At 47.1% G+C, this 111,367-nt stretch overlaps 8 protein-coding genes across 17 annotated transcripts; 4 read left to right on the top strand and 4 right to left on the bottom strand.

Annotated features, from left to right (window-relative positions):
- Nucleotides 1-8,146: 8,146 nt before the first annotated feature.
- LOC148828710 (cytokine receptor common subunit gamma-like) lies at nucleotides 8,147-13,572 on the top strand. The gene is made up of 6 exons (XM_088924471.1): nucleotides 8,147-8,225; nucleotides 9,458-9,548; nucleotides 10,315-10,490; nucleotides 11,210-11,349; nucleotides 11,954-12,116; nucleotides 13,370-13,572. Exons 1-6 carry the CDS (start codon nucleotides 8,147-8,149, stop codon nucleotides 13,462-13,464), a joined length of 744 nt encoding a protein of 247 aa, XP_088780597.1. The 3' UTR covers nucleotides 13,465-13,572.
- Nucleotides 13,573-13,782: 210 nt separating this feature from the next.
- Nucleotides 13,783-18,968, bottom strand: c9hxorf65 (chromosome 9 CXorf65 homolog). Its single transcript, XM_088924509.1, has 6 exons — nucleotides 18,944-18,968; nucleotides 18,426-18,512; nucleotides 16,053-16,175; nucleotides 15,499-15,567; nucleotides 15,082-15,212; nucleotides 13,783-13,884 (listed from the first exon to the last, which is right to left on the bottom strand). The coding sequence occupies exons 1-6, from the start codon at nucleotides 18,966-18,968 to the stop codon at nucleotides 13,783-13,785; spliced, it is 537 nt and encodes a 178-aa protein (XP_088780635.1).
- Nucleotides 18,969-21,694: 2,726 nt separating this feature from the next.
- Nucleotides 21,695-34,391, bottom strand: il2rgb (interleukin 2 receptor, gamma b). 2 transcript variants are annotated; one of them, XR_016091530.1, is made up of 9 exons: nucleotides 34,211-34,360; nucleotides 30,673-30,763; nucleotides 29,357-29,538; nucleotides 28,550-28,689; nucleotides 27,712-27,874; nucleotides 26,813-26,939; nucleotides 25,856-25,940; nucleotides 23,660-24,665; nucleotides 21,695-22,860 (listed from the first exon to the last, which is right to left on the bottom strand). XR_016091530.1 is itself a non-coding variant. In XM_088924795.1 (8 exons), the coding sequence occupies exons 1-8, from the start codon at nucleotides 34,278-34,280 to the stop codon at nucleotides 24,441-24,443; spliced, it is 1,083 nt and encodes a 360-aa protein (XP_088780921.1). In that variant the 5' UTR covers nucleotides 34,281-34,391; the 3' UTR covers nucleotides 22,431-24,440. The 2 variants fall into 2 exon arrangements, 1 of the variants encoding a protein (XP_088780921.1); XM_088924795.1 differs by having other exon boundaries at nucleotides 22,431-24,665; nucleotides 34,211-34,391.
- A 1,158-nt stretch (nucleotides 34,392-35,549) lies between these two features.
- On the bottom strand, nucleotides 35,550-41,192 carry LOC148828707 (UDP-N-acetylglucosamine transferase subunit ALG13). The gene is made up of 4 exons (XM_088925312.1): nucleotides 40,976-41,192; nucleotides 39,171-39,333; nucleotides 37,914-38,052; nucleotides 35,550-36,293 (listed from the first exon to the last, which is right to left on the bottom strand). Exons 1-4 carry the CDS (start codon nucleotides 41,054-41,056, stop codon nucleotides 36,182-36,184), a joined length of 495 nt encoding a protein of 164 aa, XP_088781438.1. The 5' UTR covers nucleotides 41,057-41,192; the 3' UTR covers nucleotides 35,550-36,181.
- A 3,363-nt stretch (nucleotides 41,193-44,555) lies between these two features.
- apool (apolipoprotein O like) lies at nucleotides 44,556-52,481 on the top strand. The gene is made up of 9 exons (XM_088924794.1): nucleotides 44,556-44,667; nucleotides 46,077-46,166; nucleotides 47,146-47,265; nucleotides 47,560-47,614; nucleotides 47,709-47,807; nucleotides 48,928-49,019; nucleotides 49,475-49,570; nucleotides 49,808-50,093; nucleotides 50,910-52,481. Exons 1-9 carry the CDS (start codon nucleotides 44,656-44,658, stop codon nucleotides 51,005-51,007), a joined length of 948 nt encoding a protein of 315 aa, XP_088780920.1. The 5' UTR covers nucleotides 44,556-44,655; the 3' UTR covers nucleotides 51,008-52,481.
- A 2,439-nt stretch (nucleotides 52,482-54,920) lies between these two features.
- Nucleotides 54,921-63,812, top strand: LOC148828705 (uncharacterized). Its single transcript, XM_088925580.1, has 7 exons — nucleotides 54,921-55,092; nucleotides 56,012-56,123; nucleotides 58,086-58,289; nucleotides 58,990-59,119; nucleotides 60,046-60,158; nucleotides 60,723-60,912; nucleotides 62,657-63,812. Exons 1-7 carry the CDS (start codon nucleotides 54,921-54,923, stop codon nucleotides 62,765-62,767), a joined length of 1,032 nt encoding a protein of 343 aa, XP_088781706.1. The 3' UTR covers nucleotides 62,768-63,812.
- A 1,547-nt stretch (nucleotides 63,813-65,359) lies between these two features.
- znf711 (ZFX family zinc finger ZNF711) lies at nucleotides 65,360-75,867 on the top strand. Of its 7 annotated transcripts, none has more exons than XM_088924788.1 (9): nucleotides 65,360-65,527; nucleotides 68,875-68,954; nucleotides 69,411-69,509; nucleotides 69,636-70,130; nucleotides 70,469-70,624; nucleotides 70,976-71,110; nucleotides 71,363-71,500; nucleotides 72,038-72,181; nucleotides 72,517-75,867. In XM_088924788.1, the coding sequence occupies exons 3-9, from the start codon at nucleotides 69,431-69,433 to the stop codon at nucleotides 73,689-73,691; spliced, it is 2,322 nt and encodes a 773-aa protein (XP_088780914.1). In that variant the 5' UTR covers nucleotides 65,360-65,527; nucleotides 68,875-68,954; nucleotides 69,411-69,430; the 3' UTR covers nucleotides 73,692-75,867. The 7 variants fall into 7 exon arrangements, with proteins under 7 accessions (XP_088780914.1, XP_088780909.1, XP_088780913.1 ...); XM_088924783.1 differs by having other exon boundaries at nucleotides 70,973-71,110; XM_088924787.1 differs by having other exon boundaries at nucleotides 65,361-65,527; nucleotides 69,639-70,130; nucleotides 70,973-71,110.
- A 3,310-nt stretch (nucleotides 75,868-79,177) lies between these two features.
- On the bottom strand, nucleotides 79,178-96,245 carry LOC148828703 (SLAIN motif-containing protein-like). 3 transcript variants are annotated; one of them, XM_088924792.1, is made up of 10 exons: nucleotides 96,011-96,205; nucleotides 95,494-95,588; nucleotides 91,536-92,212; nucleotides 85,440-85,579; nucleotides 83,824-83,970; nucleotides 82,617-82,757; nucleotides 81,803-82,114; nucleotides 81,441-81,578; nucleotides 80,539-80,860; nucleotides 79,178-79,996 (listed from the first exon to the last, which is right to left on the bottom strand). In XM_088924792.1, exons 3-10 carry the CDS (start codon nucleotides 92,192-92,194, stop codon nucleotides 79,930-79,932), a joined length of 1,926 nt encoding a protein of 641 aa, XP_088780918.1. In that variant the 5' UTR covers nucleotides 92,195-92,212; nucleotides 95,494-95,588; nucleotides 96,011-96,205; the 3' UTR covers nucleotides 79,178-79,929. The 3 variants fall into 3 exon arrangements, with proteins under 3 accessions (XP_088780918.1, XP_088780917.1, XP_088780919.1); XM_088924791.1 differs by lacking the exon at nucleotides 95,494-95,588 and having other exon boundaries at nucleotides 96,011-96,245; XM_088924793.1 differs by lacking the exons at nucleotides 83,824-83,970; nucleotides 95,494-95,588 and having other exon boundaries at nucleotides 79,244-79,996; nucleotides 96,011-96,224.
- Between the last annotated feature and the right edge of the window lie 15,122 nt (nucleotides 96,246-111,367).

The following is a 111,367-nucleotide window of genomic DNA, read 5'->3' as shown; positions in this document are numbered from 1 at the left end:
CAAATCCCTGACACGGGCAGGCTATAATTTACATTTGTTTTTGCAAAGAGCCTGTCTTTATACAGTTGTACCTGCAGGAGTAACAAAGACCTAAAAAAAATAGCGTTGGCTGTTCTTCCTTCAGCGCCCGACAGTTCAATGAGTCGCATTGAGAGCTCATCTGAAAGAGCCTGGTTTTGGCAAAGCGAGCTGCACTTTCGCAGCTCGACCAGGCCTGTGATGTTGGTTCCCCTTGTCAAGATGGAATTTCAGATTCTCGCATTTTCCCGTGATATGACTCTGACATCTTCCTCAAGTCACATGCTCAGACCTCTGCTGTGTCGGCCGTGCAAGAACACACAACTTATTTTACTGCCTCCGCATTCAAGTACTAAAACCCGACCATCATTCCTCTCCTCACGCGCTGTAGTGCCCCTCGAGAAATCTTCAAAATCTACGCGGAAAAACATCTGTAGAATAACAGTGCAGGAAACATGTCTGTAGGGCACAGGGCAGTGGTTCCGAACAACCCCCCTGGGAGTGTGAGATGTCCTTTCTGCGGGTGTGATCCTTGCTAGAATTTTTTAGAAGGCAATTTGCCGAGTGATTTTTTTTAATCAGGGGTGCCAGAACGTGTTTTGAGGACCAGAGGGTTTAACTGCAAGAACCACTGGAGGAATGCACGACCTGACTTGGGAGGCACAGGTAGATGCCAGTTGGATGAAAACCGGGATCATAACAGACAGCCCAGTTACACGAGCTGTAGCGGGGTCACGTGTCTGCCAGCCTGCCCCACCCCAGGTCGTTCTGGACTCCACCCTCCACGCAGGCTGTTCTCCTCCAGATACGCCAGTTATCACACCGGATCAGCTCTCGGCTCCAGCCAAGAACAACCCCACTCCATAGGCTCTTCTGGGATGATGGGAGACTGCTGTACGCCCTCAAAAACAAAATGGCGTTGCCCGAACTACACTGGCTTCTCTTCCACAGCTCTGCAGGATATTCCGGCAGACCGCGTATCCTCAAAGACAGCTTGGGCTTTGCTTCTACCCAAGACTTGGCTGAGAAAGCGCTAAAGGTTATTGTAAGGGTGCCACAGATTCGCACAGCTGCAGCGCCAACAGGCTTTCAGCTTTCAGAGACACCCCAAAAAACGTAGGGAGGGGATATTGCAGGATCAAGCTCGCTTTGGTTTCGTGATCGTCAGCCCGAGTTTTTTTTAGTATCGTGGCTTCGATGTGTAGCCGTCACGAGGTCAGGACCTCAGGAATGACAGGTGCCAGTTTCTTCAGTTTCTTTTCTTCTCTGCTGCCAGCGTGTTCGTCTTGTTTAAGGCGCTCTGCGATTTGAGGGAAAGGAAAGGAACGTCATCGCACTCAGCAGCTGGACTGGAAACTGGGTGGAGGGGTGCAGCGTGGAGGATTGTGAAGAATGCCAATTCTGGGCCCCCTTAGATCAGTTTCGCTGCTGGAGAAGAATTCTGGTTCGCCAGCATCTGTGAAACTCTAGTCCAGGAAATAAATACATTAAAAATAATCAGTGGGAAGATGGTATCTACCTAGATCTGTCAGGTACAGTTCACTTCTCACTTGGCACGGGGCTTTGACATTCTGGAAGACAACCAATTCAGATTCAGTCTGGGCCTCAGTCCTGGTCGTAGTGCTTCACTGACAAAAACCTGAGCTGTTGAAATGCAAGACCTCCGTGAAGTGAGTTACATAATCGGGTTTGTAGAACTTCTCCTTGGCCTTCTCCCCCATTCCTCCATCCTAAATGGGACTGTTGACGTTGCTCTAGGCCAGGCAACCTTTTCTTCTTAGGTTAAGCTTCCTAAAATTATAAAGGGCTCTCTTCCAAGCTAAAGAGGGGCTCTTAGGATTGAAGGGAACTTGTGCTAGCGATCAGACTTTGTACGAAGCTCCAGGATTTGCTTTTTGCTGATGGGATGCTTCTCTTTTTTTTTTTGCTGTTAAGGTACTATAATTCACAGCCGACTGAAGCTCAGCAGGTGTGAGTCTGGTCGGGACCTGGATGGGAGACCTCCTGGGTAACACTAAGGTTGCTGCTGGAAGAGGTGTTAGTGGGGCCAGCAGGGGGCGCTCACCCTGTGGTCCATGTGGGTCCTAATGCCCCAGTATAGTGACAGGGACACTACACTGTAAAAAGGCGCCGTCCTTTGGATGAGACGTAAATCCAAGGTCCTGACTCTCTGTGGTCATTAAAAATCCCCGGGCATTTCTTGAAAAGAGTAGGGGTGTAACCCCAGCATCCTGGCCAAATTTCCCATTGGCCCTTACCAATCATGGCCTCCTAATAATCCCCATCTCTGAACTGGCTTCATCACTCTGCTCTCCTCCCCAGTGATAGCTGGTATGTGGGGAGTGTACTGGTGCACTCTGGCTGCCGTCGCATCATGCAGATGGAGCTACACATTGGTGTTGGCGGTGGGATTCGCCCAGTACCAGTAAAGCGCTTTGATGGCAGTCTCCAAAGAAGAGCGATATAAATGTTAGGAATTATTATTTTAATGGTGTTTATATATATAAGTATATGGAGTTTCAAGGTGCACCCCTGTTCTCGCCCAGCAGCTTGGGTCCCCTCCTGCCTCCTGAAGGCACGCTGGCTGGGGTGACCGGGATCTCAGATTTGTGCCTGTGTCCAGTGAAAGAGTGGTGCGCAGTCCTGCCTGACCAGGAGTAAGCAGCTTTCTGGCAACAGAGGAGCAGAGCTCTAAGGCCTACAGCTGAGCCCTTGCCTGCTCTACTCCCAGCACAGAGACACAAAGAGAGCGAGTGCTGGAGCTCCTCCGAGGTCTGAAAGCTTTCTTTTAACTTACATAGTCCCCATCATATCCTGCCAGCGAAATCAAAATGACGCAACACGGGACTGACGGTTTGTTGAGCGTGCCTGATGAATTCAAATCAAAAGGAAATGAAAGGTTTCTCGGGGGTCGTTGGCAGGATGTTTTTACCTACCAAGATTTCCAATATCAGTACCCCCCCCCGAGCCAGGAAATGAGTGTGCGATGCTCAAAGCTGGAAGCCAAGGGTGTCTCATGTTATTATCTAACATGCAGTATAGCACACGTCCGTCCGAACTTTCCAGCCTCCGAGAGAATGGAACTTTACCAAACCATCCCTACGGATAGAATGTGCAGTTGCCAGGAAAAGACTCTGAGGCTGTCCGGCAAAAATAAAGCTTGCTCTGCCAGCCATCCCAAGGTGTAAATTTTGATGGAAACATACCATATACTGGTAGAGTAGTAGGTAAGTTTACTGCCATATATTCATGTACACTGGAATTCTTATTCGCACAGATCTCTAGGCACATGCAGTACACAGTACAGCAGACAACACCACACAATGTAGACAGTAGATTACAAACATGAAATAAGAACGACAGGACCGATAAATATGTAGTCTTGAAAAAACATGGTAGACCGTGCAAAAGGTGCAGAGTGCAGAGGTGCATTGAGCCTGAGGCATTGCAGACTTTCACCGGATGGGGCTGAGCCTTGAGATTTCCCATCCACCCACAGAGGGAGGTCTGGGAGGTTGCAGGTTCAAATCTCACATGAGACAACTGCTGTTGCACCCTTGAGCAAAGCTGCTCACACAGAGCCCTCCAGTAAAATACTACTGTACTACACTGAATGATCTGGTTAAATAAAGGATAAGATCACTTTATTGGCCCTATACAATTTCTTGCATTAGGAATTTGTCTTTTTGCATACCCCAGCTTGCTCTCCCTGAGACACACAGACAGGGAGATTAGCTTGGAGTCAGAGCGCAGGGTCAGCCATTGTACAGCACTACTGGAGCAGTTGGGGTTAGGGGCCTTGCTCAGGGGCCCAACAGAGTAGGATTCCTCTGCCAGCCACAGGATATGAACCAGCAACCTTCCAGCCACAGGCGCAGATCCTGAGCCACAGAGCCACCGCTCTGCCCAATGGGATGTTATGATAGCCAGGATGCATTGCAGAAAGGATCAGTCTTGTTCTTAATCACAGCATTTTGTCCTGTTTCAGAAATATTAAAATGGGCAAAAAGTAAAAAAAAAAAGAAAAAAACAGAGAGAAATCAGCAAGATGTAAATTAACAAGCAAATAATTGATAGAAAACTCTCTGTGGAAAGATTTATTTGGTCTGAGCCCGGGATTATGAGAGACCATTGTCTGTTGTTTCTCGTTCCAAATGAGCTCTGGGTTTCTTTATCGAACCCTTTATTGGGCATTGATTAGGATTAGCGTTAGAGGAGATCAGACGTCTTCTGCTCCTGCAGAGCAGCAGCTCGTATAGGCATGCCCCATAGTCTCTCAACAGCTGCAAGGCTGATAACTGTTAAAAACGCTTAATTAGTAAATCGGGCGCAGTCGCAGCCCGGGGGGAGGTCAGGAGGACCTGGATTGGGAAAGAGGGCGAAACAGCGGCTGCATTGTGTGTCTTACAGAAGGCTACAGGCAGTCGGCTCGCATTCCCCACCGGATTTCAGCTCAGGCTGCCGGCCTCCCACTCCTCTCTCACGGTGAGGCCAGCGGCCGAGCCGGCGAGCGCCTCTGGCCGGAAGTCGTCATCGAGCGTCGGCCGGGCCCGAGGACGGGACGGGCGGCACGCGCCGGCGGCGGCGGCGGGGTCCCGCTGAAGGTGTGAACTCCGCGCGCGCGAGGGAGCTCCCGGCACGGGGTGAGAGCTCCAGCGGCAGATGTAACCCTAGACCGGCTGTATTTCCCGATAGACGCTTTTGGAAGCACAACCGCTCGTTCACAAGACGTCGGTACACGTTTTTTAAGAAATGAATCGATCTCCCTGCTGTATGCAAAATATAAACATTAAAACGCAGTGCTTGCAGATTTGGACTGCCTTTTAGTTAGGATATTCAGGCCGTGTTGATTTAATTATATATACCAGTCTGGTTGAGATTAGAGAGGCAAAGCGAATAAACACCTAACACCTAAACACGTTTAGGTTCCTGAGATTTCATTAACCGTGCTTCTCTTGCTGCCCGTTTCTCAAGGCGCTGCCATTCCCCCAGTAAAGCCGTGATGCTGGTTTACGCCGTGTGCCGCTCGCTCGACTCCCGGTAGGAACACTTCGATAAACGTTCGCGTCCCGGGTCTGCACTGTAGTCTCCTTGTATAGGAACAGGGTTGAGTGCATCAACTGCACAAGCACCTTCTCGGCTGCTTCTCCCGCCTGACGTATCGAAAACGGGAGGAAAAATAAACCCAACTTGGAATAGTTCCTCGAGAGCGGACACAGCCACCCGTGCCTCGAGACTGCCCTCTGTCGCGCGGGGCCACAAGGGGTCGGCTCGGGAGCTCCCGGTGTCACGTCTGCCGGCCCCTTGCTGATGCAGGGGCAGGAGAAGACCGGCTCTTTACTGCCCACTGCAGGCTTCTCCCGCAGAAGTACAAAAAAACACACAAGCAAAACAGAAGCGTCTCCCGAACCCACATGAAATCACAACATCAGTATGCGATACATAAATGAATGGATAAATAGTGCGGAAGAACTACATTTACGCACATTCGTTGAGTGGTTTTATTGCAGACGGGGCATGAGACTTCTTATTCGTGTTTTCATTTGAATCTGGGACGCTATACCGCCTTCCTGATGGGAGTAGTGGATGGGGTCCGCTGTGATGCTCCTTGCCTTCCCGAGAGCTGGGAAAAGGATGTCTAACACCGCCAAAAACTAAAAGTGTTGACAGGCCTTTGTATTCCGCTCTGAAATGAGCATTTTAAGTGATAGAGTTTAAGAAAGTAACCACAGAAGTATAACTATTATTACTCTTTTTTCGAGTCGTTGACATTTGTTTTCAGTTTGTAGCCAGTGCACGGGCAGACGCTGCTCTCCCGACAGTGAGCGTGTTCCGATACTCTACCTCCCCCTTGTGGTGAGCGTGGACATCGCGCTTCGCTTCTAAAAGTGCTGCGGAGAAGATGCCCTTTTAACAGAATGCTGTACCGATGTTTAACATCACTTTATTAACCCTTTACAATTTCTTGCATTAGGAATGATCTTTTCACATACCCCAGCTTGCTCTCCATGAGACACACAGACAGGGAGAGAGCCTGGGGTCGGAGCGCAGGGTCAGCCATTTATAAGACACCCCTGGAGCAGTTGGGGTTAAGGGCCTCGCTCAGGGGCCCAACAGAGTAGGATTCCGGGATTTGAACCGGCAACCTTCCAGCCACAGGTGCAGATCCTGAGCCACAGAGCCACCGCTCCACCCAATTACATACAAAATAATGAATATTGTGTCCTTATATATGTACTTATATTAAAAAGAGATTTACACCGAGTGAATGCACACATTTTCCAATACAAAATTCTTTAGCGTAAACTAATTTTGTTTTTAAACTTATTCTCCCGTTGTGTTTCAGATAATTCAATGTCATAGCTTTTGTAATTCCTAACTCACCTTAGACCTGTATGAATACATACATCTATATACAGATATTCAAAGGCTACTGAGGAAAAAGTGAACGTGAACGTCGAGCTGGTTTCACTTTCACGTGACGCGTACTGTACACCTGCAGGTCAACCCACGCGAGCCCGGCGGTTAGTGCGAGCCGGCCTGGTGCACACGAACAGCTCTCCTCATTCTGGCAGGTATCGGTTTCTGTTCAATGCCGGGAAACTTCTGTAAACTTATCATGATAAAAAAAAAAGCAAATGCACTCTGAGCATCTGCTTTGTCAAGTTTCACATCTCGTTCAGGCGCATCCCAAGTCTCGTGTTATGAAGCGGCTCTCGACTGAAGGAAAACCGCAGCTCCGAGCCAAGCGGTGGAAAAAGCTCAGCCCGAATGAATTCGGAGACGAATTCAGACAGAAACCGTTGTGTTTATTACTTCAGCGAGATACAGCAAACCAGTGCGAATGTCGCGTAGTTATGCATGATGTGACAAGTGATTCATCTTCAGTGTGTAAGTGACACCCTTTTCGTGGTTTCGCTTCTGGAATCTGAAACTCTGGTTCCAAGCTGATGCAGTCATTTCTAGAGAAAACTGTGTTCTTTTGTGTTTTTCGGGACATGCGTGCGTGACATCAAACATTGTGCACATCGTGTTTTAGCAAGGGAATGAACTTTGTTTTCCAGTCCGGGTCTGGGCCCTTCCTGGGATCTTCTAGAGCCACAGTGCGGCCCGTCCCGACGAAGAGGACCTGCTCTCTCCCGGGAAGTCTTCTTGCTTCACAAGGGAAGCGCCAGAGAGCCGGAGGGCTATTTGTCCAGTTCAGCAGCAGCACAGACCTGTGAGATCCTGTCCCCATCACCAGTGAGGTGTCCATCAGGTCCAATACTCCTCTACCGGCCTCTCACTCAGCCCCGGCAGAGCAAAACTGCATTCTGACCAGTTTGAAAACCATTTCGAACAATGGGCTTCGGATTAAATATTAGATAGCACAGTGTGGAACAGTGGTGCAGTAGATAGGACTGTTGCTTCTTGGCTCCTTCTCACTTCTGATCGTGGAGTCCTGGTAAGAGGTTATACTTCTGTACGCCAGTAGATTTCTAGATGGAACCCACTATTTCATGTTCTCACAGCTCCGTCCAATGCTCCAGTCCAGAGTCGAAGAGGGGGGGGGGGCGGAGTCTATCCCAGCAAGCACCGGGCATGAGGCACCCTGAGGATGAGATCGCTAGACGGAACCGTTCTGCCAGGTTTCTTATCTTCCAAGGCAGAGGCACTGTTGACCTTTCCCGTCTGTAATAAGCTGTCAAGGGCAGAGGCCGTTTTCAGCATGGGAGGATGGTGGCGAACCTTCCCAGAATTCCTCTGGGATGGCGGGAGGCCATCAGTTCTTGTCTTGACACCCCCCCCCCCCCCACCACCACTACTGCTACCGAGTTATTCAGCAAAACAGTACTCGGCTGTGCTGCCTGAGTAAAGGTCTGCGGCCACTCGACTTCCTCAAACCGCGTGGCAGCTCCTGAGGCGGGGAAGCTGGGATGGACATGACCACAGCACAGGGGCAGAGCCTGTCACCTTCAGCAAGTTCCCCTTTACAAAGGTTGAAGCTAAATAGGGAACTCGGGGGCTAAATGACTGCACTTTCGTGTGACTTCCCAGATGACCGCTGACGTCGGCAGTTCCAGGGAATGGATGTAAGAGGACCGGGGGACCGCTGCTGTCACAGTTGCTGGTGGGGCAGGAGGCCGAGATGGAGAGGATCGTGGCTCTCACGGGCCTGCTGTTCGCAGTGGGGTGCTGGAGCTCGGGAGGCGCAGCTGACGAAATCAGTAAGTGGGGTTGGATTGGGGGTGTCTCTGTCTGTGACCTTGAACTTCGGATGGGGGGGGGGGGGGAGTCAAAGGTAGAGAGAAGCAGAATGGGATGGGCAACATGCTGCAAAATGATGGACTGTCCAAGGGTCAGTATGGAAGTAGTTCCTTTCAGTGCTCGTCAAACAGACTGTATATGTAATAAGAATGTGCCCTGAATTACGAGGGCAGTCGGCACAAAAAAAAATCTGCACATAGGGGTGACTGCTAAATATCTTTCTCCTGTGAGATTCTTCAAGCAGAAAAAGCACTAGAAAAAAAACAGAAAACTAGAAGAGTATTCAGGTGTGCTGCTCTCACTGGCGTGAGAACTGGAGGTGTCTGATTCTGCTCTAAACCGGGCTGTGTTGATGAAGCACTTTTCACCTCGCTGAGTTTGGTGCTCTTTGAAAGCAAACACCTGACAGCAATAAAAGAAACTGCAGTAAAACAAATGATAACCCAGCTAACAATGGATGCATTCAGAGCAAAAACGATTCAAAATCGAGGTGTAAAGGGTTGATTTTGCACTGGAGTATTGGGCGACCCCTGCTGGCCAGGTGTGGTATATCAGTTAAAGTCTTGACTGTCGGCCCACTGAAGAAACCTTTCCTCTTTGAATGAAAGGTAAATCATTCAGCAACAGATTAGTGCAGGTGTCCAGTAGTGGGGTTATTACAACCCAGGTCTAGAGAGAGTGAGAATCCAGAATCACAGGGGGCTACACGGACAAGCGCACATACCAGGCAGGGGATGCAAAGAGCAGCACATGAAGTGCAACAAGGAAGGGGGGCAGCAGAGCCCCCAGTGCAGCTGTATGGAAAGGGCAACTGAAAAGAAGGTGATGCCTCAAGGAGGTTTAAAAGAGGAGGTTCGGTGCAGCTGAAAGAGGAGAGGTGCTGTCATACAGGGTGGCCAGCAGGAGGCGCTGCGAGGAGGTGCGAGTCCTTGTTGTGGGGTTTGATGTGCTCCAGTTCTAGAAGACGCAATGTGCGCCTTTGGGGGTGTCATGGCAAGAGGGGCAGGGGGAATTGTGTGTGTGACGGAGGTGAGCATCTTCCCCACAGAGAGATTGCGCAGTCAGGATCACAGGGCTGGGCTCTAGAGACCCTCTCTGACAGAGACCCCCAGCAGCAGGGGCATGGGGTTTCCCCTGCTGTCTGTGGGCCGAGAGACCGGCGCGTCCCCGCTGATGTCGAGTTTCCGCGCAGGTGTGGCCTGTCTCATCCCCAACGAGGAGCACATCAGCTGTACCTGGAGCAAGCAGGGAACCCCACGCTTCAACTACACCTTCCACAGCAGGTGCGTGCTCAACATGTGCCCCGTTCGGCTCAGGGCTGCCTTGAAATCAGGTTGCATGAAATTTTACAGCCTGAAATTGGTAGCCAGCAGCCATAACACCCTGCAACTCACAGCGGGTAGCCCACTGACGCTCAGCTGGTGTGAGCCTGGTCAGTTCCTGGATGAGAGATCTCCTAGGAAAACTAAGGTTGCTGCTGGAAGAGGTGTTAGTGGGTCCAGTAGGGGGGTGCTCACCCTGTGGTCTGTGTGGTTCCTAATGCTCCAGACAGTGAGAGGGACCCTTTCTTAAAAAAAAGGTGCCGTCTTTCGGATGAGAAGTAAAACTGAGGTCCTGACTCTCTGTGGTCGAGGGTGTTTCTCAAGAACAGTAGGGCTGTTACCCAGGCATCCTGGCCAAATTTCCCATTGGCCTTTAGCAATCATGACCTGTTAATAATCCTTCATCACTCCGTTCTCCTCCCCACTAATAGCTGGTGTGTGGGGAGCATGCTGGAGCATCATCCAGGTGGGGCTGCACATTGGTGGTGGCAGTGGGAGTCCCCATTACCTGGCGTGTCCAGAAGAGTGCTCTATAAGTGTATGGAATTATTTATGAGTATTAAAATACGGGCTGTGTCAGCCAGTTCTATCAACAGTCACATTCCTATCTTCAGCATGATGAGCCCCATCATTGCCAGGCTTTCTGCAGCAATTCCTGAACACATGCAGTACTGGAGCGCGTCGGCCACGTTTCCCTCCTCCCATGATGCACTCTTCCTGTGACCAGGCTCCGGAGGCTCCAGAACTACACGGAGTGCCCGCTGTACCTGCAGAAGGGGGGCTACAACGTGGGCTGCCAGCTGCCGTACACAAGCAACCTGAAGTTCCACACGCTGTATGCAAGGCTGGCAGCAGGCAACAGCAGTGCAGCCTGGGAGATGGGCATCGAGCTGAATGGGCTAGGTGAGAGACCGGGCGTGGCCGCCCCCCCCCCCGGGCTCGGGCGCGTGAAGTGAAGACACGCACTCCCACAGGTTACCGAGGTGCTGGCCAGTAAAAGGGGCCACACACTCTCTCTGCTCCGAGTGAATTCATTCATCAACACCTGCCAGCGTGTCGGCATGCACAGTCAGCCCTCGTCGGGCAGTGTCCAGACAAATTCCTGCTGAGTGAGTTCAGTCGATACCACAGGAGCAATGGAAGAGGTTGGTAAAAAGTTTGCATTCAGAGGAAATGCAGCTAATCAAGCTTGTGTAACCTATCAGACGCATTCAGAGGGTTTACTGTCAGCCAAGGCAGCAGTGTTCCAGCCCTTGACTTTGCAAAGGCTGTCCGTGATTTGTTCTAAGTCATGTACCAAAAACGCATGTCCCGAGACCCCCAGAGGTTTGTTTTCTGGGGGGGTTTCTGATCTGTGATCCCCATGGTTTGCTGTTGCTGTACTGTTTACTGCTCTAGTATTCTGTAAAGCGCTCTGTGGCAAACTGTGGGGAAGGCAGCTGTAGCCGATAGAAGACTCATGATCAGTCCCAAGCAGCCGCCCATCCTCTGTGAGCCCTCTATCAGAAAAGAGCAGGGAGGCTCAGAGCGCCTGTGGGCGTGTATGCTGAGTTACCAGCCTGCCCGTGCTGAGGAGGGGAGACACACTGGTTCCCTTGTTCTCTTGTGTCTCTGGCGGCCAGTGGTGCTGAGCCCTCCCCACAACGTGACCCTGAAGGTCAGCAGCAGCTCCGGCCCCTGGCTGTACTGGAACGTCAGCTCTAAGGTCCACTGCGTGGAGAGTCAGGTCAGGTACAGGAACGGCGATGACGCCAAATGGCAGGTGAGCGGACAGGTAATAAGCATGTTGTCACAGTAGCGAGCACAGTTCTCGTGCATAGAAGCCGATGGCCAGGAATGAAACTATGCCGTGTACTGCACAGGGCACCTTGCCCAACTCTACCACAGACAAGCTTCACTACAGAACTGAATACACGAGCACATGCATAGACAGGGCATCACACAGCAGTGAGAGCTCAGGGCAGCAGACTGGACAGAGACAGCTACAGAACAGAACACAAGAGCACATGCACAGACAGGGCAGCACACAGCAGTGAGAGCTCAGGGCAGCAGACTGGACAGAGACAGCTACAGAACAGAACACAAGAGCACATGCACAGACAGGGCAGCACACAGCAGTGAGAGCTCAGGGCAGCAGACTGGACAGTGACAGGCCAGGTCAGGAGTATAACACAGGCCAGACACAGAAATGACCACTACACAAGTGAAAGAATAGTGTAAACGCAATACATCCATGTTCCCTTTCAGTCTCCTGTCCACATTTCCCATAATCTTCCTTCCCGAGGTGCGGCTGCATTTTTATTCCCACAGTCCCGTGCAGCTCTCGTGTAGTCGCTCGTACAGACCTTCTCCCTTTCTTCTATCAGGTCTCCAAAACTATCCGCGCCCCCTTCCAGTACAAGGCCCCCCTGCTCAGCACCGAGCTCCGGGCCGCGTTCCAGGTGAGAGCCAGGATCAGCATGTTCTGTGGGAAATCCAAACACTGGAGCAAGTGGAGTCCCTCTTTGAGCTGGGAGAGCACCCGCCCAGGTAGGACCGTCTCCCTGTAGCCCAACGGGCACGTCTGCACGTGGGCAGGCGTGCCCGCTGAGAACGCCCCCAGATTGGGGCACAGCTGTGTCAGCGCGTGCCTCCTGAAACAGGCCGTCTTCAAGCGAGAGGGCAGGCCCGGTGGAGGAACTCCCACCAGCTGCGGAATAACACTTTTTTGGGGGGTTTGAGGATTCCATTATCGGTCTAAGTCATTTATTCAATTTTAATTTAAATAAAAAAAAGAAGTACTTTAATGATGAGAAGTGAAACTTGAGACAACTTCATCAGAAGTGTTCAGCTGTGCTGAGGTAATGGTGTGACCCCCCCTGTGGTGCATTCAGTGGCATGGCAGTCACAGCTCTCGAGTCCAGCCTGGGCTACTTTCTGTGTGGAGTTTGCATGTTCTCTCCCCTTCACAAATCTGTGTGCATTTTTACTGGGTGCTCTGGTTTCCCCCCAACCTCTCAGAAAATAGCTTGCTAGGTGAATTTGACAGCTTTAAAAGTTCTTGCTTATGCGTGAGTCCTGTGATTGACTAGTGTCCTGTCCAGCCCATAAGAATGAGATTATTGGAACGATTATTGGAACGCGTATCAAGGGGGTGACACCTGGTGGCCATGTCTGGTACATGTGGTGAAGCCAGGAATGCTGACCTGCTAATAAAGAATTTCCTCTTCAGCACGAGTGTAGGGTCCTCCTTCTGGTTTGAGTCCACCAGGGGTGATAAACAGCCTACCGACTGATTCTCAACCACACGACACAGATGACAGGCAACACAAATGCATCCACCCATCCAGCCATTTTCTAACCGGTTCATCCAGTTCAGGGTCGAGAGGCAGCCGGAGCCTATCCCAGCAAGCAACGGGCACGAGGCAGGGTACAGCCTGGACAGGACGCCCGTCCATCGCAGGGTGGACAGATACAAACACTCACACCCTCAAACCAGGGCCAGTTTTCCCAGAAGCCATTTGATTGACCAGTATGTCTTTGGACTGCGAAAGGAAACCTATGAGAACAAGAGGAGAGCATACGAACTCCCCACAGACAGCACCCAAAGTCCAGAACACAGGGCCCCAGCGCTGTGAGGCAGCAATGCTAACCACCAAATCCACTCCAGGCTTCACCTCGTGTTTCTGATGTTGCTTTTTCTTCGCACTTGTTGAACTGTGCCTCTGTGCAGTACAGTCCCGGAGTCACTGCCCCCCGGCTGGCGAGCAGAACGCTAACCTGCACCCCTTCTGTTTCCCCAGCAGCGCCCAGGGCGTGTGCGGCCTTCACATCCGCCCTATCCCCCCTGATTCTGATTGGCTGGCTGGCGCCGGTGGGAGGCTTTCTGATTGGCTGAGTGGACCCCAGCAGGATGCGGTCCGGGCTCAGGCTGGAGGGACGTCTGACTTCAGTCCCACTGACTGCTCTCGTGCCCTGTTTTCACAGCCTAGTGAAGCAGCAGAAATAAAACATGCGGCAGTCACAAACGGCTCATTCTGTTCCCCAACGGGTCATGTTGTGTTACGAGAGAGCACGTCGGGGGAAAAAAAAACTGAAAGTGAGGCACGTGATAATAAAACAGCGTCTCGTTGGGGAGACGGGGGGGGGGGGGGGGCAGGTGAACACTCGTTTCCTCCCGAGGACAGAAGAGGGGTTCTGGGTGCAGGTCGGCTCCTCACGCCCTCATGCCCCTCTTCCCTCCAGCCCTGCGGGGGGCGTCGTCCTCCGCTGTGTCGCCGGCCAGGTTCCCAGCTCGCACCCCTGCCTTGCCCCTGCCCTGGGTGGGAGACAGGACAGAGCGGGGTTACACCCCTGGTGGGGCCGAGACGCGTCGTGGCGACCTGTAATCTCCCGCTGGCTGCGGGTTCGTGAACACAGCTGGTCTCTGGCTTACCAACCAGCCTTGCCTCCACATAGGAACAGGTGAAGGTTTATTATTCCTTCTCCACACGCCTGAAGAAGCTCCACAGCTGAAACGTTGTCTCTCTTTTCCCTTCCTTTCAGCCTGAAACAATAAACCTTCACCTGTTCCTTTGCAGCCTATGCATGCTGACACAGCTCCCTACTATTAGAACTTTACCTCCCGGGAAAGCTCAGGCTGCTGCTGGAAAAGGTGAGTGGACCAGTAGGGGGCGCTCACTCTATGGTCTGTGTGGGTCCTGATGCCCCAGTGTAGTGACGGGGACACTGTACTGTAAAAAAGGCGGCGTCCTTTGGATGAAATGTAAAACCGAGGTCCTGACTTTCTGTGGTCATTAAAAATCCAGAGCGTTTCTCGAAAAGAGTAGGGGTGTAACCCCGGCGCCCTGGCCAAAATTTCCCCCTTGTCTTTACCAATCATGGCCTCCTAATAATCCCCATCTCTGGACTGGCTTCATCACTCTGCTCTCCTCCCCCCTGAGAGCTGGTGTGTGGGGAGAGTACTGGTGCATCATCCAGGTGGGGCTGCACACTGGTGGTGGAGGAGGGGATCCCCATTACCTGTGAAGCGCTTTGAGTGGAGTGTCCTGCAAAGCGCTGTATAAGTGTAAGCGATTATTATTTATTCTTATATGTACCCGTGCTGTGCAAACTGCGGAGACAGAATCGCACAGCCTCATGCTGCCAGAGCTACGCGATTCCTTTTGAGATGTTCGTCAGTGCGCGTTGGGCTGCAAAGGAAGAGGCTGAAGTTAATCCCCCACGCTGAAGGCCAGAGAGGAGAAACGCCTGAAGGAGACCCCCCACCCCACCCCAAACCGCTCGTCGAGTTTCTCGTCTCCATTACTCAGCCCGGGATGCACCCTCACGTGTCCCGTTATTATTCTCATACTGGCATGAGAAATAACAACAAACCAGCCTCTCGCGATCATCTTCTCCGTGACCCCCACATGTAGCCCCGAGACGCAGCGGGGGTGCACGCTGAGGCTCGCCCCGGGAGGCTTCAGTTCAGTTCAAGGTGTTAGACGGACAGCCGGACCCGCAGCGGTCTTACCGCCGGGGCGGGGGGGGGTCCCTGTGCCGGACTCTCCCCGCTGGGCGGCGGCGGCGGCCTCCGGTCCTCCTGAGAGCGCAGCTGCCGGAGCCGCGCCTTCTCCAGGCTGTCCCTCTGGGTCTGCAGGGCCTCTGAAAGCGCACGGAGAGTCCGGTGAGCAGGTGGGTGTTGCCCGGGGGCACGCACGCTAGAGGGCGCTGCGACACCAGTTTCATTTCGGGCGGAGAGCAGGGTTCGCCTGCGGGTAACACGCGATCTGTCTGATCCACAGACACGGCATCCCACTGATCGGCATTTCTGCTTCCCCCTTCATTCTCTCTTTCGGGAGTCATGCTATTACCGGGCGACCCGGGGAAATCGCCTTCCCTCATTTTTATTTTTGTTAAAGCAGGAATGAGTACCCAACCGGTCAGTTACCCAAGAGGGGCGCCTCGGGGCTGGCGAGCAGGGGGCTGATGGAACCGTACGACCCGTCTCTGCTGTTTCCTGAAGGAAAAGAAAAAGAAAACGAGTGAAAACGAAGCTCCACGATCATCAGACACAGAGCCCAACACAAGAAGGAGAGACGGACAGGAGCAGAAATTTAGGACAGTGCAAAGCCACAGACATCTGAGGTTAAGACTCCTATTGCGTTAGAATAATTCGGGGGTGTCAGGAGGAACGCAATCCGGGCCTGTACAGACAGGCACACCCCGACACCCCAACACCCACTCCGATCCGAGCCTACACAGACAGGCACACCCCGACACCCCAACACCCACTCCGATCCGAGCCTGCACAGACAGGCACACCCCGACACCCTAACACCCACTCCGATCCGAGCCTGCACAGACAGGCACACCCCGACACCCCAACACCCACTCCGATCCGAGCCTACACAGACAGGCACACCCCGACACCCTAACACCCACTCCGATCCGAGCCTGCACAGACAGGCACACCCCGACACCCCAACGCCCCGGCGTGCTTACGGTGCACGGCGCAGACCGCGAGCGTGGCGCGCGGGGCCAGCAGCCGGCTCGCGCTCTCCTGCGGCTGGCGGCACAGGAACAGCAGCTTCAGGCTTCCTCTGTCGTCACACAGGTCGATGAGCGCTGCGGCACACGGACACACGGGCACAGTGCGGTCAGGCGAGGGGCGCGACACCTGCTCAAGACCGAGCAGGGGCTCTGCAGGGGAGACAGCTGGTACTCCCGGGAGCCGGGGTCGGAGACTCTGTTGAGGAGCCCTTGCGTGCGTTTGATCACCCGGAGCAGGTTAGGGAACCTCCCTGTGCTTGGTGCTTCGTGGGAGAAGTTAAGACAAGATCCCAACCGTTGAACTTGACTCTGCAGCCAAAGCACCTGTTCTGTCATCCCCATCTATGAAATGGCTTCATCCCTGTGTTCTCCTCCCCACTGAGAGCTGGTGTCACATCATCCAGGTGGGGCTGCACACTGGTGGTGGTGGAGGAGGAGAGTCCCCATTACTTTGAAAAGCACTTTGAGTGGAGTGTCCAGAAAAGCGCTATATAAATGTAAGGGATTATTATTCTTATTATTAGTTAACACTCTGTTCTGTCTCTTTATTTCCCTTCTGGTCCACCTGTCTGCTACCTGACTAACTGCTGTTCTACTGAGTACATGAGCAGGGTATTTCATTTCATATTTCACCATCATTCAGATAGGGTATGTCCCTCTCCGGCTGAGGTGCTCTTTCTCGCAGGTCTGCCTGTGGACATCACAAATCGACTAGACCCAGACGGTGAAAAACGTGCACCTAACGTAAGGGGTTAAGTGACAAAGAAAAATGCATCAAAAGAGATGTGTTTTTCGGGGACTCCGCACCCTGTAAAGTACAGGCAGTAGCCCTTACAAAAACATCAATATTTACTCGGTCTTTAATAAACATTGTGCTGGGTTGTGCGAACACTGCTGGACCTGGGTGGGCTGTGAAGTGGTGTCTCTCTCTCTCTCTCCCAGTGCAGAAGGTGTAAGCAGACACCTGACAGTAACACCACCTTTGCTCTGTAAAATATTTAAAGGGCCCATCAGCAGTCTAGACTCTGTGTGTCTCGGGCTGACAGTGCCTCACTTACACGTCTCAGATCAGTGGCGGAGAGTCACAGTCGCTCGGATGAACAGATTACTAGTGGAGGTGAAGTCTAGGCTAGTCCAGGTCTCTTCTGTTGTGGTAAATCTTGTCCTACACATTCCTGTAGGTACAGTTTGTGCTGGTGAGATCCACACTCCCCTGTCTAGGACTAAAGTGATGTTGTTTTTACAGAACAGCCCTCAATGTCTGATAGCAGATCCAGCTCACTCTCCTCCTCAGAGGGCCACATTTGTGTCTGGATATCATTCCATTTAAGACAGTAATGACTTAATTGAGGCACGGTTAGCATTGCTGCCTCACAGTGCAGGGGTCCTGGGTTCAATTCCAATCCTGGGGCACTTTCTGTGTGGAGTTTGTATGTTCTCCCTGTGTTCAGGTGGGTTTCCTCTGTTGCTGCGGTCTCCTCCCACAGACCAAGGATGTACTGGTAGGTTAATTAGCGTCTGGGAAAACTGGCCCAGGTGTGAGTGTGTGTGTGTGATGGACTGGCGTCCCAGGAACTGCAGGAAGCTGGTTCTCCAGGATCGGAACTGCCCCCTACTGGCCCATTTTATACCACTCTGCGGTGAAAGTCATCACTGGCGCCCCCTACAGCACGCGCTCATCATTGCGATCGTTAGTCACAATTGGGCAGCTCTCCCGCCTTACTAGACAAATGCGTCACTGGTTCAAACGAGTTTACAGATCTTTTACTGGGAAAACACCTTCCTGCTCTTTACTAAACTCTTATCTCACTGAACCTCCCGAAAGCCCTGGGTACCAGTCATTTTCAGTTTGATACAGACATCTGTAGAGCGATGTCTGAAGCAGTCGGATCCGAAGGTGTTTTTTGGTTGTGTGATTAAATCTTCTCTGCCTCACTCTTGCACTTGTTAGCACTGCCATGTCATGCTTGAAAAAGAGCTTTTTCGGGGTGACCTTTACATTTATGCCTGGTCTGAACAGAAGGTGAAGTTTCATAAAGTAGAGCCTGCTCTGGTAGGCTTTAACATCGTAACAAATGGTACCAGTTCTGATACTCATTTATTGCATTTTTAATGTCTCCCTGTCCACAGAGCACATTTTTATATTAACTACAATATATATATATATATCCAAGACATCTGAATTTCTGAAAAACTACACTGTTTTGCCTGACATTGCAAACTTTGTAGTATGACAGGATGAGGTTTATTCATACTTCAGTTTTTAAAACATTTGGCTACCAAATAGCTGAAGGGTATAATTGGCAATAGGCTTGGCCGTCCTACCTGTCTGAGGTAGTCCCAGCCTGTTCCTCACATACTGCAGCAGCAAGACCAGGGGGCAGTTTGTGTTGGCCAGGAACTGCTCATTGTCTGGACAGAAGAACATTGCACGTACACAGAAGCAGGTTAATAGGGGAATGCCTTTGCAGACAAGACTACTAAAGGTACTTTGGGAAGCTAATACAGGCAAAAAGAGCACACAGCTCATGCTTTTAGTTGTAGACCATGCGGAGGCCACGCAGAAAGCCAAGTCACAACAATTCATATCCCCGCATTCCTCATTTAGACTGTCGTTTACACGTAGACTCCTACTGGGAGCTGGAAATTGAAAGATCAGGTTATAGGGCAGAGATGCCCAGTTTTATGAGAGTAGAGAGCACTTGCACCAGGGCATGTCCTGATAATAGGCTATGAAACAATGAAGATAAAAAGGCATCATGGAACTGGGCACGACTAATAACGACAGATACAAAAAGTGAGCAAAAGACCCAGAGATGGAGTGCAAGATGCATGTTTCTTACCTCCATGTTTTATGCAGACGAACATCTCACACAACAGAGCCGGGAACTTGATTCCTCGGAACAGACAGCACAGTCAGATCAGTACTAGGTTAGAGGATGTGGCTGCAATGGTGTGGTTTAATGTGTCACAGTGGCTACCTTGTGATGTCACAGTCCCCGCGTGGTACATAATTCTGATGTCATAGAGAGCTGGGAACGACCCCGCCGCACAGGCTGAAAATGACACAGCAATGTATTGTCCGGTAATTTGACATCAGCTGTTAAAGCTTGGTGCTTATTCTGGAAAATCTTCACAAATAATGAGCAAAAAGTTGCCCCATTATTGTGAATGGGGACTTCATTAAGACTTTCAAATGACACAGAATGTAGTTGTCATGAAATTTGCAGTTTACCTCCTGCACATTGCTTTACATTTCTGATGATTACAGTATTTCAAACACTTAAGTGCCACCTTGAGACTTCTTCCATTTTACAAGTGAGCTGTGTTGCTTCAGTCCCAGAGATACTTACTCTGAAGTATGGTTGCAATGTGCTTTCTGCACAAGCCTTCAACAACAGCGACAAAACAGCTGTTATAGAGTCATGCCTGAAAAAAACGAGCACCATAAAAGGAAGTAGAAACCCCCTATTTTAAGTGTCTGTGTCTTGAATGGCTATGTGTCTGGGCCAGTAATGGTGCTCACTCAGAGTGCGGGTGGAGCTCTGTGACGCTGATGTTGCCAGTTCAAAGGTCAGGCATCTGGGTCACGCCCCTCTGCTCCAGCATGGTGCACCCCAGTGAGGGTCGCCCCTCTGCTCCAGCATGGTGCACCCCAGCGAGGGTCATGCTTCTGCTCCACCATGATGCACCCCAGCGAGGGTCACGCCTCTGCTCCAGCATGATGCACCCCAGCGAGGGTCACCCCTCTGCTCCAGCATGGTGCACCCCAGTGAGGGTCGCCCCTCTTCTCCAGCATGATGCACCCCAGTGAGGGTCGCCCCTCTGCTCCAGCATGATGCACCCCAGTGAGGGTCGCCCCTCTGCTCCAGCAGGGATGGCGCACCCCAGTGAGGGTCACCCCTGAATCTCTGGCAAGCAAGTTCAGAAATTGTAGTGAGTCACTCAAAGACAGCTTTAGCAATTCCAGATGGGGGGGGGGGGGGCTGATCATGAAAAAATGCAGTTTTTTTTAAAGAAAGACAGCAGCTCCACGCCCAGGCTATACAGTACAAACCTGCTGCGTGTCTGCTTAGTGCTTGACTGCCTGATGCACAAGAGCGAAAGCTGCCTGCTTTCAGCTCCGCTTTGTGCTACGCACACTGCCACAGCGGCATCACCTTCGTCTGGTTTTCTGCGCCGCGCGGGCCTGCAGGCAGCACTCGCAGGCTAGAGCGTCGGCACATGCACTGTCCCCCCACACTTCCTCTTCCTGTGGGGCTCTGCCGGCGGCTTCCTGCCGCTCGGAGTGCGAGTGAGAAGGGAGTCTGGGTCGGAGCCCTCTGCGCCCACTTCACCCGCAGGTGTCTTTTCTGCTTACTGGCTTGAAATCACCCCGGATCCAACCACGGCCCACCACATCGGCAAGCATCAAAAGAAAACCCTGAGTGCGATCATACACAGATGGAGTGCTGCAGGGAATTTCCTGTCCCTGGGCATCCCAAGACCTCCCAGAGCACCTTGGTGCTCATGGACAGGGATGAAAGGGATGAATTTTTCTAGAGAATCGGCCGGCGCTGACGCCTTTTACCCATCAGAGCACATGTTAGACTTCGAATTTAGTTCAAGGCCCTCAGGTCAAATGCACTGCAAAGCATCTTGAAATCACACAGTTGCTTTTTTTTCCTGAATGGCCGATCATTTTCCGATTTTACATTCCCACATGGTTTGGAGTGGCCTGTCGTTCATCTGTGTGACCTAATGGCTACAGCTCCAACATCACACCCTCCTGCAGAGCCCTCTGGGGCCTGAACTGGGGAATTAATTACAGTACCTGCTAGCTCGCGGGCTCCTGGCAGGTACTGAGAAAGACTGTTGTGCTGAAAGATGAACATACTCAACTAAGGAGATGCAGAACTGTCCCCGTGACTAGCTGGCTGTCTTGCCTATACTTTTCTAACACATTTCCTCAACGTGTTCTGTCTTTTTGGGGCATTGCACTGAGATGGGCAAAAATGTGTTCCTTTCCAGTCTTAAAAATACGGTTCGGCACACTATTCTGTTTAAAATTAAGTTCCCCCATTATCAAGTAACTAATTGTGAAGTTCTCTGCTTTCCCAAACACCGTTTATCAGTTTCAAAGAAGTGTCACAGAAACAGGGCTGAATTGTTGTTTTGTTTTTTAAACAGGAACTGCCGAGCGAGACACCACAAGCAAAAACCCAGCCACACCATGTCAGTGGTGAAGATCTGAGCTCCGGCGACCTCCAGAAAAGCTGATGCAGAATGACCTTTACTCTCAAGATATTTTAAGGTTTTCAGCAGAAGTGTATCTGTCCTTTCCATCTCTTATCTTAACATCTTGCAGTTCTAGCTAAACTTGCAAACTGATACAATCAGCAGCACATCAGGGACTCGGGAAGTCATAGCCAGACAAGCGTTTAAAAGAAATTGATGTCATACATTCAAATTTAACTTTGCTCTAGAACAAAACACAGGAACAGCAACTAGTGTTGTCATGGTGTAACATATTAAAAAAAAAACAGTTACACTGTAAAACGTGTGTTGTTAACGTCCTGAATCCGTGTATAGGAATACATTAATATCACACAATATTTCTCAATATTTATTTGCTTCAAAATTGATTTTTTATACTAAATTCTTAAGACAAAATCCAACAGTAAACATTGTACGTACAGTCTCAATGGCTTTAAGACACACCATCATTTTCTAATGAAATGTGTGTTATAGAGTCAAATATTGTTCAAAGGCCCTGTAATGTGGACGTGTCATCAGAAGGCCAAAAAGCCCACAAGCTCTGTGCTTTTTTTCCTAATACAAAAAGGAGCACAGTGAAGTTTTGAGATTTCACGTAAATCTTTCAGAAGGCTAATTTAAGAGCTCCTGGAAACAGTTGATATGCGTCTTTTTTTTCCATTCAGCGACGTCCAGGCATCGAGTTTCCTCTTTGAAAGGAGGCGCCGCGAGCTCTGCGTCGTTGCGTGACAGAGGAGGGTTCTGGGGTGGCGTGAGTGGCATTTTGGCTCCGTCATTGTACGGTGGCGGCTGACCACTCGTCCAGCCAAGGGCGTTGGAGGACTCCCGCCCGAAGAGGCTGTGGCCCAGATATTTGCACACAGCTGTCTGGAACACTGGTTTTCATTTCAGTGACAGAGCGGAATAACTGAGCCGCTCACACGTCACGTTCTGGCTAAAGCTAAAATCTGCCCTAACCGCAACCGCAAGAGAATTTCTGACAGACAAAAGGTTAGGATTATCAGACCGGCCAAGTCGTTAAATACACCCGAGAGTTGTTAAAAAGGCAACAAATGGGTACAGGAACGGAGAATATTTGTTGCGGCTTTTAATTCCTCTCATACAAAACAAAAAATAAAATATCAATGAAGCAGTCGTTACAAAGCCCCTTTATATAAGCCTTTGCTATTTGGGGATGCACTTTCTGAAGCTCAGTGCATTATACAGATCTCCCTGGTCTGGCATAAATACCGATCTCTGCTATGCAGCTCATGCACCAGTGCATGGTACACACGCACGCTCTTTGTGAATTTAAACATGTTTGTGTCTGATCTGCTTGTGTTCTCTTTCTCCAGGTGGTCTTCCCAGTTTTGAAGCCTTTTAATGGACTGCTTGGAACCTGGCCATCACAGCCCCTCACTGGTAGGTTTATATTATCATTTGCTCAGCAGGCGAGGTGAGTATCTTCACTTTTTTTAGATCCGTATCAGTGCGGTGGATTCATTTTAGAGGATGTCTTCTCATGCTTAACAGGAAAAGGATAGAACATTCTAAATCAGTGTCCAAATCATGAATTATGAGAAAAGACTACATTAAATAAAGAAAAGCATCATGAGATTCTAGTAAAAAAAGTAAACTGCTCAACACACATTCTTTGAAAATGAGTGAGATGAATGGATCCTGTAAAAACCACAGAAATCACCAGAAAACACTATGATATTAGTTCAGGTGGGTAGCTGCGTCAGCATGCGTAGGCTGCAAAGGAACAAGTAATAGGTTTATTCCATGCTGAAAAAAAGAAGAAAGAGAACACAACGTTTCGGCCGTGGAGCCTTCTTCAGGTGTCACCTTCTTCAGGCGACACCTGAAGAAGGCTCCACGGCCGAAACGTTGTGTTCTCTTTCTTCTTTTTTTCAGCATGGAATAAACCTATTACTTGTTCCTTTGCAACACTATGATATGTTTGTTAATGTCTAGGAGAGAGGCAGTTGGTTATTGGAGACTGCTATTCTTCCTGTGTTTATGACAGACATGCACAACTCCACTCCTGCAGGTTTTTATTTTCCCTTTGCTGTAAATGATCTAATTAAGCTTCAATTAAGTAACCAGTTTGGCACTTTAAGAAAAGGTACAGTATGATTAAAAAACTGATGATTAAAAAACTGGAAAACTGGATTCTGGCTCTTAAGCTTGTGATTTGTGCACCTGTGACTTAAAAGCTTAAACCAAGGGTGTCCAGTCTAGATGTATCTTTAGGTTCTCAGTTCAACTCAGAGTTGAACAACCTGAAGTACTTTGTTATAGGCTTAACTGGAGCAATTTACCTCTCCCAGGTCTTCAGGCAGTCCTGCTTTCAAGAGACGTACAGTAGAAAAGATGATGTAAAGAAACAGACATTGCCTTCTATTGATCTCCAGCAGAGAAAGGCAAAGAATCAATGAAAGACTTCAGAGGCCTGCCTTCTGATCAGCCTTGCTTTCTTCTAAAACCTCTACAACATAAAGCCAAACGTTTCTTTATACATTTAAAAAAAAAAAGTTAAAAGAATTTCCACCTTCACCTGGCTGGCAGTCGCCCACCAATTGACAACCTCTTTGGAAAATGAGTAAGAAACACCATTGTGAGTTATGATACTGTAAAACGATACTTCATTTGTCCCTGAGTGGCCTCAGCTCTTAAAATTCAAGCCAGTGCAGCTAAACGTTGTGGCAAACATGAGGGTAATTGTTTAAAAAGTAATCGCATTCATGCGACACTTTTCATCCCAGAATATCCCAGAGCGCTCTACATTCTGGACAGAAGAAAAAGACCCTGCTGCGTCACAGCCCTGCTGCGGAGGCCGGGGCTCTGCTGTCTTTGATGGGGCTCCTGTTGGGGTTCCTGGGATCCGACAGGCGAGGGGGGCGAGCTGAGAGGCCTTCCAGCCTCCTGCTCTGCGGTGCCGACACGACGGGCATGACATCCCTGTCCTGCCGGGATGAGAGAGGTAGCTGTACTGTGGAAACCGGAAGGGCTGGGGAATTCTGTGCCGTAGAGGAGGAGGAGGAGGAGGAGGAGGAGGAAGGGAGGGTTGGGTGGGGGGGGTGGGGGGGGTGCTGCCAGAGGTTATCCAAGGCTGGGGGGCGGCGCGTCGTAGGGGGGCGCGGGCAGGGTGGAGCTGGACGAGGCGCTGGAAGTGGAGAAGCAGTCGGAGTCGTCCATCAGGATGGGCAGGGAGCACTCGGAGCCCCCGTAACTCCCGCTGGGCAGGCTGTGGTACTCCCGCACCGGGCAGGCCGTCTCCGTGAAGTTGGACCGGAAGATGATGTCCTTGGGAATGTGCAGCCACTCCTGCCAAAGAAGAGCACGGAGAGGTTGGCTTGTCAGAGGGCCGCTGTTCCCTCTCGGGGCGCCCCTTCAGACCGGCTGTCTGAAGCAGGGGGTTTAGGGGCTCCTAGAAACCCAGTCCTTAGCGTCCAGACTCCAGCAGGATTTCTACATCTCCTCACATTGAGAAAAATAGGTCCAAAGCCTTTAAGTGGTTCATGTGACCCTTCCGCCAGGGGATGAACACAGGGAACAAGGTGCTCTCGGCACTGAATGGAATCACACGGATGGACACCCAGAAGGAAGCCCAAGCCTGGCCCCGAGAATGGCCTGCAGGGGTCCCTCAATCCTGATCCCTGGGGGTTGACGTGTCTCTGTGGGGTTTTTAGGCCTCTTTCAAGCAGTAGGACACAAGGACCTGTTAGGTGTTGGTAGCTTGGTCCACTTAAGCCGATAACAAGCCAGTCCAGGTTGTTAAGGGCCCGGCAGGACTGGAAATCCTCAGGGACCGGGATTGGGGACCCCTGTCCTACATCATGGCCAACAGGAGCAGCACCATGACTACAGGGTTTTGCTCCCACCTGGAGGAACGAGGCCCCGAGAAAGCCGGAGCGCATGCCGTTAAAAACACTCATATAGAGCTGCTATCTTGTGTTTTTCTATTTATACATCTAAATTTTCTACACGTTTTAAACAGTGTGATTCCCCAGAAAGCCTGCCAACACAAAGAAGGGAGGCACATTGAAGTGATTCCCGGTGACGTGCATTATCACCACAGCCAGGGCAGAGTGGGTGTGACACTGGGGCACTGCGTGTGACCTGGGCTGCCTTCGATTAACGGAGACACGTAACACTCTGTCTGTGACAGGAGAGAGGAGGCCCTGGTGACTGGGCTTCTAAGCCATGAGAAAGCTAGAGAATATGTTTCTGTTCTGGCAGGGGACACCCTGGATGGGACACCTGTCCATCTCAGGGCAAAAACAGATGCACACTCGATTTTCTCAGAAGCCAATTAACTCCGGACTCGGATCACCCTTTCAGGAGCTCTACAGAGACCTGAAAGGGATTTCCCTGCATTCCGCAAGTTCAGAGCTGCATTCTGCAGTAGGAGCAGGATTGCTTAGCGCTGCGGTCCCTGAGAGAGAGAGAGAGAGACAGAGAGAGAGAGAGAGTGAGAGAGAAGGGGGCTGTAACCAAGCCCTCCCGTGCCGTACTTCGACATTTCCGTTGTATTCGTTCAAGAGGTCCTCCAGGTTCTTCAGCGGGTTGGGGGCGATGGGTACCAAGATGACCCGGAGCCTGAGGAGCGCAGAGTGGACAGAGAGGTCAGAGGAGGGTGGCGTCTGCACGCTAACCACCAGAACACTACCTTCCGTCTGCAGCTCTATTAGTTAGTTGGCGGTGCAGACAGGAGAGACTTCTGCTGACCAACCAAAACCATAATTAGGGCTTCAGCTTTTCGGTGCTCATTCCTAACCATGTAAAACACCCTTTTCAAATTCCTAAATCGTGACACATTTCAGCTTGCTAATTAAAAAGACAGGATTTCCAAAACAAGGTGGGTTCCTCTTGCGTTAATGAATGAACTGCTGGTTTTTTTCCTCTGGAATAGGAACACTGCTGCCAGGTGACACAGCTTGTCTGATCCTCAACCTCACATTTCACTATACTATAATTTGCACTGCTGAATCTGTTTGCCATGTGTTGTACGAAACTCCTGCTGTCAAACATTATTCCAGGAATAAATATCCATGCACTTGTGTGCTGTCTGAAACACACATCTGCAGCTTTTAAAGTTTTAATGGTTTGCAAAAAGTTTCTAAAACACAGTGTTGGGGACTTTTCTCCTCAGCAGGACACAGGATGCTTAAAAGGCAGTTATTATAGTTTAAAATGAGGTATACATCTTAAAAATAGACACCAAATACCAGCCGCCTTAATGATATTTTTAGAGCATTAATGGGGTTAAAAAAGGATCTGCTGATCCAGATTGAATAGATTATAAATGCAAACTGCATATGAGAGACAGAAATGTTCTTACTTGTGATGCTTTAGTGAAAGAAGAAAAAATCATTCTGTGACTGACCAAAAGCTTTTACTTCAGAAAGCCGTCCGGTTTCAAGCAGCGCTCTGGACACGCCAGGGACTGAAGGGTTTCCCGTAGCGCCTACCTCTCGTTGTGGACGAGCAGAACGGCCAGCGTCACGAGGAGCGCACATCCCAGGATGGGATACAGCACTTTCTGGAGCAAATTCGCGCTGCTGGGGTTCAGCAGGCTTTCAGAGTCATCTTCATTTTCTGCGTCAGCCCAGAGGGGGAGAGAGAGAGAGAGAGAGAGAGAGAGCAACACAGAAAGGTCAGCACCTCAGTGCCTGGGCAGACTGTGCCCAACTCCTGCCATGACTAAGGTCAGACCAACCGCCTGAACATCTGACCTGCTTTAAGTGAGGGTGTTGGGATAGGAATAGCGTGCCCTCAGACTCAATAACATGTCAAAGGGATGGTCATCTAGTTCATGCTAAAGGCTAAACTCTTCATAGTTTAAAAGAAATGAATACAGTATCTCAGAGGCTACTTGAAATCCACCACCTTAATAAAGATCTTCATTGCTTATCAAGACCTTTGACCTTGATATAGAACCAGTATTTGTGGACACTTTTCACACTCTTTTTAGAACATACTCTCTTACTGTCTGAAAAGAGGTACCAGATCCTATGTATGAAGAAAAGAGAGAGTATTTATCTCATTTCATTTCATTCAACAATGAAAAGATTGTTTGGACGCAGGGATCTTCTTACTGTTGTTGTAGACATTTTACCAGCTAATTCTCTGTTTTAAATCTTATGATACTGGATTGCAGTTCTGACTGAGGGATGTTGTTAAAATGCTTTTTGTGTCATGGTGTTGTATTATCGTCAGGGGTGTTATATGTTATGAAATCTTGATGTGCAGGACCAATTCCCTGAGGGGCAATAAGAAATTTAAATTCAAGAGGGCTGCAGAGAGGAGGAAAGGAAGGCGGAGGCTGGGAAGATGGCGGGAGAGGTGGGAGATCCCGGAGAAGCAGTACCTGTCCTGTTGCTGCCCCAGGACAGAGGGATGCTCCACCCGCTCCAGTAGTCCGACGAGCCACAGTGATGCGCAATCCGGGTGCGCACCTGGAACGTGTACAGCTTTTTCTCATCGGGGAAGGCCATGTTGTAGGGGTTCGCCCCGCTGATCGGCTTGGAGATCTGGGGGGAGAGAGAGAGAGAGAGACGGAAATCTCCCCGCTTTTAAAATGCTGGATTGTGCGTGTGCACAACGAAAAGGCTCAGCCCTTTGTTGCACCATAAACTTTAAAGCCTGAGTCCTGGGAACCCATGGGCAAAAATCTGTCACAGACAGGAGTTTTCTCATCCAGCGATGGTGGAAATGAACTCAGAATGCAAACAAAAGAACAAAATGGTCCAGATAAAAAACTAGATCTAGAAGAAACTGCAATTCTCTGATGCACTTTAGGCAATTAGTCCAATATAGCACCACTAGACCTCTGTCAATACATTATACACCCAATTTTAAAAACAACATATTTATATGCTGGGACCATGCAGCCAGATTATACAAAGGATGGCCGTGTGAAATTCCACCCTGTGCTTCCACAGGCTGGCCTCTGTGAAGTGATTTCTCACTCTTCCGCCTGATCTGATCGGTGCGCTGGGGGCTGCTGGCACAGAATGGCCACCACGCGTCACCCAGGTGGGATCTGCTCTTCAGGGATGGATGAAATATCTCCCCTCCTATTTACAAAGCTCTTTGGGAGGGGAAGTGCTATCTAAGGGAAAATGATCATTACAGCTATCATTACTGCTGCTGCTTCTTTTGCGGTGGCTAATTATTTATGACGACAGTATCGGCAATATCCCCACCTGCCAGTCGGTGTCCTTGTTGTTCCTGTATCGGACCTCACTCTCCACGCAGCCGGGCTTACTGGTGAAGTTCCAGTACAGCCAGAGCCCAGAGGTGTTGCTGAACTCCAGCGTCAGGTTGTCAGGGGGGTTCAGCACCACTGGCGTTCGGAGACACAAGACACAACAGGCACCATCAGGTAGGCCTCCGCAGCACATGTGCATGGGCTGCGCATGGGCTGTGCACGAGCTGCGCACGGGCTGCCCAGCTCTCTGCAGCACATATCTGGAACACACTCTGCACCAGCCATCAGTGTACCTGAACTGCATGTGAGTGTTTCACTGCACAGTGCTGATGCAGGGTGCCTATGTTTGGATATAATTAGAAAAAACAGGTTTTCCTGAGCCTGCAGAAGCCTTAGAACACACAGAAACATCAATTTCATTCATGCCACAGGTTTTCAGCGCAAACACATTAGTACCATTTAAAATACATGGGGACTTCTTTTCCCCTAATTTTGTCACTGTACATTTGTCCTTTGCTCTTGCTTAGCATTTTAACTGTAGTCAAGTACACCTGCTAGTGTAAAACACTGTTATTGTAGTAAGTTATTTTGGCTGATGCTTTTATTCAAAGGTGCATACAGAGGCAACAGATATTATGAAAACGTTGGTACCAGTTAATCCAGCCGGTGGTGCTTGTTGCTCCCTGGGTCAGGGACCTGTAACCTTGTGGCCAGAAGCCCAGTGCCCTGCCCACTGCTCCGCTCTGCCACCCCTTATCTGCACTGTGGCCCCTGTGTGACAGTCATGGCGTCAGCCCCCTACCTAGCCCTTGCAGGTTGATCGTCACTTCCAGGACCTTGCTCTTGTTTTCTGCCAACAGCCTTGTGTACAGGGGGTTGAATTTCATATCTGATTTGTAGGGCAGCAGGCAGCCCACATTGTAGCCCTCCTCCTGCAGGTACAGTGGGCACTCCGTGTAGTCCGGGCTGTGCTTGCTCTTGAACCTGACAGAGGACAAAAGCCTGTCACACACGGGCAATGCAGATAGACACAAAGACACACACACGCACAGACTCGATCACACACGGACAGACACAAAGACACACGGAAAGACACACGCACAGACTTGATCACCCATGGACAGACACAAAGACACACAAACACAGACTCGATCACACACAGACAGACAAAAAGACACACAGACACACACACGTACAGACTCGATCACACATGGACAGACACAAAGACAAACATAGACACACACGCACAGACACAAAGACACACAGACACATACTCATGCACACACAGAGACACAATCACACACTGACAGGCACACAATCACATGCATGCATGCATGCATGCGTGCACAGAGACATGCACGCACAGACACAAAGACACACACAGACACATACTTGTGCACATACAGAGACACAATCACACTGACAAAATACACAATTACACGTGCACACACACAGCCACACAATCACACATATGAACACACACAGAAATAATCACACACAGAGACACACACACACACAGACACAATCATACATGGACAGACGCGCATGCACAGATGCACACAGACACACAATCACACACAGAAAGAGACACACAGATGCACAATCACACACGCACAAACACACAGAGACACACGCACAGACTCAAACACAGAGACGCACAATCATACACGCACAGACACACAACCACACTCACAAGCACAGTGAGGACCGCGCCCAGAGTTAGACAGCCACGTTGTTGAAAGGGTTTTCACTGTGACGACCTGAGTGCAGGTGAAGATACACCTCAAGCACAATAAGCCTAAATGCCAGATGTCCAAGCTGGGCTGGGTGACCTCTCATGCATAATCTAGTTCTCACCTACTAAATATTCAGAACTGGCAAAAATCACCATCTTGAAGCACTGACACAACACTGTATGGTTTCCATGTGAGGGCAGCAGATCCTTAACTCTGTATACCGAGGTGGCAGCTACACCCCTTCACTCATGCTAGTCTTCCTTTCCCCTGTGACTGCATACTTCTCACCGCGGTCTGGCGGCATTACAGTAAGCGGAAAACACCGTGCAGCAGTTCTCACTGCTAAGGGCTTTCCGGGCAGGCTTTCGAGGAGAGGACTCACTTGCTGTGGAAGGTGTAGTTGAGGGCAGGCCTGCCTTGTTTGGTCCACTGACACTGGATGCGCTCCTCGTTGGGGATCAGGCAGCTGAGCTCTGCGCAGAGACACACAGACTCTGGTCAGAATCCGCACGTTCGGTGCCACAGGCGTCTCAGGGCTTGGGGGGGCCCAACTGGCACCTAATCGTAGGTTTTTAAAAGCCTTTGCTGCAGGAAATTTCCCCCACATCAAAGAGCTTGCTGGAACAGGCTCCGGCTCCCCCACAACCCTAATTTGGATGAAGCAGTTAAGAGACTGGATTGGTGGAAGAAGCAGGGTTTAAGAGCACAGCCATCTGAATAAAGAAGTGCCTCCAGTTCCCCATTGTAAATGCTCTTTCGCACAGTTTCTGCTTGTGCCCTTTGGTTCACATCTCACTGTTCACGTTTTGCCATTGAGGACTAATTTGTATCCAGGTTCCCTCATCGTCTTCTCTGATCAAGACATAAAAGGTTCAGGTCCTCCAGCCGGTGAGTGGAGAAAATTCCTTGGGCCCTAGAATGCATCTGGTCGTTTTTTTTCTGTACTGACTCTGTTACGGCTGCTACTTGCCACAAGCACCTAATCAACGCTAAGCGCCGCCGCACGAGGTAACTAATTATCCCCATCTTTCTACCATCAAATTCCTTCCCATTTAAACCCTCACTTCCCATCACTCTGTGCCCGGTATTGGTCTCTCTCTCTGGAGTTCATACCTTGCCTTCGCTAAAACCTTTCTGAACGGAAACCACGGCTTCGAACCTGACCTCGTCCTTGGACCACGACTTCAGTCTCACGGATCGGATTGTTATGGCCTGAAGAAATCTCTCATCTTCCTAGTTCTCCCCCTACTCCGCACAGGGTCCAATTTATATTAAGACCGGCCAGGCCTTTCATCATTTTTGTAACATGGTGACTAAATTTGTCTATGATATTCTTAATGGGACCCAATTAGTGCATTGCAACATTTGAACACAACAGCCCTTTATTTGAATTCTACCTTTTTGACTATGTAGCCTAACATTTTGTTTGCCTTTTTTTGTCGCTTCTCTATATTGTCTGAAATATGTAAGCAAAAGAGTTTCAGAAACACTCAAGTTTTTTTCATAAGCAGAATCTTCTGGGTATGTGTTTCACATTTTGTATTTATGGTTTAGGTTTTTAATACATGCATGAAAAACCCTGCACTTGTCTTGTGAATGTCATCTACCAAGTGTTTGCCAAGCCTTGAATCAAATCTAAATCTTTCTGAATTTCATTTGCTAATTATACAGAACTAGCTAATCCTCCTAATTTGGTATGATCTGCAAACCCAACTAGTTTACTAATTACATCAGAATCTAGATCATGGAAACTATAAAAACTAGGAAGAGCACTGGTCCTAGTATAGATCCCTGTGGTACTCCACTAGTGACATCACCCCAGTCTGACCCCTTATCTGTACTCTGTTTCCAGATAATTATCAAATTCACAATCCAAATGCACACATTTGCCTGAATGTATAGTAATCTGAGATTTCATGTTTATGGGGAACTTTATCATGAGCTCTGTGTGTGTCCATTACCACCGATGCTTGTTCAAGAAACTCTAACCAGTTGGTCAGGCAAGACGTACACTATCTTTTCTAAATCCATGATGACTATTTCCTAAGACATTATTTCCATAAAGGTGATCCTCTTGTTTAGTCCTGTAAATTGTTTCCATAACAATTCGTATCTTCCAGACTCTGGAAGAAGCTGTTAAAGTCGATACCCTGAGTTTTTTCTGAAATGGCTGGATTTCAGACTTCTTTATTCAATTGCTTTGATCAATTGTCTACATGACCACAGTAAACCACAGGGACCAAATGGCCTCTCTCATTCGTTACCTCTCTTGTGTCCTTGTATTACAGAGCAGAGATGTGCGCAAGGTGAGTGGGAGTTTCTTTGCAAAGGAAACCGTACTCATCAGATAATACTGATGATAAACGCATTTGAAACGGTCAACGCCTTCAGGCTGGAATAAAAAAAAAGTCATTTCGAACTGGTTTCAGACTTTCCTGGCTCTGCTCCCTGCTTTAAGGTTTCTTAACCAGGCTGTTTTGTTCTGAGGTATCTGGCTCAGAGCTAGCTGGAGTGCGCACAGACCTCACGAGAATTGTTGGGGGATGAATTCGCCAAATGGGACACATTTTCAGACCTCTTAAGAGAAAGTTTAAAGACAAAGCAATTAATGTCCTTCTACCCAGGATTAGGAGATTTCAGAAAAGAGGTGTTTCATTTCTAAAATGCCTGTGACACATCCTGTCTCTGTGCGGTACTGCTGCAGAGAAAAAGAGACCCTTGTTAGACACGGAGTTTTGCTTTCCTGTGAATTTCATAGAAAAATCCCGATAAAACTACCGTTAGTGATAGCAGCTTTTGGTTTTGGTTGCACTTGTTGCAGATGTGATTTTAAAAAATGACATCACAACTAGCCTGGTGTGGAAACCCCCTTTATTTGGCTCATCTGTTAGTCCACAAAAGTTCAGACAGACTGAAGCCCAGGCCTAAGAAACGCTTAAAAATAAAAGACAACAAAAGACACATCTTTAAAAATACACCTACGCACAGGGGAGGAAGTTCTGCAGGAACATAGAACAGTTCACCCCAGATGTTACATTTTCCCTAGAAAATGTGTTTATGTAGAACATTTGATACAGTGTCGAGCGAAAGATTGCGCGTCACTCGGGAGAGCAGGTTGCTGCGAGGATTCGAGAGCCACAAAAAAAACAGGGAGAGCTGCACAAAGGGATGTGAGACTCGGTGCCCTTTCAGTCACCGTGAGGAATTCAAAGCATCGTAAGAGGAACTGTGTTCCAGTGAAACTCGGCTTTTTGTTCTGCATGAATGAGGCGAAAGTTCTCCCGTTTGAAAGGGCGCACGTCTGGGAATTCACTTAGAAAATGGCTTTTGTGCACTTTTGGAAATCAAATCCCTATTGAGTATTAACAATGTGATTTTCCATAAAGCGCTCTGGTTTGGAAAATGGCTTTCTTTATATTATTCTTGGAAGCGTTTAAAGTCTTTAGATTGTGGTCCTGGGTTGTCAAGCCAAGTCAATTAACAATCAGTCTTCCTTAAACAGAAAAACATACCTATGTACACATATGTGACACAAGCAAATAAATTAAGACGACTAGGAGCAGGAAGCTTTAAAAAAACAAACAAGCAACTAACGACTCTCATAAACTGCATCACTACTGTTTTTCAGCAAGAGGTTTGAGTGATTTCCTGTCAGAATGCTCATGATGTAAGAGGTACCAGTATTTCCATAAAAAACACCTAAAGTAATTTAAAACAGGAACTTGAAACCCGTTCTTGTTACTGAACCAGCTATGTTCACATCCATCACACGTAAAAAAAAAAAAAAAAAAGACAAGAGGTCAGACAATAAACTCGAAAACAGAAATTGAACAGATCTCCGGTCTCGCTGGGCGAGAGGTCGAGTGGCGCAGGTGAAATTGTTTTTCTGGGAACAGGTTGGAAGGTAAGAACAGACTCACCCACTGCACTGCTGTCCTGGAATCCCTGAAAAAATGTGAGGGAAAGGAGGAGAGCGGTTGCCGTGATCATCCTGAGAGAATCCCACTGTGATCCAGCGCTCCTGGACAGAGCTCGGTCTGAATCAGCGAGGGCTGGCACTGTGACTCTCTCCTCTCTCGCTCAGCCTCGTGGCGCTGTGTTCAGCCAGCACTGCAGTTTCCTGTTCAGGCTGGGGCACCTGACTAGCAATGTTATCGTCAGCTCCGGAAATAACCTATTTTTACATACCTACTAAGTTTTAAATACAAATCTTAAAAAAGAGAGAGAAGTTTTTTGAAAAAAGGGACAGACAATAAATGATAAAGAACTAGACTTGGAACTATAGTACCAAATAAAATCTAGTCCATGGGAAGGGTCCATCTGGAAGCTTATAAATACTTTGAAGTGTCACAAGCATGTCTGAGGATAAAGTAACCTGAGATTCACAGGATGATTGAGGTCTGGCTATCTCATGAGAAGGTTTTAGCTGAGGGCTTCAGGGATGCTGGCCAAAGAGCTGTTCTTTTACACAGACTAAACACTGAGACTCAAAACTGTGTTTACATTTCAGCAGTAGGGGAAGGCCTTAGTACTTTCTGTGAAGTTATACACAACACGTACTGCGTCCTGGGACAGGAACTAGTAGAGGCCAGCGTCCCAGCCAGCTCGTGTTGAGACACTGCTTTCTCTGAATAGCCCAAACTTGCAGAATTGTAGTTCTTGGTGGCACAGAAGAGCTCATAAGAACTACATGACCCAGGGGGCAAAGTTGCTCAAGCTGGGTTGTGGAAAGTTCCTAAGGTCACATGCTGCACCTCAAAATCCTTGCTGGCCTCAGACTTCATTACTGGAGGGGGTGGGTGCGCAGGTCCGAGTGACTGGTCAACCTCCGACTGAGCAAGAGGGTAGATAAAGATAAAAAAAATCTTTAGATCAATGGCAGGAAGTGTGGGACAGACTGTGATAGAGGGCCAAGAAATGGCAGGGCTTTCAGGGTACATGAGAGGAAACAAGGGAACTGGAGGAAAAGGCTTTAGGCGCCGACCTTGTGCAATATAACCAGAACACATTCCACTGATACAGCACCTTACAAAACAAGCAGTTTATAAACACTGAGCTTAGAGTCTGGGTTTCAGGAATCTGGAGAAAATTGTGTTTTGAGTTGCGTTAAGCTAAAGATATGGCGATCCGAGTTTTATCAGGTATTTTTCTGTGCTATGCAGACGTTGCCGATCGAAGCTTAATCAGTCAGAAAAGAAATTCCACACAAAGATCAGGGTAAAAAAAATCCAGTCAACAAACTGTACACAGTGACACAAATATTTACATAGCATTTATTCAGTATGACTGAAGCACTACACAAATTACTGCAAACCAGCAGAATTAGCCACCCCTCAATTATTAGAAACTCGTCCCTGCTAACGGTTTATTTGGTCACATTCCAGCTCACAAGAGAAATGAAAACCATTTCAATTTTTTTGCACTCGACTGCTGGAGACTGCTGTTTCTCCCGTGGCACTAACGCTTTCTTTCCTGCTCTTTTTCACCATTTTCAGGACCTTCCGAGTGGCTACGGATTTGTCCAAAATGCACACTGAAGTCAAAGAAAAACTCATTCCCGCGATTCCATTCAGAAAGGCTTTCAGCACGGTTTAAAGACTCATCGCTGCCGCAACCCCATTCCTCCCCCATCTCTACCGGAGCGTCCAAAAATCTCTCTCTCAACCCATTCGGAGGAGCGTTCCACATGCTGGGAAAGCCGCAATGGGAAAAGAACACAATGCAGGAACACCGCGTGTGGGATTTCATCGGGGGCTGCTCAGGCAGGCTAGTTTCTCCTCTTTCCAGTGTCCAGCCGGGCGGTCAGGGCAGCCAGTGGTCAACTCTTCACAGATGTCTGTGTGTGTGTCTTCAGCTGCTCCTGAGGAGCTGTAGGGGTCCGTACCGGAAACTCACCGAAGGCCCACAGCTTTGTCCAGGAAGGAGGCGAATTTGCCAGGCTGGCCGGGCAGGAAGGGCATCAGAGCCGACAGGTCCATCGTCCTTAAAGTCTCGACGAGCGTGCTGGGGGAGGAAGGCAGGGAGACGCCAGGGTTAAACCTCACGGCCCTCACCTCTCGCCTCTCCCAAGGAGCAATGCCACAGATCTGCGTTTATTACACCAGACCCGTCTACTGACGTACTGCAAGAGTCAAGTCTCGCATCTCTCATTTCCCTTACAATCCTGCACATTTAATAACTGTATTTTGCAAGCACCTTAAAACTGAGTGAACGGGCTACAGTGCCGGCGAGGAAGAGGGCACAGTACATTTCTCGTTGTGCCACTGAAGAGGCCGCAGCTTTTGCATAAATTCTTGCAGAGCAGTCTGATGCCGGACAAGAGTTTCATCATCTTTGATAACCAAAGTTTGGATTTTTTTATGTGGTTTTCATTGTTGCTCCTGTGCTAAACGTCTGAACAGGTCGTGTGCAACATTGTAAGAGGGCTGTCACAAAAAAAAAGCATGCGACAACTTACGGTTAAACTGTTTTTTCACTATCACGCCTACGTTATTTATATTGGCTTTATTTTACTTTTGATTAAGGAAGACTGGAACATGTGATGTGACAGTTGCACACAGCACAGAGGGAACAGCCACCCCCTCCAACTCAGGAAAGAGTAGCCACGGATCACACATTGACACAATCTCACTTCACACACAGAGAGACACGCCAGGACCAGGTGCACACACTGCGGCACATCAAAGACCTTGCAGCAGACCAGCAGCCCAGAGAGACAGGAAGAAGGAAGCAGGCGAACTTCTACAGCTTCTCATAAGAGCAGCAGAGCAAGGGCAGTTATCGACAGAGCAGGGGCAGTTATCAGCAGAGCAAGGGCAGTTATCGACAGCAAGGGCAGTTATCAGCAGAACAGGGGCAGTTATCGACAGGGCAAGGACAGTTATCAGAAGAGCGAGGGCAATTATCAGCAGAGCAAGGGAAGTTATCGTCAAAGCAAGGGCTGCTATTGTCAGAGCAAGGGCAGTTATCGACAGAGCAAGGGCAATTATCAGCAGAGCAAGGGCAGTTATCGTCAGAGCAAGGGCAGTTATCAGCAGAGCAAGGGCAGTTATCGACAGAGCAGGGGCAGTTATCGACAGAGCAAGGGCGGTTATCGGCAGAGCAAGGGCAGTTTTGGGGGGCCGATCACGTGACGTTCCTTGAAAAAGCACAGCGTCGATTCAGCCTGATGATTCAACACAAAAATCAACACACGATCTCTTCTCCCTGATCCGGCCTGACACACCTTTCATCCTGCTGGCAGTGGGAGTTAGCCGCTGGTGTGTCTTTGCACCTTGGCTATCTGTGCCTCACGCTGTACAGGAAGTCTGCTGACCTATTCTTTCAGCATGGTGTGTATCTATAGACTCGTACGCGGTCTGAAACACTAAATGGGAGTGGCGCGTTTCTCTGAATTAGGACACGGACCGCTTAAGAGAGAAAAGCTTCAAGAAAAGCACGTTACTCGAAAATAAACGTCAAGCCCCACACAGAGGTTGACAAAAGGTGGGGGGGGGATATCGTGAGGGAGGGATACATGGAGATTGGGGAGGGAGGTCAAGAGGTCGAGAGAAAGAAGAAGGAGAGGTGGCGGGTGTGGAAATGCGGAGGGGGGGACTTTAAGACACGCCAGTGGCCAGTCACCTGCAGGTACAGTAGTGCAGGTGGCCCTCCCTGTGCAGCTGCCTGGCCAGCTCCAGCTGGTGGTTGCTCATCAGCCCGTCGTTCACCACGACCAGCAGGGGCTTGCCCGCCCCCAGGGTCTCCAGACAGCTCCCTGCGCCTGCAGCACGGAACAGCACACTTTCAACCACTGCGGGATAAGGGCCTTCCGAGTGGCCGACGAGTTTGCGTCGCGCTGCGCTTGAAGAAAAACAAACTCATTCCCGCCATTCCTCTCTGAAAGGTTCATAGACTCTGTACTGCTGCAGTGCTCCCACCCCAATCCAGCCCCGTTGCTACCGGTCACGAAAAACAGAGCTCCCACAAATATCTCTCTCGATTCATGGGAGGAAGCATTCCATGTGTTTCCAGACAGGCTGGGTTCCTGTGGGCTTGCTTCCTGGAGGAAAGCTCAGACAATCAGTGGGCCTCACGCAGGCACTGAAAATCCCCAGAGGCGGTGAAAAGAGAAGACAGGGTGCACTTTTTTACAGGGTTCTAGAATAAAATACCAGGCCAAATAGTTGAATCAGACAGTATCAAATAATATACTTATATAGCGCTTTTCTGGACACTCCACTCAAAGCGCTGTACAGGTAATGGGGATCCCCTCCACCACCACCAGTGAGCAGCCCCCACCTGGATGATGCACCAGTCCACTCCCCACACACCAGCTCTCAGTGGGGAGGAGAGCAGAGTGATGAAGCCAGTCCAGAGATGGGGATTATTAGGAGGCCATGATTGGTAAAGACAAGGGGGAAATTTAGCCAGGACACTGGGGTAACACCCCTAGTTTTTTCGAGAAGCGCCATGGATTTTTAATGACCACAGAGAGTCAGGGCCTCGGTTTTACATTTCATCCGAAGGACGGCACCCTTTTACAGTACAGTGTCCCCGTCACTCTCCTGGGGCATCAGGACCCACACAGACCGCAGGGTGAGCGCCCCCTGCTGGCCCCACTAACACCTCTTCCAGCAGCAACCTGAGCTTTCCCAGGAGTCTCCCATCCAGGTACTGAGCAGGCTCACAGCTGATCATCTCCAGTGGGCTGCCAGTGATGGGTTGCAGGGTGACATTCTTTCAAGACGGCGCTGGACGAGAACGTGGGGCCAGTGATCTTCCAGCAGCCTGATGAGCTATACAGCCCTAAAGGCCTCCTGTTGTTCTCAACCATTCTTACATTCTCGCGGAACAATTCCGTCTCCGAGATCCCGGAGCCAGCCTGCGTCCCGTCGTTACCTGCGTGGCTGACGACGAGGTCGGCGCCGCGGATCTCCTCGGCGATGGAGTCCTTGTAGCGGAACACGCGGAGCTCGATCCCGGGGCAGGCGGCGGAGTCGGGCCGGACGGAACCGCGGCCGATCTGCAGGACCAGCTGGCTGTAGCCCAGCGCCCGCAGGGCCTGGAATAAAGGTGCCGGTTAACGGGATCGTCAGCCCCCCCCCACCCCCCGATTCACGGCACGGGCCGTCTCCAGAGGGGGCGCGAAGCGCAGAACCCGTTCCGGAGAGGAAGGGCTTCACGAGCAAGGAAACGCTCCAGGTTATTAACTGCTGCAGCATTTAATCAAGCTTCAGCACAAACACGTGCCCTTTATACTGTATATCCATCGCTTTCCTCAAACACTCACGCCAAGGCTGCTGCCTTCAGTTTTTTGCTCTAAGAGTGACTGAGTGGGTGGTGCCCTAGAGCTGCTGCCGCACAGTCCTCGTCTCCGACCTGGAGCACCTTCTGTGTGGAGTCGGCACGTTCGTGTGGGCTTTCTTCCAATCCCTCCCACCTTCCAAAGACAAGCTGGCTAAGTTAACCGGCGACTCTGAATCGTCCCTGCATGCTTGTGGGCGCCCTGCACAGGACTGCTGACCCACCCGAGCTGTTTCTCTGCCTCGGTCAGGCCCTGGCTCACCAGGATCGTCCAAGTGCTAACATGGCTTTCCCATGGTGCCTTGCTGCCACGGTCTAAAGAGAATGTAATTTCGTTATTAATGTGGTCTTGGCACTTCATATTGTATTTTGCCTACGAGTTTATGATCAGCTTACAATATTTCTCAGGACTCTTGACTCGCAGACTTTAGCTCCTGGTGGTAATATGCACTTTCAGTGGTAAATGAAACTTTGACATTTGTTTTGGGATAGACTTGCAAATCTATATCCTTAAGCACTTAAATGTGACTGTTAGATTTAAGGGGTTTGATATTATGTTATGTTTTGCAAGATACGGAAACTGAATATGGAAAAGGGACATATTTGTAATTACTTTTTAGAACACTGGGATGATATATTCACAAAATAAAATGGACTAATGCTACTCCCCTCTTTACTATTTATGGATGAGATGTTATTATGTTATTAAAATGGAAACGAATGACTTGACCACCATTATAAACTTGAAAAAATAACAGCAAAAAACACACGGCGTTATGTAAAAATCTTGTGTTCCGATTTGAAATGACTGCTGGCAGCGTATTGGTTTGCGTTTCATATCTTTCTGGCTACCCCTTTCTCCTTTGTTTGATGTTAATTTAAAAAAAACAAGCGCTTTGGGGAACATGAATACGAGGTGTGACACTTTTCTTGTGGGGGGCTTGGCAGTGCTCGTAATTTCTGAGCTGGACGACGCCGCCATCTTTAGGTTGAACAGCTCTACAGCTCCTGGAGTCACCCGTGAAAACGACACGTCACTCCCTCGACGAGACGAACTATGGTGCTTATCGCTGAATTGTGTTTCTCCCTGCTTACCTAAGCGCGCCATACGGACATAAAACCCCCAACGTGGAGTAATTAAAGTTAACTTTTCATTCTCCTTCCCGTCATCACCTCTATACTGAGCGCATACTGCAGCTCTGGGTCGCCAGCCCTTCACAAAGCAAAAGCAGAAAAAATGACGCAGAGCGAAGTGGAACTCCTCACAGCGTCATTTTAAAACAGCATTGCATTTAAGAACGAAAAGAAATAAAAAAAAACTGTTTCGGAAATCCACACAAACCCTGTACGGCGGCTATCCAAGCTAACTACTGGCGGCGAAACATTCAAAATGGATGTACCTGCACAGCGTCTTCGGATGAGACGCACGCTATTAATTCGTCAAAGCTCGTAGTGCCTACGGTTACAAATACGCTCTTCATGGTGACTGTGTAGTTATTCTGGGCTAAATCGAAATCCTGCACGATGCATCACAACGATTTGTGTTTCAGAGTGTCTCTGCCACCATGTTAGCAGCAGCCCAGCACGTCTCCCTCCCTTCGCTAATCTCCGGAATGTTTCGTGTTTTTCCGACGCATCGCCCAGAATTTCTTTAAAGCCGGAGAGACCCCATATAATCATCTACCCCTGTAGGTAGCGCGGCTGGGGTCTGCGAATTTTAATTCTTTTTCTCAGCTCTTAGTGGACTAAATCAGATACTCGTTGTCTTAATTGGGACAATTTTACAACAGGTCCTCCTAGTTCTTCAGGTTGTACTGCCACAAAGAGACCTGAACTGCAGATACACCGACTCTCCAGAACCAGGACTGCACAGCCAGCTAGTCGAGCTCCGTGAAGTTGCCCCCCCTACAGACAGCACAAACGATGAAACCCACCTCATTCGTTAGTGCTACGTTTGTGCCGTTTCCGAGATATAGCGCCTTGTTTTATCGGGGTCGTGACGTCACACAGCCCCCCTACAATGTCGTAGGGAAACCGAACCGGTCTCATTCGTTAGTGCTACGTTTGTGCCGGTGAAAGTAACTTCCCAGCTTCTTTCTTTCCCGAGATATAGCGCCTTCTTTTCCTGGCTGTGACGTCACTCTGTGGCAGCAAAGTCACGACCACCAGATCTTTCCGTTGTGATCTTTTGATCAGTTGACCCCAGACTTTTCAGCCTTTACGCGAATAAGCAGTCTTACATTTAGGGAGGAGTTACTATGTTAGTTCATTGGGTTGGGTGTTTTCTTTTAATTTTTAACCATGTTCTCGAAAATGTATCGCTTGTGTACTCCTTTCATCGGTGAAGAGACACCAGTTCCCAGATTATCGCTGGTACAACACGAGAGCCCATATTCACATTTTTAGGTATAAGTTTCAAGATCGATATAATTTAACAATAAAAACAAAATTGAAAGCACGAGCATATTAATATAATGATCATAGACTTTACATTTCTATACATTTTTGAAGTACAAAGCAGAAGGTGTTCCCCCTACCTTAAAAATACGATTAAAATTGTTCAAATACCATGTATTCATTACAGAAAGCAGCGAAGACAGTTATATTGCAAATAAAATGTATTTATTTCGAATAGTACGGGACATTGTGAATCAATAAAGACGTTTAAAAAATAAGCCGATGTAGTTATTTTGCAAATAAGTAAAGCATTTTAAAAATAGATTCTCATTGACAGTAAACAAGCCGATCCACCTGGCGCTGCTGGCTTGAACAGCTCTCAGACCCGTGATTGGCTAAACCCGAGAACAGGTCGGGCCGCGATTGGGTGAAGAGTGAGAATCGACACTCTGATTGGGCAAAGCGCCACAGCGGAAGCTCCGAGAACATGTAGATACACAGGTGATGGATGTTCTTCTTGGTCGAAATACTGTAGCCCCGGGTAACCGTGTGTGCTGTATGAGCACGCTGGATATACAGTAACACATGCGTTGGTTTCCAACTACTAATCAATCTAAGAGAAGTCGCACTGAGGTCAAAACTGAATAACAGACAAAGAACGTCATGGCATCCACAGCGCATTCACGGCTCGATAGGAGTGCGCGCATCAACATCACATCGCGATACCCATTCCGACTGGCGCATCTTTAAGTCCCTATATCGCGATATGACATACCCGACAAAACGCCTCGCCCCCATGTCGCAAATGGAGCCCGCTTATCGCGATATGACATGCCCTAGCAAAATGCCCCACCCCATGTCGCGACATAAAGGCCTTATATCGTGATAGGACATGCCCAGCCAAAATGCCCACCCCCCCATGTCGCGACATGGAGTCCGCATATCGCGATATGACAAAAATGCCCCACCCATGTCGCGAAATGAAAGACCCTATACTGCGATAAGACATACCCCGGCAAAACGCCCCGCCCCCATGTCGCGACATGGACTCCATATATCGCGATATGAAAAAATGCCCCGCCCCTATATCGCGATATGACATACCCCGACAAAAATGCCCCGCCCCCATGTCGCAACATGAAGTTTATATGTTGCGATAGGACATACCCTGATAGGATATGCTGACCCCATTCTTTGTCTGCTGTATCTACATGACTCGACACAAAGTCCATATATTGCGACACGTTCTATCTGGGTATATCATGTCCTGATATGAGACCTTTGTTGCGACAGCAGTGCCAGGGTGGCATAGAAGCAAGGCGCCAGTCGTGATATACACTGCCGCGATATTCATGCGATATACATGGGGTCCCTATCATGACATGCTGCGGAAGTCTTGTCGCGATGGTATCCCACAGTTACGTGTTTGGCAACAGCGTGCCACGGTAGGGAAAGAAAGGAAAACGTGCCTTAGAAAATAAAAATCATAGATCTTACAATCACGGTGATTTTACATACATTACAGCCACAGGTTTATGTCATAGATGGTTAAATTGCTGTAATGCGTCTTAGTATTATTCACATCTAAGGAGGCTCATATGTTTATGAATATTGATTGTCTTTAAAATGTTAAGGGTACGAGCTAAACTGTAACAGACGCTTGAACTCGGCAGACGGGGTCACTGGAGGTCAAAGATTAAGAAGACTTCTAAGTTATTGACTAACAGAATAAAATATTTAATTAAAGCAACTCTACTCCTTGAGGGTTGATGGGTATCCTGATTTGTATCTTAAATAATCTCTAAACTACTTAATTTAACAAATCGCCTGTTTAATTGGCCGCAGTTTAATAGAACTGGATATTTAAAAGTCGTGATGCAATGCTTATCTATTATATTTATTATACTGGGGCTCTTCAAGGCTGGACACCCCTGGTTAAAAGGAATACTGGAATGTGTGAGATGTTAATTTCATTTGATCTATGTAGTCCATTTGGTAGTTAGTAGCAAATTGGTCTAAAGATCTCATCCAGCTGTGTCTTGAGAGAAGCCATGGTATCAGCTTCATCAACATGATTGGGCAGCTTGTTCCACTCTCCTACCACCCTTTGTGCAAAGAGCTGCCTCTGTTTCCATCTGTGCCCTCTGGTTCGTGATTCACTGTTAATTCACGAAGCTGGCTCGTTTTTTTTTAAAGCAACAGCACCTCAGGAAAGAAGTTGTTTATCTTGTCCAATTAAGTCAATAATGAGCGCAATCTGATCGTAATAGCTCAGCTGGAGTAAAAAGCTGTAGACACACTGGGTTTCCAGGAAAATGTTTGGGAACCCTTGCTTTAAAACAGCCGTTTTAATCCTTATTTACGATTAAAACAGGAAATCGATACACTGATCCTGTGCAGCACTAATAATATCTATTAAATCGTCAACATCGTCAATCAAAATAGCCTTGCTTAAATTACATTAGCTGTCATTTTGGACTATGTGCATGACCGTTATTCGAGCGGAGAATTGTTTTTTTTAAGCCAGTTAAAATAACAAGGCGAAAGCTTTATTTCTAATCTAAACTCTTTATCGGCGAAGGAGTTCCAGCGAATACAGTCTCTCGCAAAACGCATTTTGAACGAAGGAGGTTTAAAACCTTTATGTCCTTCGTGAGGAGCCGTAGCGGTGGGCGGGAGTGACATGGCAGCCAAGGTGAGAGGGGAGTTTTTCCCGATATATTTGCAACAAGAGCTTTAATCCACTTGTTTGCCCACCAACCCCTTTTTATAAGAAAGAACAGTTAAGATCTTATTTTATGTTAAAGTATTAATATATGTTTGGATTTATTTAATAGCATTTAAATCGCTTTCGAGAGACTCATTACTGTCGGCTACTGTTCTGTCATTTCGCCCGAGAAGATTTGGAGATAAATTTGTTATTGATAGTTAAACCTTAAATGAGAAACTTTTTATTTTTTCATTTATTGTAAGGAAACAATGTGATTCATTTGTGACGCAGCTGGAGTTTGCCGACATTTCACTTAGTCTAAAGTGTGCCAAGTAGTCATCAGTCTTGTTAAACTCGAATCTGATTGACGTACTACATGCATTTTGTTTCTAAATATGTAGGAAACTATATGGTATATAAGCATTAAAATCGCATGACAGTTTTGATCCCGTATTGTTGTACTTCAATTATTTTGTCAGTTATAAAAACATTTAGACACACATGAATGCAACACATCAATCTGAACCTCTTTCGCCTTACAAAAAACATGTTTTTGCTATGTTAAAACTGCATAGTGGAGACTTTAAAATTATGATTATCAAAAACTAAAGTATTATGAAGCATGTTTGCGCTAGAAAGTGATATTAATGCTTGATCACCCATCAGATTGTGAGTCATGTGTTCGGCAGTTATTGCTGAGTGTGTCGTGTTCAGTAAGACTATCTCAGACAGGACACGTAAGAACAGTAATAAAGTAGCTAAACTGCGTTTGATTACTACAACTAATCTGTTTAATTGTACTGTCATTTGGATGAGACGCACTTCTACGTGAACGGCAGGTGGCAGCACACTATTTTAAAAGTCAGTCGATACGTAGCTACAACGTTCTGTGGGTATTTAATAAAAATAGTTCAGGTGGGGAGCTGCGTCAGCATGCGTGGTCTGCAACGGAACAAGTAATAGGTTTATTTCATGCTGAAAAGAGAAGAGAGAAACACAACGTTTCGGCTGTGAAGCCTTCTTCAGGTGTGTGACACGCCGAAACGTTGCGTTTTCTCTCTTCTCTTTTCAGCATGGAATAAACCTATTATTTGTTCATTTAATAAAAATGTTGCTTAATCCCTTGTTGCAGCAAGAGGCGTTCAAAGCGATCGTGCTCTTGTTGTAGGCACTGTAGACAGTGTCCAGTTCTCGTCATTATCCCAGAGCTCTTTGAACACGAGAAAGTTTGCAAAATCAAGGTGCCCCGTGTAACTGGTGTGCAGTTTTCGCATAAAAATCTCTGTCATATGATTCATATAATTGCCCCCCCTCACCCCCTCCACACACCACGGTTTTCTGCAGCGCTGCGCTAGTTAACCTGCGGCCTGCGGGGGCGCTGCTCTGCTCTGCAGGTGCTGGCGCTGGCGGCGGTTCCGGGGGCGCTGCGGGTGCGCGCGGCGGGGGACCCGCTGGAGAAGGACAGGCTCGTGTCCCCGAAGCAGGTACCCGCATTGTGTGCTCAGGTCACGCTCTCCCCTGCTCCTGGAAACGGCTCTTCATTCCACCTTCGATCTCTTTAGTTTCTGGATCGGATGTGGACTTAATCGGTCTGAAGTGCTGCCGTTTCCCAGTATTTAGCCGTCAGGTGTTAAACCCGCGGTCCTCTTCAGTATTGCTGACATCAGCCCTTAGAGCCACTTTATCCAGACACAGAGTTTGTGTGGGCAGCCGGAGCCTATCCCAGCAAGCAACGGGTGCAGGGCAGGCTACGCCCTGGGCAGGCCGCCAGTCCATCGCAGGGCAGACACTCACGCCAGGGCCGGTTTTCCCCAAAAGCTTATTAACATACCAGTATGTTTTTGGACTGTGGGAGGAAGCCCATGTGAACACAGGGAGAATATTCTAACTCCACACAGATAGGAGTCTGGGAATTGAACCCAGGACCCCAGTGCTGCACGGCAGCAACGCTAATGACTGCGCCTCTGTGCCGGTCCTGCGGTTGACACCTAATGTTAATCCTTTCATGCATGGGGACGAAATTATCGACTGCCCTCGTATATCCATGTCCACGTACACTTGTATTACCCCTGTCGGTGCCTCGTCTGTGGATCTCGGGGATATTCCTTCCTGATCCTGCGGGCCTGCGGTCTCCCAGATCACATGAGGAATGTCCTCCATCAGTAAAGGCCTGGACGCAGTGTTAATACAGACCACGTAAGTGAACAGCTGGTTCAGATCACATCATTAGGAGTCCAGACTGAATACCAGTGATCTAGCTGCTGCCTGAGAGTGAAATTGGCCCCGCTTGTCTTGGGAATATCGCAGTGTTACGTGTTTTTGACCTCCTCCTCCACGCCGGGCTCGTCCTGCGAGTTGAGCACAGGCAGCGTGGAGACAAGCGAGCGACTCTCGTGTGCGGGGGTGTTTTTAACGGCTTTCCCTCTCTCCCTCTCCGCCCCCCCCTCCCCCCGGCGTGGCTAGATGTCCGTCTACGCCCCGCCCGCGCAGAAGCTGCAGTTCGTGGAGGAGCAGCCAGGACGCCTGCAGACGGGACTGGCGGGGGCCAGGGAGGGGCTGCGGCCCTACGTCCGCTCCGTCAAGGTACGGCCCGGCCCGGCCCAGGGGCTGCGGGTCCTGTCCTCCCCCTCAGACCGCGAGGCGGGAATTCGCAGGGCCCTGGGAAGAGATCTCCACTCTCATCCCGAACTGCAGGCTGTCCTCCAGCCCGTTCAGCCAATAAAAACAGTTTGATTGGATTTGTCGTATTGACACAAGAGACGCAACCACTGTGTGTCTGGTGCATGTCCACGACCGCAAGCGCCATCCGGGCCGTCTCTCTGATGAGCTGGGAGGTCTTGAGCTCGTCTCCGATATCTTCCGTTTTTCTCGCGCCAGGGTGCCTGTGCTTCAGTCAAAACAGGAGTGATCAATGTCGTCGACTTTGTGCAAGGTGAGCTGGGTCTGTGTCGCTCTGTATGTGCTGTTACAGTCTAGCACTGCCCCCGTCACCTTTCAACTTCCACCTTTCACCTCTTCTCCCTTAGACGCCTACATCTACCTGAAAGACCCGCCCCCAGGGTTTCTGCCCCGGGTCAGCCTCATGACTGTGTCAGGATTGGCCGGCCTGGTCTTGGCAAGGAAAGGTGATTGGTTGGTTATCCGTTTACAGTTTTTGCATATGTTGTGTATTGCTGAAATAGAACAAAGACTTGTTGGGAAACTATAGTTCGTTGTTACGTCCCAGTGTGTGTTCTGTGTGTGTTTTTCTGTTATGTCCACACTGCGGACCCTTGATTGTTCTCCCTTCCCCATTGGCCCACCATTACACCACACTCTCAGTATGACATCATCATCAATCAGCCTCTCAGCCAATCAGAGTGCATCTTATTCAGTATATAACCTGGAGGTTTTCAGCAAGGAGAGGCCTTTCGTTTGACTTTGGTCCCGTTTGGTTTTGGTTATCGCTTCGCTTCGCTTCGCTTCTGGTTATTGCTTCGGCTTCGTTTGTTGGTTTGTTTTGCTTTGTGTGTGTATATTTTCGTATAGCTTCGGCTTTGTTGTTTTGTTGGTTTTTTGTTAGTTTCTTTGTACTTTCGTTTGTTTATGTGTTCATCCTTGTTTTGTCATTACCTTGCCCCAGTGTTACATGTTCAGCTTTTGTGTTCGTTTGTACCCTGCTCCTGTTGATTACTCTTGTTTTCCCTTATTCATATTCCTGGTTCACTTGTGTTTTTGTGTGAACTTTTGTATATAAGGTTAGTTTAGGTTGTTGGGTACACTTAAACACTTAGTTGATTTTGTATTAGTACACTACTTTAGTACGGGTGAGTGCCGTTTGTCTTGTATGGTTTTGGGTAGTCAGTGCAGGTTAGCTAGGGTGTTGAAGACGCCGAAGACCGTGTGTTTCGGGTTTTCTTTTGTAGTCAGATTAGCTTTCCCTCACTGTCCTAGCCAGCTGCATTTTGTTTGTTATTTTCTTTTCTTTGGCACCACTCTAGTTCCTTACCCTTATCACGCTTCCTAGTCCCTCACCAAAACCCCCCTGCTTCCAAAAGAATTATCCTAAATGTTACACCCCTTTTCCCCCTAGACACTTGGGGTCGTAACATTCGTGTTTTTGGCTCCTGCGGTCTGTTTTGTTCTTCTGTCAGTATTTTTTATCTTTATTTGCTAAGTTCACAAGGGTCTGGCATTCTGAGCTGATAGGGGGGTGTTTTTGCCTGTGTGGAAGGAGTGACGGTGGATATGAAACTCTCTGCTCAGGGTCCCGTTTCAAGAAGCTGGTGTTCCCTGCGGGCCTGGTGGCAGCGGGGGCGGCTGTGTGCTACCCAGCGCAGGCAGTGGCCTTTCTGAAGGTAACTCCTCTTTCCCACCTCCTCCTAGCACACCAGCTGTCGTCCAGAGTCCTTGTCTGGGCTGAGGTTTCCCGGTCAGTTCCTGGCCAGTGTGATCGGAGCAGCTGATTTTATTTTTGCTGAAATCAAGCTTTCAATGCACCCTTCCCTTGCAAATTATAACCCGAGAGCTTGATGTTGTTGTTGTTGTTTCTTTATTGGCGTGGGGTGTCTTGTCACTGTGCAGTGGGAAGTCCAAACGAACTGTGGTTATAAGTCTGTGGGCGAGTCAGTGTTGTCATTCGCTCCAGGCCCAAACCAGGGAGGTGTTTGAGTGGGTAGGGAGTGTGCATATCTGCATGTGTGTGTGCGTGCGTTAGTGTGTGTGTGTGCTGCCCCTTCCTCTCCGTGCCCCTCGTGGGCACGGGCGCTGCCAGCGGAGTCCAGGCGCTGACGGACCGTGGTGCGTTTCCTAGGTGACGGGCAAGAAGGCGTATGCGGCTAGCCAGTGGACCAGCGGCGCTGCCAGTTCGCTATGGAAACGGAGCGCAGCCAAACCAGAGGGCCAAGAGGTACTGGTGCAGTCTGTGTTGTGGTCGCCGCCTGACACCGTGCGAGTTCCGCTGCAGGAGCGGTCGCTTATTTAAATTATTACTTTTTGGATATAAAACCCGATAATAAAAAGCATCATAATCTGTCTGAAAAAGAGAGAAGGTTGTTCAAGTCGCTGAAGAGACTCCAGCGCGTGGGGTCACGCAGTCTGCTGTAGGTCCGTTTGCACATTCACCCTCTGTCTCTGTCTCCCCTAGCGGTCGGCCTCAGCAGAAGAAGAACTCGGCCCTGCGCCTGTCCCTGGTCCTGAGCCAGAGGCTGCCCAGCTGTCGCCCCTTGCTGACGCCCCCCTTGTGGCTGAGGGCGTGGCCTCCGAAGCCCCTCCTCCCACCCCTCTAACACAGCCCCGCCCCCCCGCTCCTGACCCGGCCTCTCCCGAGCCCCTGGCCAGCGACCCTCCTAAGCACCTGGAGTCTTCCTCAGCCCCAGAGGTCCCGCCCAGCGATCCCGGCTTGGTGACACCTGTAGCTGACGCACCCACAGGTACCCACACCACTGCACGCCAGGCAGCCAAAGGGACCCACCCTGTAAATGAGCGTACCCCTACCCTTCCCACGGAGAGAAACACACAGGAACAGCCCGATGTGTCTCCTGAGCACTGCAGTCTTCTGCTCAGTCACCCGAGTCAGGCCTTTAATATATAAGACACTGCAGCTCTGGTGCACGTTAACATTTGCCCCTGGGGTGGTGCATGCAGATAATGTGTATCAATGAAGTGGAGGGTGCTCATTTTAATGCACTAGGACATTCCCACCTTAGTTTAGTATTCTCAGTTTGCCACTTTCTCTTTGCAATACAAAATATAAATGATTTGTTTGGAGTGTGGTATATTTTGGGCTGCCTCGCCATGTTGAGGCCGGTACCCTGGCTTCACTCAGATGCTGGGATCAGTGAGCTGCTGTCTACCAATCGGACTGGATGGGCCGAATGGCCTCCTCTGGTCTGTAACCATTCTTATCGGCGGGAGATGCTCTACTCACTCTCCTGCCAGGAGCTGTAGAGCTTGCAGCCTGGCAAAAGGTGAGTGGCCTTGCTGGAGGGGGCTGCGTTGGAGGAGCCTGGTTACAGGACTCATTCTCTCCGAGCAGTACAGGAGGTGGAAGCCTCACCATTCGCCGCTTCCAGATTGCATGGGCATAAAAAACGATGATGTGTTTTTAAAAGTAATAACGGAATCCGTGCAGCCAGACTCTGTGGTGGTGGTGGTGGTGGTGGTGGTGGTGGTGGTGGTGTGACCGTCGCTGGCTTAACGGAGACATGGTGGCCGACGCTGACTCTTCTGCCCCTCTGTGTTCTCAGATGCCCCGGTGAAAGCGCGGTTCACCCCTGACCCCAGGCTGGCGGATCACGGCCAGTCCAGCCCTGAAGACGCAGACCTGTACAGCACGCGCAGCTGAGCTGGGGGGGGGACCTTACCCCCCTCTGCTCTCGACTGTCCCCCATCAGTCATCGGACACCAGGCGGGGCTGTCGGTCTGAACTCCTGCCCGGCCGCCGTCAGGGCTGTTGGGCAGTTCGTTACAGCTGAAAAACACATCTTATTTTAGAGCTGCAGTATATACAAATTAAAGATTACAGGGCATTAATGTTTGCAGGTTTTGGTAATAAAAATCTAACCCTCCCCCCCCCCCGACCAGGCAACATCACATTTGTTAATGATTCTGTGTAGACTTAGACTATGGATGTCTTTACCAGAAACGCCTTCATTTACAAGCGATATCCCCCCCGAGACTGTGCCTTTGCTGCATCACCTCAATGTGCAAATTTAAACCAGAAAGACATGCAACAGTACCAGCAAGGGAGGCCGATTGGATCTGCAGGCGCAGAAAGGCGTGTCTTGGACCCCTGTGCCTGGGGGGGGACGCCAGCGAGGCAGCCGCTAGCCCGTCTGTCGGGGTGCACCGGAGCTTGCGGATCACTCGGCGCCAAAGGGTGCTGACGGGTGGGGGTGTCGCAGGAGCTTGCCTGAGATAGTGGGGGCTCTGCTGCTGGGCGGCCAAGCTGTTAAACAGTCAGCAGGCAATTGCATTTTTTTCCCCACACTTGAGTCATCCACCCCCCCCCCTCCCCCTTGGTGTAGATCCTAGACCTACAACTATTCGCAGAATTTTGTCCACCTCTCATTTTGTTATGCTAGATTTTTAGCTTATGTATGTGTGTGGGCAGACACCGTGCGGGGAAGATGAATGCGCACGTGATTAAATTTGCACACATCAATCCAGAACCCAGAAGGAAGAAGTGGACAAGGCTTGCAGTCTGCCATGACTGCCTGTGGGTATTTTTGACATGACTGCATTCCAGTGGAATAAAAAAAAATACTCTTAATGTAGTTATTCTTTTCCTTGTTTCACCTCTGGTGCTGTCGGCAGGTGTCAGGGCCTCTTCCTGTCCTCCTGTCTGCAGGTTTCCAGACTTCCTGTTCCTGTTGGATCTCATGCGGATCTGTCTTATCCTTATCCTTTAATTGGGGATCAAAGCCAGCGTTTCAAATGATTACAGGTGTTGTGCTCCCTGTGCTCGCTTTCATTGGAAATTCTCATTTTTGTTTTTCTAGCCTAGAAACATAACCATAAAATAGAAAGCATAACCATTTGCAGATTCCTCATCCAATAAATCTTGAAATCCAGGATCTAGTTAATTTGCCGAGTTTTTTGCCTGTCGTGAGTATTTTGTGTGTCAGAGAATATTTTTCCTGAAGACTGCTCTGTAGTTGTGCTGTGCAGCAGTACTACATAACAGCTGTACTGGGGATGTGGCAATTGTAATGTAACAAGGAAGGAGTTCTGGAAACAGGATAAAAAGTCAGTTGGAAAGTCCCTGCATATTATCAATTTCTAGATCTCGATAAAAATAAATATGAAACTTTAATCAGCTTCTGTGTTTTTTTGTTTTTTTTTTCAGTTCCTTATTTCTTTCAGCAGACCTAATTCTGTTTTGGCGTACGGAATAGTCAGGTGAAACATCAAAAGACCTCTTTACTGCATAGGCCTTCTGGCGTGTGTTGTCTCCAATGGCTTTGCTGTCCTCCCACCTCCCAAAGGCATGCTGCCTGGGTTAGTCGGCATCTGTAAATTGGCCTCGTGTTTGAGCTTGTGGGCCTTACAACAGACTGGTGTCCCCCCTCATCCTTGCGCCTTATACCACCAGAATGGCCTCTGACTTGTCTGTGACCCTCCCCAGGAAAGAGCAGCAACGTGTTGAGCCACTGCTACATGTGAAAAGTGAATAAAGCAGCAACTCTTTATCATGATGACAGTACAGAAGGTTATTTATAACTTCGGCATTTGCTGTAACTTGAGGTTTATTGCAGGAAGTATCTTAGCACTGCTGTCAGTCCTGGACAAGTTGCAAGTTGTTCGTCGGCCGGGAAGAAAGGTGAACACTTCACAGTGGACTCAACAGCTGTGAAGTGATCAAAACAGGGAAAATGAATGTCACTAAGAATTATCTCCACAACGAATCCTGACCTTTCTCTTCTGTTTTGGGCCTGGCCTCTGGCAGGTGTCGAACTGATTCCCATGAGGGAAAGGAGGGAATTCCCGGAGTAAAATCCAAACCTTTACTTCATTGAACCAATGAGTTTCTTGATTGGAACTTCTGTCAGATGTTTTTCAACTCGAAGGTTGACCTGTTGATAAAGCAGACGTTTATGAAACGCATTAGTTAAAAGACAAACTGTGTTTGGGAGCCTGAAGCTGGGGAAGAATTTAGATTAATCCTATTATCAGTTATGATATTGATTAGCAGTTATTAGGGTTTGGGTATCTAACTGAGAGCTCAAATGTCTGGGGGACCCCTCTCTTAGAGAACTGTACATGTTCTTATAAGGTGCTGTACTGCTTCTTTCCATTAAATCAACTTTTCTAGTGGATCATTAATCAATGAAGAAAATCTGCTTCTGTAAAAGTGGTTGAAACTGTGATCTTGCCTGCAATTAAAAAAAAAATGCATCACTGGAAAAACTTTCATTTCTGTCCTCTTACTGTTCTGCGTGACCAGGTCAGCTGGTTTAGATGTTTGCTCTTGTGCTGCATCTAATCATCGCCATTCAGGTTCCTCTCTTAGAAGAGAAATGCACATGATCTCGTGTTTCTTTAAATTACTTTTCCAGTAATAACTTTGCTTTGTCTCCCCTTTCAATAAAGGGGAGTCTTAAAACCTAGAAATATCTATAATTTAAAAAATAATAAAGTAGTGAAAAGGCAAAGTCTTCTTTACAGGCACTTCATGTTCCCTTGGCTGTAGGTTGAAGTATTTAATGTTCCAGCTATCATCGGGAACTCCTTCTGCCGAGGTCAGTTCTTATCCTTCAGGGAAACGGCTTGTATAATAAACCATATGGTGGGAGGATTTTGTCCCGTGATATCGTGCTGTGACATATTCTTCTGCGCTCATCTCATTGCTCTTATATTGCTGGTAGGTCAAGGTTAACAAGAACATGTTCTGGCTTCCAGTAACTCGGCTGCTCAAAGTCCTGTGCTGAGCTGGGTGCGAGGGCAGGGCAGTGATGCTCAACAAGCCCAATCATCTCTAGAGCACACCCCAGGTGGGGAAGACCGCATTCCTGCAGGGTTCCCCTGGGCTGTGATGACCGGAGCTCTCAGTTATAGAGTGGAGATAATTACTGCGTAATTGTAGAATTTCTTACCAGGCTCCAAAGTGTTTTGTAAGACACTGTACTTCTACTGAAGTGAATGTTTTGAAAGATCAGCTGTTAACGGCCTTAGGAAACATCCCCTTATGTGCCTAAGCAAATGGTTAAGTCCATTGTGTGATTGACAGCTCAGGTTGACTCTAGGGGGGGATTCGGGAATCTGTGAGCTCCAGGATCCCCCCAGATTACGGGTTCTCCCCATTGGCTCCTCGTCCAAGCGAAGGCCCCATGTGTTCGGACTTGCGGTTTGTCTGGTGCCGAGCTGGACTACTGCTGCAAGAACACGTCATTTTCAGGGTAAACCTAGCCTGACGTCTCACCACAGCCTATACCCTGCTCACCTTCCCTGTGAGTGGCTGAGCAATTGATTGTTCATGCAAGGATTTGCGAGGTGACGAATGTATCAATGCTTAAGGCTTCGTGTTTTAAACCATACCTGTTATCTTAAGGGCTGGAAGGAGGGCAATATGCAGGTGTGCTCTGGAGCATCAGAGAAGAGAGGAGAATCTGGAAACAGATACAGAAGGCAAGGAAGCAAAAACAGATTTTTAACTGTCAGAAACACAAGAAAAATGGAATTGCAATTAAGGTTAATAATTGTCAGCACTTTCAGAGCTGGGAAACAGGTGATCTTTGCCCCTGGAGCTGGCCTAGTATATGTATGTCTGTGTGTGTGAGTGCACGTGTTGGGATCTAGCTGGAGACTTGTTGTCGGAGGCAGAGGGCACTATCTGGGCAGGAGGAGACATGGCTTGGTGCTTTGTGCTGGGATTCGTCCTGCTGCTGAGCTCTTCTTCCTTCGGAAACAGCACCACCGCCGCGCCAGACGGTAAGGAAACCCGCTGCTTTCTCTATAACTGGGCACAGCTTTCAGGGGGAGTAAAACCAGATCAAACGACAAAGACCTACTTTTATTTTTGTGTAGAGCTGTCTTTTTGGAAATGTAGGATCGTGCTGGATGACACTGATCCTTTTATAACATATACCATATATATACCATATACCGTATATACCGTATATACTGTAGTAAAAGCAGGTTGAGCTACTAACGTACAGCACTTAATGTATGATCAAACACGGCACAGACACAGTATGTGAAAACATTATTTACAGTAGTTATGGTACATCTATATAAATGCAGCGGTGATTGTAGGCACCTTCATTTACAGTTGGCTTTTGTCACATCTTTTAAAAAGATGGTTTGATTGCTTTTCTGAAACCATTCTCTGTAGCCAGCTGGGTAGCTTGAATGAGTTTGTTTTCTCTGCAGAAATGTCACAGAAAACAAAGATGCTCATTCCAGATGTTAAAGTGACAATTGTGAATACTCCAAATGAAGCCATTCTCAGAGTCCCTCTTGATCGTTGTTTTGATCACTCATTGTACTTGCTGGAGATGTGGGTTGTTATTTGAATTATCTGGGGGTTTTATCCAATGAGCTCTACAAAAAGGGTAGATGCAGGCCTTGTTTAAAAATGTTTAAAAATAAAATCATCTGCTTGCACAGGTGATCAGAGCTCATCCAGGCAGAAAAATAACATCCAAAGACAGAAAGAGCTCCTTCTTTCACCTGGAAAGTCCTTTTGGGCACAAGTTCTCCTTAAAGGAAAACATATGAAGCTTCCAACTGGTTTGTCAGGAGTGTAAGATGCTTTTCCGAAAGCTCCAGGCTTGAAACCGAAAATGGGACACACTCTCTTTTTCTTCCTGCTCTCTCACCTTCCATTGTGTCTGGGATCTGTTTTCAGCGTTCTGCGGTTCTGTGGAGGACTTCAACGAATGCAAAAACGCTTTGCAGTATACAGGGTGTGTGGCCGACCGAGGGAATTGTTTCTGTAAGGATCACAAGCCCTTCTGCAGGTAAGAGTTCAGGTGCATGACCCGGCCAGGAAGAGTGTACAGAGCACCACAGACCCCGACCCCCCCAGCATGTGACCAGGCTGCATGACTCCCAGCCCTGGTCCTGCTGGGAGGGGGGGGGGGGGGGGTCTGTGTGTGTCTTCTAGCTTTTGTTCCGGCTGGGTGATTTTCTAGCCGATTTGGGTGGGTTTTCTATCTAAAACTGTCCAAAACAGCTCCTAAATGCACGAGAGGGATTTGTGATCAATGGTATCAGCCCCGTACTGTACCTCGCTCCTTCAGAGCTTCAGAGCTGCCCGTCCCTGCTCAACTGCAATGGAAACCGGCAGACACAGGGCGCCCCCTGGTGCTAGGGTTTGGGAAACCCTAGAAAGATGTCACCCGCTGCAGAAAGCACTGCCTACAGACCAAAACTGTGCACTTTCATTTAAAAGCTCACTCAAAACCCACCTGTTCAGTGCGTGAGCATGCCTAGCCTGCAAAGGAACGAGTTAAAGGTTGATTCGCTGCTGAAAAGAGAAAAAAAGAAACGTTTCAGCTGTGGAGCCTTCTTCGGGTGGGACGTCTCTCCTTTCTTCTCTTTTCAGCCTGGAATCAACCTTTAACTCATTCCTTTGAAGCCTACGCCTGCTCGCGCGGCTCCCGACTTGAACTATATCTTAGGATATTGTGCTGCTCTAAATCTCTGTGTATTTGATTGTATCACTTGTTGTAAACTGTGTTTCAGATCAGTATTGTACAATAACCTTTGCACCGTATATTTTTTTTTAAACTGAAAGAACCATTCCATAATTCACTCCTGCTTCCATTGCTCTCTGTTGTATTGGTGGTGCCCTTTTGGTGCAGTTTCCCAATGGCGTCTCTGAGAACACAACAGCCTGAGTACGGCTGAAAAAGAGACGAGACCCTCTAGGCAGCGTACTTTATTTGCTCTGTGGATCTTTGTGGTCCGGCTGTTTATAGAAGAAAGTGAGGATGTCAGCTCCAAGAATGTAACTTGATATCTTGTTCCAGATATCTATAGTTTATGTAAAATTCTTTATTTCCAGATTTCTATCATTTTTATAGTTATTACAGAGTCCTATAATTCTTAAGATTATCCCAGATACCCGTGATTCCTATAATAATTCTTAAGATTATTCCGTATTTATAGCATTCCTTATTTTATTCTAGATTTCCACAAGTTCAATGATCATTTATAATCTTAATCTAGATTAATCTTGATCATTTCATATTCCATATCATTTCATATTCCTACAATCCCAAAGATTATTCCAGATACCCGTGATTTTTATCATTATCTCTAAGATTATTTTCCAGATTCCTATAATAATGTCTAAGTCGTCTCCAGCAAAAGTGGTTCCTAAATGATCGAATAACAGCAAAGAGAATACAGCAGCTCTACGCGGAGCCCCGGGCACAGCAACGTCCGAATCCTGTTCTCTTGTGTGTGAAACACACACGCAGACATTAGATCATCGCAGGAGGACATTTGCCTCCTGGAACGTGTATAAGACACCATGCGAAAGAAAAAACGACACGGCTGTGGCCTCAAGCTTGTAAGGCTCTAAAAACTCTGGTGCTGGCACGGGCCGTGACGTAGGCTGACAGGATTGCTCGGCTGTGTGCTCGTCTTTTCTCAAACGGCCAATCGTTCCGGACTTGTCTCTTAGCGGACAAAATAGGAGTATAGGCTTTGACAATGTTTATTAAGAGAATGTATCGAAAGGGGGTAGGTGCAGTGTATATGAACTGGGAGTGTGGAACTCGCTTCCCGGCCATGTGACAGAAGCCCGTACCCTGGCTGCTGGCTTCTCTCAGGGTCGAAGATCTTCGGATCAATGAGCTGCTCACTCCAAGCGGGAGGGAGGACTCCTGCTCTTGTTTCTAGCCTCTCTTACGCAGTGTGAATCACTAAAAGAAAGACCCCTCTTTGCGTGTTGCCTGCCTGCCCCTCCCCAGATGCAACAACTACAGACAGGGAGGTGTCGACTACTGGTATCTGGGAACGGGCTGTGTGCAGGAGTGGAGCACCACCACCCTGATCCTGGTGGCTACCCTGCCCGGCCTGTGCCTGGCGCTGCTGGTGGGAGTGGCGGTCCAGTGCGTGCACTACTGGCGGCTGTGTGAGAGGGCGCCAAAGAGCCCGGAGGCGGAGGAGGAGAGGTGAGTGCTGAGGACCAGCGGGAGAGATGGCAAACAGGGCCCTCAACATCATTGTTTTTTATTTTCTGCGGCTGTGCTTGACTAATGCACTGAGCATTAATACGCAGGTCACAGTTCGGTCCGGGTCAGTTTATTTGTCAGATGCACAAGTGCAATGAAGTGCTTATTCGCAAGTGTGCTCCCATACAAAGCCATTAAAGGAATCACCAAAAACATAAACACAGAACAGAAGCAGCAACAACAACAAGTTAAATAACATTCAATTTAAAAAAAAACATCAGTGTGAGCCGATCAGTAGAGGTAGAGGTCAGTAATCTGACAGCTTGTGGGAAGAAACTGTCTCTGAATCTGGAAGTTCGTGCCTTTATGCTCCTATAACGCTTACCAGGGGAAATGGGGGAGAACAGTGAGAAACCAGTATGACTGGTATCCTTAGCAATACTTCCAGCCTTCCTGAGACAGTAAAATGGCCAAAGGTCACAGGTCAAATTAACTTTTGTTACTTTCATATACTACAAAGATTGTGACACATCACCTTTTCCCACACCAACACACACACAAATAAATAAATAGGCATGTTTCCATAGTGAGGTGCATTCTGGGGGTTATGGAATATGCTCCACGGTGGTATTTGTGCGTTTCTGCTGCAAAGCACTCAGCGTTTCCCTGCTTTGGTTTGTTTTTCCCCTGTTCCCTCTAGGCAAAGCAAAGGACCCAAACTGTCCACGAGCCTCCCAGCCAGGCCCGTAGCAGTGAATCCATACTCCAATCCTGTCTTCAATCCTGAGCCGGAACGTTCTCACTGGCAGCATGAGCAGCCCTGGAGGGCGGTAGGAAACAGGCTAAGCAAAGACACTATTTTCCTGGAGGGTGGGGGGGGGAGACTTTTGATCAGGACTAGGATTAGGCTCAGAGATGAGTGGATGTGGGAGAGGAGAAGTCTAAGTGCTCCCACTGGCTAAGTGCCCCCATACCATCTGATGCGTGCTGGACAGTTCTGGGCTGATAATACTTTCTGATACAACATGCAGGTCTCACACTTGTATAGAGCGATCAGTTTCCCAGTGAAAGGTTGGTCAAAATGACTGCACACAAGAACATACTGCTGTAGGCTGTGAATGCGAAGTCAGGGACAGTCAGTCCTGACAAGTGACTGCAAGTGATTCTGAGCAGAGCGAAAAGATTGCACTTACACTAGAGACCTCTAGAGGACACTATTGGACAGAAAATGTAAAAAAAATGATTAGATTACTGGAATACTGCTACTGCAGTGTTTGCAGTGGTTTTAGCAGTGCTGAAATACTCACTATACTGTGCATGACTGGGCCTCCAGCTGGAGTATATAAGAACACAAGTACGGGTTCAATCAGAGGAGGTGTTCCAACCCACCTTGCTTAGTTGGTTATAATAAAATAGCATCTTACTGATCCAAGGATCTTAGTCAGCTGTATCCTGAAGGATTGAAGGGGATTCATAGATGCTGCTAGGCCAGGCAGTCAGTTTCATGCCCCCGCAACCCTTTGTGTAAAGAAAAGAAGTGCTTCCTGATTTCTGCCCCACATTGTCTCCCTTGAGCCTCCACTTGAGTCCTTGGGTCTTGTTTCATCTCTGTTCCGACATTAATCCCCTGGGATTGCTGCAGGACCCTGCTACAGTGTTGCTGGAAATCTCAGCTCCTTTTGTTTTTGAGGGTTGAAGATGCCAAGGTGTAAGTCTCTGACGGGGCCAGTCTGTTAACCTTTCCTCTCCCTTCCAGAGTATCCAACGGTCACAGGCTACACACCTGCAATCCCCCCTTCCAGATAATCGGCCACCATTGGCCCCCAAGGGAGAGCTCCCCCCAGTTCATGGCCAGGGCTGGCCAAGGAGGTGAGGGGGCGGTGCTGAGGAATTCATCACACAGCTGCATACCGACCCTTCAGCCACATACAGCAACGCTGTGGTTACCGTGCCTCTCCAAGGCTTTTCAGATGAAAAAACAACTCTCCAATAAAACTTAGACATTGAAAAAATAGAGCACCACTTATATTGGTAGCAAACGGACACCTCAGAATTTTTTTGTGTACAGCATCAGTATTCACCATGTAGCCCGTACTGTTAGGTGTGAGATGTTACGTAATGCCATCTCTTGTAAAATACGCTATATGGTAATTTGTATAGTGTATTGCTCATTGACTAGTGAGAATTCAGCTGTCTGAAGCCTTTCCAGAGGAAAAAATGGTCCTCACGCAAAATGAATTTATTTTCAACAGGCACAGACCAGGAGCTGTTGAACGTTTCCACGTTCAGCTATGTGATGGCTTGATGTTTTTTTTAACTGGGACAATCAACCATTAATTGAATGGCTCACAAGGCGGGCAGCAGCTGAACTGAATGCACGGGCAGAGTGGGAAGCTGCACGTTCTCCTGCTGACTGTTCTCCTGCGGTTCCAGCTATCTGCCCCACCGGACCCAGGACCGGACCCAAGACCAGGTTCCGACGCAGGGCCGGTTCTCCCATCCTCAGTTTCCTAGCGGCGCACCTCCGGTCCGGAGGGACCCCCGGGAGAACCTGTCTGATGGATCTGACGAGGACACGGCGTACGAGTCCGCACTGCCCTCTCCCGGACACAGAGCGATACCGGTGGGTATGGCCAAGCATCTTTACGGCACATCAGCCAGCTGTCCCGCTCAAGTGACCACAGAGATCCGAGCGCAGAATGCGCAAGGAAGATGAAGTGCAAGGCGCTTGCTTTGTGTCGCTGTCTTACGCAGTCTTTATTGTCTTGGCGGCTGTTCACAGACAATAAATGATGTTTATTGTCATAGATGAACAGGCGGCTGTTCATCTATGGATTGGCTTCATCACTCTGCTCTCCTCCCCACTGAGAGCTGGTGTGTGGGGAGCGTTCTGGCGCACTATGGCTGCCGTCGCATCATCCAGGTGGGGCTGCACATTGGTGGTGGTAGTGGGATTCCCCATCACCTGTAAAGCGCTTTGAGTGGAGTGTCCAGAAAAGCGCTATATAAGTGTAAGCAATTATTATCATTATTATAATTAAGCAATTATTCACGGCAGGGAACTCCTTACACGACTCGGTGCTCTTAATGAACATCATTGAAAAAACCCCACACAAAGTACGAAGTGGCATGCTGTCATGACAGTGAGGCGGTCGTAGTGACACACCTGATACTGGTTTAAAACTCAGCCAAGGAAGGTGAGACTTGGAATGGAGATCGTGAATGAAAAGGGATGTTGAAATGTGGAAGGCACAATGTAATTTTGAATGAACTGGCCTATAAAAGAGCTGTTAGGGAAGCAGTAATGGAGAGTTTGGAAGCATACCCTTCTTTAATTTTTGTTTTTAAAATGTGAGATTGAACAATGTGTGCACAATACATGTAGTTACCCAGGTGGCAGAGTGCTTTTTAGCACAATAAGGAAGTCGTAATCACTGATGTACATTAGAAAAAGCAGTGGTCCTAGCACAGGTCCCTGCGGTACCCTACACACCACCTCCCAGTCCAGGGGCCTGCACACTTGTCACAAACGCTTGGCAACTGATCACGTGACTTGCTGGTAATTACCCATGTGGCAAAAATAGTTGGTAATTCCAGATTTATTAAAAAACATATCAGAATAAGAAAACATCTAGCTAGCTGATTTATTTCTAAAGATCAATCTATGGAATCAATCTCCATAGCAATGAAGCTTTGACTTTGAATAAGTGGCTCTGTGGCTAAGGATCTGTTCCTGTGGCTGGGAGGTTGCCGGTTCGTATCCCGCGGCCGGCAGAGGAATCCTACTCCGTTGGGCCCCTGAGCAAGGCCCTTAACCCCAACTGCTCCAGGGGCGCTGTGTAAATGGCTGACCCTGCGCTCTGACCCCAAGCTTCTCTCTCTGTCTTTGTGTCTCATGGACAGCAAGCTGGGGTATGCGAAAAGACAAATTCCCAATACAAGAAAAAAATTGTATATGGCCAATAAAGTGATCTTATAAAAAACATTATAAAGACATTTCATTGCCAGCAGTTACTGCTGCAGTAACTTTGATCAAACTTTGATTGATTGATAGAGATGGCATGCCCTACATACATCTGTCTTTATTAGTGCCTTTTCTTGTTATTTTTAATTAATGTAATTGACTCTTTGTTCTAAGTTGACTTACATTGCTCCCATGTGTTCAGGTGGGTATTTTACCAGAGCAATTCAGGTGAAGTGCCCCGTCTAGGGTATAACAGCAGAGTCTGGCCTGGGATTCGAACCCACAACCCTCGAGTTACCAGTCCGGAGCCCGAATCAATACTGCTCTCTTCTTTGTGTTGTAGGGAAGACCCTGCTCTCTTTGTGTCACGCTGACAGTGAGACGTGTTGGTTTTGTTTTGCAGAGAGGTGCTGTGCCCCTATTTCCTTACAGAGGTGCTGCCACACCTGGGTACCCCCAGTCAGACTACAACACACAGATGCAGGTGCCCAGGCCCCAGATCAGACAGCAGTAGGGTCCCCCAGAGAGAGGGGAGGTCGCTGCTCTTCGGCTTCTCCACGGTTGCGTCCGGATGCACTTTCCCTTCCAAACCAGAATGACAGGACAAGCTGAAGCCTTCATGTTGGCGAGAGCTGTGGGCTGTGGTGGAAAACACACCGGTGACTTGATGTCTCGTGAAAATTCGGAAGATTGATTTTCTGGTTCAGAGAGAGTTAACTCCCCACTTCCAAACACACACACACACACATATTAGGTTTTCTGTCTTTGCGAGTGCGGGTGTGTGGCATGCAGACTGGCGCACTCAGGCTGCCATCCCATTATCCAGGTGGTGGCTGCACATTGGTGGTGACAGTGGGATTCCCAATTACCAGTAAAACCCTTTGAGTGGAGTGTCGAGAAAAGCGCTATATAACTGTAAGGAATTAGTCATAGTGGTAGTAGTAGTAAGTATAATTTATTATAAGTTTTAGACATTTAATATTGAACAGTACACGCGTCTCCCACCCAGTCCGTTACCAGACAGCTGTGCCTTCCCCGAGTGGGTGGGAGCCATTCAGAGCCTCTCCCGGAAAAATAGGGTGTGAGGGGGTACCCCCCCCACGCTGGAGGGGTGGCCAGTCCACACACGCACAAAATTAACTTCTTTTTAACCTCATCTTTTTAGAGCCATGTGTTTAACTAAGGGATTAGTGTTCACTTAAACTAGATTAATGCCGAGCAGCAAATTCCAGACGTGTTAAGAATGCAAATTTGTTCTCAACGCACAAACCTGCCTAAACCCGACATTTAAGTAAGTCTAACAATTTCTTTCGAAGGCGGAGCTCTTTCTGGGAAGCTGTCCACGGCAATACATTTCCTTGCATCTCCCGTTTCCTGGTCTTTATGCTATATCAGATGTATTTAATAATACTGTACCTACTGTTTAACCCTCAGCTGAAACTAAAAAAAAAAAATGTTTGATATGTGGGATAATTTGTTGTCTTAAATTGACATTTCATGTGTTGAAACTTCACAATAAATTGTGCAGTGCTTCTGCAGTATTTCGCACAGCCAATAAAGAGGAGTGTTTGATTTTCATTTCTGGCATATACTGTTTTCTGTTTTCACAAGCTCTCGCTGTCACAGTGAAAGCTTAGCAGTGGCTTGAGAAAGCTGTCAAACGTCATAAGTGATGTTTTTCAAGCACCGATTGCATTAGGAGCCACTGACCCTCCACTAGGGTTATTGTTGGTTAAGCAGTTCACCGTGTTGAGGACTGCGAGTTCTGTGGGATGATATCGTTCTCTCTTGACTATTTCACAGATGTAAGGGCTTTCCTTGTCCCCAATAAAGCCACAGATCTTAAATGGTCAGCATCACTGATTATCCAGTTTCTCTCTGCCTGGACTGGGGGAAGACAGAGCACTCCCTTCAGAGAAAACGGATTCATTTCCCTTGATATGTCACTTCAAAGCCAAGTTTCTTTCACCCTGCTGGTTTCCAACACACGGGGACTTTTAAAAATGCACCTGTCTGGCAAAAGAACATGTCCTCATTTTACCCTGAAAGGCGTGCCAAGATTGTCTAGGGGTGTCGTAAAGCCTGGTTGCCTAGGAAACGTATTGAATTCCACAGCCTGTACTACACTCTCCTCCTGGTGCCGCCCCGGCCAACCCGAGCAGGACTACATTTCCCAGCATGCTTGCCTGCCTCTCACCACCCACCCGAGCATCTTTGACGTTTATCATTTACCCGACTATTAATTCACCGAGCCGTCTGCTTCATACGCCGCTCTATGTGCTCCATAAATATGCTAAATTGTGTTAGGCTCTAGTAATTTTCTCAGTTACCGATTCATTGTAGCGATCGGCTATTTACTACACTCTTCGCTGCCTTTTTTTTTTAAATGACAAGTTTATCTAAAAATTTCGCCAAAAAGGAAAAACGACAAAAAAATCGCTTAAAATAGTTTCTCGTTTGTAATGTTTACGTACCAGGTCTAGATCTCATTTCTAAAAATATAATTCGCAGAAGTTAATTTAAATGGCTATTTAAAGAGGAGGTCTGTTTTAATTCTTTATGAAAAATCGAGATTTTGCGATTTTTAAAAAAATCCGGCGTATTCCTAACGGGACAGAATATAGTTGCAGGCAAATAAAAACCAACAATTCTGTGATATATTTATCCGTATCTAAAATATACCGGTATATTTAAAGCCCCAGGAGGATTTGGACGTGGGTAGGCTGCAAGCTAACAGCCCACAAGGCTTTTAGAAATCATTTAATCAGAAATCAATAAAACCCGTCCCTATTCCGAGCGCGCTCATGGCTGGGAAGGGGTTGAGCCACACACACGCACCGACAGCACAGTCTTTCACCCGGCAGCATCAGCAAAGAGCGGAGCCGCCATTTTCCCCCGCTCTGTCTCTATGGCGAGGAGTCGCTCCTCCGCGCTGCTGCCCTGCAGCGTCTAACCCAGAAAAGAGCACGGGAGCCGCTCACTCGAGTGACGTAAACAGACGGGGATCTGCGGCGGAGGAGGCCGCGCGCGCTGTGTGTGCTCTCCCCCCCCCTCCACCACCACCACCTCCTCCTCCTCCTCCCCCCTCCCTCCCCTCTTCTCTCCCGTCAGCGCGCAGCCTGATTGGTCCAGGCCTGGGAAAGAGAGTTCGAGAATCCAGAATGTGCAGGCCTCGGAGTCCGCGCGGCGGAAAAAAATAGCAAAACAGTCCCGAGACAAAGGGGAGAAGGGAGAAAACCTTCCTCGAGGCCGAAAGGAGGGAATTCGAAGGCAGGTAAAGGGGGTCTGCGCGAGGGGAAACCGTTGAGGGGGCCGGCGGCGGGGCGGCCGGGGCCCAGTCGGCGCGGCCTGGGGCCTCGCTCATCCCACTCGCTAAGCCGCACAACAAAGGCGGCAGCGGCCTGAGCCTCGCCCGCGTATTTTTCCCCACCGCGGCGCCGAACCTGCGCCCCCGAGTGCGATAGATGCGACGTGCGTCGCGGGGAGCGCCCAGAAAGCCGTGCCGGCGGTTTCGAAACGCGAAGGTAACGTTTCAGACGCGTCGAGAGGAATCGGGGTTTTGCTTCAGGAGGAGGAGGAGGAGGAGGTAGAAAATGGCGGAAAACAAAATGTCGGCTGGCTGTCTGTCGCAGAGCGGCTTCGTCTGCATTGAGGTCGTCTTTCCGGGTGGTTCACGTTCACGTCTCAAAAAGCACCGGTGTTGGGGGATTCTCGTGAAATAAAGTTGAAAGAGACCCGAATCGCGACTTCATAAGGGCCCTGTACTTGTGCATTTGCAGGGTGTAGCGACGTGCTCTGTGGACTAACGATCTAGTGTCTGGTGGCAGCCCGCCTGCAGATAATTAGCGAAGGGAAGCCGCCATGTTTTTCTGTCTGCAGCGGGGAGCTATGGGCAGCCAGACTGACAGGGGCAGAGCAGAAGGGCAGTGTGTGCGATATGAGGACTGTATTAAGTCTGATTAATAGGCATATTCATGCGTTTAAATAAAAAGTAATCCCTTTCATTATTAGCGCAGTTAAATACATTATTTTTTTGTTAATGTGCAACATCAGTGTATTGGGATCTGTTTGCTGCCTTAAAAGTACAAAACACACGAATCTTCTTGGCGTTTGCGTCAACCTCAGAATGTATTTCAAATGCACGAGTGTCTTTTTTAAAAATATTTTCTGGGCAAACGATCGCACCTGCAAACTTGGGTGTAGGTGTGAATGCAAATCTGTGTGTTTAATATATTGTAAGCCGTCTTTTCTGTATTCGTCTGATAATGCCTACTTATATTGTCAGATGGATACAAAAAAAAACATGTTTCAACTTGACACATTTTAAACTTGCACTTCTATTCTATGAATGAATTTAAGAAGGCGTGCATTTTCTGTTTTGGCGGTAGGCGCGCTAACCTGTGGTACACATGCTGCATTCTGTCACTGCTGTTGCACTGCTTATGCATGGCTGGTATCGCATTTGAAGAACAAAGACCTGTGTATATTACTTGTCATGTTTTTAAATAAACTTATTAGCTTTTCAAATTGCACGGTTTTATATTCTGTTTGGCTCGGCGGGCTAAACCACAGCGTGACTGGTGATGTTTACCTTCTTGATGTTTGTTATGCTGCAGCAGTTAGAAACATTATTTCTGTCGCACATGTCCTCATTTGTCATTTCCAGCAACCATGAGCAACCTTAGGACACAAAGCTTTGTAGTTATGAGCTTTCCGAACCGCAGTCTGCTTCTAAACTCAAATTATGAAACACCAGAGCAGTGATACGTAACGTCCCCATGATTGGGTAAATTTACTTACATTTGGGGGTTTCATGATATTGTAATTAGTTGTATTTAAAAATGAATGTTTCTTAACACACTGGTATGTTTTATATTTCCTGATTTGTTTTCTGTTTGTAACTTCTGCTGGAACCCCAGAAAAACTTGAAAACGTGGTATTTTTTTAAAAAAGAAAAACATTAAATCTAATAACAGTAATAAAGCGATAAATGGCTCTTATTGGTTCCGATTTAATATTTGAGTAGCATTTACTGCACTCCATTTATTTTGAGAATTGATTAATTGCGAAACTGACCTTAACGTACCTTTGTGGAGTGGTTTAGGAAGACAGAACAGAAAGCTACATTTACAGCTCAGTACTGTTACAGTTAAAGTATTTAATATTTCTGCCTTTAGCCCAATAATGTGATCTTTGATCACGTCCGTTTCGGAAATTGTCCAATCTGTGCAGTGAAAAAGACCACAATTTTAAAAAGATCCCGAGACTTCATTTTTAAAAAGGAACCCCAAATAATAATAAGGACTGAGATTATTACATTAATACTCGGTCATTTTCTTGCGGGGCCAGTGTGTCTGCAAGTTTCTAGTCCAGCTGGCCTTGTAGTGACAGGAGTGAGCTAATTAGTGGCTTAATTGAACCAGTTAATCAACTTCTTCTAGCTTATCAGGTACTGGTACATTAGATCAGAGATGTCCAACCCTGGTCCTGGAGAGGCCTGGTCCAGCAGGTTATGTTGGTCGCCAGTAACTAAAAGAAGGGATCAGTTCGATGGTGAACAAATAAACGGGTGATTTGCAAAATTAAGTTATTTTGAGATCACCTAGGTTTGTCCCGCTCAAGGGCTTGCATTCCCTTAACTGTATAGGTAACATGCTCGGTTCATCAGTAGTTCACAGGTGTTGCCATTCTTTAGAAATAGGTGATCTGTAAGAGTAACTGTTTTAGGGACCCCTGCAGTAGGCTTCTCATGCTGTTCACTGGCAGGCTTGCCTCATTGGTGTGATGTGGTGGTGCTCATCGCATCACACCATCGTTGCTGAAAGGATGTCAGTTAGATGCGAGCACACTTCGCTTTGTCTGGGTAGAAATTCCCTAGATGGAGGCCTAAATTGTCTTTTTAACACAGACAAAAAAATAATGGCCTTGTTTTCTAAGTACTTAGAAAAGTCTGTGTGAGTGAAAGTGCTTGCAGGTATGCATCTGAGAAACCTGGTCATTTTAAATACAGCAATGATATGTAGAGACTTTGAAAGACTTAAGTCATTATAGACTTTTAAACACTTAAGTTATGATATTTAAGTCATTAGTAAATGCAGTGGACCATTAAACTTTATCACCATTGCCACCCTAGCACCTACAAGGATGGCTCACTACTGAAAGACCATGTAGAAATATTTTTTTCACAGGGGTGTTTTTTGATTGACACAGTGATACCTATTAACTCGTAACAAGTCACTTTATATGGGGCAGTCTGCAGCTGAATACTAAGCCATGTAATTATGTCCTTAGTAAGCAGTTATTTTCACGTTGTCTGTGTGTAGAGATGGAATTGCTCCAGTATTATGTCTTGGAAGCCTACTGGCTGCTAGCAGAGCTGATCAGTTGGTGCCAGATAGAATACAGTTTTAACTGAGGTTAACACCATGTGCAGTGAATTTTCTGTAAGTACGTGAGAGTAGCGTTTTGGCTTTCTTAAAAACTGCACTTGAGTGTGTAACCTAAAAAGAAACATCTTTGTTCCTACCTGTGTGATCTTTCATCACTAGCTGGAACTGTTGTATACGTTCAGTATCTTTGGCCAAGTGGCTTTGTTTAAACCGGGTCGTTTCTTTCTCCTAGGTACCTACCTCCTTGAAGCAAGAAAAGAATCTGGCAAATATTTTTCTGTTTTGTTAGAGAACATTGCATCAAATGTGAAGGTAGGTTTGACATTTATTCTGAATTACTTGTGGTGGTTGTGAATCCAATCATGGCACATGGACGGTGGCTTATTGGAACACGGCTTAAATTATTGATTGAGGATGAAATGTGACAGATGTAAGGTGACAAAGATTTAGCACCTCAGTTTATCTGTAGGAGGGCCAGTGTTGGCTGATGCGTCTTGAATCAAAAACAAAACCAGTCTTGTTGAGAATGAGACTTGGACCTGACTTTAGTGGTCAGGGCGTTCCTTGTGAGCAGTCAGCCCACTGAGAATTTGTAGTGTTCTTAAGTAATGACATTTATATAACATAAACTGGGCAGCAATAACCAGGCAGCAGTGTAGTATCTCAGATTTGTTGGCGATGCTAAGTTACAGCGCAGACGTCAGTGGTTTCGTGTTTGGTAAAGACTGGAAGAAATGGAGCTTCTTGTCTTTTTCCTCTGCTCTGAAGCTTTTGGGATCTCAAAGAACATGGACCAAGGAGGAGGGGGGTTGGAGCTACAGTCGCAGGATTCGAAAATGCCTCACACAATGATAATGCAAGACTTCGGTAAGTATCCAAATGCAGAGCTAAATAATGATGCAATTGGGGTACGAGCTCCAATTGATCATTTTTCTGCAGTTGCATTTTTAAGTATTTTTAAGAGAGGTTCACCTGGCTGATTTGTTCTCTCAGTAGCAGGCATGGGTGGTATGGCCCACATCGATGGAGACCACATCGTGGTGTCGGTGCCGGAGGCGGTGCTGGTGTCCGACGTGGTGACGGACGAGGGCATCACCCTGGAGCACGGGCTGGAGGCGGAAGTGGTGGAGGGCCCCGAGATTGGACAAGGCGACGTTGTGACCGCGGAGGGCGTGATCGTCCCAGAGTCCGTGCTGGGGGCCGAGGTGGCCATCGAGGAGGCGCTGGATTCTGACCACCACGTGCTGACCACGGACCTCATCGCCGAGTCTGTCCGCGTGCCCGACCAGGTATTCGTGGCTGACCTCGTGTCCCATCAGGACGGCCACTTGGGCCACGAGATGGTGTCTGAGGAGGTCATGGTCACAAACTCGGACTCGGAGACCGTGATCCAGGCGCATGAGGGTGTTCCGGCCTCTACTGTCACCATAAAGACGGAGGACGATGAAGATGGCAAGAGCACCTCTGAGGACTACCTGATGATCTCCTGTGAGTGTCTTTACTTTATGACCAGGGCTGCTCGTCAGTGTGACCACTGCAACTTGTCAGTGATGGATTCATAAGCTCATAAGATAATTGCTTTAACGCTTTCCTTTAAGTGATGGTCCTTCGAAGTGTAGGACATGAAACAGGCATCTGCCTTTCCTGTCCTCCTGCCCTGGCTGTGTTTAGCATCTCTTTAGTTAGAAGTTAGAATTTTTATTTTTTAGCTGCTTTGTTGGGATGATACTAGGCAGCTGTAGAGAGTTAAGTCTAGAAGCTGTTCGTTGATTCTGCGTGTGTGCTGGGAGATGTGTGTGGTTGACACGCCTGTTGTTTCTTGACAGTGGATGATGTGGGGGAAAAGCTGGACATAGGAAACACGCCCTTGAAGATCAGTACTGAGGTGACGCAGGATGATGGCTCGAAAGAAGACGGGTTCGGGTCAGAGGTCATAAAAGTGTACATTTTCAAGGCTGAAGCAGAAGATGATGTTGAAATAGGTGAGTCATTTGTATTTCACTGTACTGTGCTGCAGGCTGCACACAAAACAGTTGTGTGAATGACAGGGGTCAAAGGGATGAAAATAGTTTTAGCTCAAAATAGTTTATAAAATGAATTTGTAGACTTTAAATCCTTTGAAATTTTATCTTCTTTTTAATGGCTGGTCTGTGACTGAAACTGATAAGTTTAATCTTGCATCCTTATTGCAAGACATTTTATATGAAAAGAACCAATGTAGGTATAAACGTCTAGACAGTGTTTATCATCTGAATTTGAAAGAAGCCAGTCCTACACTGTTTCTTGAGATGCAGTAAGGAGGTCTTGAGAACTGTTGTTGTTGTGTGAAGGAGGCACGGAGGTGGTGACGGAGAGCGATTTCCACAATGGCCACGCGGTGCTGGAGCCCGGCAGTGTGGGACGGCTGCCGAGGGAGAAGATGGTCTATATGGCAGTCAAGGACACCTCTCAGGAAGACGAAGATATCAGTCAGTATATTCTCAGTTCCCTTTGCCTTCTTGACATCATGCTTTTGATTTGCTTTGTTTTGCTTTTTTGTTTTTTTGTCCCGGGTGATAAATATTCTAAATCCGTGCAGCCTAATTTAACAATTTAAAAGCCTAAGTCTGCATATAAAAAGAGAGACTCTATAAAGTCCATCGTGGTCCTGCTGAGTCCTTTAGAGGCTTAAACCCGAATGTCATGGGGGGGGTTCAGTTCCTGTTTCCATTCCTGTCCAGATTGTGCAGAGATTGCAGATGAGGTTTATATGGAAGTGATTGTCGGAGAAGAGGAGGCTCCCGCTATGCAGGAGACTCAGCTGGATGATTCTACGGTTAACAAGACGTTTGTTCCTGTGGCATGGGCAGCTGCATATGGTAAATATATTTGCAATCTAATACCTCAGGGTTCACTAATTTAATTGTTTCTTTTACATACCAAACCAAAGCCCTGTAAGATGTCTTATTTTTTCCTGCAAATCTTAGCACACAGGAAAGTCTGCTGTGAAGAGGAGACGTTTAAATTGCGATCTTTGAAATGAATGCCCTAATGCTTTCCTGATGAGTTTGGTATTGCTATTTGCTGTTTTTATTGGCTGGCTTTAAAAAATAAACATTTATTGTGAAGGGTAGGTATAAAAAGTTTGTACATGTACCATGATAATTTACAATGCTTCAGATTCAAGATAGTCAGCAGGAAATTCAGGTATAGCCTGTGTATGTGCAAAGCAAAACTAGTTGGACAATATGTAAGCTAAAGGAAAGGGTAATTTATTTCTGATATTGTTATGAAATTAGTTTTGAAAATTTATTGATCTAGTTCTCACACGTAGTTAATATAAAACACCAAGGAATCAGATTGTCTTAGGTCTGTTTCAGAACAGGTTTTTCCACTGTATTCTCTCTCCTGACCAGGTAACAACCTTGACACCAGGTTAGAGAACAAGAATGGAGCAGCCACTCAGTACTTGCAGATCAGCGATAGCATCAGCACCAGCAGGGCTCTCAAGCAAAAGGCCAAGAAGAAGAAGAGGGGAGAGACACGACAGTGCCAGACCGGTAAGGGTCCCTCCAAGCTCTGATCGTTTACATTCTGTGCAAGCCTTGTGCTTTGTTTTACATAAAGCAGTTAGCTGAGCGGGCCTTGTGACGAAGAGCTTGAGGGGTAGTTTTGTTGTAATGTTTCTTGCTGGTTCAGTGTGATATGAGACCATCATGTCTTAAAGTCCCATTAGACATTCGATCTTGGAACAGCCGAGATAGCCCTGCTGGGATGTTTGATTGGTAGGCTTTGGCAATTTGCATTTTTTGCACACCGAACAAAGCCTTACTCTTTGTTAACATTGTGGGCTGTTTTGCAGTTGTTACACTGTCCACTACCTTTTTTTCCTCAGCGGTGATCATTGGTCCCGATGGGCAGCCTCTGACAGTCTACCCCTGTCACATCTGTGGGAAGAAGTTCAAGTCGAGGGGTTTCTTGAAGCGGCACATGAAGAACCATCCAGACCACATGTTCAAGAAAAAGTACCAGTGCACAGACTGTGACTTCACCACCAACAAGAAGGCCAGCTTCCACAACCACCTGGAGAGCCACAAGCTTATCATCAAAAACGAGAAGATCCACGAGTTCACCGAGTACACGCGCCGCTACCGCGAGGCCAGCCCCCTGAGCTCCAACAAGCTCATCTTGCGCGACAAGGAGCCCAAGCTGCACAAGTGCAAGTACTGCGACTACGAGACGGCTGAGCAGGGCCTGCTCAACCGCCACTTACTGGCCGTCCACAGCAAGAACTTTGCCCACGTGTGCGTCGAGTGTGCCAAGGGCTTCCGGCACCCCTCGGAGCTGAAGAAGCACATGAGGACCCACACGGGCGAGAAGCCGTACCAGTGCCAGCACTGCGAGTTCCGCTGTGCTGACCAGTCCAACCTAAAGACTCACATCAAGAGCAAGCACGGCACGGACCTGCCCTACAAGTGCGGCCACTGCCCGCAGGCCTTTGCCGACGACAAGGAGCTGCAGAAACACACGGAGATCTTTCAGGGCCACAAGACTCACCAGTGCCCGCACTGTGACCACAAGAGCACCAACTCCAGCGACCTGAAGCGGCACATCATCTCGGTGCACACCAAAGACTTCCCGCACAAGTGCGAGGTGTGCGAGAAGGGCTTCCACCGGCCCTCGGAGCTCAAGAAGCACTCGGAGACTCACAAGGGCAAGAAGGTCCACCAGTGCAGGCACTGCGACTTCAAGATCTCCGACCCTTTCACGCTCAGCCGCCACATCCTGTCGGTCCACACCAAGGACCTGCCCTTCAAGTGCAAACGCTGCAAAAGGGGCTTCCGGCAGCAGAACGAACTCAAGAAGCACATGAAGACTCACAGTGGCCGGAAAGTGTACCAGTGCCAGTATTGCGAGTACAACACTACGGACGCATCAGGCTTTAAGCGGCATGTCATATCCATTCACACCAAGGACTACCCGCACCGCTGTGAATACTGCAAGAAGGGCTTCAGGAGGCCCTCCGAAAAGAACCAACATATAATGCGGCACCACAAAGACGTGATGTAATGTTGCGCATCCCCTTCCTGGCTCTCGGCGGCCCTTTCTGGATTTGGGATAAACTCGGGGAAGGGTCGAGGGGGGGAAGGGGCGCGAAGTTTCTATGGTAAATGATGGTAAAATTTTAATTAAACGTTTTCCTTGTCAGTGCTGATTCACGCCTTTTCCAGGAATTGTAAAATGTAAAATAACGTCTTAAAACCGCAAAACTAAAAAAGAAAAGTATTAAAGAGTCAGCGAGGGGAGGGGGTGGGGCGCGGGTTGTGGGAGCTGTGTTTTTTTTTTTTCTCCAGTCCTTCATTTTGATTTGCTGCAAAAGAATCACTTGTTAAAACATTCAGGGGTTCAAATAATGTCCCTTTTTTATTACACCTTGCGCATTTAATGCAAACGAGAAACAGAAAACTAATGTGTGGGGTTTCATTTTGGGAGTGGTGCTCATAGATGGTATGTCAAGAGAACTCGTCGAATGGATTTCACTCTGGTCTTCGTTAGGTTTTATTTGGGGGAGTGCTGCTTTTGTCATCCGAAGGAAATGTGTTTTTACATGCTAGGAAGTCTGTCTCTACCAGCCTTTGCACAACATACTGTATCTGTTTAATATTCAGCAAGAAACCTAAGCAGTGTTCATGTGTCAGATATGCAGACGTTCTGCTTGGGATAATCTTAAATTTGTAACGCCATTTCAGATTCAACCTGTAGTTATAATCGAATGAGACCCCCAGATATTCCCAGTAACTGGCAACAGGCTTCCACAGCATCTCAAGCAGGTTTCTGATATCTTTCCTTTAGATACTCTCGTCCTGTGTGCTTACCTTCCTTCCCACCTGATTGTACAAGAAATGTTGCATACTGTCTCATTGCACTGGCTTAATTCCTAAGGACTACAATCAGCTCACTTGTGCAGATGTGCTACACACGGATTAAGCGATTGTTGAATTTGTTATGTATTAAAATGAATAAGACTTGAATGACTGAAGCTGACTTTTGGTATCTCAGATCCTGTTTACTCCCTCCAAAATCCAAATGTATCCACTTTCTCCATGTAATAGTACAATGTCAATTTATATGTGTGTATATATATATATTTTACATTGCACTATATAACCGTTAATTTTCGGAAGTGGTAGGTCAGTCATGCCTTACACTAAAATTGCCTGTTGAATTTAATACTTTTTAATACACTGTGACACTGGATTATTCAGTTTATTTTTTTACAAAATTTCCCCTAGCTCTTCAGAAACGAGTTGCTAGTTGTGAATCTTATGTTATTTAACGGTGTCAGGAAAAGAAATTAGATTGGATCAACAAGATTATTTTTAATTTATTCGACAGTAGTGGGAGCAGGATTTGTGTTTTAAAGCAGTGACTAAAGCATAAAGAATTCTCAGTGGTACAGAAACTCAATCTGTTCAATACTATATGAATCGGTTTTGTTCCTTTTTAAATTAAATTCTGTAGTTCTGAGGTATTTGGAATCCCAAAACTTGCCTGTCATTGAGTGTTTTCAATTGCATATAAACATTTCTTAGTGTCAGTACTTCAGACCAATTCACAATTTTTGAAAGTCCCGGGTTTAGTGTGTGCTACCAGTCCATGATCAGTGCATTAGTCAACTAAATGAGTGTTTACATTGTTGCCTCCTTTTGAAATTGCTTACCTTTAAGGAATTTCCCAGACGTGTTTCTGTGTTGTTGCACAAATAATATGTTGTCTGTTTTATAGATATATATCTGTGTTCAGCATCTCATGTACTTTACATGTTCAGTTCTTAAAGGACCATTGTACTTAACATCAGTGGGATAGGACAGGGTCTGAACAGTTACTTGAACCCCTGAAATATTTGTATGTTTGACCCCCAGTTTATTTCTATTAAAAGGAATCATATTCTTCCCTAAGTGAACCCTGTATTGCTGAAATATTAACTTCATATGAACATGAATAGCAGTGAGTGTACAAGCTGGTGTGCTGGCTCAAATGCAATTTTTTTCTAGATATTTTGTAACTGGTGTACATTTTACAATAAACTACAGATGGCCATAGAGTAACCCATTCAGCCATCTCTTGACTTTTATTTTAAATGGTCAAATCAGTGTTTTAATTTTTTATTTTTTATTTTTTTGTGGTTGAGTGATGGCTGGTAAAGGAGTAACCCAAATAAATGTACATCATTTTTTTAAAGAAATGTTCTGTTCATGTCCCTGGATTTCTTAACGCATTTTGTGCAGAAATAGTTGATGAAAGAGGCCAGGAGGGGGAGGTTTGTGGTGTGCACAGTAGAAAATGAATCATAGGATCAATAATGGTTCAAGAATTGGCTTACCAGGGTAGAGAACTGGATTTTGATTCAAAGGCAAGCCTCGCCTGCTTCCTACCTTCCTACCTGCTTCAAACCTGTTTACATGGTATGTTTTCTATTATAAAAATAATGGAAATGTGCCACTTGTTAATCTTTGTGAGTCATGAACAGTTCCTGTAGGTGCACTTCAGAATTCATTGTGCTGAATGAAATGCTGGATTCAGCCCATATTTATCCTGCCAGAATCAGCAGTTTATAAAAATGAGACTGTTTTAAATGTACTGTTAGACTCTTCACCCCCCCCAAACCGTGGTCATTCTCAAATAGTTTTTCGATCGTCAGAATGCCGTTTCTATCCTGATTAAACGGCATTTAAAGATGCTGCAACCTTTTGAGATGTGATAGCACTGCTTTATAAGTACTTATCTGTATGGAGGTAGTAAAGTACTGTATATAGTTACTGTAGTTTCTATTGCAACTTGTCGCCCCCTTTTCTTTAACTGTACCCCTCCCTTTTCTCCCTGTAAAAGGAACTGACCAGCTAAAATATGGATGCTATAATGTTTAAAAGAAAATAATGTTCACAAAAATTATTCAGTGGGACTACAACTTTTTTATCAAAAATGACTTCCAAATACAGAGGTACTCTTTCTTTAGTTTCTTTTCACAGATTTGCTGACATTTAAAAACACTTAAAAATATTTTGTCATGAGAAAGGCATGGGAGGGTGAATGTTTTTGGAAGACCCAACAAGCTACAGAATGCTGAAATATGAATAGTATAGAAATCAAGGAAATTTGGTTTAAGGAGAAAAAGCTTTCCAGTACTCCCAACCTTAAGACACTTATTCGAGTTTGCGGTTATTTGCTTACATCTAATGACACTCGTTTTGTAAGGTTTCTCTTGCTGAGCTGAAACTGTGCTGTGCCAGTAATTGGACAGTAGATGTCAGTAAGAGTCCAACCCAGCCAGGTTTGTTGATTTTAAAATCTCATGGTAATAACACAGTGTGTTAGTGAACAGTATGTCTGTTGACATGTAACACGGTTTTGTGTGATCTGTTAACTTCTCTACGTGCAGCTTTCATGCCTCGTTTTGTGGTGCGTTTTTGGAGCTAATGTTGTAACGGCTAGGTTTTATTAACGTTTAAAATGCAGCACAACTGACGCGCTGGGGTACTTTATTTTTTGAAGTGCCCCGTATAATGCACTGCTTCCTCCTACTCCCAGTACTCCCATTGTCTCCCAGTACTTTCGAAGTGCTGTATTTGTGTTGGGGATAAACGGAACTTGGCGATGAGTTAAAGCTGCACAAATATACCGGACAGGAGTTAAGGACATAGAAGGTCATCCGAATGGTAGAATTAACGAACAGAAAACAGGAACCACTGATTATGACTTTTCATTTACATTTGTTTTACTGACTTTAAAAAAAAAAACAGACTTTCCTGTTACACCACTGCCTTTTTTCATTTGAATATATACAGTATATTTTAGAAAAGAGTCCAGAATATGTCCCGGCTATTATGCACGAGTTAATGCTCTTAATTCCTCTTGAAAAACGTCTTGGTAATGCAGATTTTTCTGGGTCACCGAACTTCTTGTAACAACAGTAATGTAACAAAGTATTTATCTACTAAGTTAACATTGTAATGGTGTTGAATATATTAAAATCTTTTCTAAAAAAAGATTGGGGGTTAAGCGTTATCTATCGAGCCAGTCAGGTCTAGAGAATCACTGGATACTTGGCAAACTTTTTTATCTTTACTTTGCGTTTGTATTCTAACGCCTGCCCCCCTCCTCTCCCCAGTCTCTTGAAAGAATATATGCCATTGAAGTAAGTCTTATGAATTTTGAAATCACGCGCTCTGATCATGTTTATCAAAACATTCTGAATTGCAGGGAATTCCTTGCTTTCTGCACGACGGAGACTGTTTGCTCCAGGACGTGGTACACTCTTGTTGGGAAGGAGAGTGAGAGCGAAGGAGGACACTCCTGGAATGCTCTTATCAAAAAAAAAAAACAATGAGGCCTCTTGCCAAAGGTAGATTGGAAATCGGCTCCTGTTGTGCATTCGCCGTCCACAGAACAACGGGTAACGTATACTTCCTGAATGAAGGAACGAAACTTGGCCTCTGGTGTTTTGTTGTAAAGTGTATTTACATTAATAACATTTCTAAGTACTGTATTTCAGTAAATCTGAAATACCTGGTTGAATACACACACCCCTGGTTTCACATTCTTAGTGTAATACGCTTACTTGTAGCCTTTGGAAGTTTTATATAATTGAAATTCAGTGAGTGACAAAACAAGTAGACAAGCTGCTTTTTTTTTTGTACCCTGATTTCCCTGCATGTGAACACGTAACTGGATCACTTTCAAAGCACACCTGTATGTTCTGGTGCTTACAAAATCTTGGTACTTCACTGAATGGTAAAATCTTTTTCGTAGGCTACACACAGCCCAGATGAGGCATCATTTTGCTGTACACAACCCACTGTATATGCAGTAATTTGTCACTTTTAAACAGTTTTGAACTACATACAGATTCGTTTTGAATTACGTTCCACACCTGTAATGCACACTTTCGCAATACAGCTTTATATTTGCATTTACATGTAGAAATAACTTTTTAGAACACTAAAAAATATTTTTGATTAATATTTGTTCTGTTTAGCCTTTTAAATGGAAAAACATGGTTGAATAGCCTACCTTCAAAGGATCAGAGAAGGGCATTATATTGTTTTTCCAACAACTGAAATTTTTGGCAAAAGCAGGTTCCTTCCTGACTTAGGCAAAGTCTTAGTCTAAGCTTTTAAAAGGCTTCCTTTTCAAAAGTTTGAAAAGATGCAATGCGTTTGTTTTATTAGTTTGGAATTTCACAAATATTTGTTTTTCAAACTCATCTTAAGTTGTAAACAAACCAATCCAGCTAAATAATTGTAAAAGTTGCCTTGTTGTTGCTATATGGTGGTGGTGTGGCTGTTCTGAAAACTCTTAATTCAGCATGTCTTAATTGTGTAGAAGTCTATGCACATATTATGCTACAGGTTATTCACACAGTGACCATGGGAACTGATAAAACACTTCCCCTGAAATACAGGATGTTCTGAAACATTTTTCTAGGTAGATTCCTGCTGAGCTAGGTGTTAAATCACACCTTCAATACCTTAATGTATGTTTCTGTTTTATTGCACTTTAATGTTAGAGATTTGAACACAAGTGAGTGCGACATGGCTTTAACAACAAGAATCACAGGAAGCTTTTTTTCTTAAAAGAGTTTTTGTGGGAGATTTATGGTTCAAAGATATTGCATTTTTTAGCAAAAACACATAACGGTACACAATTAGCGAAAACAACTGGTCTCTGAATGAAACACTCTTCACTTTCCACAGACTAAAACAGTAATTGAAAAAGAGCATTTCCTCTGGCAGTGAGCATTTTTGACTCCCTTTCTAATTATCCCTACAGTGTCCCGTCTTCTGTGAGTGACAAAACAGACACCATCCCTATTTTAATACCTGTAAAGAAGAAGGTTTTATGTACATGTATACAGCATTGCAAAAGGAGAATTAACATTTTCATTACAGGTTCCTAAGAAAAAGAGAACCCAAAAAAGAAATGTTCTTCCATATATTACAGAACTTCAAAAATCTCAGTATTCCAACATCTTAGCCAGGTACCAGTAAAATAGGACAGATGGCTAAGTAAAACAATTTGGAAGTTGTATCTTCTACAGGGAACCACAGTGACTATCGTCGCTTGTGCGATTTTCAAGCAGTGTCTCTGCAGCAAGAGGGAGTCTGTGAGGCATCTTGTGTTAAGTACAGATGTGTTCTTTTGCAGATTCAAGCAACCATGTGTCCCAGCCTGCTGGGGTTGTGCTTTTAAGAGGCAGAATATCGGTGTTGTCTTCTCCAATTAGAGAGAGGAGAGCATCTTTGGGTGATTAATAACATCCGTCCTTCCACGATTCATCTGTGACAGGGCTGCAGGTTTTCGTTAACCCCAGTGACCTGCAGATGAAAGACATGTTTTAACAAACTGAGAAATTAAGACGAAGGTGTGACTCTCGCCAATATCTTCTACTACCAAAAAATACACTTTTGTAATACCACTCCACGGAATTTCTCTAAATGTACAGTACACAAAGTCTAAATGTAATCTACACATAAAACACTATTACTAAATACATATGTTCAAAAACTGCACCCCACAAACATTATCAGGTGTAAATGAAGCCAGATTCAAACTCCGGTATCCACAGGTGTGAGATGGGAGTGCTGGACCAGATGACCCTCCTGCCCCTATAAGAAAACAGTCCTTTCAGTAACACTCCGAGTAAGGCTGCTCTCCCATGCTGCACCTTAAACTGTAAAACTGTAAGAAAGGTGCCTTGAGGTGCCTTTGTGTTCTGAAAAGTTCAGCTGCAGCTCCTACTGAAAGCTAACCTGCCATCTTGTGAATCCACTCACTGTTTAACCTCACAGGTAAGGTAGGTATTTACGTATTCTGAGTGTTTAGCGCCCTCTTGCTTCGAGTGCTGAAAGTAGTTTACCTCTTAGAAGGCTGGGCCAGCCTCCCCCTGGGGGAGGCGGGTGTGGGCCCTCCCAGGGAGGAGCGACTTCGGCCGGGAGTCTGCTTCCCTCCTGCTGCGGCCGCCCTGCTGGCGGGGGCCCCTGCCCCACTGGGCGAGGCCGAACCAGAGCAGGCAGGGGACTGGACCCTGCGCATCCCCCCGGACGGCACCCCAGGGGACGCCAATCCTTTATGGGGCTGCCTACCCCCTCCCATGGAGCCAACAGGCCCCAGAGCTTTGACTGGAGCACGGAGAGACAGGGGAGACTGGGCACTGCCCCGCAGTCGGGTGGAGGGAACGCCTGCGGAGGATCAGGGCAGTGCAGTCAGAAGTTAATACAAACAGGAGCACAAATACAAAATAGTTTTAATACGGGACTGGTGGCAGTCTGCAATGGTGTCCTAGAGTTCAGGTTGGCAGTGACTGAAAAAATAACCCATCTGGAGCCAAAAATCAAAAAAGCTCCTTCTCTTTCCTCTAGTAATGACAGCTACGTGATTCTTCGTTCCATTCCTTCACCATGAATCCACCATTTTGATCTAACTTCACTTAATTTTTTTTTTAATTTGCCAATAGGGGGAAATACAGTTCTATAAAGTGTAAACCTATCTTAATGTGCAGTATTCTTGCAGATGCACTGTAGTATATGCCTGGCATGTACATTGTGTTGAAACTTTCCAAGCGACATTACTGCAGAGTCGACTGCGAGTCCACATAAAACGTGGAAATTTAAGTGCGAAAAATTCAAGGCACGAGGGAGACCTTTTAACCAGACAAGTCAACTCAAGACAAACCCCCATTTGCAAGAGTGACCCAGTGAGCACCCGTTGGTCCTGAGCCCCGAGCCCTGTTTTAAGCACTTCGCCCTGCGCCACACGTACCTGCGCTGGCATGAGGGAGCCGGGAGATGCGGCTGCCGGGGCTCTGCAGGTTGGACTCCACGCTGCGGCTGTTCCTCACGGCCTCCAGGGAGCGCAGGCTGGTGCGCGCCAGGTTGGGCATGCTCCGCCGCAGCTCCTCTGACAAAACACACAGCCCCCGAGAAGCACACTTCAGCGCCCGAAGACCTGATCGAGCCCCAGTCGACGCCAACGCGAGCTTTATTTGCCAACGCCTCTATCGGCCAGCCTGAACGAGGCAGCGCAGTTACTCTGCTGCTTTCCCCTGAAGCCGTAACACGTTGGCAGCTAACAACGAGAGACAGAGCAGGACGGTCTTCGGCAGCGCGCGCGCGGTTGCCTACCCTCGCTCTTGGCGAACTTCAGCAGCTCGGGGCCTGGGCCCTGCAGCGAGCGCCGCGGCGGGAGGGTGCGCTGGGCGCTGACGCGGCTGTACTCCCCCAGGGCGCTGGGGGACTGGCAGCGCGGGGAGCCAAGCGGGGAGGGGGAGTAGCGGTGCCCGCGGTGCGAGTGGCAGCAGGCCTCCTCCTCGTCCTCCAGGCTGTAGGTGTCAAACTCCTGGTCGCTGTAGGTGCCGCGGCGCAGGGACTGCAGGGACGCGCTGGAGCTGCGCCGGGAGACCGAGGCCGAGCTAGAGGCGTAGTCCTGCCTCAGACCTGCGAGGACAACACACCGCATCTCTCTGTTACTCACACATTAAAGCCAGGATTTCCAAGCCTCATTTCACCACCAGATTAAAGACTGTCTTTACTGTAAAGTCCTTCAAAACTAAGAACCCAAAGGAAACCATGACCCCCTTGACCCTACTGAGCTCAGCTAACATGAGCCAATCAAGGGGTGAATCACAAGATCTTCCTGTATCCAACACCTCGCTGTAATTGCATTAATGGATTAATTTGGCACAGTTTGGCTCTGTCCAGGGTGTCCATAGTTGAGACTACTTCATAATTGCTTTGCAGTTAAAACTCAAGAAAAAGAGGGTGATCTTGCTCTGGTGCTGTGGGAGGGCAAGCACTCAACTAGATTTCGTGTGAATGCCTTTTAAATGCACAAAAGAATGTACAATTTCGCATGACCTCTTGAAACAGTACTCTCAATGGTGTGTACCCCCGTAACAGATCACTGCTGATCAACACCCTCTCTGTAGCTGTAACTCACTCTCTTCCTGCAGCCGGGCCATGATTTGAACATCGGTGAGGTCCTGCAGCTTGTACCCCATTGAGATGGAGTCATCAGAGGTGCTCAGCTCGCTGTCAACTGAGGACTGTGAACTCAGCGCAGAGTGCATACTCATATAACCTGGAATCACAGGCAAGTAAAACACTTGAGGTTAAGATATAGATTTAAAGGAAGGATTTATTTTAAGACTGCGGGAATCACCCCATTTGTATGTAAGAACACTTTCCCTCAGTGACAATGAATTCCAATTATCCTTTAAGGGAATTTGTCTTTGCCACTAGATATGTTTTTAAGGTTAATCTGGTATATGTTAGAAGGCTACTTCAATTTTCTCATTGGCAATGCTAGGGATTTAATTACATACGTCTGTGAATTAGTATATTAAAGAGTACTTGAAGAAATTCTCCCTTCCGGCTGCTACTAATAACATTTTTCTATTGAATTTGTTACTAGTGTGATAAAGTTGTGCAAGGATACTAAAACTGACATTGTTTTCTCAGTGTTCTCCAGTGTGGGAAGGGTCACAACTTTTCCAATAATGCTAGACCTATTAAATATTGGTTGTGTCTACAGCAGTGTAAATTCATTACACAATATACTTTGTTAAAAAAAGTGAGAAATCCTCATCTAAAAAACACCATAATTAATAATATGCCTAAAAAAATCAGAAAGATTTCTCAGCATGGGTGCCAAGGCCTCTTTTAAAAAGGGAATTTTGAAGGCATGAAAAGTTCAGGAGGCAAAGCATTGACACAAACGTTTCATGCACAGCGGTTATTTTGAGAATCAAATGTTGAACAAAAATATACTGCACATCATGCAAAAGTACAAAACCCTGAGCATGCAGAGACACCGAAAAACAAATTAAAAACGTACTGTCTTGCAAAAAAAAACTCTGAAGGTTCACTATGCTTATGATGTAAATAATAATAAACACTGCAAATAAATTACTGTTTTAACACATTAAAGAAAATAAATCTTTAGTGGTTTTAGTTTAGAAAACACTTCTCCTAGGTTTTGGGATTTTCTTTTTGTGTGTCTGGGAGGGGGGAGGTGTTGGGTGCAGTGTAAAACACTTACTTGCTACCCAGTACCTTCTGAAGGAGCCCAATAAAATAATCCCATGCTCTGTGTGTTGAGTGAACCTGGGCTGAGACTTTATCGTGGTGTTAATATCATGCCATACCTGAACTGCCACAGGTTAGTAGTGTTTTGTTAGTTGATTTGTGGTACCCAGGGGAGTTTAAGGCAGTGCTAGAACAGGCAGTCTCTGAGGTGGAGCTGTAAACGCACTGAGAGGAGGGGCTGCTGTATATATTCTTCCATCGGGCCGCTGAGGACAAGAAGAAGAAAGGCATGCACTGTTAGGAAACTTATTTCACGAAATCAGAAATTTCTAAAGCAACACCTCTGCAGATTCCTCATCATCCGAGTAGACACAGCCGGAGAAGGACTGTTTAGACAGTCAATCCTCATACAAGAGTTCCCCAAGACGTAGATGGATTTGTTAGTTTCCGGGAAGGGAAAAACATTGCAAAACACTAGTGAAAACAAAATAAATATTTTTTGTCAAGGTACACTTCTTTGGATGCCTAAGAGACAGATCTGACTCTGGAAAAATATCCGTCTCAGTCAAGTCAAGAACACGAAATGATATATGAAGAACACATGACAAAGACAACAGAAACGAAAGATTTCAAGCGTATTCACTGCAAGTGAATCAACGATTCCGGTTTCAGGCAGAAAAAAGGAGCAAAAGAAATGTATATACTTTCAAACAATTTTCTGTCAGCTTTATTGTTGTCCTTTTATGCTTATATTAAAGACCTAAAATGCAAAACGGATCCTGGCTTGAACAATGATTTGAATATGTGTTGATATCCTGCACCACAAGACAGGAAGTGAGCTACTATATCAAACCAGCCTTTGTGTTTGCTCAACAGAAGTCATCAAAGTGATGAGATGGATGAAATTTGAGCTTATTTGTCTTCTAAAAGGATGTGATTTGGGGATAGATGGCAAACTCAAAACTATAACCGGCTGCATTTCCCAGGGAAGCATAGGAGTGGTTATTTTGACCGCGTCTCTGGCCACCGAGCAGTAATGAAGAAAGACTGCGGTAAGCCAAACTGCAAATAAATAATCAATGGACATACTATGTCACACTCCGCCAATTAGCACACAAAGCTCATTCACTGAAGGGCAGTAGAGAGATGCTTGAAAAGGTATCTGGGGCACCATCTCCCACATGATGCAGCCCGTCAACTCACAAAGACTCCCCTGTTACTTTCCACGTTAAATAAGACGACGCATATGTGACAGCGGGAGTGGGCCTTGGGAATACAGCAGAAGCCATGTGACCTACTAAAGGTATTTTGTTCTGGAGGAAGCTCATGGGACTAGGGTTGCCAAGGGTGTCTAGCGTCACTCAAGTCACTGAGCCTCTATCACACGTCACCAGTATTGGCTAGGTCATGATACTGACGTTATACAAATATCAAACCGGTTATATTATGCTTTAAAATTTACTTGCTTTTTTTTGTAGAATAGAGAGTTGACCTCAGGGCCTTGCACAAGCCTGCTGCGTGAAAATGTATTTTACTCAGCAGTGCCATTTATTCTTCAGCCCTACTCGCTTCACAAATAAAAAAAAAAAACTATTCAAAACTGGCGTTTAGTTCAAGCCTTTGTCACGGTGAGGAGGAGCAAGATGGCATGCATGTCAGAAGCTCTGCACCCCTTGCAGTGTGAAAACCGCACGGAGGGGTGTCACCGGGTGAGGACCAGGGCGCGCGTACGTACTCTGATCGAGGCGGTAGAGGAGGGTGCGGCAGGCCGCCTCCGTTTCTGGGCTGGGGTGGTCCAGCACCTGACGGCACCATTTTAGAGGAGATTCAGGTCTCTGCTCAGTCACAACCTGCTTCTTAGGAGACACGTACAGCCTGCAGGGGCAAAAGGACACCTTTCAGACGCACGTCAGTTATGCGGTTATGGCAGAGCACGCAGCAGGGGATGGAAACTGGCCAGGAAGAGCAGGTGCTGACAAGAGAACAGTGAGATTTGGCTTTAAAAAGATCTCTCCCCCTCAACACTGCAACTTCAAGAAACTGAACATTTGCAAGTGGATTATATCCGACGTGGTGGTGGTGGGGGGGGGGGGGATAGAAAACCGAGAATCCACATACGGCTTAGAGATCATTTGCCATTTTTTTCAAATTCCAGACACCCTACTGAGCCTTAAAGTCCTGTGTATTATTGTTCAACCTGAAAAATAAAACTCAGATATTATATGGTACAGGCAGGGAAGCAGCATAAGCAGCCAGCACAACCAGCGTGCCAAGAGCCTGATAAGCACTTTCCATTTCCAAGATTCCTCGAACTCATTTAACCAGCAGCCTGAGGTAAAGACAGCATATTCACTGACCCATCTCTGCACGTCACATGCCGGAGGACTGGGGACATTGTGTTCGAGTCCGAGGAGCGGATTATACAACTGTTCCGAGTTGCTTCTTTAAACACACAACAAGGGCCACAGCACACGCCCTCAGTCCAAACAATTACCTTTCAGCCTCGTCTTTCGCCGTCCTCTTACACATTAAACAAACCTGAAAAGAGGATCTGTAAGTAAGACTTGAGCAGCACAGGAACAATATTAACAACAGCTCTGAGATCACAGATCCTGTTTGTTTTAAGTGTGGGAAATGGATAGCTCCAGCTCACAGAAATGTGCACTACTGAAGAAACCATGGAAATCTCTCCAAGTGTAGACTCAATCCAGGGGTAGAATCTCAGGGCAAAACGTCACTTACACAGCAAAGAGGAGGCTTCGGAAACTTCCTGGTTGACCATCACAAAGAGCGAGCGATATCAGGTAAATTCTAGGTCCTCAGTAACTATGGGGACACACATTTCCTGTCCCGTTTAAATGTAAAAATGTTTTTAAAAAAATCAGAAACAAAGTCTAATTTTTAATTCAAAACCCTAAAGCCCCTCTTAGGGAGTCAATTAAAAGCAGTTGTTGCTTTTATCAGAAGAAGTGGAATAAGGTTAGAATTTGAGAGAAAAAAAAACTTTGAGATCTCTAGTATAGAGAATGTTAAAAACATGCAAAAATAAACTTTTATGGTCAGGCTGCATTGAACAGAAGAGCTGCTAAACTGCCAGAAGTTCAATAATAAATCTGCTCTTCTGATTGACTTTATTCCTGTTACTGTACATTTCAAAACATCAATATTTCACTTATAAAAGACAGAGCTATTTTTGCTCTTGGGCTATTAATTTTTAAAGCTACAACGTTTCCACTGCTGCAGAATCAGAGAGGAAAAATGACTTGCAAAGTAAAGACAGACCTATTGATTGCAACCATACGATTATCTCATAAACATTTGCTTTCCTGTACTTATAAGAACTCCTCACAGACTCTCATTCTATTTTTCAACATTACAAACCTCCCCAAAAATGAAACTCCATATGGTGTAAAAGTAGACCCAAGCCACACTTCAGTCGCTTTAAGATTCGCATATTGATAGTAAAACATCGATACTGATCATACACATGTTACAGAGAAGAGGCCATTTGATTCACCTCGTTTGTTCAGTTGCTAGCAGATAGTTGGTCTAAAGATCTCATCCAGCTGTTTCTTAAAATAAGTCAGGATAGTAGCGCCAACATGTCTGTGTAGCTTGCTCCAGACTCCCACAACCGTTTGTGTAAAAAAGCCTCCCGTTTCTAGTTTTAAATGTAATTGATCTGAGAACCAGGAGGCACAGATGGTTAATGTTGATTCACAATGCTGGGGCCCTGTCTGTGTGAATTTTATATGTTCTCCCCAAGTTCGTGTGGGTTTCCTCCCACAGTGCAAAGACACACCGGTAGGTTAACTGGCGTCCGGGAAAATTTGGCCCTTGTGTGAGTGCGAACATGTCTGTGTGTGCGAGTGTGTGAGTGTGCACCGTGACGGACTGGTATCCCATCCGGACTGTACCCTGCCCTGTGCCCACTGTACCAGGATAGGCTCTGGCCCCTGTGCCCATGTATGGGATGGAGTGGTTAGAAAATGGATGGAAGGATGGTCTGAGAAGCTCCTCAACCTTTTCCCTGGACAGCCCCGTGAATGCATCTACATTTCATTACCAGGCAACACAATCACACAATCTTGATTCCTTCTGCCGAGACTAACAGGGCTGAGCATGCTGGTCTAAAACCATCCTTTCAGGACTTCAGTCAAACCCATAAAAACCCCCTTTTCATGTTAAAAGTTTTTCTCATTCAAACTGCATGCTATCCATTATCTATATAAAAAAAGAAAGGTGACTTTTCTGGAATCATTTAGTTACTTAATATTACCTTCTTCTAACATAATCAGACAGCTGGAATAGCTATGTCAGATGAGATTAATAACACTGGTGTCTTTGCTGTTTCTCTTGTTCTTTAGCACATACAAAACTGCAAGGTATCATATTAACAAAGTTTACAAATGATGGGTGCTAATGTACCCAAAGCAGTAGTGCATGGTTGCTCTATTACACCATGACAGCATTACACCAATGCTGTTGGTGGCTCTATTACACCACACTAATGTTGGTGGAGGGGGAGGAGACATCAGCCTTGTCTGTGCTGCTTTTTTCTTTTTTGATGACTCACAAAAAAATAATTAGAAATAAGCGGAGGCCTCTTCTATCCATCTGGCCTGTTTGGGTGGTGGCAGCAGCCAAGTGATCCGAGGATCTCGTGTAGCCGTTTCCTGAGAGAAGCCAGGGCATCTGCTTCAGCAAAATGGCTGGTGGCGCGTCCCACAACCCTTTGTGTTAAAAACACGGCTAGTGTCCCCCAGTTCTTAATTCAAAAAACAGTGTCACACTGTAAAACATGTAATCAGATAGGCAGATGCTTCGGGATCTGCGTGGGGCAAATTCATTCCCACACACATGACGACATGCGGATCTGCCAGCTCTGCTGGCTGCCACCCATATGCTGATTCTCTTTGACAGCCTCCTGGCACCAGCACTTGCATGGATGATGCATCTCTAGCACACCTCCTTGAACGTGCTGAGGAGAGTGGAGATGCTGTCAAGATGAGGAGGCTGAGAGACACATGCAGAGCCCGGCCGTGAGCATTAAAACCCATAAACATGCATCATTACTCTTTCACGGGAGCCCCAGATGACCAGCTGCAGATACATCTTAGGACCATCAATATGACTGTCACACCCCCCTCTGCACTGACACAGCTTAACTTTCTTGAGTGCTTCAGAGACTGTACTGCATCATCTTCATTACTGAACGAAAACATTGAATCACTTGTCACGGAAAATTGACAGATTAATGTGACATGAGAACCTGATTTTTTGATAGTCCTAATCATTTTCTGCACCAAGCCACAAGGTACTAAAAATACAGGGGTACTGATCCCCATTTTCTTTATCAAGGTAACAGTCCCCATATGGCACTCTGGCATTCACAAGTTCCCATTCATCAATGCTTTGCTCCATTGTTTACCTCTGTGAAGCGCATACTGTAGTTCCACTCATCTGGGCAAATCTGTCTTTTCGAAATAATGCGATAAACTATCTCATTTAGCGATTCACTCAGACAAAAAGCACTGCCTGAAGAAAGTGGCTGTTCATTTATTTTCTTTCCAGTCCCTACAAATTGGTAAAAATAAATAAACAGGAAGCAACAGCCCCAAACAACAGACTAGAATTCAGCCGACATGCTAACCTCCTTCCTAAAGGTTAGCTGCTTCCCACCCTGCCTCCACTACAACAAAGAGATAAGTCCTTAGCTTAAGTCTCTATTCACTCACCCCCCCCCCCCCCCAGAAAGGCTGCTCACTCAATAAGCTGGCCAGGGTGCACAGAGTGTGACTGTTGCCTGTTGTAAATCTTTCCAACCACTCCTGTGGGCACAGGAGCCCCTGCGAGATAGATGATAGATGCACAGTGAGAGATCACTGAAGCATTCACTATACCATCCAGGCGTCTTCTATATATAGCACGGAGCAATTGCAGGAAAAAGCCAAACGCTACTGCATTTCCACACAAACACAGCCAGGAATTCACTCTACACCAGCAAACCTCTAGCATGGCCCAGACCCTTGCCATTCAACACTCAAGATCCATCTTCTACAAGCCTGGTTATTTTTGCAGATTGGCTATCCTGCATACAATGAAAAGGCTTTGAAACTTTTTTCAATTAAAAAACAACTATGAATTCTATGCTTACACATGGTATCATGCCACCTGCTGAAAGAAACCTCAGATTTTCAGAAGAAGAGGTAAATGAACAAAAATATTCATATAAGCAAACAGATTTCAGGCTGCAATTTTGTTACAATGTACTGCTTTAAAAAAAGAGAAATTAGAATCCTATTTTAAACTATTTGTCTACCAGCAGACCCAAGCATGCAGCTTGAATTAGGTTTGAAGAAATGAGTCTCCTCTACAAAAACAACTTAGTGGCAGAAACACCCAGCCACCAGGGTTTGCAAATCATATAGAAGCAAGATCAATTGCTGCCAGCATTTGTCAATTATAAAGGATCAGGGTTTGGACTCATTTACGCAAACGACTGAAATAAAGATCTTGACTTGCCAGTGGCTTGGATCTATAAAAATCCAGGCCTCGGCAGAGTTAGGTGGAATCCACAAGTCTTTCTGCTATCTTGACACTAATATATTTCAAAGATGGGCCTTGTTAAAGAGAAGACAGGTGTGCCAACAAAGTCTGTGCTAAACAGAGACAGCAGCAGGCCAGAGATCTCTGCTCCTCACAGACATTTGCATGCAGCACTGTCACAGAACCTGCTGCTCAGGAACAAGGACAGGTCACTGTAACCTGAACATGCCATTCTCTCTGTCTTGGCTTAGAAATTCTTGGAATCACAGGATTTTGTTGTAAATGTTAAAATGTTGGCATCAGAGCTAACGCGAAAAGGCAAAAAAAATTAATTCTTTTTACAACAGTTCAAGTAGGTGGCTGTGTCAGCATGCGTAGGCTGCAAAGGAACAAGTAAAGGTTTATTCAATGCCAAAGAAGGCTCCACAGCCGAAACGCTGTGTTTATTTTTTTTTTTTTCTCTTTTCAGCATTGAATAAATCTTACCTTCTTACAATGCCATTAATGAATAAACATGCCTTAAACCATACTGTATCACAGTGGTATGTTTTAAAACATTTCCCAGAATGCACAGATGTTGACTTGCTAATGTGTCATTTAGACATTCTTTACATTTAATGGAACCAGTGTTTGATGACTAGGGAATTTTACACTGTGCTACTTTTGCACATTTAAGACATTCTTGTAAGACTTCTACACACTTATTTGATTAAAAGGGACTTGTGAATCTATGACTAACCGAATCAAGCTGCTTTTAGCCGTGCAATGATCAGTGGGACATTCTTGAAAATTCTTGATTTATCTTTTCTTTTAAACCATTCAAACAAATAACGCCCTCACACGTCAGCCTGCCAGCACCAAGGGATGCATGCGCTCTTGTGGAAAGCCATGACAGGCAATAGCAGTTTAGCAATCATGTTACAGAAAATTGAGCTCCCAATAAATAAGTGAACAGATTAAGATGCAAAAGGAGATTCTCTCATCAAATCATCCTCCTGTGCCTAGTGCTATTGTACAGGTGATCACTGGGGAGACAGCGACAGTCACATACGTACCTGGAGGAAGAGTTGGCTGTAGGTATCACAATAATTCAACAATTGCTTCAAATGATATAAAAGACCATGTTTATCTGTCAAGGTAGCCTAATTTAGCTACCTTTATAATAAGATGTCAATTACAGCGACAGACTTACTTTACAGACCTTTAATCATGAGGCCTACCTGATTGTGGAGTGCAGAGAACTACTAGGGAAAGCAAAGAGTTTGGGCCTACCAGTACGTACCAGCTGTCTTCGTCTTCTGCCTCATCACAGTCCTCCAGGTCCAGCACCTCCACCTCATCAAGGGCAGAAAGTCCCAGCCTATTTTCAGCACCTTCTTCCTCCCCACAGTCCTCTGTGTGGGGGTCCTGGTCAGTGCAGTCCAGTAGTGGCCTCTGCTGCGTTTCCTCCTCCCCATCCCCACCCTGCCTGTGGCTCTGGGGCAGCTCCATGTAGCCAGCGAGATGGCTGCCACACTGAAGCCCCTCCGCCAACTCCTCCTCCTGTAGTCTGCTGCTCTGTGGCTCGGGGGTTGAAGACTCATCCCCGCTGCTGCTGCTGTCCTGCAACGGGGGTTCAAAGTTTGTGGCCCTGACACTGATGTCGTCGTCTGGCCGCAGGGAAGTCGCAGACAGAGGGCAGTCCCCCAGAGTCCGGTCGTTGACGTTGCACGCGGCGGTCAGACTGCTGCTGGAGTCCCCCCGCAGGGTCTTGCCCCCGCGGTTCCGGAGCTGCTGGTTCTGAATCTCCAGCCGCCTCACCAGCTCCTGCAGCTTGCGCACCTCCTCCAGCTCGGTGCCCGGCAGGGCCTGGTCCGCCTCAAACTCGGGGCCCTGCCCCTCCCCCAGGCCCAGCCCGCCGTCGCCCCCGTGATCCGCAGAGCCGCTCTCCGGTACCACCATCCTCGCGCTCCACCGCAGCTGAAAACAGAGAGCCGGGGGGGTGAGACACAGGGGCAGGGTGCCACTGAACCAGCTCTCTAGCTGAAACAACACCCCGGCTTCTCACAAATACGATAAGGCACTGCTGAAGCACAAACACTTTCATTAGTCTTCGGCAGAGTCTTACAGACCAGAAGAAAAAAAAAAAGAGGACTTAATCACAGAGAGTATCAACACATGAAAAAAAAGGCAGTAGATAAGCAAGCACACAGCCTAAAAGCAAGCATACACAGCACCACAATAAACGCTGCAGTCAGCGCAGGTTTATCTAGCGCTCCTGAAGCACTTTCAATTCTGCTGTCGCTTGTTGCCACGCGCCTGCCAGTTCCTGGAACTCTTCCCCGGCTCTTACTCTCTCGGCTCATGCCAGCTGCCCGAGCAAATCCCTGCCGTGATTAGCGGGGAATGAGGGAGGCTCAGCAGACTGCAGGCTGAGTCAGCTGATCCAGTGCTAATTGGCTGAGCACTGGTGTCTTAGTGGGATTTCAGGGACTCAAGGCTCAGCCTGGCTCAGACAAAAAAAAAAACCCAGCAGATCAGGAGTAGGCAGAGCTCCACATTTTGACGCCTCCGGTAACTGCACAGAGGAAAGAAGGCCAATGACGGGGTCAAACAGCCAGCCTCAGGCAGCTGATCAGATGAGGGCAAAAAAACAGCAACTGGTTCTGAAAATTCCCCCAGGCTGATATGATTCAGCAACATGAGCATCGCATTATTTACCACCACAGAAAAACAAATCAGTTTAAATATAAAGGATCTCTGTTTAAAGTGATAAAACCAGTGGTGGGGAACTTTGCCACAATACTTCGCTTTGCACATCATTGTTTTCTAACGACAACACTGCTTCTTCTAAGCTGAGTGCAGCCTCCAGTGATAGCTTAATGCCTGACTCAGATCCAAGGAATTCGGTTTCATAAGACGCTTGGAGACCTCCAACTGACTGATTATACCTGCGCATTGTGCTTTTTATTTGTGACATTTACAGTAGTACGGGGAAAAAAATCTCCCACATAAAGGACACAACGGGAGACCTATATAGCAACCCATCCATGTTTATTCCATGAGGCAGAGCAGTTAATTAAACTGAACCTCAAAGGGTTTCATACTGACACAGGAAAGCCCAGAGCACTCAAAGCATCATGCCCCTGCTTTTATGATGCTGACTTTAGAAAATACACAGTAGAATCAGTGAACAACATACAGAGTATTCTCTTCTCTGAGAGAGAAAGCAGAGAGGAGGCTACCAGAGTGTCACGTCAAACTAAGAATCATTGCCAACACAGTTAAAACCTTTTTTCCATCTCGCTGAACTTGAAGAAAACCTTTTTTTCAGCATTTCAGAGGAGCACTGCAATCAACTATATATTAAATATGGTTTTGTGCTGTTCAACAATGATAAAATGACGCCCGACAATGAAAAACCTCACCAACAGGCACAACACAGATTGCAAAGCTCCCAAACCAGCTTCAGATAAATAAATACACAATGAGAGAGTGCACTGCTGTGAAATACTGTAGCAGGATGCAGTTTCTGTCCCAGCCAGCCCAGGGTGAAATACTGACGTCCTGCAGAGCGCGATTTCAAACTTCAGCATCTGACCCTCGGACACCTCTTAAAAACACATGAACTGAAACTCATCCTCCCTTCTAATTGAGCTGACACAGTCTGTGCTGGTTCAGTTTCCTGTAATATAGGCCTGCTCCCTTTATTTTTACATAACCTAAAATTTTCCTTAATGCTATGAGACACCCTGGATATGGGCGACTGCTAAGCAAATGATCAATCCTTAACATGATGTCAGCCAGGCTCAGGATGCAACACACACCCTTGTTTTAAACTCACACAAGGAGGTAAGACATCTAATTTAAAAAAAGGAGTAGAAAGGTAAAGCTTCACGCTAGGATTCCTAGTTCTGGTCCGCAGAAACTGCCTCACTTTGAGTGGAAAGTACGAGGAGAGAGCAACCGTTTGCATAACAGTTTGCAAAACAAATAAGGAAGCTGCTATTGCTGCTGGCAGAAACTATGGGCGCATTTAAAGGCAACCCGGTCCTTAGTTAACTAGAGTGCAGCATTTTCTAACCAAAGACCGGAGCCGCAAACCCTCATCTTTCATTAAAGCACACTTCAATGCCCGGTACAGAGAGCTCTGAGCTAAACATAAAAGCTCACGTTCCAGAGCCATCAGTTAGAACAAATGCCAAACAGATGTCCTTATAAAAGATTCCAGCAAAAAAACAAACTCCCTGCCTGACTGAGTTAAGGACGCACATCTTCTACACAGCTTTGTGACTGCTGGCACAAGGTGCAGAGACCACCGACGCTGCCGAAATCAAAGGTGAACTCCAACCTCAGGCAGTAACATTCCTCGGCCACTGCACCCTGTGATAAAGACGAACCCTGAGATTGCCGAGACCAACCAGCTCTGCCCAGTCAAATGCAGGCAGCTCCAGTCCATCCCACAAGTTGAACAGCCAGTTCAAGAACCACATAAGTAAAGACGCAGCAACAGAGTGTTTTGACTTTGTCCAAGGTTTAAGGGCATGAAAGAGTCACTTGATATGTTTAAACAGGATTATACAGATTGCAAAACGCTGTCTGCAGAGAGTGTTAGACTGGGGTCCCCAGTCCTGGTGACCCCGACACCTGCTGGTTTTCACTCCCTCCCACCTTCAATACATACTTCAGCCCTCAAGTGAGCTAAGAAGTGGCTTCATTGGAATATTTGCATTTTGCTTCCAGTCACAGGTTTGGGATTGCACTGCCCTTATGAGACACAGCTCCAACCCAGCTGCTGAAGAGCAGGGAGCAAGCGATCTGAAGTCAGTGGGGGGTTTGATTGTGTCACTGAGGGCTCAGCTGGAGCAGAAACCAGCAGGTGTGCGTGTGTGTGGGTTCACCAGCGCTGAGAATTGACTGGTGTTAACCCTACTGCACAGCCCGTTACGGTAATACCACTGCAGGGCTATCAGGGTGCATCACAGATCGTGTGCTGGCCTTGGGCAAATAACCCCACATCCCGATACTGGAGAGAAACCAACACCTGCTGGTTTTCATTACAGCTGAACACCCACTTGCTTAAGGGACCCCCCCCCCCGACTGATCCGTTGATGTGATTAATTCGACCTTGTATTATTACGGTTTTCAGCGGAGAAACGACGACACCTGCCCTGTCGACTAGGAGTTTGTCAGCAAGGACAGCAGACACCACGTTATTTCAAATTCGCGGGTGACAGTGCAATTCGGTGCCCGACACGTACATTTCTGTGTATAAAGTAGAAGACACGGCTCGTCGAAAAGTTTCTCTTGTTCGTTGTAGGCGACAAAACGACGGCATCAGGACAAGACCCGAAACCTTTTCAAGACAAAAAAAAACAACAACAACAAAAATCAATCACATAGAGACTCCTCCGCCGTTAATTGATCAGCTCTAAACCGCTGTTTAGTGTTGGGGACGCCTCCCCACACCGGGGGCTAACTGTACCCCGCTGTCTGCCCCCGAAACCGGTGACTGAATTTGAATTTCTAACAATAACGGTCTCCGCTCCCTGACAGGATCCACGCTTCCCAGCTGAACACACACGCACCCGGAGACACCTCGTTAACAGTCAGGGCTCTGTCCCACATTTTGTAACAAAAGCACCGCCCGCCCCCCCGAACATCACGTTAACTTACGATTTAAAAAAATAAATAACGCACAGGACACGTTTTTCTCTGCCTCCGGACGGGAATCGGACGGCCAGCTCGCACGTCCACCGAACCATAAACAAAACCTACCGGTTTGTTTTTGCCGTTTCCGTTGTGTTTTTGTTGTATTTAAAATTCAACCTCGGTCGACGGGTGGCCGAATTGCTCGAGCGCCGGCTCGACGGCTAACAAAAAAAAAAAAGAAAAAACAAACGCTGGGACGTAGATACGAAACGTTTCCTGCCGTTTCGGCTGTCTCTTCTGGCGACAAAAGCCACAGCAGCCGCTGCCTCCGCCTCCTCCGAGTCACGCGGCACCCTCGCTGAATGATGCGCGCTCCCGCCTCTCCCCCCCTGCTCGTGAACTGCGAAGAGGGGGCGGGGCTGTGTGGACCGCGCGTTGTGTGGATTAGTGGGAGGGGCGTGGCGTCCGGGCGCGCCGGGGTGTTTTACCTGTGCCGACGTCATCCTCAGAGCCCTGTGGCGCGCTTGCATACAATTTACAAAGTATTTGGTACAGGCAGCCTGAGACAATTTCCATCCTCTCCGGGGGGGGTGGGGGGTCTTTGTCGGCGTCTAGAAAAAGAAACCTGCTGCATATAAAACCCCTGCTAGGGTGTTGTTCCTACGTTCATATGCGTTTGTATGTAGAGTCATAAAAAGGTTAAATGGGGGAGGAACTCATTCGGGTCACTGGTAGTTTATCCGAAGACCGAGTCCAGCCATTTCTTGGCAGAAGCCGAGGTTTCAGGATCAGCAAAATGGCTGGGTTGCTGCTTCCAGCATCTACCGTATGTGCTTGAAGCCCCTTGCGCCAATATGTGCGTTTCAGTGACGAGTTGCGTCAGTCAGTGGGCTGCGAAGAGTCCCGTGTGTTCCTTTATAAAATTGTTATATTGTCACACAAACACGGAATTTACATGTAGAATATCTGTATACTATACAATTCTGCAGAATCTCTCCCGCAAAGAAAGAACAAGGGAAAGTACAGAAGTACACACGAGGAACTTTCCACGCCTAAACATGTTCTCCCCCCCGGTTTCACCTGAAATCTTCCGTCGCCTTTTCATGCATTTTTGTTCCGGACTGTTGGGTTTCGGGCTTTCAGGATCCCAGCAAGACCCAGTCAGATACCGTACGGACTTTGCGTCTTGTGTTCTGTTTTGTGTTGCCGGAGACGGAGCTGAGTTCGTAAAGCGCTAACTAGAGTCCAGTGTGCCGGATATAGCATCCATCCAGCTACATCCAGGTGGGTGTGTTAAAGGTTAAAGATTGTGCTCGAATAAGAGTTTGGATGTGGGTTTGGAGTACTCCAGTACCCCATTGATGTGGTGGAAATTAATTCCAGTCAGGACCAGGGGTGTAGCCTGGAATTGATTTTTTGGTGGGCCTGTGCAAACGTGGGTGGCCCGGGCTCTAACTGACCGTCCTGCCAGCACAGGCGATTAAAAGTGTTCAAATACCATGTATTCATTACAGAAAGCAGCGGAGACAGTTATATTGCAAATACAAAAAAAATGTATTTGTGTATTTCGAAGAGTATGGGACATTACGAATCAATAAAGAGGTTAAAAAATAAGCCGATGTAATTAATTTACAAATAAGTAAAGCATTTTAAAAATAGATTCTCATTGACAGTAAACAAGCCGATCCACCTGGCGCTGCTAGCTTGAACAGCTCTCAGACCCGTGATTGGCTAAAGCCCCGAACAGGTCGGGCCGCGATTGGGTGAAGAGTGAGAATCGACACTCTGATTGGGTAAAGCGCCACAGCGGAAGTTCCGAAAACATGTAGATACACAGGTGATACACATGTTCTTCTTGGTCCAAATACTGTAGCCCCGGGTAACCGTGTGTGCTGTATGAGCACGCTGGATATACAGTAACACATGCATTGGTTTCCAATTACTAATCAATCTAAGAGTCGCACTGAGGTCAAAACTGAATAACAGACAAAGAACGTCATGGCATCCACAGCGCATTCACGGCTCGATAGGAGTGCGGGCATCAACATCACATCGCGATACCCATTCCGACTGGCGCATCTTTAAGTCCCTATATCGTGATATGACATACCCCGACAAAACGCCTCGCCCCCATGTCGCAAATGGAGCCCGCATATCGCGATATGGCGTACCCCGACAAAACGCCCACTCCCATGTTGCAACATTAAGCCCGCTTATCGCGATAGGACATGCCCAGCCAAAATGCCGACCCCCCCATGTCGCGACAGGGAGTCCATATATCGCGATATGACAAAAATGCCCCCGCCCATGTCGCGACATGAAAGGCCCTATATCGCGATATGACATACCCCCAACAAAACGCCCCGTCCCCATGTCGCGACATAGAGCCCGCATATCGCGATATGACAAAAACGCCCCGCCCCCATGTCGCGACATGGATCCCGCATATCGCGATATGACAAAAATGCCCTGCTCATGTCGCGACATGAAAGGCCCTATATCGCGATATGACATACCCCCGACAAAACACCCCGCCCCCATGTCGCGACATGGAGCCCGCATATCGCGATATGATATGCCCAGTTAAAATGCCCACCCCCCCATGTCGCGACATGGAGTCCATATATCGTGATATGAAAAAATTGCCCCGCCCCACGTCAGGACATGAAGTTTATATGTTGCGACAGGACATACCCTGACAGGATATGCTGACCCCATGACTCGACACAAAGTCCATATATTACGACGCGTCCTATCTGGGTATATCATGTCCTGATATGAGACCTTTGTTGCGACAGCAGTGCCAGGGTGGCATGGAAGCAAGGCGCCAGTCGTGATATACACTGCCGCGATATACGTGGAGTCCCTAGCATGACGTGCTGCGGAGGTCTTGTCGCGATGGTATCCCACAGTTACGCGTTTGGCAACAGCGTGTCACGGTAGGGAAAGAAAAGGAAAACGTGCCTTAGAAAATAAAAACCATAGATCTTACAATCACGGTGATTTTACATATATTACAGCCACAGGTTTATGTTATAGATGGTTAAATTGTTGTCATGCGTCTTAGTATTATTCACATCTAAGGAGGCTCATATGTTTATGGATACTGATTGTCTTTAAAATGTTAAGGGTACGAGCTAAACTGTAACAGACGCTTGAACTCGGCAGACGGGGTCACTGGTGGTCAAAGTCACCGTGCATGGTCAAGTGATCACCGGAAAAACAAGGCTCTATATCTTGGGAACGAAAGCAGCAACCGTACTGTAGCACTAACGAATGAGGTGGGTTTCATCGTTTGTGCTGTCTTGGGAGGGGGGGCAACTTCACGGAGCTTTTACCTTGCCTATAAATATTCAGCGGATTTGAGCATAACATACCAGAAGAACGTGCACGCACGTATGGGTGTCAGAGGCTGGAGTAAATGCATCGCCCCAAGGGTAATATCGAGTGAGGCGCCATGAGAGTAAAAACTACGAAGGAATTAAAATATTAAGTTCTGAATATCTTGTTTGATCCTTCATGATGCTTTAAAAATTGTATGAAACCCACGAAATTAGTATCCTATTTTCGATGCCAAAAGACACCTAATTTGGAAATTCGTGACTTCCCACAAGACTTAACACTGAATTGTTATAGTCGCGTTACAGTGCTAACCAATTAATTGTACCTTTAATTACAAGAATGGTCTGCTAATAAAAGCGTCAAATACTTTGGATGTATTTAAGCTCTGTAAACGTCGTTCACTTAAAAATACTGCAGAGCATTTAGAGGCGATCTGTAAAATGCACACTCGCATCTATCCGTCAATATTATCTTAATGTTATTCATGCATTCCAAAACTTGTAATTTGTGTACAGGAAAACTTTTAGAACCTCTTCGTGCTCAACTCCTACAGGTCGAGCATGTATCGAGCTGCTACAAGCAAACGCGTGCACTGCCCCTTATTCGGGAAGCCAGGCTGTTCTCCTTAAAACCCAAGATGCCTGTAGCATCTCATGTGTCTTATTTGTTTCGGGACTGGTCTGGTCATCTACAGGCAGCTTGTTGAAAAACGTAGATGTATGCATTTGTTTTGCCATGTTGGGTAATAAACCAAAAACCCACCGCTAGATAGCTCTAAGAGCGTCTGACGACAACAATAGCCAATTAGGCTATGGCTACGCATGCACCGCCCCACCACATTTACATAATTTTCTTATTGGTCACAAAAGATACAGCGAGCCAATAGCTGTAATAGAGCCAATAGAGCCACATACGATGAAAAAAAATCAAAAACGTAACATTAAAAAGCAAATCATGTAACGCAAACAAGGGGAAAAAATCTTAAATTACTTTGGACTGATAGGGTAGGCCTAGGATCAATCAGGCCCACCCTGATTTACAAACGAAAGGAGCCATCCGGGCCCACCCAGAGCCCACCTGTGGTTACGCCCCTGGTCAGGACGCCTTTACACAGAGGGTTGTGGGAGTGTGGAACAAGCTACCCAGCCATGTTGTTGAGGCCGATACCTTGGCGTCTTTTGAGAAACAGCTGGATGAGATCCCAGGATCAATTAACTCCTGATCGCAGAATGGGCTGGACAGGCCCGAATGGCTCCTTTCGTTTGTAAAAGATGGATCCCTGAACTCTTCACACGGAAGAGGGGACCCACTTCATCCTCCTCTGCAGAGCTGCCCCCCCCCCCTCCCCCAGTGGGGCACCTGAGCCCCCTGCAGCCCCATGCACAGCAGCTCAGCTGGAGAATCGAGACACCGCCTCACCATCTCAATTGAAAGGGAAGTTTTAGCCAGTTCAGTTCACTTTCTTGTCATTGTGCACTTACACAAATGTACAAGAGAGAACGAAATATCGTTTCTCCTGGGCCGAGGTGCACAATACACTAGTCCAGTCAGCATGTCACAGCACAACATTGAAGAACACACACGAGGGGGTGGGACTGAGTACCTATTGCTATTGAGGTAGTATTGTTTTATAAGTAAAAATAAAACAATGTCATGAGTAGAACAAACTCATTTTGTTCGCACAGAAGAAACTGTGCGAGCCCAGGGGGTATTTCAGCCGGGACACCACAGTCAGTACCCTGGCCCTTATGAACGGAGCCGTGTGGTGTTTAAGGACCAAGTAATCGGGAGCTCGGTTCGATCCAGGGTGGCCCGGTTCTGGTCCCAGAGGGCTGGTGTGCCTGCGGGGGTTTCATTTCAACTCCGTTTTTTTAACGAGCGGATTTAAAAAAAAAAGATGTCGTGGGTGTGACTCATAACGAAATCTAGTGAATAAAAGATTTCCGCATCTTCTGATTACAGCCCCAGAGTAATTTCAGGTCTGGGGTCGAAACTGGTCATGGTACTGTACTCCGGACCGATAAGACCGTTTCTGCCTGCTAATTTTCGTCCAGCAGGGGCCGCTATTAAACAATCTTTGGTGCAAATTTTTATTTCCCTTTTGACTGCCTGTGGTTTGACCTTTCACCCTATAGCTGTTTTCTTTCCCTAAGAGATCAGGGGGTATTACGTACTTCGGCCTGCCAGTTCATATTCCCTAGAAAGAAAAAAAATGTAAGATGTTTATAACTATCCCAAGATTCGCAGCGAGACCTCCCACCTGCAATACCACACACTGACAGCAGAGGGTACCTCCGAGTCAGACGTCGCGCACAACGCGGACGGAAGAGAAAGCGCAGAGCTCTCAGGAAAAGGGTTGTTAGCAGAGGGCGTGGTGCTTTTGGATCCTGGTTCTGCTTTCTCGGCCTTATCTCTCAGACCTACACTTGACCTTATTAAAATACAGCGGCCAGGCGGAGATGTGATAAGGAACAACTGAGCACCTGTGTCAGGCGGACCAGTCTGTTCACAGTGCCAGTGCTCTCTCCCTGCTCAGATTGGCAGCCTGCAGTTCATCAGGCTTGGGCTGAGCACAAGAGGAAGAGACGAGATCGCAGCCAGTTGCTCCCGTGCTCGTCTTGGCTTCTGGTTGTGCAAGAGTTGCTGCACACGAGTAGACGAGTAGTAACGGGTTTTTTTTTTAAAATTATTTTCGGGCGTTTCCAGTGACCGCGTAGGTGAGGGGCATGCGCTTCCAAAAACTTCGCTGTCAGATCAAAATGGTTGAAGTTTCTTTTTGGTCTGCCGGCTTGTCCGTGTGCTCGGGGTCTTTTAGGAGCTCTGAAGTGTAGTTCTCTGCGTGTTTCAGCCCGTGCTGTCTTAAGACACGACTCTTTGTGTGACCTGGAAAACGGTGAATAAAGGAATCGCAACTCTCATTACCCTCCCACTGATACACACACACACACTACTCTAATCTTTTGTTCAGCGAGTGAAATGACGCAATTGTGGTTCTTTATTACCCTGTGAAAATAGCCATCATTGTAGAAACAAGGCAGCTGTAGAAGCTGTGACTGGGAGACGACTGCTACAGCCATCTCCCTTTCTGAACTCTGGTATGCGCAGTTAAGTCCTCCTTTAGCTCCTGGCTGGCTCACTGACTCATCCGATTTAAGCTTCCCATCTCCAATCAGAGGAAACTCCAAACAGGAACGAAAGAAGACAAATATTTAGGCTTTTAGGGAGGTTTTTGAAAAGCTTTGTTCTTAGTTGGTTTTTCAAAGTGAGGAAACATCATCAGATCTCAGCTCGGCCTCGAAGGAGAGCCCTCTGCCTTTTCCCCGGAGCTGCAGAGGAAGCTCTCTCGGCAGCCCTATCACCTCCACCTTGTTTTATTGATGCAATACCTCACGAAAGACGCTGTATAAAATCAGGAATATGCATATTATTAATACAACAGTGCAGGGCTGCTTTGCAATGCCGCTCCACTTTCCACCAGAACTATGGGTATGACAGTTGACAGTACTTTGAACCTGAAGTCGAAATGCCTTTGGGTTGCATCAGTTGTTACACAACCACAGCCTAATTTTAGATCTGCTGTGCAATGGAGTGGCCGATTAAGAACAGTTAAGAGTTTGGTCATTCATGTATGTGGAGTATCTGTGATGATGTATTTTCGTTAGCGCTGACACACACAAAGAAAGCTCTTAGACGAGGAAACTGCAGACAGAAAAAACCATGAGTAAGATGAGATCACTTTATTAGCCCTATACAATTTCATGCATTAGGAATTTGTCTTTTTTGCATACCCCAGCTTGCTCTCCATGAGACACACAGAGAAGCTTGGGGTCAGCCATTGTACAGCACTGCTGGAGCAGTTGAGGTTAAGGGCCTTGCTCAGGGGTCCAACAGAGTAGGATTCCTTTGCTGGCCACAGAATTTGAACCAGCAACCTTCCAGCCAGAGGCACAGATCCTTAGCCACAGTGCCACCACTCCACCCCAGTGGGGGTTTTCACTGATTGCACGATTGTATTAACTTGAGTGTGGGTGATTGCACGATTGTCTGTGTGAGTGTGTGTGAGTGTGGATGATTGCACGGTTGTGTTATTGTGTTAGTGTGTCTGTGTGAGTGTTTGTGTCCTCAGCCCCTCCCTGACCCCCTTCAGAAAAATTCCAAGACCAGAGCTGGTCTGTGTAGGAGTCTTCCTTCACGGCGCCTCCACCTGGGCCAGTGGGAAAGGGAGACACTGTATACCAGCAGAGAGCCGGGAACAAAATCTTACACCATTGCATTCTGGAACCTCTATATACTTTAACCAATTAAATACATACAGTAAATTGCTCTGTTTTTTAGTGACACTTCAGCCGATAAAGCACTATGAGCTGGATATTACATAGCTGTGTCAATGCTGACAGGTATATAGTTCGCTGGAGCCTTAACAATCATTCTAACTCCAGTATGCGCTGCCATTACTGTGATGGGATGTCAAGTATGGTGCATTAATTGCCTTCCTGTATGAAGAGGTATTCATCGGGTTATCTTTATATGTGAGCATTCATTTTTAACTGATTTAGCTCCTTACATAAAGACTTAAAAAAAGAGAAGTTACTCCTGGATTGCAAAAATTTGCAAAGCCCATCAAAGTGAACAGCTGTAGATATGGAAATGTTCTCTGCTATCAGCATCACGTTACCAGGGCTTTCAAAAGGCTCGTTGTTCCAGGACAAATAGAGGCCTTCAGGTGTACTGCAGGAGGGCAGCCTGGCACCTGTCTACCTCTTTTCCTGAACTTCAATTCACCATCGGTCCTTCCCAGGTAGCACAGCGGGTCCCTGTGTCTTTAAAAGCCAAGCTCTGGAGACAACACATCTGCGGAAGGGAGGAGAGCATTGTGGGTACTTCCTGTCATATGGAGGAATGAGATTGCAACACAATGTTTTGGAAATACTCTCTGCCCATGGGAATTGGAGGGTGTGGGGGGGTGTTGAAAAAGGAAAAAAGAATGTGATTTTTTTTCCAGGAATTCGCATTGAAAGAGCAGTCAGGACCAGAGATTGCAGTCAAGCACTGGTCCGGTATACTGTAGCTGCAAAACAGCAGTAATATCCAGAGTCCCTCCATGGAAATCAGCAGTAATGCACTGCGGGTTCAGATCAGATGGTGTTTCTCTGACAGGCAAGGTGTTGCCAGGTAACATACTACACTTTGCGACACCCACCCACACACAGGACCTGCACTCACCTGTCTTGAGGCCAGGGGTGTGATGGTGAAGTTACGCAATCCTTCAGCTAACACAGTTTTACAATAATTTACTATTTGGTGATCACATTGTTGAAACCTCACAGTGCCTTCTTTCTTCTTTCTTACCAAAAACTCACACATTGAAATCTACCTCTACCTTACATGTCAAAAAGCTCACTCCCCATAATTTCGATCCTTCTATTTCATTCTGTTGATGCGTGTTTTTGCACATCTGATGTTGTTTTTGCACATTACCTGTTACCTTTTTGTTGTTTTGCACATCGCCTGTTGTCTCTGTCTTTCTTTTATTATACAATTGTATTGTTGTTGTTTTTTTTTTGTACTACGTGTCGTCTGAGAGCTAGCTAAATAGCATTTCGTTATACCATATACCTGTATATGAGTATAATGACAATAAACTTGAACTTGAACTTCAACTTGAAAAAAAAACCCAAAACAGAATCACTCGGACTAGAGGGTGTGATCGAGAGTATCAAATATTTACATTCTTAGAAAAGGATGAGTGTTAGAGTGATCTCATTAAACACTTGTGAATGGATGGAGTTCCACTACTGAGGGAAATTACTGATCAATAAGCCATTCGCTCAACATGCGTTGAATGAGGTTATGGATTTGGCCTCTTCAAAGCTGACAGAAGGAGGACAGTCCTGTCCCAGGAAACAGCGAAGTACTTAATCTTCCATTCTCCAGATGAGACGTAAAACCGAGTTTCCTGACTCTCTGTGGTCATTAAAAATCCCAGGGCGTTTCTCGAAAAGAGTAGGGGTGTTACCCCGGTGTCCTGGCCAGTTTTCCCCCTGGCCTTTACCAGTCATGGCCTCCTAATAATCCCCATCTCTGGACTGGCTTCATCACTCTGCTCTCCTCCCCACTGAGAGCTGGTGTGTGGTGAGTGGACTGGCGCATCATCCAGGTGGGGCTGCACACTGGTGGTGGTGGAGGGGAGCCCCCATTACCTGTAAAGCGCTTTGAGTGGAGTGTCCAGAAAAGCACAATAGAAGTGTAAGAAATTGTTATTATTATTATGAATCTCTAGAGCACCCATGACCCTGACGTTTCAGAGCTTCCTTCTTTGAGTTCTTCCATCACACCTCTACATCCAAGCATTACACTACAGACAGACGAACGCTTCATTTCTACAGAACCTAGCCGAAGCCCAAGTCTCTGCAGCTAAACAGAAAGGGAACCTACATGGATGTGCATTTAAATCCGAGAGCAGGAGACACTTCTTTACGCAAAGGGTGGTGGGAGTGTGGAACAAGCTGCCCAGCGATATTGTTGGGGCTGATACCCTCCTGGTTCTTTTCAAGAAGCAGCAATATGAGATGCTTTAGTCAATTAAGTGCCAACTACCAAACAGGATGGGCTGAGTGGCGTCCTCTCCTTTGTGACCTTCCTTAAGTTCTAAAGCTTTATAAACAAAACCGGTTTAAAAACAGGGCTATGAAGGAATACTGATCAACTGAACAGTAAAACAAAAACAATAACAAACCTTCTAGGAACACCAACGTAAGACTATTGTTTTAAAATCCCCAGAATAATTATTTGTTTTTGGTGTTACGGTGATATTTATCTCCAAAGGCAGCAGGGAGAGGAAATATGCCTGGAAACCTTCCTCAAAAGCAAGATTATCTACAGCAACTTCCTGTGCAGAAGTATGCTGTATGTCCTGCTCCGAAGTTCAACTGTACAGCTAATCCTTGCAGCCGAAAAGTCTAAAAATGCTGCAGATTTTTTTTTTACAACTAGAAAACAAAAAAACAGCTGGTAGCCAACAGCCATTGATGTGCTGATGAAGACAGGCGCTGAAGCACGTGTCAGACAGGCAAGGAGGGAGAAGCCACACCGAGCTGGGCTCTGGAGAAGAGCAGGCTCTCTGTACGCGGACAAAGACAGCTGTTGTTGGGCCAGTGGTGGGGTTTCTCATGTGACGCCTCAATGAAAATGATTGTGGGAGGTTTTTTTTTCTCCTGTGGTGTCAGTCTTGCAGTCAAGTGCCTCACATGACGCAGACGGTTTTTACAAGGATGTCTGGTCTGTGGCAGCTCTTGTCAATCACTTGTTTTTCTTACTGCCTTACCAAAATATTAGAGGACACTCTATAATAGCAGGTTTTTGAATCACTAGTGGGTAGTGATTATCACATGAGCTGTTTGTAACAGTTTAGTAACTTTTTGGAGTCCAGATTGTGGTTCCTAATGGCGCTTTTTTCTAACCTCGCCTGTAAACCCCTGAAGTTGTCCGAATTGGTGAATTAGCCAGGTCTGCTGTCGCCTTCAGTGATACACCTGATGTGCATGCACCAGGCATTGCTCCTGCTTCCTACACCAGACTTCTTCCCCCATCTCTTGGTGCTTTTGAAGCTTTTGGTTTCACTGCAAACATGCGCCTGCTTTACTAAATCAAAATATCAAAATTCAAATAAAGTTTTCCAAAACTACGTTCAAGTGGAGAAAAACCCTGCACTCTCCTGCCCTAAGATTGTACAATTACAGTTTAGGTAAAGTTAGTTTCCCTATTGAAATAGCTATTGGCAAAAGCTGTGCAAGGATCAATGTGCACCGTGATAGGATGACCCTGTGACTTTGTGTTCACTGGGACATTTTGAGACAGAAACTGCCCCTATACTGAAAGATCTTCAGTAGATCTTCAGAAAGTTCTTCAGTAAGTTTAGCATTGTGCCCTTGCTGAGATGTAAATCAATACTCAATTCCTGCGCACAGTAAACATGTGATATTGATCAACTATTTGCGTCTAAAAGATGTTTTAGAGCAATGTTGTGCACATGGTCTGACAGCTAGCAAGAGGAGGGAACAGCTGATCAGCATCACACGTTCACTGCACTCAGGCACTGAGCACTGATTTTCATCCCCAAAAAGGCCAAATTTACACGCTGCCAAGTTTACAGGGCCAAGTTTACAAAATAGCATCTTGCCATTTAAGGAGAGTTTTTAAATCCCGTCCCGTCTCGAAGTGTCCCAGTGAGCACTCCATCGCAGGCTCACCCTGCGCACGGGGTGGAGGGCCAGGGTCCGGCTGCCCAGGGACAGAATCCAAGAGACACGCGGTCCTCCGGGAGTGGTGTTCGAGCCCTGTGCCCTGCGCCATGAGGCACACGGCACCACGGATGAGTGCACTGTGCCCTGGCACGGACGTCACCAGGGTCCAGCAGACTGGGCGCACTCTGGAGGCTGCACCCACCTGCCATGACGGAGGCTTCCAGTGTGCCCTGCCTGTCGGCCGCACCCCGAACACCGTTACTGCCCTGGGCTTGCGATCTTGACCAGGTGAGAGTACCCTGACAGCCCCTGCACCTTCTAAACACAGGGAGAAAGCAGCTTTGCGCAGGACAGGAAGAGGGCAACTGTTGGTCCGCGTGTCGTCTTCGTGGCTTTGCTGTGCAGGCTGGGCTCCAGCTCCGTGACCCCCCCCCCCCGCAGAGCGCTCCGAATCTGTGCGCTGGGCCAGCCGGGGCCGAGACACGCAGCACAGCTGGATCCGATCATCAGGAGGAAGGAGGGAGGGAGGAATGGGCTCTCAGAACAGGGCGAAAGAGAGGGAAAGAGCAAGGGGTGAGGGCCAGCGAGAGGCAGCAGTGAGACAGGCTCAGGGGAGAAAGCCTGGGGAGTCTCTGGCGTCACGTGAGTGAGGGGACAGTATCCCACCATCCCTCAGACGAGGGCCGGGGCTAGCCGGCAGCATGGGGACCCAGGGCAGGAGCAAAGAACGCCCTGAGAAGAGGGAAGGAGGGATACGGAGGAAGAAAAACCGACAGAACTGCTGGCAGGGCAGTGAGAAGGAGGGGTGGTATGTCCCATCAGTCTTTGACTCTTCGTCCAGCTGCAGACAGCTGCTCCCAAACTGCCGTCCGTCATGTTATAAAGGAAGGACTTGCACAATAAAACACCTTATTTACAATGAAGCTGTTCCTGCAAATGAGAAACTGTATTTATTATGTAAAGATCCTGTGGAATAATGCATTAGACTGATTTTCTTTAATTTTTCCTCTGCCTTTCGGTGTCCTCCAGCAAACAGATTTGCCCCTCTTCCAAGCCAGCAGGCTGATGGGGGTCACTGTCGGTGCACTGGAGAGGAATTGGATCCAGCCAGATGTGCACAGCACCAGCCCCGCTACTGTCCAAACACATTACCAAAGGCCTCACTCTTCAGTCCAGACTTCCCTATAATCATCTATAACCAACCCTAAAACCAAACACAGGGCCATATTTACCATGAAAACAGAGACCTGCAAAAGTAAACAGTTCCCTTTGGCCATACAGAGGCCATGGCTGGTGGTATAAACAGAAGTAAGTGGAAATAAATGTATTACTGCTGAATAAATGCTATAATACCCTAAGGGCATGTCCTTGACCTACAACCTTTTTGTATCTGTCATCCAGCGACAATCAACTACAACTTCACTTGCTTTTATTCATTAAGGAGAATTTATAATCAGGACTGGACCTTTTTTTTTAAGCAGGGAGGTTTTACAGGAGAAAAAAAGATAAGTAATACCCCCGTTATTTTTTGGGGTAATTTCTTACCCTTAGAAACAGATTCTGGTGTGAATTGCCTTTGTTGCTTATCGGGGGGGGACAGATCGGGACACGTTGTGTGCAGGTCTGTAGGTATGCCAGCTATTTCACCTTCAGTCTCTCTGCTCTCTCCTGCCTCCGCCCCCTTTCCTGCAGCTTCAGGTTGGGATCTGCCTTTAAACAGCAGCAGCCCCGGCAGTTTTCTGCTCCGCTGCGCCCAAGAGCAGACTGTGTGTACTCCCACGTGGAGCTTTACCCTGGTGCATCAGGGTGAGAAAGCCCACACATTTCTGGTGCAAGTGATTGTGTTAGTCGATCCTGCTCCAGGGTGTTTTCTGCACAGACACACTGGATCCCAGCAGCGCAGTGGTTGGCTCCTGAAGGCAGTTTCGGACAAAGACTCAAAGAAAGTCCCTGTTGGGCTGTTTCATGTCTTATCAAGGCCATAAAGGTTTAACAAAGAGATCTTTAACTGGGTTCATTGCAGTCAGTCAGCGTGCACTGTGGTGTCGGATTGCTGGGTGTGACTTCTCACTCCACTCTTCTTTGGAAAATTCGGGGAGAGCACGTTTCCAAAGAAAAAAAACAGCTTGCTTTCCATGGTGCCATGCTGAGCAAATTTAAACCCCTAGAAATAATCTCTGAGATCACTCCAGTGTGTATAATGTCAGTGGATCTGCGTCAGCTCAGTCTTTGAGGCACATCCCTTGTTTCCTAGTTGGTTTACGGAACCATGCGGTTTGCATGTGTATTTTGACCATGAAAGGAACTCAGTAGGTAAAGTTATTCTGCTGCTATCCTTGTGTCTTCCTGAGTGTAAAATACAGTCTGACTTTATAAGCGAAAAGAAGACTAAAAGACACTTTCATAACTACTTCATGAAAATGATATAATGACATGCAGGACCTTTTACTGAACAATTCTTAATTCTTTTCATCACGAGACACGGTGCCAGCCTAAGGCGAGGAGCAAAGCTCCAGGAAGGGAGATATCAGGTGAAAATGATGGAAGATGCCATATGCTCATAGGCTAGAGTGCTGACAAGGATTTTCTGCAGCTCAGTAACAGTGGTTCTAGTCTGTTTATGTGAATATTTTTGCTACATGGCTTTTATGTATGTTTTTGTGGTTTTAGGCTATAGTTATATGGCTTGGATCTTGACCGGATGTGATTGTTGGAAGAAAAATGACTGCCAAATGTAAATTGAATGATGTTTTGCTGTGTAGTGTTTATGTAGTTATGACAGTGATGTTTTAGCTCTGCTGGCAGTCTTTGTAAAGACTGGGCTTGTGACCTGCTCTGAAGTTTTACAATGTGTTGCCTTGTGCAGCTGTGTACAAGACTGTACTCTACCAGTCGCTCCTCCAGCAGCTCTCCCACCTTTACTGCACATGGGATTTGCATTTCCTCTGGTTTTGCATGGGGAACAGTACTGCAGCAGGGGAGATCATCACAGAGACTGGATTGTTCATCTTGGTTCATCATGGCTCACCCTGGAGAGAGGCTGAGGTCTGGTCAGACATGATTACACGATAACAGATCTGCAGGCATTAGGCCGAACTCCCCTGAGATGATTGCGACCTTGCAGGCAGAATCAAGCTCACATGGTGCCCATCTGACTTCCCTGGTCAAGTGTGCCCTAGTTGGAGGTGGGACCGTGACCTTCAAAATCTTAGAAGAGACTGAGTGTCCCCTCCAGTATCCTGCACAGAGACCAGAGGACAGTGTCGGACTCTGAAGAAAACCAGATTGACTACAGGAGGCAGAAATCATGTCAGGGCAGCTCTCAGGCAGGGCTGGGCTTGTAGAAGGAGTGGTTAGGCTGAAAAGCAGATTTGACAGCAAACCCTAAAATCTGACCATTCGGATGCTGACAGTTCCACAGCTCGTATCCAGGCCGTCGAGATACAGAGAATTAGATCAGAGGAGTCAGCAACTATCTTTTAGTTTTTATTTCTATCTTGTATATCCTGTATCTCTAGCAGCTGTAGGTTTTTTAATGATGGGTGGGGAATGGAGAGAGGGGGAGGTGTGACTGTGTGGTTCTGGTTTTTGATGACTCTGGACTCTGTACAGTTCACATAAATAAAGAATATAATTGTAAATTGTAAGAATCTGCTGATTATTGAAACTGAGCTGGGAATTAATTGATAATGTCTAGTTATTTTTTCTACTTTTCATGCAATTCATACTCATTCTGTATTTTTATTATTTGTAAATGGTGTGTAATTCTGTAATAACTCCTGCAACAACAACAACAAAATAACAGGGCACAAGCCATTCAAAAACCTGGGCTGGGCTTTGTGATCTCTCCAAGTGTGATCATACCTGGGCCGCACCAGAGTCTGCTCCTCTTGGGCTC

The sequence above is a fragment of the Atractosteus spatula genome, chromosome 9 (genome assembly GCF_055471065.1).
Source record: "Atractosteus spatula isolate fAtrSpa1 chromosome 9, fAtrSpa1.hap1, whole genome shotgun sequence".
NCBI classification, from domain to species: domain Eukaryota; kingdom Metazoa; phylum Chordata; class Actinopteri; order Semionotiformes; family Lepisosteidae; genus Atractosteus; species Atractosteus spatula.
Note: the sequence above shows the minus strand (reverse complement) of the source record. Positions and strands in the feature narration are given on the sequence as shown.

Bases quoted from the DNA above. Each gene is read 5' to 3' on its own strand.
- LOC148828703 (XM_088924791.1), bottom strand. From the start codon at position 92,194: ATGGTGGTACCGGAGAGCGGCTCTGCGGATCACGGGGGCGACGGCGGG. The intron at 82,115-82,616 runs GTGAGTTACAGC...TTGTCCTCGCAG, and splicing joins GGCCCGGCTGCAGGAAGAGA to GTCTGAGGCAGGACTACGCC. The intron at 80,861-81,440 runs GTACGTGTGGCG...GATCCTCCGCAG, and splicing joins GCTCCCTCATGCCAGCGCAG to GCGTTCCCTCCACCCGACTG.
- apool (XM_088924794.1), top strand. The intron at 49,020-49,474 runs GTAACTCCTCTT...TGCGTTTCCTAG, and splicing joins AGGCAGTGGCCTTTCTGAAG to GTGACGGGCAAGAAGGCGTA. The intron at 50,094-50,909 runs GTACCCACACCA...CTGTGTTCTCAG, and splicing joins TGTAGCTGACGCACCCACAG to ATGCCCCGGTGAAAGCGCGG.
- c9hxorf65 (XM_088924509.1), bottom strand. From the start codon at position 18,968: ATGTTCGTCTGCATAAAACATGGAG. The intron at 18,513-18,943 runs GTAAGAAACATG...TCTTCTGTCCAG, and splicing joins CGTCTGCATAAAACATGGAG to ACAATGAGCAGTTCCTGGCC. The intron at 15,568-16,052 runs GTAAGCACGCCG...CTTTTCCTTCAG, and splicing joins CGCGGTCTGCGCCGTGCACC to GAAACAGCAGAGACGGGTCG.
- il2rgb (XM_088924795.1), bottom strand. From the start codon at position 34,280: ATGATCACGGCAACCGCTCTCCTCCTTTCCCTCACATTTTTTCAGGGA. The intron at 28,690-29,356 runs GTAGGGGGCTGA...TCCGAACGCCAG, and splicing joins GATCAACCTGCAAGGGCTAG to TGGTGCTGAACCCCCCTGAC. The intron at 25,941-26,812 runs GTAGGCGCTACG...TGCGCTCCTCAG, and splicing joins CTGCTCGTCCACAACGAGAG to GCTCCGGGTCATCTTGGTAC.
- znf711 (XM_088924783.1), top strand. From the start codon at position 69,431: ATGGACCAAGGAGGAGGGGGGTTGGAGCTACAGTCGCAGGATTCGAAA. The intron at 70,625-70,972 runs GTGAGTCATTTG...TGTTGTGTGAAG, and splicing joins AGAAGATGATGTTGAAATAG to GAGGCACGGAGGTGGTGACG. The intron at 71,501-72,037 runs GTAAATATATTT...TCTCCTGACCAG, and splicing joins GGCATGGGCAGCTGCATATG to GTAACAACCTTGACACCAGG.
- LOC148828710 (XM_088924471.1), top strand. From the start codon at position 8,147: ATGGAGAGGATCGTGGCTCTCACGGGCCTGCTGTTCGCAGTGGGGTGC. The intron at 8,226-9,457 runs GTAAGTGGGGTT...GTTTCCGCGCAG, and splicing joins AGGCGCAGCTGACGAAATCA to GTGTGGCCTGTCTCATCCCC. The intron at 10,491-11,209 runs GTGAGAGACCGG...TCTGGCGGCCAG, and splicing joins CATCGAGCTGAATGGGCTAG to TGGTGCTGAGCCCTCCCCAC.
- LOC148828705 (XM_088925580.1), top strand. From the start codon at position 54,921: ATGTATGTCTGTGTGTGTGAGTGCACGTGTTGGGATCTAGCTGGAGAC. The intron at 56,124-58,085 runs GTAAGAGTTCAG...GCCCCTCCCCAG, and splicing joins GATCACAAGCCCTTCTGCAG to ATGCAACAACTACAGACAGG. The intron at 60,159-60,722 runs GTGAGGGGGCGG...CTGCGGTTCCAG, and splicing joins GGCCAGGGCTGGCCAAGGAG to CTATCTGCCCCACCGGACCC.
- LOC148828707 (XM_088925312.1), bottom strand. From the start codon at position 41,056: ATGAAGAGCGTATTTGTAACCGTAGGCACTACGAGCTTTGACGAATTA. The intron at 39,334-40,975 runs GTACATCCATTT...CCTTTATTCCAG, and splicing joins CATCCGAAGACGCTGTGCAG to GCCCTGCGGGCGCTGGGCTA. The intron at 38,053-39,170 runs GTAACGACGGGA...TCCGTGCTGCAG, and splicing joins CCTCGTCGTCAGCCACGCAG to GCGCAGGGAGCTGTCTGGAG.